This window comes from Ochlerotatus camptorhynchus, unplaced genomic scaffold (assembly GCF_037179485.1).
Source record: "Ochlerotatus camptorhynchus isolate MF236.1 unplaced genomic scaffold, CSIRO-AGI_Acam_v1.1 ptg000002l, whole genome shotgun sequence".
Classification (NCBI taxonomy): domain Eukaryota; kingdom Metazoa; phylum Arthropoda; class Insecta; order Diptera; family Culicidae; genus Ochlerotatus; species Ochlerotatus camptorhynchus.
The window spans coordinates 3,803,341-3,925,236 of record NW_027040494.1 but is presented as its reverse complement, the minus strand read 5'-3'; the positions used below and the strand labels follow the sequence as shown (position 1 = coordinate 3,925,236).

At 39.9% G+C, this 121,896-nt stretch overlaps 3 protein-coding genes and 1 pseudogene across 4 annotated transcripts; 1 reads left to right on the top strand and 3 right to left on the bottom strand.

Moving 5' to 3' along the window:
* Positions 1-16,076: 16,076 nt before the first annotated feature.
* Positions 16,077-30,421, top strand: LOC135706487 (LIM/homeobox protein Awh-like). 2 transcript variants are annotated; one of them, XM_065228221.1, is made up of 4 exons: positions 16,077-16,213; positions 29,429-29,610; positions 29,700-30,130; positions 30,191-30,421. In XM_065228221.1, exons 1-4 carry the CDS (start codon positions 16,208-16,210, stop codon positions 30,346-30,348), a joined length of 777 nt encoding a protein of 258 aa, XP_065084293.1. In that variant the 5' UTR covers positions 16,077-16,207; the 3' UTR covers positions 30,349-30,421. The 2 variants fall into 2 exon arrangements, with proteins under 2 accessions (XP_065084293.1, XP_065084208.1); XM_065228136.1 differs by having other exon boundaries at positions 29,700-30,421.
* Positions 30,422-30,595: 174 nt separating this feature from the next.
* On the bottom strand, positions 30,596-69,742 carry LOC135703224 (integrin alpha-PS5-like). The gene is made up of 8 exons (XM_065224384.1): positions 69,186-69,742; positions 68,523-69,125; positions 50,555-50,953; positions 49,785-50,496; positions 39,243-39,420; positions 38,707-39,165; positions 38,584-38,640; positions 30,596-30,911 (listed from the first exon to the last, which is right to left on the bottom strand). The coding sequence occupies exons 1-8, from the start codon at positions 69,688-69,690 to the stop codon at positions 30,864-30,866; spliced, it is 2,961 nt and encodes a 986-aa protein (XP_065080456.1). The 5' UTR covers positions 69,691-69,742; the 3' UTR covers positions 30,596-30,863.
* An 8,928-nt stretch (positions 69,743-78,670) lies between these two features.
* Positions 78,671-78,821, bottom strand: LOC135708535 (5.8S ribosomal RNA; annotated as a pseudogene).
* A 16,276-nt stretch (positions 78,822-95,097) lies between these two features.
* On the bottom strand, positions 95,098-95,709 carry LOC135699804 (ESX-1 secretion-associated protein EspI-like). The gene has a single exon (XM_065220184.1). The coding sequence runs from the start codon at positions 95,707-95,709 to the stop codon at positions 95,098-95,100; it is 612 nt and encodes a 203-aa protein (XP_065076256.1).
* Positions 95,710-121,896: the final 26,187 nt, after the last annotated feature.

The window sequence follows — 121,896 nt, the reverse complement described above, 5'->3', positions numbered from 1 at the left end:
AAGCACCACTCAGCGTAACGGTCTATTAATTGCTGTAATACGACACAGTCCTGAAGATATTTCACCACCATGTAGATTTTGACGTCATCAGCATAGAAAAAGTGGCAGCCAAGGGGGCAGTACTTTACATAACACATTGATGAGTATTGAGAACAGCAGGGGACCCAGGTTGCTGCCCTGTGGCACACCTGATATGCTGGTGAACGGTGCAGAACATTCACGTCCAATCCTCACAATGAGTCTCCGGTCCGTAAGATATGATCTAAACCAGCAGGTCAAGTTTGAAGAAACACCAAGTCTTTCATGCTGATCAACACCAAATTTTGGTATCAGGTCAGAATTAGATATTCATAAGTTATTTTCTCTTGCTCAGGTTTGTGGATGAAATATTATTTTAGATATTTTATCAGCACATTGCGCTATCCGAACAAAAATTGTAAATCATCGACCAACATAAACACTCAGTAGAAGACGAAAACAATTCATTCCTTTTCCATAAGATCCCAGAGGAATCATCTGAATTGCCATCTAATGAAATGCACCAGAGAAAACAAATCACCTCCCGGGTGATTGTTCCAATTATCACACACTTATCCGATGTTTTACAATTCCCTTCGGACATCCAAAATGCAACGACCCTCTTACTTTATGACTCAAATAAAACCGAAGCGTACCAAAAAAATATCCCTGGCCGGTTTCTACGCACTATCCTTCATCGTTGAAGTGAAAATCCGCACAGTAAACAGCTGGAAGCAAAATCGGCAGCAGCAGTGGGTAGTTAGAAATGTGCTGGAGGTGTAAATTGGGCTCCGGATTCACGAAGAGCTATCTGTAGGTAGGTATATGTAACCTGAGCCCTCGTCGAGTTGAGCAGTGGTAAATAAATGATCAATTTCATCGTGGTGCTAACCGATTCTCGTTTAAGCCAACCGAGAGCGCCTCAGGTGATCATCGATTTATAACTGGGTAAGCGCAGCAGAATGGAGAGTTGAAGGTGTCTCGTATTTCAAAGACTGCATCGAGCACCCTAACTCAGCTGGGTTTGTTACTGCGGTTGCCGCGCGTCGGCTCGTTGCCCGTTTTATTGAGAAGGCGTTAGATGTCACTCACTAATAAAGACATTAAAGTGCGGTGAGGCAGGAGAGAAAAGACGGCTTAGTACGTGTAGCGTAATCCTAGGGCGTGTATTGACGATGGCAGAAGGCAACAGTCGCTTTAACCCCTATATGATGAACAACAACTGTATAATCATCAATCGTCCTCCGGAGGAGCAGCGGTGGCAGGGGTGAATAGCATTTCCGGTAACCGGCAGACAATTGCTACCGTTTTGCGAAGTTGGAACTGGATTGTAGAAATGGATTTGGGGTGTTCAACAATCCTACTCTTGTGAGTAAATAGTGCGGCTACCGTGCTGAAGGTGATAGGTTTGGATCCGGTTCGGCTTAGTTAGGAACTTTTATAGATTTGGAATATTTCTAGATTTCCTAGGTAACGGCGCCGGTGGTGTAGTGGTAAGCGTGATTACCTCTCACCCCAGCAGGCCTGGGTTCAATCCTAGTCGGCGCCGCCGGGATGTTCTGAGGCATAACATCTCTGATCACGCCTTCCTTCGGATGGGAAGTAAAGCCGTTGGTCCCCGGTTCATGAGTTGATGGGTCGATAGGTAGGGTCCAGGTGTGGCATCCGACAAATTCCAGCAAAGACATAACAGCTAAGAAAAACAATCCGAAAAAAAAAGATATGGTTTTGTTCTATCAAATGCTATTCGATCAACCCTATTGCCAAATCAAAGGAAAATTCTCCGTTGCGATCCCCCAGACAGCATTTAAACGCAAAAGGAATTGTTTAATCCCATCCTCTCGTCTTCCGCACAACTCGATACGCACCCGCATTCGACGAGTCTGACGTTTCGCCAAATCCTTTCTCCTTCCACCCGAACCCAGGCAGCTTTGGAAGTATGCCAAGCACGTTCGTCAGGTTCCACCCTCGTCTTCGTGCTCGTTCGTCGATGTGCTGCTGCCTGAGTGAAAATTCCTAGCGATTCGCCTCGATGAAGAAGGGCCAAATTGGTAATTAAATTAGGTGAATATAAATCGTTTCTACCCTCACCCCGTCCGGGAATCGTTCTCATTGAGTGCGGTGTTGGTGTATCGAATCGAAGAACAGTTTTCGTCACCCACCTACGCAGACTGCTGCTGTTCTGGTCCAGAATAAGGGTGCACATTTCGACGGTTCCTCCTAGTGCCTATTTGTGTCTTTTTGTTTGTGTGTATATTTATTTTATTTGATTTGCAGCACGTCCCCGAAGTTGCCAGCGGAAAAAGTATGTTCCAAGCGAAAAAGTAAATCAGCAAACAAACAAATAATAATTATTGTTTGAATGCTCAAACTTTTCCGAATCGATGCTCACAAGGGGGTGTTGATGTCTACACTCGTCGAATGATCTGGCTGCCAGAGGGGTGTGTTTGTTGGAAAGTTTCGAATTTCCACAACTTTGAGCGTAAATAATAATCTTGTTTCGTTGGCGTAATAGTATCAGCGAACAAGTTGTACATCTGTCGCTGTAGTGAGATTAACGAATGGATCAAAGACCTGTTTTGTATTTGCATTATAGAAGCAAAAAGAAGCACTGCACATGTTGACAATTGGATCACCACCGAAGAAAATTGAGGATTTAACGAAACATGCAGCATATTTCACCAACTCCTTAAATTTCGGTCAACAGATATCCTCTTTAAACATCCAAAATCCAAGCCCCCATTACCATTTGAATAGCGTGCAATTATGCAATTGAAAACGTGTCTACATCACTATGAGAGTCCGACAAGCGTCTGGCTTCTATGCCGGCTGCTGCTGATGATTTCCTTTTCGATATGTTCTCTTTCGTCCACACGATACGCAGCTTCAAGTGCAGATTGGTAGCTTTTTCCTACCAGGAAAAACGGAAGTCCTTAAAAATCAAATCTCTGCATCAATACGAGGTAAACCGTCATAATCTTTCCCGCTCCTTCTTTCTTAGGATCTGCTTTGAATGGTTTTGTGCGATTGTAAAAGGTAACTGTGTCTCAAGAGCATGTCTTTGAAAATGGGACACCCGGTGATAGGAACAATAATTCTATCAAGTTTGGAAAGAATGAACTCGTGAATTTTTTAAGATGCGTATAAAGGTATACCAATGCACAGTGGGAAAAATTCGACAAATGTTACCCTTAATTGATTTTCTGAAACCGTAAACCGTCCCAACCAATAGAAGAGCATTTTTCTAATGTAAAAATATTCAGGGAATCGATTGCGCTAGGTTTGTTTACGTCTCATCCTTTGTGTAAAAGGTGGATTCCGTCACGTGTTAGATTAGGTATTTATAAAGGTGTTTGATCTGTGAGTATAACCAGACAACTTACATTATTTTTCGTAACTAATATTATGTAAAAATGGCCAAGGAATGTATTGCCGCCAATTGTTCAGTTTTATTTTTTTTCCTTTAATTTGTTTTCCGTTGATTTTGTTTTTCGTGCTGAGCACCAATGCAACCGACGCCAGGAAGGCAGCTCCCACACCTGGACCCTACCTATCGACCCATCAACTCATGAACCGGGGACCAACGGCTTTACTTCCCTTCCGAAGGAAGCCGTGATCTGAGATGTTATGCCTCAGAACATCCCGGCGACGCCGACTGGGATTGAACCCAGGCCTGCTGGGGTGAGAGGTAATCACGCTTACCACTACACCACCGGCACCGCTAAATTGTTCAGTTATCAGTATTCAGAAATACAGTGCCTTTCCGTTTTTGACAACAAGGCAACATTTTTATGTTTAAAGAGAGAGAAAGATTCGTAATTTCCATTTAATTCCACTACCTTATTTGCTTATCCTTGACAGATATGCGTATTTCGTCTACAATGGGCCGTATGAATAAAAGGAGTTTACTTTACTTTCCCGTGATTTTCTTACGGGAAAAGTAAAGTAAATGCTTTTATTCATACGACGTAATATGCAGACTTCTTCAGTGTCTTGTACTAATACTCGACTTATTAGTACAAGACACTGAAGAAGTCTGCACATTGTGGACGAAATACGCATATTTGTCAAGGATAAGTAAATAAGGTAGTGGAATTAAATGCAAATTACGAATCTTTCTCTCTCTCTCTCTCTCTCTCTCTCTCTCTCTCTCTCTCTCTCTCTCTCTCTCTCTCTCTCTTTATACAGGTATTCCACTAAGACGCCCACATTCATCAGGATTTTTATGTTGCCAAAATAGGGATGTTGCCAAAATCGGGAAATTTTAACTATAGCTTTTTTCTCAATATGGTGATAATAATCATCATGAAAATACATTTAGGAACCATTCAAGAATTACGTAAGCATATTTTCGGACATTTTCAACCCCCGTACTCTCCTTGTACGATTTTCTTCCTATAAAATTGACTACGTAAGAAAATGCCAAACCTCCCGCCCAAGTGATTACGTAATTATTGAATGACTCCTTAAAATATTGGTTTTGGAGTCCACGATTACTCTCGTAACTTATACTAGTTAACTTCTTATTGGACGTAAGCTTTTAGCTTGCGTATCTTACCTCGGATTCAAGCGCATCAAATATAGATTCCAGACATGGGAATTGTCGCACCACGACACAATCAAGAATCCATCCAGTCGCGACTATCTATTCTAGCCGTATGTCACTCATAGTGCTCCTGTGACAAAGTATGTACTATAGGTCACACTCTCGGCTCTGACTTCAACGCAACTTTATAACCCACCGCAAACTTCATGTCCGAATGTATGGGTTCTGTCTCTTCCAACCATCCATATTTAAAATGTCATTTAAAAAGGAGCCTCATCTTCTAATACGAAGGTCAGATTAAAAAAAAGGCCGGAAATAATGTTCATTCGCTTCAATATTAGTATTTCCGGAATCGGTATTTCAAGATGGCGGCTTACGATTTCAGAAAACGTGGGAAATACTGTCAAATACCCTTCAATATGGATATTTTCGGAATCGAGATGACATCTACAGACCGTAAATCGATGTTCAGCGCCATCTTGAAATCAACGATGGCGGCTGCCGGTTTCAGAAAAAAACGGAAAATATTTCAAAATACCCTTTAATATTTTTTTTTCGGATGGATGTGCAGCGCCATATTGAAATCCAAGATGGCAACATCCGGTTACAGAAACAGCGGAAAATACTATAGGTATTTTTGAAATCAAGGTGACTTCAAGAGGCTGAAAATCGATGGCTAGCGCTATTTTGAAATAAAAAAGGCGGCTTACGATTCTGAAAAAGTGGGAAAAACTGTCAAATTCCCTTCAATGTGATTATTTTAGGAATCAGGATGACGTCCATCTTGAAATCAAAGATGGCGGTTGCTGGTTTCAGAAAAAGTGGGAAATACTGTCAAATACCCTTCATGACGTCTAGATACCAAACAACGAAGTCCAGCGCCACCTTGGTATACAAAATGACGGCTTCCGATTTTAGAAAAATTGCAAATTACTGCCAAATAACCTTAAATATAGGTATTTTCAGAATCAGGCTGACGTGACAGGTGACAGACCGGATATCATTGTCTAACGATATTTTGAAATCAAAGATGGTGGCTTCCAGTTTCAGAAAAAATAGAAAAACTGTTAAATACCCTTCAATATGGATATTTTCAAAGTCGAGGTGACTTCTAGGGACCATAAATGTATGTACAATGCCATTTTAAAATCCGAAATGGCAGCTTCTGATTTCAGAAAAAGTGTGAAATACTATCAAATTCCTTCAATATTAATATTTTCGGAATCACAGTGACGTCTTGAGACCGTAAATCGATGTTCAGCGCCATCTTGAAATCCAAGATGATGGTTTTCACTTACAAAAAAGAGAGATACACTGTCAAATACCATTCAATATGAGTATTTTGGAAATTGAATGACGTCTAGAGACCGGATATCGAAATTGTCCCGGTTCTGATCATACTCATATTGTAGGGTGGTATATGATAGTTTTTTTTTAAAACCTAGAGCCACAAAGTTGGATTCGATTTTCGGCATGAATATATCCATATTCTACGGTATTTGACAGTTTTTCTAAATTCAATGGCAGGCACATGGATTGAAAAATAATAATGGCGTCAGACACCGATTGTTGGCATCTACACGTCGGCCATGTTCCAAAAATACCTAAATCGTAGTGTATTTGACATTTTTTTCAGAATCTGAAAGTCGCCATCTTGGATTACAAAATGACGTAGGACATTAATTTTCGAATCTACCCGTCGTCCCTGTTCCAATAATACCTATATTGAGGGTATTTTAGAGTTTTTCTGAAGTGCAGTGATGGAATTCTCACCAAAATATCATTTTCGCTTGCGATACGTTTTCTCTTGGGAACTTTCCCTCGCTAGTTTCACACTCCAATATTTCCTGAGCGAACTTTCTGGGATGAGAGAATGAGATATCGCGAACTCGAATCACCAACGTGAGGATACGAAAAATATCAGATCATTTTTCTCTCTATCTCTTTACACCACATTCGTTCTTGAAAATTGCACTGCACATTTCACAAGGGAAAGATTATAGACAGAAAGCTATCCCGAGTAAATCAATACAATCTCTAAAGACTGATAAGTCTGGTACCTGGCTGTCTACTGGCGCCTGTTGTTTAAAGTAGCCGTTATCAGGATGATGTGAACAGTTTTGTGCAACTGATTGATTGGTGCATTGGTTTCTGGCAAAAAAATGAATGAATCAGCACAAGTGTCAACGCGACATTAACGAGGAACGGGGAGGGTAGTGTAAGATTTTGTGACTAGCAATTTTTATATTAAAACCGTTCCTCAGGATAGGGGGTTTGAGATCCATGAAAAAAGGTACAGTAGCTTTATGGCACCAGTGACCAGCAAATTTAATATTTTCATTCAAGGTTGTGTGGAAATTCAAGCTACCGGGCGAGCTACTGGGTTACATTGCTGTCCTCTACCTAATGCAGTCGAGTGATCAAATCAGAAAGTTAGCAGATTAGAAATCAATTAATAACTAATTTCCTCAACGTTAAATTAAAAAGTGGTCTTTAGAAAAAAAATGTAGCTGAGAAAATTTCCTATGAGTACACAAGGCAAATTTATTGGTAGATCATTATGGCGAAATTTAAAGACGAGGTGAACAAAATAATCACTTTTCCCATAGTAATACCTTTATAAATTTTAGATGGCCATTGCAGAATGAGATCACAACCCAATAAGCTCAAATTTCGGGAGAATTATCTGGACCTGATTAAAAATCGATTGAAATTAGTGAAGCAAAGCCGATATTTTGAACCACCCTAATAAGCATGTTCTCAATGCAGTAAGACTAATCAACAGAATGCTTGCTAGCTAACACTAAACATTTCTAAGCGCCAATCTCAGTGGTCTAACTGTACTTCGCACTAATAGCATAGTTCTTCTTGTCGAAGAGTACAGCCACAAATGATGATTTGGTCAGCAAAGATTAGACTCTTGGTGAATAGTTACAAGTATCTACTATTAGCTGGTTGCATTGAGAACTAAAACTATAAATAAATCCGGAAAACTTTGAGATTAGGGCGTAATTTCTTTTGTAAACACACACTTAATTCGCCGATTTCTCGTGAATTAAAGTTCAATCTAAAAAACTAACAACACAGACAGGTAGAGGAATGATTCATTTGGTATAGTATAGTTCGCTAGATTGTGCTTTGATTCGTGAGAAATCGCTGAATGACGTGTTTGTTTACAAAAGCAATTACGCCCAAATCTCAAAGTTCTCTGGAAATGGTATTTAATGTGAAGGATGCGAAAAATATCGGAGAACGAGAAGAAAACAAACAGATACTCCCGCGTGATCATCGCCTACCTTTACTCGCTGGAAAAAAAGAACAAAGCTGAGGGGATATTTGGTTGGTTCGAATCACGAGTACGTGTGAAATGATGTGAGATGGAGAGACGAAAGATCTTTCGCGATACGAAATGAAAATTTCTCTCGCTCTACGCTTTCATGAACTTTTTATCATCTCTCGTTCGCGAACTTTTTGTGAGAAGTTCCTTTGGGATTTATCTCTGCAATGAGCTGTGATAGAACTTTTTTTGAAAATGATTTTTCCAACACTGCTGAAGTGAATCAAACATCAATTTTTGGAGTGTCTGCGTCGTCCCCGTTCTGAAAATACCCATATTGTAGGGTATTTGACAGATTATCTGAACCAATGGCCGTCATCTAGATTCAAACTACTTCGAGTTAGAGGTGAAATCCCGTCAAAACAACACAATTTCAGTTATTTAAATCTTGTTATGTTTCGTATGCAAAGCGATATGCATTTACTAGAAAAAGACCAGCTTCAGTTTTTTCGCGACAGAATGGAAGAATTACATGACAGACTTTTTTCGTCAAAAACCATGTCAACAGTTTCCGTCAATCTTGTCGTCCGGCGTACGTGAAACAACAAAAGCGAGACCCACAATACTGCGTTACCGTCAGCGTCCGCATCAAATTTGAATCTGGTCAAAATTGACGGACTGACGCAGCGTCGATGTGAAGTCGCCAAGTAGAGATGTCGGTGGAAAAGTAACTTGACATGCGTTACACCTGTCATTTGACGGGCGAACCCCTTCGTAAACGCTGACGGTGACGCAGTATTGTGGGTCCCGCTTAAGTCGTTCTGGAAAACGTCACGCAACAGATGTTTCGTGACCAAATGAGAGAAAGACAAGAATAAAAAATATTAGTCGAGAGACAGCCCAGTAGATCAGTCTTTCAAGCAGAAGTTTGTTGCATCGTGATTGTCAGATGAGCGTTGACTTTTTTTTGTCGTCTTTGTTACATAGTTTATCGTCATGAGGTTGACAATTCCCAAGCCTGATAGATTCCAAAGAGTTGCGCTTGAACCCAGTGTAGATGAATTGCGTTTGTTTTGAAAATCTTCGTTGTTAAAGGGTGTCCACGATGTAATTGCCACACACAAAATTGATTCGCAAAATTCGAGTTTTCATCCGATTGCCATCAAATTTTCAGGGATTGAGAAATAACTATTAAACTTCATTTTACCATTTTACTCGTATTTTATTTACAGTCCATACGCAAATGCCCGCACCTTGGCCTTAACCCCGGCCATAAGATTCTGCACAACCTGTGAATCAACCGTTTTTTGCATGTAAACCCATATTTTCTTCAGTTCCTCGACTGTCTTCACTACCTTAGGTCGTTTAAGAAGGTGCTGCTTCATAATCGCCCAGTACTTCTCGATGGGGCGGAGCTCCGGAGTGTTGGGAGGGTTGAACATTTTCGGCACGAAATTGACCTTATTGTCCGCATACCACTTCAGCACGTCCTTGGAGTAGTGGCATGAGGCCAAATCCGGCCAGAAGATTGTTGGGACGTTGTGGGCCTTCAGGAGAGGAAGCAGCCGCTTCTGGAGGCACTCTTTTATGTACACCTGTCCGTTCATCGTGTCCTGGGTCACGAAAGGTGCACTCCGCTTCCCGCACGTGCAGATGGCTTGCCAAACCAGGAATTTCTTCGCAAATTTGGACATCTTCTGAGTGCGGACATGCTCCGGAATGCTGAACTTATCCTTGGCCGTGAAAAACAGGTTGCCGGGGATCTGTTTGAAGTCGGCCTTCACATATGTTTCGTCGTCCATGATGCAGCATTCAACTTTCGTCAGCATGTTGAGGTACAACTTCCTGGCACGGGTTTTGGCGGACTTGTTCTGCTTCTCGTCGCGATTAGGGGCCTTTTGTACCTTGAACGTTCGAAGCCCAGCCTTAGTTTTGGCCTTCTGGACAAAACTTCGGCTTAGGTGCAGCTTCTTAGCCACATCCCTAACGGAGGCGTTCGGATTTCGGTTGAAGGCCCCAACTACGCGGTTGTGATTTTTGGTGTTGTACGGAATACTTTTTCCTTCACTTCTGGGCTTCCGATCGGTGGTCAACCGTTCCTCGAACCGCTTAATCACTCGCGACACCGTGGAATTCGCGATTCCCAACGTTTTAGCGATGGAACGATGCGAGAGATCCTTGTTCTCGTGATGAATGCGCAAGATTTTATCACGCACGAGCTGTTCTTTCGACTCCATTTCCGCGAGTTTTGATCACAGGACTTTAAAACTTGCAGGATGTAAATAATGCACTATGAACTAAATCCACCCAAATTTTCATTAAATTCTACCCAACGGTTAGAGCAATTTCATAGTGTGGCAATTTCATCGTGGACACCCTTTATTAGCATAGAGGTAACTCTAAGACCAGAAGGTCCCGAAGAAACGTGCTCAACTTCATGGCTCAGCTCTGTTACTATCTTCGGTCCCAAGCTAATCGATTCACCCCTCGAAAGATAGGAAAATCCACTAACCCCTCATTTTATCTTTCAAACTTTCATAGCGAATCAAAACAAACATAGTGTAGTACTAGAATTTCGACTAGAATGGGGACGTTAATCGTTTGCTTGGGACCAATAGACTAGTCAAGTAGCGAGCCAATTTAAAATCGTTAGTTTCATATTGATTGTTGGCATTAGTCTATCTACTAAGAGCAACCGTACCAGTCGTTGTCATTTGCGGCACTATTTTACTTACGCACAGCGTTTCCATTTTGGCTTAATCACTCCTCTCCACACCGGTCGTTGCTATCAGTGATAATTTAAGTTACCGTTTTCCACACCGGCAAAACAAACTTTTGGCGTTTATTCAAAATAGCAACCGTCTGATGCGTTGCTACCGGGTTGCTAAATTTATGAACTCACTACTTCCCAAGGTGCGGATTGGTATTTCCCCCACCTGAATAGCAACCCCCGGTACGCAAGTAGCGTTATGGTAGAGGTTGGTAAATGTGCCTTATTCACTCATTGGTACGGTTGCCGAGGGGCGATAAACTTCATTAATCAGCTGAATTGTAAATATACACTTCGGAAAAAAACAATAAAAAAAACGTAAATGAGTACACGCTGAAACTAAAATACCCTAATAAAATACCTCAAAAATACTTTGTTCACGAAAAATACACTTCATAATGAATTTAATACACTTTAATACAAAAATACACAAAACTTAAAAATACATAAATACGAATAAATACAAAATACACCTTTTCAAGTCAGATAGATGAATCGAAAATACTCAAGTTGACAGCCCCTCGACTGTTGCTCTAAGGTTGTCTTCATTTTCAGCTAAATTGAGAGTAGAAGAAAGTATTTTTATCAGCACTGCTGGGTAGTATATCATATTTGACAGATACATGTAAAATAGCCGGCACCGGTGGTGTAGTGTTAAGCATGACTGCTTTCTCACCCCAAAGGGTATGGGTTAAATCCCAGCCGAGGTCAGTGGGATTTTTCTGAGGCATAAAAATCTCTGGTCACGTCTTCCTTCGGAAGGGAAGTAAGACTGTTGGTCCCGGCCCATGTGTGTTGTGAATGGGTGCGATATCCTACGCAGGTGTGGAAGCAGTATTCCTGCGCATTCTATGGCCGTCAATGGATAGAAATCGATGTCCGTCGGTGATTGGCACTAGATTGCGGAACAGAGACCGACGTTAAATAAAGGAATGAACACATACATACATGGGGGGGCGGGGTAATCGAAATTTATTTTCATCGTTCCCATTTCTCCCCATAGAGGGATGACCTCGATCGCATGAAGCATGTTCCTCGGGTTTTTACGGCTAGGTGTCTACGAATAATCCATTGTGATGTTTTTTTCATGTTGAAGCATGATTGTTAAGAAAATAAATATCGCGATCGAACATACAAGCTTGGCACTTCACCGATTAGTTCTTTGTTGTGTTGTTAGGTATGTCCTTAACATGATCATGAGGGCCGTGGTTGAAGACTGATAGTAGTCACGGTGGGCCGATTCACTTTACAGCGTATATCACGTTATATACGGCGTCTTGCAATGAACACTCATACATCTAGTTTGCACTGGAAATCTTATGTATGAGGGCTCATTACAAGACAGCCTATATTACGTGATTTCCCGTCTTACGTAAGGACCAAATCGAAACAACGAACGTCGCGTAAAAGTATAATTTAATGAAGGCATAAGCGCTTTTTTGTCTCCAGGCTTAAAAAATAATCGGTAGTAGATGCTTATTATTGTGTAAGTGGCACAACCGTGGAGATTGAGTTTGAATAAATCCTAGATCCTATTGTATTATTTTTTATATATTCAATGATAAATATTAAAACACTACTGGAAGAAGCAACGTAACATCATTCGATTTTCTCTAATGTATGTTTAACGTTTGTATGCAATTAACCATTATATTTTTTCATTCCAGGTGAGAAAATAACTTTTTTTTTTTATTATAGTCACTTTAACGCTCTTGGGTCATTCGTGACTTGTCCGGGGGTGAGATTTGAACTCGTGACTTTGGCGTGAGAGGTATGGACGCTAACCACTGCACCGGGGTCACCCCATTGAGTGAGTCAAGAAAATAACATTACTTGTTGATATATTTATTTGTATACTTGTAAAAACTTATTTAATCCGATTCTGAATATGAGTGATATTGTGTTCGCGAGTCCTCCGTTTAGGCTGGATTTATTGATTTAAATCTTTAAGTTTATTTTCAGCTCTCTGATGATGGAACATTTTTAGATTAATATTATAACGATTCACTTTTTTCAGCCTTCGTTCGGGAAAATACAAAAAAACATTGTAATGCATGACTACAATTGCATGAAAACTGTTAACTATCTAAATAACCTCGATTGTTCTGACTATTGATTCATTATTAAAGTTTGCCAATATTTTTAAAACCATTCCATATTGCGTTAAGCCATTCCATGGTGTATGTGTATTTGCTCATTTTCCTATGCGTTGCTTCCATCTTCACTCAAGCGCAGCGTCATTGTATCTGGCGCTTGGATTCTGACAAAGTTTCCAGTTTTCTTGATTTGTTGTCTTCGGTATAAAGGCTAGTTTAACGTCAAGTTAGTTGCTTTCATGAAATTTAAAAAAATAATTAACATTTATGTATCATATCTGAAACGTTGCCCAGTAAAGGGTTAACAAGTCAACTATGCGTTTGGTGCGATACTTTAGCTCAAAAACTACCGAACTAAGTCAATAAGAACGCGTGATATGAATGTTTTCACCCATTATTCTCAAAAATAAAAGAATCGCTCTAACCGAATCATTCAAACGCCAAGTGAATTCAATGACGTTTGAATGGCATTTCAATGCGTAAGGACGAACTTAGAATCAGTAAGCCGCGTTTGGGGTCAAGAAGCAGTGTTAGATTTTTAACGATATCTCATCAATTTGTTATTTTCTATTAAATCTTACGGTACGTATGGAAAGGTTAGTACATTTAGAAGACATCTGCATTGAAAACATTATATTTTGTAAACAAAATCCGCTCGAAAAATAGAGGCAAAGGGCGGTTAGGGCTTAGTAGGCCTAAAATTAGATCCAAGCCCTATAGATCATAAAAACTCAAAAATATCATAAAGGAACAAATTTTGCTATATGTGCATGTTTTCCCCTGCAGAGGTGCTCATCTTGCCCCGGAGTATCTGAGAACGGTGTTAAAAGTTACTTTTATATTTCATATTGTAATACTCAAATGTTTAAACACTGGACCATATCAACCCTAGAGAGCTAGAGAAGACGTTGAAAAACTATGACAGACAATAGTTGAATGTATTAATTGTGATTATTACATATGCACTTGATTTTAACCTTAGGGTGGCGATCTTGCTCCGTTCTATCCTATGCTTTTTGCTTCATAATTAATGCGGATGACAAAAATTATTGGTTTAAGTCATATGTGGATCGAAAATGTGTTTTTCAAGTGATATTATACACACTTAGAAATACCTAATCTTATACGTGACGGAATCCATCTTTGACATAAGGGATGAGACGTAAACAAACATGTAGTGTAAAATTAAGCACTCCGATACTGAAAATTTCGAAAGTACGTTTGATTGAGCTGCATTTCGCGTCTATTATGACTCAATTTTATATTCAAATTGACGCTCGTATATGTCAGTCTCAGAACACCTAAATTTACATCAATTTTTCTAAGTGTGTGTTTTCAAGTGATATTAAAGCCTTTTGGTATACCTTGGTGTACGAGAAAGGCACAAAATAGATAAACACTTTTGTTTTCGTTTAACATTTTAGAATATCTCATTCTCAGTAGGTTGTGGAATTTTGACGTTTTCGGAAGGGTTGCCAAAAAGCTATGACGAATAACTTTGCAGATTTTCTTTTTGCTAGTTTTCTACTGTCTAAAGATAGTCCTAGAGCCATCTGAACGACGCTGACTTTGATCTGGAACTGACATAATTATTCCAAAAGATAAACCTTTGCCGCAGGCATCAATTCTCTAGGATCCATGGGTGAAGCGCTACGATTTTTGTCCAACAAAAGTATTGCGCATTTTGCCCCAAAGTAGACTCCTGCGCTGAAGGTTTTTTTTTCGCTCATGCCAGTTAACATACCAATGTCATTCTCATGTAATATAGGATACAGTAAAAATTAGTTTTTGTTTATTTCTTTTGCCTGAGTGAAAAACATTCTGAGAGATTATTTTCAGGAGTCTACTTTGTTTGACGTTTGTTCCGCAATTTATATTCTGAGAATATTGAAGCTTATCAAAATTTAACTCAAAAAAGAACTAGGATGTGATATGGATTTCACCTTTTGGAGTAGCCTTCAAGTAAAATTCATTTATTTTTCATTGTATTTGCCTACCGGGCTTATGGATGTTAAGATCTAAATGTTCATTGGGACAGTTCATCATTTGGGTAGCCTGTTTATGCTTAACAAAATATAATACAAGGGTTACTAACTTGCACTGTGATTAACAGTCATATTTCAAATTCACCACAAAACGCTCTCGGGCTCATACATATTTCAAAACATGATTGAATAACTCTAAACATACTTCTTTTGCTGTGTACCACCGATTCAACTTCACGTAGAGCGAAATTCGTTTCGCTTATCTATCTTCCCCAGCTAGAGGAAGCATGAAAAACAACGCTCCCTATATAACATTGTATCATCTACCGTATGTTGCGCACCACCAGGAAGGAACATGAAGCATAAAACAAACAAACAACCCGAGCACCACCGGTCCTCAAGCTGCAGAGAGTTCAAAAAGCATAACTTTTGTTGTTGCCTTTTCCGTGTCGCCGGTGACGACGACGACGACGACGATGATGGTGGTGTGAAATTGAGACACTCTCTGGTACCTACAGTAGAAGTCCCTTCGTGTGCTGTTGGGTGAGCTCTTTAAAAAGCGCGAAACGAAGAATAAGGCAATAAAATCGCAAGTCAGGGAGGGTGAACAGCACACATACTTAATAGTGTAGCAACGGTGACAACTTGGAAGGCGAACCTCACAAAAAGGGGCTTATGCGCGCAGGACCCGGCCGGAGGGAAAACCCCGGACGGGGTGGGGTGGTTGGTCGAGCGATGAAGTCAACTCGCCAAAAGGGAGGAAGTGCACGAACCAAGAGAGCGAGAGAGAACCGCACTGACAGTAACAGCAACGACGGCAGCTGAACAATAGGGTAACAACATTAAGTAGTGAGTGCGAGCGAGCATAAATCGAAGGGGCGTGTTATGTTTGGCAGTGATCATTTCGGTGCGATTCCCGCCCGGTTTTGGGTTTTATGATGCGGAGAGTCGGTTGCCTTTCTGTTGTTATGTACTTCTCCCCGGTTCGGTGGTGCGGTGGCGACGTGTGCTTTCGGAGAGTTGAGAGCATGGCACTGGGAAAAAAGAAGAAGACGAAGCAGAAGCCAGCCGGTGTGGTGTGGTGGTGCTTGCTAGGGATGTTGAAGGCACGGGTAACGAAGAATAGAGTCAGGTTCAGTCTGGCATTGAAGTCTGTCGCGAGTGGATGCTGAGCGGATAGGTAGCACGATTTTGTTTTTGGTTTTCTTAAAACGGTGAACAATTGATTACCTGTGAGGCTAGAGAGCTCTCTGTGTCAGTCTACTGGAAGCGACTGAAAAGAAGGAAGGTTGATTCGTGTTGTTAGTTGAAAAGTGTTAGCCGACGCCGTCGCTGTTTGAATGGCCGATGTTGTGCGCCCGAAGAGAAGAAAGCTAGTGATAGAGTGGTTTCATTGAAAAGGAAATACCGTACCGACGACTTGGTGGATAATTTTGCAATATTAATCAATATTGAAAAGTGTGATCGGGAAATCTAGTTAAAGCGGAATAGGCACATTTTGGAATTTTGGCAGCCATGAAGGTAATGATGTGATATATTTATTGTCGTGTTTTAAGAATCGATTGAAAAAGTATGTTATTTTTACCTAGCGATGGATTCAGAAAGTGCAGGGATTTTTCTCTAGTAACTGAACAAAGTTACATTTGTTTTACTCAAAGATTAAGGAGACTTTCAGCCCAAGGCTTGCTTGTAAGAATTACAGTAACAAAAAAAAAAACGATTAAAGTTTCAGTCAACCGTTCACCACGGTTTCAATTTTAGTCTAGCATGATAGCATGGAATTATGTTTATGTATGTATGCTGTCATAACGACTTTTTAATAATTATTGTAGCACTGCAAAACCTATTTCTGTTCGCCACGATGGTGATGATGGATTTTTTTATATTTGATTTAATAGTAGATTAATTAAAAAAAAGGTAGTCTACAAAGGTTTGAGCCTCGCGCGCGTATTACGGATATAGAGGACTGAATTTAACATTTGATAAAAAAATGCCATTTTGAAGCTTATTTGGAAGATACCTTGAATTAGTAGTAAGTTTTCTGGCAAATGTTGAGGGTTCGTGAGCATTCCTGACATTGCTGAAAATTATGATAGCATCAGATTGCGGGGTTACTAGTGTAATAGGATGCTTTGTTGATTGTTCATTAACTCTTGATTGCTTGTAATACTTATGAATATTTTAGGTGGACAAAAAGGTGAGCTAAGAGGTGGGCGCCTGAGCTTTTCCACATTCATATCGCTGTGAAGCAACTGTAAACTCTAGAGGGAATTTATATCTGTAACTGAAACCAGTTCGATTTTGTTTTGCAAACCTGGTTAAATTGTCATATTTAATTATCTTAAAGATAAATCGTCCAGCTCAAACCTTTGTAGGGGTAAGAGGTGGGACCATCATCATCATCATCATCATTATCATCATCATCATAAATTATAATTGAAAAAAGTTAAGCACGACATAGTCCTTTTTGGCAAGCAATATTGCACCATATTTCCAACACGATTGAAGTGCACCACTTTGATGTGATATTAAAATTAATTTTTCGCTGTGTGCCTTTGTAAATAGCTTTGTAAACTTCAAAACACGTTTTCTTAAAAAACCTAAGATGAAATATTTCAAAGCCATCACAGATTTGATTGTTAGGATCAACACTAACATCATGTGAAGAAAAATCTGAGGTACATGAATGTTGCAAAAAAAATGCCTTTATACATAGCGTGATCCGTTCGATAATGGTAACACACCCGAAAATTTTGTGTTCCCAAAATCGAACCGTGTCAAAATCGAACGGTTTTGTTTTGCAATAAAAATTTATGATTTTGTTTATTTTGGACCACAGTGAGTCATCTTTATGACATTATCTGTATTGGTAAAATGTTAACCGCAGCAAAAACACATTATTTTCAAAATCCGTTCAAACTCAATTTCAAGGTACCAAAATCGACCCCCGTTCCACAAACGAACGATTTTGTGGTTTTGTTGCCAAAATTTAGCCGTGCCGAAATCGAACGGGTACTGTAGTCAACAATTCAATCTAGAATGATGCATAAGCGATAGTGTTTTCAATTTCAGTAATTTAATTAAAAATGGATGGACAGTTTCTACCTATACCTCCTGTCACACATGGTTAGCCCTCCTCATAGCATAAATTGGCGTGATAACCATTATTCGAATCATTTGAAGCATTTAGCTGAGTTTTTTTTTAATTTAAAGCAAACGTTAAATGAATATACGCGTATTTCCAGGCACAGTAAAACTTTAATTGATCATTTTTAATCCAATTTTGATTCCATTTGTTCAGTTACGGATACTGATTTTAAAATAATCAATCATGAGACCTTAGTGATTAATGTCTTAGACCATGTTAACGATAACGATAATTTTGTAAAATTGAAGTGTTGGAGGAAATACTCGAAGCAAACTGTTTCGAACCTTTTTGAGAGGAGCGGGGATTTTTCATTCGCGGCCGGTAACTTAGATGAATCTACAGCTGTTCTTAATAACGTTTTGAAAACGTGTATCAACTAGTTGAGCAGAAGTTTGCTTCTTTGAGGAACTCGAAGAGCTGGTACAATTTCGATCTTGCGTCTTAAACGGAAAAGAGACAAATGGTTCAAAAAGTTTTGTAGATCTAATAATGACAATCATCATCAAAACAACAGCAAAGAGTTATGGAAAATTTTGAAATCTTTATTAAAACCTAGTAATTGCAAACCGCGGCCCATAACTTTTAATGGCCCATTAGAACAGTCAGAACAAGTAATTGCAGCTAAGTTTAATGATTATTTTGTAGACAATGTTTCATTGATTATTAAATCCATTTAATTGGTCGATGAACCTGACCAAATAAATCAGCCAGTTAATAATAGTAGTAGATTTGAAGTTTTTCCCCATGAACTTGAGTTATTTGTTTTTCATAAGGAAAATCGGCTGGAGTAGATAATGTTAATGCTAGAGTTATCCAAGATTGCTTTCATGTCAATGGCCACATCTTGCTGGACCTTATTAATGAATCATTGCAAACTGGATATGTGCCACAAATTTGGAAGGAATCTTTAGTGGTCCCTATTCAAAAAGTTGCTGGAACGATTAAAGCCGAAGAGTTTCGTCCCATCAAAATATTGCACACATTAGAGAAAATTTAAGAACTTGTTGTTAAAAGCCAGCTGTTGGAGTATTTGAATAGCAACTCTTTGTTGATACCACAACAATCGGGATATCGGAAAGGTTATTCTTGCAAAACTGCGTTAAATTTGGTATTATCGAAGTGGAAAAATAACTTGGAGTGTAAAGATACGATTGTTGCTGCTTTTTAGATCTGAAAAGCGCTTTTGAAACAATTTCTAGGCCCTTACTGTTAAGCACAATCAAGCGCTTTCGAAATACGAGTACTGCATATAAATGGTTTGGAAGCTATTTATCTGACAGAACTCAACGGACTGTTTTTAATGATTCTGTTTCCAGTCTTGTGGGGAATAACCTTGGAGTGCCCCAGGGAAGTGTATTAGGGCTCCTTTTATTTATTATGTATATTAATGACTTGCGACGTGTTTTACGATTTTGCGACATTAATCTTTTGCAGATGATACTGTGTTATTCATTGCAGCTTAGGATTTAGATCATACCGTTTTACACTAAAATGAAGATTTGCGTTCTCTAAGTAGATGGCTGAAATATAAGCAGTTGAAATTGAATAGAAGTAAAACTAAATATATGGTAATTTCGCGGAATCGAGTAAATGAGAACGTATCTGTTGTAATTCATGATGAGACTATTGATCGCGTTCGGAAGATTAAATATCTTGGCGTGATTATTGATGACATACTTAAGTTCAATTCTCACATTGACAATGTCATCAAGAAAATGGCCAAGAAGTATGGCCAGTAAAATACAGCTATACAAATCAATCATCTCTCCTCATCTAGACTTTTGCCCTTTCATTTTATTTCTGGCCAATGCAACATAAATATCGAGATTACAGCGCTTGCAGAATAAAATAATGCGTTTGATTTTGAGATGTAATAGATTCACTTCCTCAACTTTGATGTTAGACGCTTTACAATGGTTGTCGGTGAAGCAAAGAATTGTATATTTGACTATGGTGTTCATTTTTAAAGTAGTTAACGGTTTGCTGCCTCGATATTTGTGTGATCGAATTGAAAGAGGAAGTGACATTCATATATATAATACTAGAAACGCAGTTGAAATTTGAACACCACATTTTTGGACTTATGTTTCACAAAAATCATTATATGTTAAAGGAATATATGTTTTCTATTCGATGCCTAGACATATCAAACGTTCAGCAACACTTATAGAATTTAAAAGACACTGCATTTCACACGTTAAAACTTGATTTTTTCATGAATTGACAAATTATGTATCTTGACGAAGTTATCTCTAACGGATTATTTTATATGGATAGCTGTCATAACGGCTTTTTTAATGATTATTTTAGCACTGCAAAAACTATTCCTGTTCGCCACGAGGGTGATGATGGATTTTTAATATTTGATTTAATAGTTGATTAATTAAAAAAAAGTAGTCTACAAAGGTTTGAGCCTCGCGCGCGTATAACGGATATAGAGGACTGAATTTAACATTTGATAAAAAATGCAAGTTTGAAGCTTATTTGGAAGATACCTTGAGCTAGTAGTAAGTTTTCTGACAAGTGTTGGGGGTTCGTGAACATTCCTGACACTACTGAAAATTATGATAGCATCAGATTGCGGGGTTTCTAGTGGAATAGGATGCTTTTTTGATTGTTCACTAGCTCTTGATTGCTTGTAATACTTGTACTACTTGTAACATTACTCGCAAGAAAATGGCCTTACAAGGTTTGTTTACAAAATGGAGTTGAGGCCATTTCAATTGTTGGTCTTGAATTGTCACCTTAAATCCAAAAACTGTACTATATCTTATCTAAGAATAAAGTGAATTAATCGTTGCAATTCAGGATTGACGTTTTTTTTAAGTCTCAATATTCGAAATTCTATGTACCTCGGTAATACTGTACCAGGGAGGCAACTTCAAAATCATCTTCAGAACTTTGTTCTGAATCCTTTGAAGTGCTTTTTTCCTGGTAGTGCATCAATAAGACCATATTGGCACAGCATACAGAATGGTCGGTCTAAAAACTTGTTTAAATATTAGACGTTTATTCTTCAGGCATAGTTTGGATTTCCTGTTTATAAGAGTATACAAACATTTTATATATTTGTTACATTTGGCTTGAATGCCCTCAATGTGATATTTAAAAGTTAATTTTTGGGCAAATGATAATCCAAGATATGTCACCTGCTTTCCCCAGGAAATCGAAACTCCGTTCATTGTGACTTTGTGACTACTGCTAGGTTTAAAAAACGAAGCTCTAGGATTATGTGGAAATATTATAAGTTGAGTTTTGGAAGCGTTGGGAATAAAGAAGAAGAGAAAATATCTAAACTTTTCTGCAGTCTGCTTCAAATAACACGAAGACTTCTTCCTTTAGTGGAAATGCCTGTGTCATCAGCGAACAATCTTGAGGCAAATCAGGGAGGTCCGAAGTGAAAATGTTACAAAATATAGGCCCAATAATGCTACCCTGAGGAACTCCAGCTCTAACAGGTAGTCGTTCAGATTTGGAATATTGCTAATTTACCTGCAAAGTTCTGTCAGTTAGATAATTTTGAACTAATTTCATAATATGGAGTGGAAAATTAAACTTTTTCAATTTAGCAATCAAACCTTCTTGCCAAACACTGTCGAAATCTTTTGCTATGTCTAGAAGAGCAACTCCAGTTGAGCCGCTTTCAGATTTGTTTTAAAGAATTAAATTGGTAACTCTTAAGAGTTGATGAGTAGTTGAATGCCCATGGCGAATTCCAAACTGCTCATGTGATGTGAATGGAGCCCACCATCAGTGCAAAGATTACCAATGTCTGCAGATACTTTACCGGTTGTAAAGTTTTATCTGATGGTTTGTTACAGCAGGGTGAATCAGCTTCATTGAAGACCTTTAAACATAACGAACAGATGGCCATCTGTAATCACGTGACAAAGGACTGGCAAATCCACGAACCCTCGTCCAGTCAACAAATCATTTGATTCCCTCAGGCTGCCCCCCTTCCCCCCAGCCAAGTAAATAATATAATGTTTTAACATTTTAATGTTTTAACATATATGATTTACAGTAATGTTCCATAACATGCTCAAAAATATGCAGACAATCCATTTGGCGTTCAACGATGATTTCAAAAACACAAAAATGGGATGCGTTGAGAAAACTCCGTTAAGAATTTGTCAAATTTATGAGAATCATGTAAATTTAGTTTAAATAGATAAAATCAGATACGATCTCACCAAGTTAGTCCAAATGAATCCACAGGAAGCATCCGTGCTATTGTTGCATTGTAGTTCCAATCAAAGACGGTTCGCTTGATGGGGATCAACATAAACTAATCCCGTCCTATGTAGATCCAGTTTGTAGTGATCCTCCGGCTTGGGATAAAAGATAATCGGCTGTAGTCGATTGCTGGATCCGGGTGACGGTAGCCAAGTATCAGGTCCAGCAACTTGCAATTTCTTGACGCGAATACCACGAACAATAGAATATCTTTGTTCCAATAAAGGTTCCTCTTCGTTTTCGATACCGTATGTCACCGGCAAATCACAGTCAGTTCAGCCAGTATCCCGTGGGGATGGGATGCAGTTCTCGCAGGGCTGCATAGATGGTTTGATTCCTTTTGAAACGGATAATCGCGTTCTTGTCCACCTTCGAAAATGTTAGCTAGATTAATAACCAAATATGCAAACAAAAAAACACCGTGAAAAAAAACGAACGTCATGTTCGTTCGCACGCGCAGCCCACTCTGATGGCGAATTCCAAACTGCTCATCTGCAAAAATTGAGTTCGCATCTGGGGGCAAGACAGCTTTCAATCATGAGTAGTTTTTTAGCAAATCTTGAGTAACTCTGAGTTACTCGCGATGCTCAATAATGAATATCGTTGTCAAAACGAAAATTTGTATCGCAGCAACTCAGTTGAACAGGCTTCTCTCCGTATTTATGGTATTTACATGTTTGTGGTTCTTCTAAAGCAAACATAAACGGAAGAATAGTTCTTGATGATCTAGGAAGAATGAGGCTACAACTTATTGACGATATAAGTTATAACACTATCCTTATCGTTACTACCGAATGTAATAATCATTTCTTTTAATCCATATTATAGTTGATGAAGTTCGTTTGATCGATGTTGGAACGTAGACAAACGTTTTCACCTTACATCAGTATCTATACATGAATTAAATTATTTTACCAAGAGGCTTGAACGGGGTGGGCCTTTACCTTCCAGCATCACGGAAAACAAAGGGTGCTATATGCATGGACCAACCACAACGTCCATTGGAACTTCAATCAGACAATTCAATAGGAGGTGTTTGTTTCGCATCACTAACTAAGCACTCGTTACGGTTAAATAATACATAGCTCTTTATTGATCACACCAAAACATGCAATAAAAGGTTTATTAAGCTTATCACTAATTTGTATTTGATTTAAACTAGGAACAACGTAACGAATTAAAATGCCGTCGTGGGTCTCCTGCCCGTGCAATACAGTGCATTGGACCCGCACGACCGTTTTAGGTAGTTCAGTCCTTCATCGATGCGATGATTTTCTTCGGCTAATGGGAGCGGGTGATATTCTCAATGCTCTTATCACTTATCTGGTTTGGTCATCCTCATCACTCCTGTGTAATCGGTGGCAATCGATGACGATGATGACACTGATGATGGCATTTTTTTAAACTTTATTTGTTCCAAATTTAAAATAAATTACATTTCATTTTAATATAGCTGCTCCAGTTACTACAGTATAATGGCTTCACAAGTACGTAGTGGGAGAGAGGTAGTCCAATGGTACTGCTCAAGATCATCTTATCAGTTTGAGAGTCTTGATCAACCGAGGTGGTGTGTTGGACGATAACTGTGTGATGATTACAGGGTTGTAGTTCGATGGACCATCAACTCATCAACAAGGCTATTATAAAGACAAATAACTTACTTGCAATTCAAAAAATCTGTTCATAATGGCTGGATGTAAGTATGACAGTATGGAAAAATTAAGAATGAGGCTAGTTGTTTTTTGAGTAAATACGAGTAACTCCCAGTTACTCAATGTAAATATATTAGCTCAGAGTATAGCTGACTTGCCCCTAGGTTCGTATTGATGTGAAGCATCATTCTATTCAATATTATCTTTTCAAAACGTTTACCGATTGATAAAAGCAAACTTATTGAACAATAGCTAGACATTTCACCTGGATTTTTATCCGGTTTCAAATTTGGAACAACTTAAGCTTTTTTCCATTTATCAGGAAAGTTGGGGCTCCTTTCGTCTGCTTGTAGAAGTTACCTCGGAAAGAGGAGTAGTTCTCTTCCATACACAGGCGGGTCAGCTTAAGGTACGTCCGAACCTTGTTTCTCCATGCTGCCTCCTCTCGTTGTGTTAATAGCCAGTCCTCCAAATGGTTGATCGCTTCCTTGACCGGTACGCTGGGAAAAAGAGCTGTGACGTCGAAAGATACCATAATCTCGTCCTCGTTGATGTCTCCTGAAGATTGTAGTTGCTGGGCGAACTCCTGGGTGTTACTAACTGCTTTACTCTGGAACTGATTCGGCATACTCTGGAACTCTGTGACTAGCCACTTCGCTAGTTTGTGGGGGGGGGGGTTATTTTCAGTATTTTGAGCAATTTTACCTAGTGTCTCACTTTCCGGCAGATGCTTCCAAAAATTTGGTATTTTGTAATCGTAAAATTGAACATATTTGTGGTTCTGTGACGAACGTTTAAGCCCATTTGATCATAAGTTAACAAAGTTACATCATGTCTAAGATGACCATGTTGTATGTAAATCGGCATGCGCTGCTATTATATTGAACACAGGTGCAACCAGTAATTTGATCTATTGTACACTCAAAATAATTTTCACATCAATGCTACGTGAAAACATACATAATTTTTTTCCATCGTACTTTTCACGTAAGAGTTACGTGATTCATACATGGAAGCACTCATTTCAGTGAGCGAGATGGTTACTAGAAGCTACGTGGTAGAAGCTACGTGATTCTGTCGATGGAATTTATAATCGTCACCAATGATTTTAATTCCGTTTTAAATAAAATGTATCATTGATTTCTCATTACAAGTATTCCTTGATTCCAATATATCTTCATTGCGGTCGATTTACACACATGTGGAAAATAAATTCGAGCGGGATAAGTATCGGAAACGGGATTACAACCATATGATGTAAGGGAGTTTAACTCGCATGCATACTCATGGTACTTATTGTCGGTATACTGAAACAAGAAAACAAACTTAAAAATCATTCTAACATATTTTTTTTAGTTATCATACTTACAACACCAAATTATTCCACACAAATAAATAGATAACAAAATTGTCTAGATTTTCACTGGTATGTAAATATGCGCATTGCAATGCCACCATAGTCACTCATTTATTTTTTTCATATGTGGGAATCACATAGGGTTAACGTGAAATGCACATAGAATTTGTGTATGTGCAAATAACGTACGTTTTATAAAAAAATCTACTGATTTCAAAGGGAATTTCCGTTGATGCATACGTGGTATCACGTAGACTCTACTTGTACCATGTAAATTTGACAGAAGCGGAAAAAAAGTGACTCTATGTGATTTTTCACGTAACAATAACGTGTGAATTATTTTGAGTGTCGTATATCCCGTGTTATTAGTTTAGTGCATGTCGTATTACTCCATTGCTATTGCAAAATAATGAAGTATTTGGTTTTGATACAGTTGTCATTCTAGCCGTCATCGCAAGGAATCGATTCTAATTGAAAGGTCCCGCTATTTATCCCCTTCGGAATGTTGGAACACCCTCCAAAGACACGCCCTTTTGTCAGTCAAAATTGTATTCCTTAGCAAAAAAAAAAAAAATAAAATAAAAGAAAAAATCAAGCAATGACACCGATAATGACCATGCATCAGATTCCTAGTCTCAACCACTTCAAACTAGGAAAAAACGAATAGAAGATTAGAAATAACATAGATGAAGACTAAATAACTAATTTTTTTCCTTGATCGTCACACGCTATATCTGAAGGAAACCTTCCGGTAGCCCCGAAATTCCATATTGTAAAATATCACATAACAGATTTTTGCAAGAGTACATGGAAAGTCTTAGCCTGGTTCACGGTAAAAACAAGCGAAACTGTTCATATTGGTTTTTTGCCAAACATGGAGTAGCTATAAAGCAGTGGAAAATAATGTCAGATACAACCAAAAACTTGTTGAAAACGGTGGTACCGTATAATAGTGCTCATATGAAGTAATCTCCTTTGCTTGGCAGCACCAAGTTTTTTTTATCATTCTCTTTAGATATTTATGTAAGCATTGATAAAAATGGATCAAACAGAAAAAATGAACTACAATGTTTGACCTATGTTTCTTATGTAAAATCGTGCGATTTAGTAGGATAGTTTCCTAGATACAGCTGAAAACTTAAATTTCTCTTAAAAAAAAGTGTTTCACTAAAACACATAGGGGAAATGTTGGCTTCGGCAATACCTTAACCTTTTATCGTCAGGGGGGTAAACAACGTCCTTGAGAGCTCTATATTAGCATGTGGATACATTGTGTTTCAGAGCATCTATTGGCCAAATTTGAGTGGTCTAGGGCCTCCTGATGATAATAGGTTAAGGTATTGCCGAAGCCGACATTTCCCCTATCTCCGGCTGATATATTATTTGAACGTCAAATTAAAGATGATAAAATTTTATTCTGAACAGCTGAACATCATTTGTCAGTGAGATTTGTGGTATTGTTGTTAATTAATAGTTTTTTTTTATGTTTTGCATATTTCCAAGATAAATTGGATTTCAGCAAAGGTAAATATAAATACAAATTGTTTGCACTGAAAAATAGTATCCAGTTGCTCAAAATCAAATTTTCTCACATTTAATTTGGTATTAAAATAATGGATATAGCTTCATTACAGCCGGAGTTGTTTGTAGTTTAGTAAACAAACTTTTATAAGTTGACATTTAATGTTTTAGCTGTATCTAGAAAACTATCCTACTGACATTTTTCTGGCTACATTTTTGAATTCAGTTCACGATTTTACATGGAAAATGACCATCAGCGACAAAGTTCAAATATGCTATAAGCTAGTGTAATAATAGTAAATTTGGAGACTAAACAATTGTTTACTTAATGTATTAATTTAAACATCACAAAGTTACTATATATTACGGTACCGAAGAGGGAATCTTACTGTTCCAGGGAAAAGTAATATTTTGACTACTTTAATCTGCTTTTGAATCATTTTCAGCTGAATTTGTTTCTATCCGTAACAGTTTTGTATCGTCAATAGTCCATATACGCCTTTATAAACGGCTAAGTATACTTCAAATCATGGGGCCTCCCTTAGCTCAGTCGGTAAAGACGCAGCTACAAAGCAAGACCATGCTGGAGGTGGCTGGGTTCGATTCCCGGTCCGGTCTAGGAATTTTTCGGGTTGGAAAATGTCTCGACTTCCCTGGGCATAGAAGTATGATTGTACTTGCCACACAGTCATATCAATGCAAGAATGGTACACTAAGTTGAGAGAATGCAATAAGCTAATATGCGATATGCAATAAGCTTGAAATGCGAAGATGAAGAGAAGATACTTCAAATCACTTTTTCTCAAAAAACCCAAGATGAAATATTTTAAATCCTTCACAGATTTGATTGTTAGGGTCAATACTAACTTCATGTGATGAAAAAACTGAGGTACATTAAAGTTGCAAAAAAGTGCCTTCAGACATAGCGTGCGTCCATCCTCGGCAACCAGGCAACTTATCAACTATTAACAAGGCACAAAAAGTAACAATAATTAAGATGTGTTCCTTTAATTAATAAAACATTCTGCTCCCCTAGTTTGAAGCAGTCAGGGCTAGGAATCGGTGGTAGATCTTATATTCCGTAACGTATCACGAAGAGGGCTTATTGAAATACACATTTTTTTTTTCGTGGTAAGTTAATTGATATCTCTTATAATTTACGAGATTCCACCCGTTCACTGAAGATGGAAATTTAGCAAGACAAGAGTCCTAGAACTGCTCATTTGCTAATAAGTTTGCACACAGTTGTTACACAGTTCTTTCTAATAGCGAATTCCTAGATAGAGCTGGAATTAGGGCGTAAAAGCCTTTGGAAACAAGACTTCTCTGGATGATTTCTAGGAATTCAAGGCACGCCTACATAAATCAACATATTCATCGAGTATAGGAAGTCTTCCCCTACTCGATAGTGATGTCGATTTGCCAATGAGAGCCATTGCTTTCAAGAAATCATCGAGAGAAATCATTGTTTACAAAAGCTGTATCGCCCTAATTCCAGCTCTATCTAGATTTGTTTATTATCGGGGTTGGAACCAGGGTGGCCAGACCTACCGATTTATCGGTAGTCCTACCGATTTTCGGGATGCCTACCGATTCACAGACGAAAGGTTAAGAACTACCGATTTTTCACTTTTCCTACCGAGAATCCCAGACTTTTAGTATTCTTGAAAAATGTTTTGTTTTCGGTGTAGTTAGAATTATAAATATTGATTTCGACACGTTTAAAGTTACAAACTTAAGGCCCACGCACATTAGATCCGGATCGGACGCGTTGCGGCAAAGTGACAGCTAAATCTATTGTCTAACTGTCTAATTTACGTCAACGCAACGCAAACGGATCTAATGTGGGTGGCCCTTTAATCTAGCTCAGTAAAATCTCCAACAGCTAATTACCTCGGCATTTGCTTTTGCTGATATTTCTGCAAAATATCTGTTTGTTAGCTGATATCTCAGCAAAATGATATTTGTTAGCTGAGTCTCGGCAAATAACCACTTCATTCGAGCAGTTAAAATGACGTTTACTACCACTCGAACATTGAAATAAAACATTATTCTGAGATTTTTTTTCTTTTAGAACCACGAGAAAAGTAGCCAAAATTTGATCGTTTCATAAAAAAATAGAAATAAGTTGGTCCAGTTTTGTGAAATCGCTGGTAGAAAGTCACGCCAAAACTGCTTGACAAAGTGGTTAATTGTTTTACTGAATCTCAGTTAAATAAATTGCAGAACTATTTGGCTGTTGGAATCTCGGCGAAAATTTTTAAGTGTGTAAGAGAAGAGGAGACAATACGGGGGCGAAACCGAACCATTTTTCTGTCAAACGCGAACCAGCTCGTGATTGGCAGATTTGAAGTGTGTAAGATAGAGATAGAGATAGAGATAAAAGCCAGTTGTCTCCTCTTCCTCTTAGATTTGAAGCAGAACAACTGAAGGACAGTGTATTATTCTGAAACTGTGTCAAAGGTTTCAAGTTTTGGGAAAGCCTTCTTAAGACGGACTACCGATAACTACCGATAAAAGTTTTGAGAAGCTACCGATAATGAAAAACATAATCTGGCCTCCCTGGTTGGAACCAATTCCAACCCAGTGTGAAACCGAACTTTTTGTCAGTGCGAACCTCAACTTGAGATAGGTTTTAAAAACAAACGATCAAACTGACGTTTGTCAGAAAACAAGCAGAGCCTATCTTGATACCCGATCCAGGTTGGAACTGAATAATAAACAAATTCGCTATAAATGCCTAAAATGTATGCAAATGTATTACAGTTCTTCCTAACCGTCATCTCTCAATGCTTTCAACCCTTTCTCTATTCCTTCCCTAGACTGAGTTCAAATCCTGTGGGGGCTGCGCTGAGCAAATCACCGATCGGTATATCTTCGAAGTGAGCGGCTGTGCGTGGCACGGATCCTGCCTTCGATGTAGCATCTGCTACTGTTCCTTGGAACGGCAAGCCTCCTGTTACTTCAAGGATGGCGAAGTCTACTGCAAAACTGATTACATCAAGTGAGTGTAAACCATTTGCTGTACTCATATCCATCTCAATGCGCCATTTATTACTCAATAAATCACTATCCAACCTCTTCGTTCGACAGGAAATTCAAAGCCAGTTGCGCCAAATGTTCCCGTTCGATATCGCCGTCGGATTGGGTGCGGAGGGCGCGGGATTTCGTGTTCCATTTGGCGTGCTTCGCGTGCGACTCGTGCGGCCGACAGCTCTCCACGGGGGAACAGTTTGCCATCATTGACGACCGGGTGCTGTGCAAGACTCACTACATGGAGCTGATTGACGACGGAACGACGTCCAGTGAGGATGGCTGTGACGCCGAAGGCAATGGCAAGAACAAAACCAAACGGATACGGACGACATTCACCGAGGAGCAGATCCAGATCTTGCAGGCCAACTTCCAGATCGATAGTAATCCGGATGGGCAGGATTTGGAGCGGATAGCACTGGCGACGGGGCTGAGCAAGCGCGTGACCCAGGTGTGGTTCCAGAACTCGAGAGCCCGCCAGAAGAAGCACGGTGAGATTTATTCGTCTATTCTGGAGGAGCTTGGAACTAATCAGATTGTGTCTTTGGCAGTGCCCCGTGGTCAAGAACTATTCAATGGGCTGAGATCAGATTTAAACAACAACAGTAGCAGCAACGACAGCCCGGGAGGGACATCGATGGGGGAGGAGTGTGCTCTGGCGAAGGCTTCGATTTTCAACCACCATGGCTTCATCAATCTGATGGTGTGACATGAGGGGCTCCATCCGATGGGTGGCCATGACCACCAACAGCAGCAACAACACGTTGGCTACTCTTGAGGATAGCTGACTAGCGGAAGGAACGCGACAGTTCCCTGAGAATATGTGACTATTCGCCACTGTTGAGAAACGCACTGTTTAGCCCACCGAATAGCCGAGGGAAGGGATGCCTACTGAGAAAGCACATCACGAGTTCTGGAGGGGCTTTTGGTATGTTTGTACCAATGTGAAGAGGAAGTTTCCATGTTACTCAAGCGACTTTTGTTTTGAGTTGCCCTTACAGAGTTTCATGTATTTGTGATGGCTTCTGCGCGTTTTATGACTAGAAATGGTGCTTAGCATTAATGGAATGAATGAATGCTAATGAATGCTTTCTAATGAGATTCTTGTAAATAGAGTTTAGTACATTAATAAATTATAAAATACAATTGAGCAGAACATTTCAGGGTGTTGGACTATTTTTTTCTGATGACACATCTCTCAGGAAACTGCATTTGCTGCGCTCCTTATATCATCATTATGCTTCCATCGGCGAAAACGTTGGGAGGAGCATCCTGGAATAGAGACATTGAAAAGAAAAGTGAAAATGATGATTCATGGTCGGTCAGTTGGTAAGTAAGTAAAGGCAAAAATATAAACGACATCTAAATAATTCACACCTTGCATTTAGCACGATCATAATTGTTAATAAACCACATGCTCATGCGCTAGCAGCTATTGAAAAGTAGCAATATACACACCCAAATTTCTTAAATCTTGTTCGGTACTTTTTTTGCTGGATTAGTTCTGTAAAATATAATTTTCACCGAAAGCTTTGTAATAAGTATTGTGTTGCCAATTTTCCGCAATCTGAATTTCCGTAATTTATAGAAATTTACCGAAAACTGTAAATCAAAATGACTGATCAAAAATGGAAATGGTTGCAATTCCGCAATACTGTAAACATTGTGACGAATGTGCTGTAAACATAATCTTTTACAAAAACAAACAGCAGTAATGTACCAGATTTTTGTAAACAAATACAGAACAGATTTGTAAACTTCATACTGTAAAGCTCAACCTTTGCTGTAATTTTGAAGTTGAGTGTTCTTCGGCTATCCGTTGTGACTAGTAAGTACGTTACTTTTTCCCTATAATTCATCCAATTTACATCGAAAGTATTAATTATATAATTCGTTTTTTTATTCCTGGGCCAATTGCTTTCAGGCGCCATGGATATTGAATGGCATAATGTCCAACACAAACCTCGTCCACAACTGGGTCGCTAACCACGTTCTTACTACTTTATATACGGACGCACGATGAAAATATATGTTTGTAAATAATAAATGATTTATGAGTAAAATGAATCTTCAGGTTTGTTGTTAGAAGTAAATAATTAATTAATAAATAAAAAATCATGTTATTAATGATTAATTCAGGAAAATTAAGTACAGTCAATTCGGTAAAAAATATACCGAACGCTATGTTGCAAACTTCACCGATCATTCAACAAAATTTACCGTCCTGGTCAGTAAAAAATTACGGTATACTGTAAAAAAATCTTAGTGTGTAGGGGAAATGGCTCTTATGTTGGCCTATGGATCTAAGATTGGGCCCATCGCTAAAAATCTGCTGTTTATTAATTTTATCTAGATGAACGCGTCATTGGGACGGTACTAATGGACATTGTTGGTCGCCATTGAAAATTTAGTCGATTGTTGAATTTATGTATGAACCCATATTAGAGGCATTCAGGCCGACATTGCATCCATTTCCCCTATATGGCGCTCCTTTTATGTGCATTATAGTGGCAGAAATTTACACTATTTTTACACGAGTGGAACTTCGGATCAGAAAGTGACTCCACTTGTCATTTGCGAACACTAGCGCACCTAGCGGTAGAAGGCATCTTCTGCCTGCAGTTAAGATAGGCAGCATGCTATGATAGTGTGAGTGCACATAGAAAGCCCATGTGGAGCGCTACCACAACACATTGCTTGTTGAGCAGAAAAACGAACCACTTTTTGACGTAGGACTACGTCTTTGATTTCTATATGGGGGTACACTTTGTGAAAACCGAAAATGGAACATGTAACAAATTAAGAAAGATTTTGAACGTTAATAACTCAGCTGCCCCTGGTCCAATTTCAATAATTTTATCACCAATCGATCAGAAATATGGCTACGCATTGATAACAGTGCTTCCGAATTTTGATTTTCAACAAGAAACTATTGAAAAAATGGTAAATGTCCAGCATTGTCCAAAAGCGAATTAACTAACAAATCCACCAATTACCTACATGCATATGCTGCTTCCCCAGCACAGTCGTCAGAGAGTAGTAAGTAGACGAAACAAGTCGAAGTGGCATTCGCCTCCGATCCTCGGGCGCGTGCGAATAGGGAGGATAGAATTGCGTAATATTTTGCACACTCATCGCCATATTCAGAACCAAACGCAAATTCTTCAAGATAACCACCATCCGTCGTCTGGCTCGTCGTGGCGGTGTCTGACGTATCTCCGGTCTAATCTACGAGGTGTGCTGAAGGTGTTCCTGAAAAATGAGATCCGCCAAGCGTAAGCGGCCATGGATGTCATCTACGTTTTGAAGTGACAGAGACGCACTCTGTTTGGTTTCGGAGGTAACTTTGGAAATAAAACGGCTCTTTTCAGGGCCACCAAGCTTATTACAGTGAAAGGTAGCAATAGAATTCATCTGCCTGTTTGTCCATATTCAGAACCAACGATCACACAAAATGCTCATGTAATCAAACTGCAAGCAGAGTACCAATTATTTTGATCAACCTTGATCAATTTTGAATCGCCACGGCCGGATATTTTCAATGGAAGAAACAACAATCTAGCATCTTATTCGACGAAGACGGCAGGAAACATTTGTGAAGCCGAGTTATTTACGAAAGAGAGTGTCGATGAAGAGAATCGATCAATGTTGGCGTGGTGAACAGCAATAGCAGCAGTAGGAAGGTGGTGGCTAGTCCACTCCTTCACACCTAACAAGCAACAATTGACTGGTCGTGGCAAAGGAGGAAAGGTCTGGTAAAGGAGGCGCCAAGCGTCATCGCAAAGTTCTTCGAGATAACTGCAATCGGTCGTCTGGCTCGCCGTGGTGGTGGTTTCAAAAGTATCTCCGGTCTGATCTACGAGGTGTGCTGAAGGTGTTCCTGGAAAATGAGGTCTGTGATGCTGTCACCTACACTAAACACGCCAAGTCCTCTTCAATAAAACGGCCCTTTTCAGGGCCATCAAGCCTACATCAGTAAAGAGTAGGAATAGAATTTATCTGTGCTTGTTTGTCCATATTCAGAACCACAAGCCCCCAACGACCACACAAAATGCTCTCCAGAGTTGTAATCTTGTAACCAAACTTGGAAGCAGTGATTTTTATTGATTCTCTTAATCAACTTTCGCTTTGAAAAAGTTTACTACAAATTTGGTACGCCTACAATTCAAAAACGGAAAGAGTTGAGATAATAGATAATTGATCAATTAAAAGAACTAAATGCTCTTCACATTTATTCCGTCCACTAGCGGTCCTACGTCAAGCTTCCGTTCGTGCCCCTAGGCACAGACCCTTCTACTTTTTTATTCATCGATTTGTTTGCACTTCCCCTTCTGTTCTGTGCTACTTTTTTTAAACGGTGTAGTGGAAAGTAGCAATTGAAAATTAAAAAGTAGTAATAGAATTATATTTTTTCGCCGGTAAAACCACAAAAAAGCAACTAAATTGAAAACTTGAAATAGACGATCTTAAAGTAGTAATAGAAAACAATTGTTTGAACATTATAGATTCTTGAATGTTCCTTAAATAATCTTAGAATTTATCCAGCAGTTCCACACGCCAAATGACGAATCGGAAAAACTCGACCTTCTCCAATTTGCATTAAACTTTGCGTAATTGTTTGTTATGGGCAATAAAAGTCAATATTTTTGTTATTATTCAGCCATTTTGGATCTTATCAAATTGTTAAATGGCAACCACAAATTTTGTTTAAAAATTGTGGCTCAGAAACGACAGTTTTGATCGAAATGACGTCTGAGACAAAGTTGTAGAGAAAAGTAGTGTTCTGCTGAAAAAATATACAAAACCTTTTTTTTGTAAATTCAAGTAATGATTCTAATACAATATTTAACAGCTAAATATCTCAAGATGTCCCTGTCTGATTAAAAAAAAAATAAAATAAAATCTCACGAAAAAAGCAATTTATTATATATTTAAAATTATGGAAGTTGACAAAAATCGAAGAACAAGAACTTTTCTTTAAATATTTGAACGAAACGAACGAAAAGTAGTACGCATCAAAAGAAGCCTCTGAAAAATACTCATAAAGAAGCTTCTTTTGAAAGGTTATTATGTATGCTTGCCCGTCGCTCCGCTCTTCTGACTATAAAAAAAAAACATGCGCAGGACAGTAAATCTTAGTAGTTACGCAGTACAAGAGCATTTTTGCACGGTTTATGGAGCATTTCATCGTTTTAATATTACTTTTCCATCGCTTCCACGTGGAACCACTCTTTAAACTATTTTCCTTCGATCTTTTGTTTCTTGACATTCTGTCCAATTCATCATCAAATTCTTTTCGATCATTTGTCCTTTCTAATCGTTTACTATTTCACCCTTTAAATTTCTTCGTACCTTTTATGCATTTGACATTTTGTTGTATTTGATCTTTTAGGAAATTGATACCGAATGTGTATCAAAAGTACTTCTGAGCGTGTTTCACAGTTGGGTGTGGTGAAATTCGTGCATTCCCGGTTGATTTTCAGTGGAAATTCCGTATCTTAAAAATGCTCACCGAGTTCCTTTTTATGCCGTTCGAAGACGACGGCTTTGTTTTCGCGAGAGTGACGTTTATTGGATCCGTTTCTTTGCACGGGTGTGTTTTTTTGTAGCCAGCGATGTGTAAGTGTGCTTGTGATTTTCATTGTCTTCCGGGAAGCCGGTTCACCGTGTACGGATGTCACGCTTTCGGCGTGTAGTTCTATCGAGATTCTCGTCACCATGTGCGAGTTTGAACATTGGTAAGTTAACCGGGGAAAGTGCTAATAATGTGTCCGTCGCAGTGTTAGGAAAATATCAAAAAATCAAATCCCACCAACGCCCAAGATCATGCTTGATTTTCGTAGACAAAAATCAACAAGCAAACAACTGCGGTTGATTTTGCAAGCTGTGATATCGTAGCTCAGAATATCAAGCTAACAAAACTCACCAGCTACAAATCTCACCAAACTGTGGTGAGATTGAGTTTAGTGATTTTTGCTTTACACCCGAATGCAACCGAAACTTCCATAACGGCTTGCAGCAGTCCCATCGCGTCTGCCATCGGTGAAGATTAAAAAGAGATAGCAAACTATGCTTTCTCTTTCTAAGAAAACGATGCGCAATGGAATCATTTTTGTGTCGAGTCAACTCTTAGCTTGATTTTTGCACGTTGTGAATAGTCTCGCAATTTCAAAGGAGCTTGTAAAATCAATATCAAGCATGATATTTTTTTCAATAAACTTTGGTGGTGATTTAGTGGCCGACGTTGCCGAGAATCAGCGAGTTTACGGCTTGCAAAAGTGCTCGTCTGCTGGTCTCAAGCCAGTGCCGGAGATTGTGAGTAAGCTGAAGGATGCCTCGCTTGATACGCCCAAGACTGGACGGGTGGTAGCTGGTGGCCGTGAACGGTTCCTGGGGAAAGCACTAGACGCGAACCTCCTCCCAGATGACCATGGCCCCTTCCTTTGTTGACCTGTGTTTGGGCGCGGCCGGCGCTGGTATTGTCTAGATTGAGATCACCAGTTTTTACACATTGAGGATGATTGCTAGTCCCAAGCAGAGATGCTAGATTTACAGACATGTCTGTAAATTTACAGACTTTTATTTTTTTCACAGACATTTTTTTCGTTACATTTACAGACCTTTTAGATTTTTCATAGACATCTACAGACTTTTGTAATCTAGGGAAAAATTTAAAATTTATTTGCTCACACTGTTTTACAGCTTTAATCAAATTACACGTGCGATACATTTTGCAACACGCATTAGAAATTCTCGCGTTTTCAAATCCATCACACGAACGAGCTGTCACTTTTATAGACGGTCATTAACCTGTCAATGAGCTGCCATGTTGTATCCAAAACGAACATTTTCCATACGATTTGACGGTTTGTTTGGATACGTCAACTCACGTTGGCCGGTCTATAACTTGACTGTCTATAGTCACTGTCACTGAAAAAGTGAATGAAATGGACAGTGTGTTTCCATCCTATTCCATCTTTTTATTCGAGAACACGCACCCCCATTTTATGCATTTTTAGTGCTGAACGAAGCAGCCATTTTCGCCTTTTTGTACCTGAATAAGAGTCGTAAAAATGTGGAAAAAATCGATAAAAATCAAAGGGAATCCGAGAGAAAACCCCATAACGAACTTTTTCAAAGGATCAGGTAAGCTTTAAGATAAGTAAATAAATATAAATACTTGTACTAATCATTATGTTGAGTTCCATGTGATTTGAGGAATCGCACGATGCATTTCGGTGCATGTCAGAATCTGTCCACTTCCCGGGGGTACCCGGTACATCTGAAAGAGGCCATTGTGATCATTGGGTCTGAATAAGTCCACCATTGATCTTATAGTAAAATTCTAATGTGATTTGAAGTGTCGCATGATTAGTTTTTGAAATATCAATCTTTTGCGAATTCCCCAGTGGAATCTGGAATTCACATTTTTGTTCATATCTTCGGAACTATCATCCCGATCGGAAAAAAAAAAATCAATAGTAATATATGGAGATCTAAAGCACATCTTCTGGAATCTGTTCCACTCAAATTGGTCCAGCCATCTCAGCGAAAATTGAGTGTGTTACACTAATACGAACTTGAATGTATACATGCCATTTGTCTATCCGGGTCTTGGAACAAAATTGTATAAAGAGAGAGAGAGAAGGATTAGTAATTTCCATTTAATTCCACTACATTTTTTGCTTATCCTTGACATACATATATGCGTATTTCGTCTACAATGTGCAGACTTCTGCAGATTGTAGACGAAATACGCGTATCTGTCAAGGATAAGTAAATAAGGTAGTGAAATTAAATGGAAATTACTAATCCTTCTCTCTCTCTCTCCAACTGCCAACGATCGAAGACACCTCAGCAGTTTCACCACCAACTAACGACACACAGTTTTATCGCCTTTGCAACAACAACACGGCGACCACATTCCGTCTTTAAATTTATCTTACTCAGCTGATTGATAGGACTTCGGCAGGTTTGGTTATAAAAGAATTCAATAAATCAGTCTCAGTTGGGTTTAGACCTAAGTAGAGTTAACTAGTGTTTTTTTAAAACTTTAGTCTGGATGACACAGCCAAAAGTTGTTGCTTGATATATCTTGTTTTAAAACTGTATTTGTAAAATCGTTACAACAATGAAAGTAAACACTAACACTGTTGTAAGGATTCTACAAATACAGTTTTAAAATAAGATATATCAGCGCCAATTCATCGTACTTGGCTTCGTTGTACAGTACTCTCCGTTTCTCCATGATCTTTTATTTGGATATTCCTTCCTATTTGGACCGTTTCAGCAACCCTAATCCTGATTCATCAACACTTTTTGAGCATGAAGCGTTTAGAATCGTATTAATCAGCTTATAAATTGCTCTTTTGATTGTCGATTCCTCCATATTTAGGTGGTGGAAAATTGAATCTCTCACTAAGATGTGCTCGTTTCCCCGCTGCTGGCGTGCAGAATGACCAGTATTAAGTAACTAACAAATTTTCACACTACATGGCACGTAAGATCGACTCAAAACTTAAGTTTAAATTACTCAAGCTCTAGTAAACGTAATTTACTGTGCAAAATTTTCCGAGCATCATAATTTTTTTCGAATATCACAAAAATTGACGAAAAATTTACTTATTCTAGAAGTATATTAATTCCATACGTACATCGAGATGTTTCTCATATTAGAAAACATATTCCTGTAAAAGCTCGGAAAGTTTTACTCTGCCTATGAGTTAACTACGTTTTCAAGAATATGAGTGATTGTACTAATCTCAACTTTGAGTCGACCTCATTTGTTGTGTAATCGTAATTTATCTTGTTATATATTGCTAAAAGCAGGTCTTCGTAAATAACTTTTAATGACAATACAAATTTCGCATCTTTTTTTTAGAACCCATCCAACCCAGAACCTATCCTAATTATTGTCGCTATCATAATTATTGTCTACACTTACCCCCTTGGTCAACTTCTCCTCCATGTCAGCTTCGGTCATACGTTTGAAAAAGTTGCTCTGCAATAAAAAATGTATGCATTTTATGAAAGAACTGATAAAACCGTCACTAGAGCCCATGCCAACCTTATAGAGAGCATACGTAATCGCCGTCAGTATCGCTATTCCCAGAACAGCAGATGCCACGTAAACCCATAGCGGAATGATTTGAACGGATCGAAAGAATACGAGACTTCCACTGGTGCTAAGAGTCACTTGATTATGAGGATTGCCCAAGTCGAACGCGATATGAAATGCAAGCGTCTCGACCTCTTCTGGCATCAGTTGAATCATCGCTTGGGGGAATGCCGTCAGCTGGAGTTCAATCCGAACCAGTTCATTCATTGTGGGAAGCTCGTCCGGAAGAAATGACACATTCTTGCAGATGACGTATTCGCTGAAGCAGCTGAGTGTGATGCCTTTCTTCTGGATTAGGAATTGTTCGTTGGAACTGTAGGATTTGATGGGCGATTTGGTTTGGTTGATCATGGACAGTGATGTTAGTGCAGACTCGGTCCAACCTAGAGGTTTTCCTTTGTAAAGTATCTTATTGTGGAAGAAGTGGATGATATTTGTGTGTCATTACTGGTAATATAGACTGAACATGCTCATTTATCACTTACTTCTAAATTATCTGCCCTTAGATCAATTAGCTGAGATTGTTTGAACATCATTGGAATGAAAAACGACACCAATGCTTCTCTTACGTTACTCGGACCGTAGTTTTCCAACGTGAATTTGATATTCGTCGTTACATTGTTCATTTGAGCGTCCAGGTTTACGTAAAATGGGTCGTATGTGCTGAAAGATTATCAATATTCAATACATGGTCATTAGGGTGATTCATTTTGGAATAAAATATTTGCAACCTTATTTGTCACCATCCAGTTTGGTTTATAGCCTCAACATATAAGTCTGCGTTAACAAAAGTAAATATTGATAAAGGTTTAATGGGGTCGCGCAAATTGTTTGATGATGAGGTTTACTCTGGTCCATAGTAATCCGCAGGTCAAATAGGAAAAAAAATATGTTTGACTGGACTTTCTCCGATTTGAATGAAACTTTGCATAACTTTTTGTTATGGGCAAACATTTACATTTTTGCTAAAAATCTGTAATTTTTTATCATGGAATTTTTTTTAAACTGGTATTTTTGACCTTTTCTAATATATTGTAGCACGTGAACCTTACTTCTGATCAAAATGACGTCTGAGACAAAGTTGACACTGAACGAAAATATCCGCAATGCTTCGAATGATTATTGCATTGCTCCAATATGCTTTCGGATTTCGGATGATTTCCTTATGGTTGAATACGTTATCAGCTGATGAGCATCAATATGATTGTCATGTAGATAGCCACACCTTTCGAATGGTGGCTTAATCATAACGATTAATCATCGCATTGCCGAGAACCAGCCATGACAAAATGCATCGACACGCATTTTGCAGCCTTGGAGTTTTGTCAGTTAATGCAGCGTTTCGTTTGGCAAAACGAACCCTGCTGCTAACCTAACCTCGTAGATGCGGCCCATTCCTTAATTGACCTGCTTTCGGACGTGGCTGGCACTGGTATTGCCTATTATAACGTTTGAGATCACCAGTTTTTATGCACTGAGGGTGATAGCTAGTCCCAAGTGTCGTCTGTTGGTTCTCTGTGTAATTACGGGTGATATGGCATTAATATAATAGCAACCGCGGGCGGTCAACTATGCTCATGCTCTTACGACCCAATTTTGTATCCACAGTTTCGCTCGAATATTTCAGTCTCAGGGTATCGAAATTTAGATAAGTTTTTCATAGTGTTTAACATTTGTTAGAGTTAATTTCCTTATCATGCTATTTCAATATACTATCTTGCTCATATATAATTTTCGGTTACTCTTTTATAATAGAGAACGGTTCGGATTCAAACCCCGGATGTTAACGAACAGGTAGCGTATTAGGGTCAAATGGAATGAATTGGCTGAACGTATTGGAAACTTATTGATTTCTGTATGACAAGTGTATAGTGTCTCTACATGAGTGGACATTCCTTAGAGGGGAACTGCAATTCATGCAATTTGATTAAATGATAGTTAAAGATGCTAATTGCAAATAACAGACTAAAGTGGTAATTTTTATACGATAGATGAGGAGATGAAAGTATAGAGGTGATAGTTCCGTTAGAGTACGGCAGTGTGAACATTGTATATAGAGAGAAGCAAGCGAGCAAGGACAACTTGTTAGGAAGGTACAAATCGGTTTTGATCATCTCTCTTTACCAAACTCCCTCGTTAGAGAGGGATGGTGAGGGATATCCCCCCTCCCCCGCCACCATTGGCAAAATAAATGATCGCCGACTCGCTCATGTACCGACAATGTGTTTGAAACAGTTGTATCTATTTTCCGACTGGATGCCTGCCTTCAGATAACAACTTGAGTGTAATAAAAATCGATAGAAATGTTTCAAACACATGGTCGGTAAATGAGTAACGCCTTACAGAGAACATACGAATACTGGTGGAAAAACGAAGTTAGCTAATCGTTTAGTACCGCAGAATATAAATCTGACTCACGTAGCATAAGCTACTGTGTTATGCCGAGAAATTTACTGTGAAGCAGGAAATTATACGCATGTCAATCCAACTAGGAACTGTTACTTTCCGTGTTGCTTTGATGGCCACGTTGCGTTTGACGCATTAACTCTTGTGATTGCATAAGCGTGCTAGCGTCCTCCGCGAATTTTTTGTATGATTTACGTTGTGGGGCTGAACCAATACCATATGCATTTCAATTTGATATGACAATTATTCTACAGAGAGCATTACGTATTTCAACTGAAGTCCGTTCGCTTCTCATATCAATGTTCATCGTGTAATACAATGTGCCCAATATCAGGCTTTGAGTTAACAAAATTTTACTCGTTTTGTCGGCCACTCATTTGTAAGAAAATGGCTGAATATCAGCAAAATTTCACATGTAAACACCGAATACTAGGCCAAATATCACTATTCGGTGCACCACACATTGAGGTTCAAAGATCATATTACCACCAACACAGCTAAAACATTCTCTGTTCTGACGTATGCGTTGAAAGCTGTGTTCTGCGCGTTGGTCCATGGACGAGTGCACCGATGGATTTGAGTTCACTCACTCGATAAAAAGTGACACAAGCTGTGGGCAATGTTTAGTATTCATGAACACATAATGTTCATGAATAATGATTAATAATCATTTAGTGTTGATGATTAGTAAGAATTTCCCGCAGCTTGTGTCACTTTTTCTCGAGTGAATGAACTCATATTCATCGGTGCACTCGTTCATAATGGCCCTTAAAAGGTAATCCAAGAGACGTTTCTCAGTGGAACTGACAGCTAGAAATCTAGAGTGTGTGAGTCCTCTGGTGTTAATGGTGCTGAATGTAAACATAAACAAAGCAGAAATTCATATTAGAATAAACAGCCAGTTCTACCATAGAGGTAACTCTAAGACCAGAAGGTCCCGAAGAAACGTGATCAACTTTATGGCTCAGCTCTGGTTCTATTTTCGGTCCCAAGCTAATCGGTTCACCCCTCGGAACATAGGAAAATCCACTAACCCCTCATTTTATCTGTCAAACTTTTATTGCGAATCAAAACAAACATTGTGTTGTACTAGAATTTTGACTAGAATGGGATACGCTAATCGATTTGCTTGGGACCAATAGGCTAGTCAAGTAGTGAGCCAATTTAAAATCGTTATTTTCGTATTGATTGTTGGTTCTACTGTGATCTGTCAAAAGTTCTTGGAAAAACAAAAAAGTCAGCTGATCGCAACTGTCTCGTGGACAGCCTTATTACGAGAAGCGTTGCAAGTATTTCAGATTTATCTGGATTTTCCAGATTTTCAGTCGTCTTACGAGATACACAGCCAGATTACGTATATATCCAGATTTTTTAAATATTTTCCCGATTCTCCCATTTTTTTTTAATATGTTGCTTTAAAAATATCACTGCAATTGATGGACCATCTACACACTTAATCTAGTACGGTAAAATCTCCAACAGCCGATTACCTCGGCATTTACTTTTGCTGATATCTCTGAAAATATTTGTTTGTTAGCTGATATCAGGGCAAAATATTATTTGTTAGCTGAGTCTCGGCAATTGTGTAACTGAATCTCTGCAAAATAAATTGCAGAACTGCTCGGCTGTTGGAATCTCGGCGAAAAAAATCAAGTGTGTAATCGAAAAATAAAAAGCGAAACTTACTACTTTCATTAGTAAAGGCCATTAACGTTGGATATTATTGCAACATCGTACATGGAATTGTTACTAAATGATTGCAATGAGTTCCAGAATCATGAAAATTGAGACATTTTCTTAAGATTATTGGTTGAAATAAAACTTCAAACTTTCAAAAATATCGCACTTGGATTTTTTTTTATTTGGAGTTTTTGCTTAGATCTTGGATTTTTTTAAATCCTGGGTTTATAGAAATCTAAAACAGTTTAGGATTGAAAACAATAAATTGAGCTTTGGAAAATTAGCAAGGCTGTTAAATCTAGACAATCACCAGGACTTTGAAGTATGTTCGTGAGATTTTTAAGGAGAATTTTAAAGGCATCTGATATTTTTTGACATTTTTTAAAGTACCTGTGCATATTGAGTTACCTTGGCAGTCTAAATTACTCTAGAATTCTGAATTGCCCTATAATTCAGAATTTTAAGGTAATTATCAAAATAGTTCACAGTGAAGTGTGAAGTGAATTTCTTGTGAAACCAAAGGAGATTTTCAAGTTATTTCTGAGTAGAGTTCCATCCATATGTTTGGGCTTCGTGGTTGTACAGCATCACCCGTCATTCAGGCGTGTTGTGAGTGTCACGAAGTGAGGGTTCGATTCCCACTCCAGCCGGTGTTACTTTTCGTAATCTTGAAATTTCCCTACTGGTGTGGTGTTTTATCAGTTGTCTGATCATCCTCTGGTTGAATACGGAGCCAATTTTCTTTTAAAAACTCTGATGACAATTGCATGGAGATTTTGTGAAGAAAGGAAATAGTTAGAAAATTCTTAAGATGAAACTTAAGGAGTACGCTGATATGAATCGCGAGAATAAAATTTCAATGTATTTCTATCCAATGTTTGGAGATGAAGATTTATTTTTTTAAAAAAATTTAAGATATTTAAACGGAATTATGCAAAAAGAACATCTGGAAATTTCTGGGGGACTTTTAAGGTTATTTTTGCAAAGTACTTGATTACTTAGGAAATACTGAAGAGGATTTCAAAACATTTCTGACCTTACCTACTATAAAGCAGTTCAAAGGGAATTATCTGATAAGTCTGAGAGGAGTGTGACGGTCATTCTGAAGAGTGTACCAAGGAAATTATTAAGAATACAGTGCTTTCCCGTTTTTGTCAGCTCCCAATTTTGTCTAACCCCGATTTTTTCAGTTTTTTTTTTCCCGATTTTGTCAGTCTGCAGATTTTACTGAACTTTTTGGATATTAAGCATGAATTCGTAAGCAATTTGCAAAACAGTGACGGAGTTCCCAAAAAACCTCAATCATTGTGACACTGCACAGCTATTGTGGAAGTCGACAACGGAAACAAAGTGCGACGTTGAAATCATTGCGGAACCGAATCGAGTCCCTCCTGGTAACGGTAACTAGGTGGTAGATGATAGAGCTGGAATGGCTGCAATACATGTTATGGGCAAATACCCCATTCAAGAAGAAGGTTTAGTGATCGCCAAAATTAACGGAATCTTCATATGCAGTTATTACGCACCACCCAGATGGACGATGCAGCAGCTCCATGAGAGGCTGGATAGACTTACCGAAGAGCTGATCGGACGAAGACCGGTAGTCATCGGAGGCGATGAATGGAGTGGGGAAGCAGATGTACCTACGCAAGAGAGCACATTCTGCTGGAAGCTTTGGCAAAGTTAGAAATTAGGCTGTCCAATGAAAGAACCACCTGTACTTTTCGCAGAGATGGCAGGGAATCAATTAACGACATCATTTTCTGCATTCCGTTGCTGGTGGCAAACATGAATTGAAGAGAGTGCGAAGAGTATTCCCATAGCGACCATCAAGCAATCCGATATGGCATCGGCCAACGGAATCTACGGCCTGAAGTGGAAGACTAGTTGACAGAAACGTTAGTTAGAGTATGTGACACGACCATGCCGAAGAAACTAGAATCAAATATCAGAAGACCTCCAGCTTACTTAGGAACGAGGCAATTAGCACCCTCCGCACTAGTTTTCTTAGAGCCAGAAGTCGTGTTCAGAGAGCAAGAACAGGAGTGGACAGAGAGGAACGTAGAGGAATGTTCCGAGTGACCAGGGATAAAGCACAGCAAGTCAAACTGTTACAATGAGCTATGTCGAGACGTTGCTGCCAACTTCTGGGACGACTCATACCGTGTGGTGATGGCGAAGTCACCAACGAGGAACTGAACAGGCTAACGAAATGCACGGAGAGTGAGCAAGGATTGTCGGAGAGGCAGTTTGGATTCCAAAAAGGAAGAGCAATGGTGGATGCGCATTGCACAGTGTCCGCATTGGACAGTGGACAGAGCCGAGAAGTCGTCGAAAAAGAAACCAAGAGGAGATCGATATTACCCCATGATAACGATCGACGTCAAGACTGCGTTCAACAGCGCCAGCTTGGAGGTCATCACCAAAACACTGTATAGAATGAAGGTCCCTGACTACCTGTGCAGGATTCTATGGAGCTACTTCCAGAACCGTGTTCTGGTTTACGAGACAGACATCCCAAGTAACACAAAGTCATAGAATTATGTTGAGAAAACTTCTATACAACCAAAACCGGTCATACAAAGGTTATATAAACTGCTATAGAACATGTGTGTTGCTTGGGATGGGACAGATATCGATTAGTATCACGGTGGAAATTCCACAAGGTTCCATCCTTGGTCCAACGCTCTGGAACGGAATGTACAACGACGTGCTAACGCTGAAGGTGCCCAAACGAGTTGAGATCGTTCGCTTTGCGGACAACGTCGTCTTGGCGGTAACAGGCAAGACGCTGGAAGAGATGGAAATGTTGGTGATTGAGGCGATCGACATGATTGGAAATAATGCGGTGCAGCTGTCATAAATCACCGTTGGGGAGCACGCCATACCCTCGAAGCGCGTGTTGTCATACCTGGGAGTGATGACCGACGACCGCATGGCTTCAATAGCCACGTCGAATACGCCTGCGAGAAGGCGGTGATGGTGGCTAGTGTATCTACGTTGATACTGAGATAGAAAGATCCAGTCTGGGTTGCAGCGCTGGAAACCAAGCAGAATTTAAGGAAACTGAACAGTACGTACCGGTTCATCAAACCATACGAGAAAAGTTTTGCCTTTTCGAAACGTTTGGAGTACCATTAGTTGCAAGAATAGTAAACATTTACCAGAATTTCCATTGATAGGGGATAAATAATGGTTAATTTTGATTATAAAATCATTATGAAGGTTAAAATATTGATAAATAAAATCCCGATTTTGTCAGCTTCCCGTTTTTGTCAGCCTAAGATTTCAGATGGTGCTGACAAAATCGGGAAAGTACTGTATTCTAAGGGAATTTCAAAGATAAAAATTGAGAAAAAATTATGCCAATTCTTGGAAATTATAACCAGTTTGAGGGAATTGTGGAAAAGGAGAGTGATTTATAGGAGATTACAAGTGATAATGCTATGAACTCTTACAATGTAACTGAAAAAGTTTGTACATTTTCAAGATTATTTTAGAGTAATCCAGAAAAGAAGTTTGATGGAATTCTAGTATGACCCAAATGGAACTCTCAAAAAAGGACGAAAATATCCTGTGAAGAGTTCCAATTAAATTCAGACTAACAAAAAATTTCATGATCTGGGACCCAGGAAAAATATTAATTCCAGAATTTAGAATCCACTTCAACCATGTGAATTTTACTTTAAAAAAAAGCGTTTTGGTTTGCAGGGTGTTTTGTCTTGTATGGGTCAAGAATTCAAATTTAAGTCTGATCAACCTCAGGGTAATATTAGAATTATTTAGAACTAATAAAATCTTTAAAACATATTCTGGTACTGCATCAAATAGTAAGGACTACATCGACTATTAGTTAAAAAAATCCATCCCTTCAAAGTTAATTGTTTTTTAAAAAAAAAACTTGCAGTTTAATAAACAATTCTAAAAATATTTTCTGCAGTATTTTACCAAAAATTTAACTCAAATTTTTGAGTTGCTGCGTAATAGAAATTTAAACTTTTCTTAACTTATGCATGATTTTAACAATGCTAACAAGCTACTTGCTTTATAAATTCATAAACATTCTGAAACTTTGAAAAAATTCCAGATGACCATACTGACCGATTTTTACGGGAGACTGGCTCATCACTTTGATTTTAATAGCATTTAGTTAAGAATAGGATTTTTTGGAGCATTCCAGATTTTTTCAGATTTTACTGACCTGGCAACGCTGATAACGAGTCACTCACGGTGAAGTGATTGCCGTGTAAATCAAATGAGAATCACTATACCGTGAAGTGGCATCGGTAATAATGTCCTGTATTCTCGAATACGCTTGTCCGATTTGAGCACCTTATCATGCGGATAAAGTGATCCGCATGGATTGTAGAACAGTCCTGCTCATCTTCCTGATTCGGTGGAACGCTGTCAACAGACCTCCAGTTACTATCAACATGACGCCTCCAAACACAACGGATGTTCATATTCGACCTTCTAAAGAACAACTTCGATGGCTCGGATCTACTCCAGCAGGTTTCCTTCAATGTGCTTCATCTTCAACTTAGAAAATCGGCATTAATTACTGTTTTGACCTTAGTATAAAGACTGGAACGCGCAAAAATTGGTCGACAAAAATCATTTCTTTCAGTCAAAAATCTTCTTATTTTTCTTTTGGTAGTTTAATTCATATATATTTTTTTTTCGTTTATTCTTTTGGTTTGCCGAATCCGAACTACCGTGCCTTCCGCTTAACCCCTTCCATTAAATTTTGCACAGTGGTCTCATCGGCCTTATTCGCCGCCGAACGACAGTAAGATTCAAACTGCTGCTCGTTTACCATGGATATATTAGTTTTTTTTTTTTTTTTTTTTTTTGAGATTCCGTTTGACCAAGGCCCAATACCGTTCGATAGGGCGGAGTTCTGGGCTGTTGCGAGGGTTGTGGTCTTTGGGTACCACAACCACGTTGTTCGCATCGTACCACTCGATTGCCGTTTCCCATAGTGGCCGCTCGCCAAGTCCGGCCAGTCCGGCCAGTCCGGCCAGACCAGGTCTATAGGGTATGTTGCTTTTGGCGAGATATTTTTTCGGGAACTTCGATAGTTTGATGGTTTTGAAAATTTCAGCCACCTTTGCTTTTCCTGATGCGGCATAAAACTCCTGTCCCGGAAGCTGCTTGAAATCCGCCTTCACATAATTTTCTTCGCCAATGCGACACAGTCGAACTTTGTGAGCAGATTCGTATACAGCTTGACCGCTGCTTTGCCGACGTGTTTTGTTTGTAATCTCGGTTCACCACCTTTACCTTCTTAAACGTCGACAACCCGGCTCATTTCTTGGCCCGCTGCACAGTAGTATGGGAGATATTGAGCTTGCCAGCGACGTCCCGGATGGAGAGGTTAGGATTCCGCTTATATTTTACCGCCACCTTCTTCGCCGCCGCTTGCAGGCTTCCTGACGGTCGACAGACGCTCTCCGAACACTTTTAAAACGTTTGTCGCGGTCGATTTGGCCACATCCAGCAGTTTTGCCAACTTGGAGAGGTGTCGGTTTCTCTTGCTGCGCGAGCAAAATGTTGACACGCTGCTTCTCTTGCTTGGACGTCATTTGGAAAACTGGAGAGCAAACAATAAACAACAAACTAGTTCCATAAAGCACACACTAAGTATAATATATGTACCAGTGTTTCGCTGCACTAGAAAATCATTGAATAAAGTGGACGTTCGTATTACTTCGTATTTCGTGATTAAAATTGAATTTTTGACATCAATTTTGAGCATAAAGATCATCAACATTTTACATATATTGGTTAAAAATATCATGAAACAGATCGTTCGATTGTTAGCCGTACAGCTAAGAAAATGACCTTCCTAGATAAGCAATATTTGAAAGTCAATTTAATGCTGCTGAATTAAGGAATTATAAACTGAAATGTTGCCTTTAAACTCAAATACAAACGCTCAGAGCCCAGCATATGTATGTTATCTTATTATCAGCTACATTTCAAACGTGGGACAAATACTGACTCACCTACCCTAGTCCACAAACCGTAAAGCTATAATATTTCGCTGCCATGACAAACATCACAGGCTTGTTTATCGTTGTCATGGCAACTCCATGTTGACGGCATTTTGCCAATTAGGTACTGCAGCGTGACGTCATAAATGAACTCAGTGTCCATCCGTTGAACTTTTTGAAAGTTCAGTGGTACCAACAATCATACGAAACTAACGATTTTGAATTGGCTCACTACTTGACTAGCCCATTGGTCCCAAGCAAATCGATTAACGTATCCTATTCTAGTATAAATACCAGTACTACACTATGTTTGTTTTGATACACTATGAAAGTTTGACAGATAAAATGAGGGGTTCGTGGATTTTCCTATGTTTTGAGGGGTGCATCGATTAGCTTGGGACCGAAGATAGTACCAGAGCTGAGCCACAAAGTTGAACTCGTTTCTTCGGGACCATCTGGTCTTAAATATATGGTGGTACTGCTTACAAGGACATAGAATTTTTTTTTGAAAAATATATTTTAAAATTTCCGATTTTTAAAAAAGGATGTTAATCGCGAGAGGTGTGGTTTACATCTCACTACAGTCTGAAAAATTATCGAAAAAATCTACCCAAGAAAAAATCAACGTCCACGTGAACAGTACCACTGAACTGTCATCCGATTGAGATTAACCCCGACGGTGCAAAACCTTATTAGATCCAAAGTTGGAGCAATTGTAGTGAACTTCATAAATGTCCCATAGTAATTCGCCATAATCCCCATACAAACATCAAACCAATTGCGCGACCTCTAAACCTTCACCTATCATTACCATTTTTTGCCCAAGCTCATATTGTGTGGCTATGAATCAAACTGTAGGGTGGCCTATTTGATTGCAAACACTTCATCATCCATTCGTGAGAATTAGGGCAATGCTTATCCAATCATAAGTGCACTCATATTTACCCGGTTATACCCACCAGGCTATGCCTAACCAGATCGATTTGACTGAAAACAAGATTATCTTCACCGAATGTTTCATTTCCATCACTAAATAACCGAGCTTCAACTTCCAGCAAAGAACCTTCCAACACGGTTCCATCCAGCGCTACATTAACCATCACCGCCATTCGTTGATGCAGTGCTTGCCCATTGTTGATCAGGCAGCTGAGACGCGCAGTGTCAATGTCGCAAAAATCCATGGTTTTCACGATACTAACGTTTTGAGAGAAATTGATCTCCAGCCAGGTTCCGTAAGCGGATTCTCCCGCATTACTAATTTCGTACTGCAGTTCCAGTGTCCGGGAGCTATTTATCACGAATGGCGATTCAAAATTCAAAAACGTTCCATTCAGTTTTAAGTCAGTAAGACACAGTTGCTCCTCGCAGTTGGGTTTGAAAATGATTCTCTTTTCAATTTGAGCCGGTCGCTTTGGATCTGACTCCTGGACAGTACATTCTTCACAGAAACTCTGGCTAGTAGTATTTTGGTTCACAATTGAGTACTGCAGCTTGAACCTGACCGGAATGGACAAGTGTCTGAAGGACGCATTAATCGAAGCATTCAAGTTGATACATGAGATCTGCTGCGCGATTTGTACGGTCGCTTCGAATGATGACTGCTTTGACACCTTCGCTCGTTCGAAAGGGAAGTCTAACAAGAGTTCTAGTCTGAAATCTTGAGAAATCAGTTAGACATTAACATTTCATATAATTTTACCATAAAGTTGTAATACCAAAGGCACGATTTGCATTGCGATCTTCCAGGTATTCATAAGAGTAACAAATTTCAATGGAAATCTCATCTTCAATCCAACTGTTCGCACCGGACGGCACCGTAGCGTTTTCAATCGAAATGAAACCTTTTGAGAGAGTCATCTCCACTTTCGGTCGAACAATTGGGTAGGTTCGATACAGATATACTGTCTCATCATTTGGAGCTCCAATGACGATATCGTTGAATCCGTTTTCATCGACGTCGACAGCTTTGGCAATGGCTGCTCCAAACATTGACAAGCCAGGGAATTGGCTGGGATATCTCAGGATCTGGCTGGGCTTGACTTCGATTCCGGTTGGACCTCCATGGAAGATATAGATTGCACCGTTTCCTTCAAAAGGAGCTCCCACAGCAATATCTGTAGATATTTGAAATATGGAAAGTACATTAAAATGTTTATGAATCTTATTTTTGAGCTGATACATTTTATAGAATCTTAATTTAGAAAAATTGGGAGGATACAGTTCACAGAGCTATGAAGCAGCTGTTATAGGCTTATAGACTTTTACATCAAATCTTATTTCTAAAATCCAACAGAGCTTCTCTAATAAGAAATATAATTATAAGAATAAGTTACCTTTCTACGTTACAACCCAAACGTTCAAAAAATGTTTTGCCTAGAATGATCTCTAGATTCTCGCTACAAAAACCCATGATCTCACCATTGGACTTGCTAAATGTCATGATTTTCCAAAGGACCCTTGTTTTGAGCGGATGTATATAGTCTGTTTATTTACTACGGAGCTACTCAGATTTACTGTCCGGTCGTACTTTTTTAAGTCAGAGGAGCGGAGTGACGGGCAAGCGTCCGGAAGCTTCCCGCTGTTATGTTGTTGTCGTAAAATTTCAAATCCCTTATAAAAGCTCTTGGAATTGGATTATACATTCTAAGGTATTCGTGACTGACCCGAGGTTTCCAGCCTCGCTTATGGTTCCACGAATCTGCCGCTCCCTCTGTTGGTCCGCTAGTGCCGCTATCCCTTCTGCTGGTGGTTGCTCGTCGTCCGCACTCTCGACAGTCCGTCAAAAGAGTGCCATCAACGAGTAGTAGTAAAATTTACGTTTATTTTCTGGGTTTTATGTTTCAACATTTGATTTAACATTTCAATTGGTTAGCCTTTGGCTCTTCATCTTTGTTCTAGTTAATTGGTTATTCTAATGTGATGATTGCGTTTAGCGCTAATTTACAGGATACCCTTTGTGGGATTGCTTTGGTTTGAATTTAAAAATTTGATAACCTACCTACTTGAGCACCTAACTACTTATACTAGGTTGCCAAATCACGAATGATCTGGTGGTTTGATCGCAGACAGGCGACTCTGAACCTTTCCAGCGTGGAAGTCTTTCGCTCCTCGAGTGTTTGACGACCGGCCAGGTGGTGAATCTCAGAATTACGAGTTCGCGGTGGACTGTTAAGGATCATTCTGAGGATCTTGTTTTGGATCCTCTGAAGCTTTAAGTGGTGGCACTTTGCACAACTCTCCCAGATTGGCATACCATACTCAATAGCCGGCAGAATGATTTGCTTGTGGACAGCAAGCTTGTTTTTGAGGGACAGGGTGGACTTCCTGTTTATCAGAGGGTAGAGCGACCTGATCAAGATGTTACACTTGGTGGATGTCTTGTCCACATGGGATCGGAATAGCAATTTGCTATCGAGGGTGAGACCAAGGTAGACTACTTCACTCGACCATTCAATGGGAGTGCTATCAAGATGGACCTTGTTGTTAGCAGGTGGAACAAGCCGAGGTGAATTCGAGTGTGGGAACAGAATGGTTTGTGTTTTAGCTGCATTGATACAAATCTTCCAGCTCTTAAAATAGTCGGACAAAACATCCAGGCCTGATTGTAGTTTACTCGCCAGAGCACGGATCACTCGACCCTTATAGATGATGGAGGTGTCATCTGCGAACATTGACAGGATACCACCACCCGGCAGGGGAGGAACGTCTGACGTGAAAATGTTGAATAGGATAGGCCCAAGCAGGCTACCTTGAGGGACCCCTGCATCAACGTTGAACGTATCAGAGGAGACATTGTTCAAGTAGACCTGGAATGATCTGCCCGACAAGTAGTTTTTGATGATCTTCACGAGGTAGTTCGGAAAGTTGTATCGATGCAGCTTGTACACTAGACCATCATGCCAGACATTGTCGAACGCCTTCTCGACGTCCAACAATGCCATGGCAGATGTATTGGAAACGGACTTGTTCCGCTTGATGATGTTAGAACCCGTGCGAGTTGGTGGATGGTAGAGTGGCCTTTCCTAAACCCGAATTGCTCTTTGAGAAAGATGTTATTATCATTTGAAAACACCAGCAGACGGCTGAGTATCAATTTTTCGAATAGCTTCGAGATGGAGGACAAGAGGCTGATGGGGCGATAGCTTTTGGCACTGGTAGGGTCTTTGCCAGGTTTGTGAATTGGAATAACTTTGGCTAACTTCCAGCATGCAGGGAAGTAGCCAAGCATTAAACACTTGTTGAAGACCACCGCAAGATGCTTGAAATGATGTCAAAACTCAAATTTTTCAGCTCGAGGTTGACCACTCCATCGACACCAGCGGCCTTCATGTTCTTTGTTGATTTAATCGCTGCTATCACCTCATCAGCCGATATTCTATTTTCGTCAGGGACAACTACGGGGGTGGCAGCGACTCTAGACATTGCCTGTAATACTGCAGGCTTGTGGGGACTCACCATGGCGTGGCCAAGGTTATGTGAATTTACAAAGTGTTGTCCAAGAGCATTGGCCTTTTCAAATGGGGTTATTAGTAAAGATGGGTCCGAATTTTGGTTAGGAGAGGAAAGGGGAGGAATGGGCCTCGGCTTATTTTTCAAAATCTTTGCCATTTTCCAGAATGGCTTAGCACAATCTGGGAGAGAGCGAATCTTGTTTGCAAAATCGATATTTCTGAGATCCACCATCCTGGCTTGGATGATTTTGCTCAAACGGTTGCAATTGGTCTTCAGATTAGGCAGCCCAGTACGCTGGTACTGCCTACCGATCGTGTTGCGGAGTCTAATGAGGTCTTTAGTAGGCCTGTCAAGGTTCAGAGTGTTACTCACCTGTCTGGATACTGGCACATGTAGCTCCCTGGCCCGGGAAATTGCTTGATCGATGGAGCGCAGACACCGGTCAACATCTTCGGACGATTCCGGTTGGACATCGTAGTCTACAGCGGTGTCGACGCAATGTTGGATGATAGTTGCGCCGGAAAGCTTCAAATCGATTTACGGAGGATCCCACCTCAGTCACCACCGGGTAGTGGTCCGAGCTGAGTTCCTGATAGGTGATAGGTTGAGCGATGTTGTTGCCCATGTTGCTGATGAATATATCGATGGTAGCGTGAACACCGGACCGACTCAACCGGGTGGGAGTTTCCGGACTCAAGTTGTTGTACTGCGCTTCCTGCAGGTCGTTGTTCAGGATGGTGCCGTTTTGATTGCGCCGATTGTTGCCCCAAGCTTGATGTTTGGCGTTCAGGTCGCCAGCGATGATAAAGTTTTCCCGTCGTCGTGTTAGCTTGATAATATCTCGTCGCAGATCTGCTGCCGATCCGTCCCTGATGTTGACTTGTTTGGGGCAGTAAGCCGCGACGATGGTGATGGGGCCGATAGGAGTAGAAACTTCCACCCGTACGGCTTCGATGATCTTCAGCTGAAAGCTGGGCATCAGTCGACAGCAGATGTTTCTCCTTATTGCAATAGCCACTCCTCCTCCTCCAGAGTTGGTTCGATCTAGCCTCACGAGCCGGAAATCGGGAAGGTAGACGTTTGTTTCAGGCTTCAGGTGGGTTTCAGTTATGATGGCAATGTCGATGTTTCGTTCATTGAGAAACTCAACAAACTCGATGTTTTTGCTCTTCAAGGAGCAAGCGTTCCAATTTACGATCTTGATGGCTTCACGGTCCATACTTAGTGACAAGGGACAGGGCAGCATGAAGCTGTTCAGATCGAGTCTTGCAGGTGCGCAAGATGATGATGACCTCGGCCACGAGCGTCACAAGTTCCTCCGAGGAGAACGGAGAATCGTCGACAGGCTCACCTGAGACAACACCAGCGTATGATAAACCAGGGGCGGTGGAGGGACCTGGCATTGGCTGGGCAGCAGCAGCAGCGAGACGATGTTGGACTGTTCGATTGTTAGGAATACTCACATGCTTGACTTGTTGGTTGTTGAGCGGAAGTGGTTCTAAGTTCGGAACATGTCGACGGGGCTGGAGAGCTGGGTACTGGACATCCGTGCGTGCAGGAGGCGAACGATGATTACGGAGGCGACCGGGCTGATTATTGATCGTAGCCTTCCGACGGATATTGATGAACTCCACTCGCTTGGGACATCCGCGATTGGAGGCTTGGTGGTTACCACCGCAGTTGACACACGTTGGCTCGATGTCATCATCTTGCTCACAGGACGCAGTCGAGTGAGTTCCAGCACACTTGCCGCAGATAGTCTTCATATGGCAGTTTTTGGTGCCATGGCCGTAGGAGAGGCAGTTCATACACTGCGTAACATCACGATGTTGGGATTTGTAATGCTCCCAACTGATGATGACCTAAAACAGGTCTCGGATTTTGGATCTCAGAGCCGCTAGACTGGTGGATCCCTTCGTGAAGTGCACCAGGAACAACTGGTCACGGAAGCTGGTGTTGTGGTTGGAACGCCGGTTTATTGGGAACACCGCCTCAGGTTTGAGCCCAAGCCGCTCCAGTTCGGATTTAACCACAGCCGCCTCGAACGACGGTAATCCACGCAATACCAGCTTCAGTGGCTTGCTCGATGGCAGATCGTGCGTGAAGAAGTCAACGTTGTTTTCCTTTAGGAAACATCCTGTTTGATTGTACTCCTCCAGGCTGGAGCACATGATTTTGGTGCCGATGCTGCAAAGCTTGAAGCGAGGCAGCAGCTTGTGTTTTGCCAGTTCGGCACGCAGCTTGGCAACATCCTTCTCCGGCGTGAAAAGCGGGGGAATCCGCTCTCTTGCAGCGATGGGAACGACGTCACCATCGCCATTTTCTTCGGGGAGCACCGCAAACTGGTTGGCTTGCAGTACCCGTTTTCCGGCGTCATCCTGCGACGCGATGTGCTGGATTACCACCTTCTTTGAAGGGCCCGCTGCTGAATCATTGATACGTTTACGCACCATTTGTTTCGTGTTGGCAAGTTGCAGTAAACTTGCCAGAACGCGCGAAGGTGGCGACGCTTCCACGGCGCAACGCGACAGCACAAACCGAATCGAAGCGAGAACTCGAGCGAAAAAGAAAACGAACTGAACAGCTCAACAGTCGAGCAAAGAGTGCCATCAACGAGCTTAGGTACCTCATATTTATACATCTAGCTGTATCAAAATTACCGAACCAATCAGATCCTGTTTACATACGGTCTATCACGCTTCACGCTCACTCGTGACTGGACCGAGGTTTCCAGCCTCGGTCACGGTTCCACAAATCTTCCGCTCAGCTGGTGGTCCAACGTAGTGACCGGACCGAGGATTCCACCCTCAGGCCGACAACATAGTAGAAGCGATTCGAAGCGATTCAATGCGATAGCAATTGGCAAAGCGAAATGCAGCGGCAAGCGAAGCAACCTATGACATAGTGAAAGCGTTTTTGAAAACATTACAGTCGCGCGCGCAGTGCAAAATATTTGTTCAAATTTTCGGTGTCCATTTTTCCTCACTAGAATCAGTCCACTTGCGTTCGAAGGCGTCAAAACACAACACGAACAGCTCTGTCGCTTTGCTGAACGCTTTACACCTCTTCGCATCGCTTTCACTATGGCTGGTTTGGGCGATTCCCATAGAACGCTCATAGAGGGTGCTTTCACGCAAGCGCTCCGCTTATTGCCAACGAATCGAATCGCTTCGAATCGCTTCTACTATGTTGTCGGCCTCAGTCACGGTTCCACGAATCTGCTGCTCCATCTGTTGGTCCGCAAGCGCCGCTATCCCTTCTGCTGGTGGTCCTTTGCTGGTCGTCCGCTCTCTCCAAAGTCCGTCATAATAATACCTTCACGGAGGAATTTCTTCTACCTTCGCGGAATAAATTCTTCTAACTTCTCGGAGGAATTTCTTCTATCTTATCAGGGAAATTTCTTCTACCCTCTTGGAGGAATTTCTTCTAACTTATCGGAGGGATTTCTTCTAACTTCTCGGAGGAATTTCTTCTATCTTTTCGGAGGATTTTTTCTACCTTTTCGGATGAATTTATTCTACCTTCTCGGAGGAATTTCTTCTACCTTCTCGGAGGAAACTCTTCTACTTTCTCAGAGGAATTTCTTCTACCTTCTCGGAGGAATTTCTTCTACCTTCTCCGAGGAATTTCTTCTAACGTCTCGGAGGAATTTCTTGTACCTTCTCGGAGGAATTTCTTCTTACTTCTGGCAGGAATTTCTTCTACCTTCTCGAAGGAAACTCTTCTACTTTCTCAAAAGAATTTCTTCTACCTTCTCGGAGGAATTTCTTCTAACGTCTCGGGGGAATTTCTTGTACCTTCTCAGAGGAAATTCTTCTAACTGCTCGAAGAAATTTCTTCTACCTCCTCGAAGGAAACTATTCTACCTTCTCAGAGGAATTTCTTCTACCTTCTCGAAGGAATTTCTTCTACCTTCACGGATAATTTTTTTCTACCTTCTCAAAGAATTTCTTCTAAATTCTCGAAGGAATTTCTTCTACCTTCTCAGAGGAATTTCTTGTACCTTCTCGGAGGAATTTCTTCTACCTTCTTGGAGGATTTTTTTCTACTTTCTCGAAGGAATTTCTTCTACCCTCTCGAAGGAATTTCTTCTAACTTCTCAAAGGAATTTCTTCTACTCTCTCGGAGGAATTTCTTCTACCTTCTCGGGAGAATTTCTTCTACCTTCTCAGAGGAAATTCTTCTACCTTCTCGGAGAAATTTCTTTTAACGTCTCGGAGGAATTTCTTGTACCTTCTCGGAAGAATTTCTTCTAACTTTCCGAAGGAATTTCTTCTACCTTCTCGAAGGAATTCCTTCTACCCTCTTGGAGGAATTTTTTCTACCTACTCGGGGGAATTTCTTCTACCTTCTCAGAGGGATTTCTTGTACCTTCTCGGAGAAATTTCTTCTAACTTCTCGAAAGAATTTCTTCTAAGTTTTCGGGGGAAACTCTTCTACCCTCTCGGAGGATTTTCCTCTACCTACTTGGGGGAATTTCTTGTACCTTCTCAGAGGAAATTCTTCTACTTTGTCGGAGGAATTAATTCTACCTTCTCGGAGGAATTTCTTCTACCTTCTCAGAGGAATTTTTTGTACCTTCTCAGAGGAAATTGAGAACTATCGAGCGATCACTATTCTTAACGCGGCCTACGAAGTGCTTTCCCAGATGATCTTTTGCCGTTTATCGCCGCTAGCAAGCAAATTTGTGGGAAGTTATCAAGCCGGTTTTGTGGACGGGTGATCGACAACGGACCAAATCTTTACGTCGTCTATTGACCATGAAGAGCTATAGAAGATTATGGACGAGAACGGTTTTCCTGGGAAGCTGACCATACTGATCAGGGTTACGATGGATGGTGTACAGTGCTGCGTGAAGATATCGGGTGCATTATCGGACTCGTTGAAAACTCGCAAAGGACTTCGACAAGGCGATGGTCTTTACTGCCTCCTATTCAACATTGCGCTAGAAGGTGTTATGAAACGTGCGGGGTTTAACATGCGGGGCACGATCTTAAATAAGCCCAGCCAGTTCATCTGCTTCACTGACGACGTGGACATTGTCGGAAGAACGTTTCAGGCCGTGGCAGAGTAGAACTCCAGGCTTAAAAGTAAAGCAGAGACGGTTGGATTAAAGGCGAATACGTCGTCAAAGTATCTGTTAGCTGGAGGAACCGAGCGAGATAGGGCTGGCATAGGCAGAAGCGTGACAATCGACAGAGATGAGTTCGAGGTGGATGAATTTGTGTACCTCAGAATATTGGTGACGTCGGATAAAAACTGCAGTAGAGAAATTCGTCGGCGTAGTACTGCCGGAAGCAGTGATGGAAAAGTTTGCAAAAAATCACTATGACTCGCGAACTTTTCCCTTGGAGAACTTCGTGAACTATCGTGAACTTTTCCAACACTGGAAGGAAGTCGTGGTTACTACGGACTCCACTAGACCCTGAGGTCGGGTAAACTTCACCTCCGTACTAAATGTAACATGTAAAATACACTGATAAGACCGGTAGTTCTCTACGGGCACGAGACGTGGACGATGCTCGAGGAGGACCTGCAAGCACTGGGTGTTTTCCAACGACGAGTGCTTAGGACCATCTTTGGCGGGGTATGTGAGAACGATGTATGGAGGCGAAGGATGAACCACGAGCTGGCGCAACTCTATGGCGAACCCTGTATCCAGAAAGTTGCGAAAGCTGGACGGGTACGATGGGCGAGACATGTTTTAAGAATGCCGGACAATAATCCCGCAAAAATGGTGTTTGCCTCGAATCCGGCCGGTAAAGACGAAGAGGAGCACAGCGAGCAAGGTGGTTAGACCAAGTGGAGCAGGATCTTGGAAGTGTGAGACGGTCAAGATATTGGAGACAAGCAGCCACGGACCGAGTGAATTGGCGTAACATTGTGATGCAGGTGCAATCCTGAGGGATATCGGACTAGGATAAGTACGTAAATAAGTAAGTAACACAGAGAACCAATAGACGATGCTTGGGACTAGTAATCATCCTTAATGTGTAAAACTGGTGATCTCAATCTAGACAATACCAGCGCCGGCCGCGCCTGAACACATGTCAAGAAAGGAAGGGGTAGGAAAGTGTTGACGCGACGCTCGCTTTGATGGAAGCCGAGAACACCTCTGCCTGCACTTCCACGAGGAATCAGTGGGATGTTGGGTAATAGGGCCGGGTTTGCAGCATGGTTCGTTTTGGTAAACGATAAGCTGAATTGATGTCCTAACGATCATATAACACGAAAGAGCTTCTGATTGAACCCACGGTCTTCTGCAACAAAAACGTTTGCCACTAGACAGACGAGCTCTTTTTTAATCATCGAGATGCTGTTATTACCATGTAGTCATGTTAACAAATAAAACGATTGACAAATCTTGAATGTGGATGAGCTTGAGATTAGACTCATGATGTTCTGCTCAGTAAGCAAAAACGGTTGCTCTAAGGCCACCGAGCCCCTCATATCACATTATACCGTTACTATTATAACTATTCAAAACCGGCACCAACGACAACGAAAAGTTTAACAAAATACACGATTAACAAGCGATCTTACCATACATTTTTAAAATGAAAGGACCTGGGACCGCGTTTTTCTGCTCAATAAGCAAACCACTGCAACCGACGATCTTTCAAATCCGAAAACTAAAAGCTACGAAAGAGTACTTAGGCCTTCATTAAGTTACACCTTCACGCGACGTTCAATGTTTCGATTTGCTCTTTATGCATTGTTCAGACTACGGTGCCTCTTACAACTGTTATCGTTTTGGTTCCTGTACCATATTGATTCTCTTCGAGCGAGAAAAATCAGGAGATAGCGAGAGCGAGGAATAGGGTATATGTGTGTTCATTGTAAATTCAATCAGTATGCCAGTTTCTTGTATGCAATATTGTCTTGTTTTAAATGTAAATATAATTAAATATGTAAGGCAAATGAAAGACCACTCCCAAAACAACGGCCCAATTAAATATTGTAACCCAGGCACACCAACAACACATAACACAGAACACATAACGGGAAGGATTAAGGATGAAGGTGGGCGTTGGAACCAGGAGAAGGATATGGACAAGGGGTGGTGGAAAAGTGGGAGGGAGGTGTAAATGGGCTTAGGTCAAGGGAGAAGCTACTGGGTCAAACTGAAAAGAAGGTTCTCTTTCACTTCAGCCATTGCGATCTGCCAAGTTAAGTTTCTTAAAAGTTTTGAAAAGAAGTGAAAAATATAGAGTCGCCAACAAATACCGGCTAATACCACCGAATACAGAGGCAGGACCTATTAATTACGGGCTAAATCACGAGGGCGTCCGTTAACACGCCAACACCCGTCTAGCAAGCGTCCATCGGTAATACAACGACGACCACTGGGAGACCATCGTCGATCACCCGATCGAGCCCCAGTGCAACATCCGTCTTACCACACGGTAACAACCGTCGAGCACTGGCATCCACCGTGAACAGTCCGTTCATCCGCCGCCAAAAAAACCCACCCGCTGCAGAATCCCGTCATCGCTGGCCAGCACTACACACACATCCTCACTAAAGACAGCGAAATAGTAAGTAATAAACGAGTTGAAAATTAAAAAGAGGTGTTTTGTTCTTCTGATTGGTATCGACAAGCCAGGAGCTGACCTTGAAGCTCTAGGGTTTCAAGCTCGAGCTAGCCAACAAAAGAGGCGAGTGTAGCCCACCCCAGACGATCTCCATGGCTAGACCAGAGGTTATATAATTACTTTATTTGTACAGGCTCAATCGAATAAACTTTACAGAGCCGAGTTATCCTTTGCGTTATACATTATTACTGTCTTAAATTTAAAGTTAAAGGAACTGGGCCGAGTACTCGCGGTTGTCTCGAGGTTAGTGGAGATTTACAATTTTTTGGATGGGAAAAGGGAAGAAGGAGGTTTGAAATGTGGTTTACGATACAACTATTTAATTAATCCTAAAGCATGAAATTATTTCTATTCATCTTGAAAACAAACATTGAAAAAAAAAACCCACACGTACAAAATACAAACTAAGCACAAGGTTAATCAAACTTATAATCTAAGGTTAATATCCTTAAAGTAAACATATATGAGTTTCATAAACTCCAGATCGCGTCTAGCCAAAATATCCCGAACTGGAACATTAGGTTGTCTACCTCGAGCCCGAAGGGAATCATAAAAATGTGATCTGACTCCACGATACTCCGCACAAGACCAAAGGATGTGATCAGCGTCCTGGTAACCTTGTCCACATTCACAGAGATTGCTGTCTCCCAACCCCACACGGAACAAGTGAGCGTTTAGACAATAGTGATTGGACATGAGACGAGACATCACGCGTATGAAGTCTCGACTCAAGTCCAACCCTTTGAACCATGCAAACTTCGACACCTTAGGGATAATTGAATGTAGCCATCGTCCCAAGCTCCCTTCACTCCATTGATGTTGCCAGCTAACGAGCGACTGCTGACGATAAATAGAGAAAAATTCACTATAGGCGATCTGTCGATCATAAATGTCGCCTTCCATAGCGCCCACCTTCGCAAGTGAATCCGCCTTCTCATTGCCCAAAATTGAGCAATGCGAAGGGACCCACGCGAAGGTGATGATGAAAGAGCGCACGGATAAAGTACTAAGCAGTTCTCGTATTTTCAAGAGAAAATACGAGAAGTGCTTTACCGGCCTAATGGAACGGATAGCCTCGACAGAACTGAGACTATCCGTAAAAATAAAGTAGTGGTCTGGAAGAAGTGAAGCAATAGTTTCCAAGGTGTAGTGAATTGCTGCCAGTTCAGCCACATACACAGAACAAGGAGCTTCAAGTTTTCGAGAGGCGCTATGAAATTCATTAAATACACCAAAACCAGCGGACTCCTCTATTAGAGATCCATCTGTGAAAAACGTTCTTGCAGAATCAACATGGCCAAACTTTGCAGCGTATAATGACGGAGCAATCATAGGACGATGATGCTCTGGAATTCCGCGGATTTCCTGCGTCATAGATAAATCAAAATTCACTGTATTGCCGAAATCGGAGAAGATTACACGATTGGGAATATTTCTTGAAGGGCTGACATCCTGTGTTAAATATAGGTAGTACAAAGTCATAAAACATGTTTGAGGATTTAGCTCCAGAAGCTTCTCAAAATTTTCGATCACCAGTGGGTTCATTACTTCGCAACGGGTGAGGAGCCTCAGAGATAACTCTGAAAAACGGACGGATAGTGGCAACATGCCCGCCAGCACTTCAAGACTCATAGTATGAGTCGAGTGCATGCATCCTAACGCGATACGAAGACAGCGATACTGGATCCGTTCCAGCTTGATGATGTGCGTTTTAGCTGCCGACTGGAAGCAAAAACTACCGTACTCTAAAACCGATAAAATCGTTGTCCGGTACAACGTCAGAAGATCTTGTGGATGGGCTCCCCACCACGTTCCGGTAATTGATCGAAGGAAATTGATCCTTAGTTGGCATTTTCGTCTCAGATACTCAATGTGGGATCTCCAGGTGCATTTGGAATCAAACCAGACCCCGAGATATTTAAAAGACATGGAATGAGTGATCGGTTTACCCAAAAGTTGAAGCTTCGGTTGTGCTGGGCTATGCTTCCTAGAAAAAACGACCAACTCAGTTTTCTCCGTGGAGAATTCGATACCCAGCTGAATAGCCCAAGTAGACAAATTGTCCAAGGTATCCTGTAAGGGTCCTTGCAGGTCAACCTCTTTTGGCCCTGTGATAGACACTACGCCGTCATCTGCAAGTTGTCTCAACGTGCAATTGTCACTAAGACAGACATCAATTTCTCTAACGTAGAAATTGTACAAAAGGGGGCTTAAACATGAGCCTTGGGGGAGACCCATGTAGCTAAATCGAAAAGCTGTAGAGTTTCCATGAGAAAAGCTCATATGTTTTTCTGACAGCAAATTGTACAAAAAATTATTCATTAATGGAGACAATCCACAAGCGTGGAGTTTCTCTGAAAGAACTTCAACGGATACTGAATCAAAAGCCCCCTTGATATCCAAGAACACAGAAGCCATTTGCTCTTTCTTAGCAAAAGCCAACTGAATTTCCGAGGAAAGCAACGCGAGACAGTCGTTCGTTCCCTTACCCCTACGGAAACCAAATTGAGTATCTGAAAGAAGGTGGTTCGTCTCAACCCATTTGTCGAGGCGAAAAAGGATCATTTTCTCCATCAATTTCCGAATACACGACAGCATCGCGATGGGCCGATACGAATTGTGATCCGACGCGGGTTTATCAGGCTTTTTAATGGCTATCACCCTTACTCGTCTCCAATCGTCGGGAACAATATTGAGCTCCAAGAACTGATTGTACAAGTTCAACATGCGCCTCTTAGCGACGTCTGGGAGGTTTTTCAGCAAGTTGAACTTGATTCTATCAGATCCCGGGGCAGAATTGCCACACGAAAGGAGAGCGAGTGAAAGTTCCACCATTGAAAAAGGCTGACTGATTTCGTCTACCGAATTCGCGGTTTCGTGAGGAATCAACTGCGACGGCACGGAATCTGGACACACTTTTCGCGCGAATTTAAGAATCCATTGATCCGAGCATTCCTCGCTTTCGTTGTTAGTAGACCGGTTACGCATCCTTCGCGCCGTACTCCAAAGCGTATTCATAGACGTTTCGCGCGACAATCCTTCTACAAACCGTCGCCAATAATCCCGTTTTTGGCCTTGATGAGGCTCTTGAGTTCGCGTTCAAGAGATGTGTATGCGTTGAAATGCTCGCGTGTTCCGCGTTTCCGAAAAAGTTTAAACGCGTCGGACTTTTTACGGTAAACCTCCGTGCATTGTTGATCCCACCAGAGCGATGGTGTTTTCTTACGAATAGACGATCGCGGCACCGGTCGTGTTTGAGCTTGAAGTGCGCTGTCGACGATGAGATTAGAGAGGAAATTATATTCCTCCAACGGCGGAAGCTCTTCCACTGACGATGCTGTATCGTCTATCGCGGATTGGAACTTAGTCCAATCGATGTTACGGGTTAGATCATACGCGACGTTAACGGATTCTGACGAGTTGAACCCACTGGCAATCGAAATTTTGATCGGCAGATGATCACTACCGTGCGGATCCTGGATTACATGCCAAGTGCAATCCAACGATAGTGAATTGGAGCAAAAGGTGAGGTCTAATCTGCTACCATTCGAGGATGGACCAGCCAAACGTGTTACTTCTCCATTGTTAAGTATTGTCATGTTGAAGTTGTCGCAGAGATCATAAATCAAAGTAGAACGGTTATCATCGTACAGCTCCCCCCAGCCTGTACCGTGGGAGTTAAAATCTCCCATGATCAACCATGGAGCGGGAAGTACCGCACATATGTCGAAAAGTTGTTTGCGATTAACAGAGACTCTAGGAGCAATATATACAGAAGCAATACAAAGGCTCTTACCTTTAATGGTAGCCTGACATGCGACAACTTCAATACCGGGGAATTCGGGAAGATTCACTCTATAGAAGGAATGGCACTTTTTGATCCCCAAAAGTACCCCTCCTCCACGTGAATCCTCACGATCCAATCGAATAATGTTAAAATCAAAAAAAGGGAGATCAATTTCTGAAGAGAGCCATGTTTCACAGAGGGCAAATGCATCGCAATTATTGTTATGGACTAAATACTTGAACGAATCTAATTTCGGAATAAGACTTCGACAATTCCACTGTAGAACAGTGATCAAATCCCTGACCTCGTTTGGAAAATTATCCATCGAAGGAGATGATAGCTGCAAGAAGGGGCCATTTTGAAGTCAATTGCTTCAAGAAGGATTTCACAGTCGGAAGCAATGTGAGGACAATGCTTTTCAGAGGATCAGAAATGTTGAGGTATTTGAGAATACCGTCCACAATGTCATCAAATGAGAACAGCCCAGATGAAGAAGGGGTTTCTGTTCTTAAAATTGGGGCATCAGGGGTTTTGGATGTCTTCGGAAGAGGTGGAAAATCCTGAGTATAATCAGTTCTGCGGAATCCAGGAGGAGTAGAAGTCTCCTTTTTTCCACCACTCCTTGATTTGGGCAAGCTGATTTGGGGTTCTTGATCTGCAACTTTCCGCGAACGGATGCGTTTTCGTTTCCGGGCAGAACCTTCCGGAAAACTGAAAGAAACTCCCTCCTCAGCCAAGTCAGAGCCAGACTCGTCATCTGACAAAAGAGCGAAGGGATTTGTTTCGTTGGTCGATGGCTTGGCTGTCTTAAGCATTTCTGCAAAAGACCGCCTGGAACGTTCCTTAAGGGAGCGTTTCATTTTGTCCCCGAGCTGTTTGTACGCCGGGCACGACGAGAGAGCATGAGGAGGAGTTCCATTGCAGTACACGCATTTTGGTGCAGTAGCTGCGCAGGCGCCATCCTCATGCTTCTCCCCGCATGTGGAGCAGCGTGCCTTGTTGCCGCAGTGGGAGGCCGTATGTCCCAACCGCTTACAATTCTGGCAGTTCATGACCCGAGGTACAAACAACCGCACAGGAAGACGAAGTTTTCCCAGCTCGATGTATTGAGGAAGGGCAGATCCAGAAAAGGTCACCCGAAACGAGTCTGTGGGGGTAAAACTCTTTTTACCCTCGCTGAGCGATACTGACTTCATTCTATGAACGGCCAGTATCTTTACCGGAGGAAGCAAGGGGTTCTTAAATCGGCCAACCGCTTGCTTCTCCAGTATCTCGGGGTTCAGGCTCGCCTCAGTGACCACGCCTTCTATCTCCACATCAGAGGCTGGAATGTACACCCTATATTCCAGTGTGAAAAACTGGGAAACAGCAATTTCATTGGCCTGTTTCAGGTTAGCGACGGTCACACGAAGTTTGTTGTGCCTAACCTTCGTTATTTCGGTTACGGCAGAGAATCGCTTTGTCAGATCATCAGATATCTGAACAACATTCAAGGGTTTGTTTTTGGGCTGAAAATAGACAACCCATGGGCCAGTCGAGTCATTCGGGTAGGCCCGCAATCTGGTGCTTTTCTCATCCTGCCCATTGACAGACTGAGACGACGAACCAGGGATGACATCATCATTATTCTGAGATGAATGGTCATCCATGTCGTCTTCTGACAAAACATCCATTTTGTTCAACTAGTGGGAGCGCAAAACGCTCTCCCACTGAACGCACAGACACAATACACAGAAAACACTACAAACACAGAAATACAAAATGAAAATTTAACTAATGGGGAGGAAAAGAAACAAAAAAAAAACAAAAACTTATCTGATACTACTATACTACTACCACCGAGCGTTATATGTGTAGGCGTTTACACAGATGGCTGGAAGAGACGCGCTGCGTGGATGACCTTCGTTGTGGTGCACTTGATCGAGGCTCGGTACTCAGCGCACACAGGCGCACGATGATTGATGAACGATGTAGATGTAGAAACGGGTGCTCACACTCGATGATGATGATACGTAAGCGGGTATGCGTGAGCGCGTATGCGTGACCACGCAACGATGATGCCCAAATTGGTTTGCGAATTACCAATAGCACGGATTAATCGTTCCGAAAATGACACTTTCTACTACAAAAAAACTCACTTTTCGATCAATTTACCGGGAACTATGCCAGGAGTCACTTAGTGAGAAAAAACTGATAATTTATATCAAGCGAATACCGAGAAAACTTCCAAAACAACGGAGCGCGAAACAAGTCGACCGTACTTCTTGCTAGGACGCAGTGAGATGTAGACCAGAGGTTAGGGGAATCCCTTTAAACTAGCCCATCTGGCTAGCCATTAACACATCATAACAAGCTATGACCGACGTAGCGATTGTTAAGGCCCTGATTAAAAAATATAATAAAATTAAATTACGTTCTCGAAAGCAGTCAATAATATATCCCAAACTGGATCAAGCGTGCACTCTATGTCGATCAAGGTTTTCTTCGGCATCTAGCTTGGTATTGAACACCTATCTGCAACGGATCGCCTTCCTATTCTTAGGAAGTTCCACCAGGGTCCACGTTCCGTTATCCATCAAAGCATCGTACTCCTCCTGCATGGCATCCTTCCACCTCTCCGCATCGTCACGAGACCTTGTTTCTTGACGCGTAACTGGGTCATCGGGGATTGTGAATCATATTCTACAAAATTGTTTGCCGTACAAAAATAAATATTTTTGCTGAACATTGTAACAAGCTATCTCTTAAAATTAAAATATATATTCAAAAATAAGACATTATTAAAAAATACCTAAAAGATCGCGTGCTGCCACATGTATTTATAAATTTTCGGCAGTAAAATAAGTATAGATTCAGAATCCTTCCTAAAATTTTGCGCCGGAAATAGTTATTTGAGGAGCAAATACCCCTAAAAATATCGATTATTTAAGAATAACTTTTTTGTTTCAAGAGATAATTATTTACAATGTTCAGCAAAAGCATGTGTTAAAACATGCAAAATATAAATGTAGAAAAACCAAAATTGAAGGATGCCAAGAAAATCAGGGGCTTTTCACGAAAAATGATACATATCTCGCAATTTATAAGAGCTACAAATTTTGAGTGTTGAGCAAAGTTGCTTAAAATAACATTTTCTACAACTTTATTCAAGACGTTAAGTCTCTATCTGAATTAGATAAAAACATATTTTGTTATCTCACTTTTAGGTAGATTAATCACCAAACCGTCTACATCAATATAAGCGGATTAACATATGCAAAAACATCTTCAAACAAACTATACCCCTAAAATCAATGTTTGAAAAGCTATTAAAAAAGCGCACAAAAACGGCAAAAAGCAACACTGTGCAATGTATCGAAAAGGCATGAATGGATCATATTGTAAATAAGATATATTTGATCTACGTCCTTAACTGTCTGGATAACAATAATGTGACACATAATGCACAGAATTACACTTCTCGTTACCAGGTCAATCTTCGTCATTGGCGAAAAAGTGAATGGGATTTGTACGAAGGATTTTTTGAGAATCAATTCTTCCAGTGACGATGCCAAAAAACAATGTTGTCAATATCGCGTGGTTTTTTTTCAATTACAATGACAAATCGCAGCACTGGCTAAGAGCAAACATGATGGCTGCTGATATGCCCTATCGCTTAAAATTTTTAAGTGAACAAATATCGAACATTTTTGCAACAGTGCTTATGAAATTGGGACTTCTTGTTTTGTGAGAGTCGATAATTGTGCTCTTGAAATTTTGAATTTCGATGATAATGCGATCAATCATAAATAAGGCTTCCACAACGATTCACCTTAACAACTCGTACATCGAAATACACTCCACACTTACCACTGTATCCGTCTCGATTGATATCTCCTAAAGTTGATATTGAGTATCCAAACTGTCCACTTCCTGTGTAGTTCGACTCCAAGCTTTGCTGTTTCTCCAGTATGACCAGTCCTTCCGAATCGAACCCCCGATTTATGTACACAAAAACTGCTCCATGATCACTCACAGAATTCCTCGACAGAAAAGGAACTCCAACCATTACATCAACGATTCCATCACCGTTAATATCCTCTGTACACAACGAGTATCCATAATAATCACCAAAACTGTCTGAGGAGAGAACACTGTGTATTTTCATACGGGCTGCTTTTCGAGGAACTTTCTCCACTTGAAACACATAGACCTTCCCTGATCGTGGAGCACCGACTAAGTAGATTGTGTTGTTTTCCACTAGCATCGAATCTACACTGTATCCGAAGTAGCCATTTGCTTCCAGCTGGGATGAGTTCACAAGCATTCCTGTCTGTAAGTCGCCACTGTAAACAATCACCGATCCTGTGGAATTATACCCCGGCATACCGGTCAGTATTCCCAGTTGATTGTCATCACGTCGAAACACGCGCACTGCGAAACCTTCCAGAGCCGTGTCTACCGCAATAGTCGCTGTGAAAATAATAATGATAATTTTCTGACAATTCAATCAAGGCGGAATGCACTAATTACATTTTCTATAGTTAAACGCTTGCATCTGGTTGTAGGTCGTTCCGTTAACTCTTGTATAGCAAGCACCAACCATAGCATAACGGTTTTCATCGGCGGTCATCCTTGGAGCGCACGCAACAAACACCTCCTCATTTGCCAGGCCATCTAAAGTAGCTCCGAAATATTGTCCCGACATCAGTATTTCATTCACAAAGCTCCGATCTTCCATTTGTAAATAGTTTTCACAGAAGCCCGAACTAACATCACATTGATATATAAGTCCAGAATTGTTAACAGCATTGTATCTTTGACTGTACGTTATCGCCCTAGGTGCACCAATAAAAACACTACTCTTCGTCAGATGTACCGCTAGCCCAAAATAGGACTTTTTGACGTGGGGGGTATTCCGGTGATTCGCCGGTTCAGTGAAGATCACATTGGGAACGGGCGAAATATTATATCCTACGATATTTCCAACAATCTCAAACGCAGTGAGCACTACAGTTAGGCGATGAGTCATCGCCATGGTGTGGTTGCTATGGTTGCACACTGTCAATGTGCTACTGCCGCTGCTGAGATTAACCGAGTCGGTACGATCGGTCGCGTGTTTAAAATGTTACTGAGCTGCAATGTGAGATATTGACTGAGTCGATATTGCGTTTGAATTGTTTGGAATGAGTAATGCCATCGTATTTAACCAACGCTAGCCGATAAGTAGTGACTTAATCATTGACTGCACGTATCGAGATGAATGAATATAAATGACTAATGTTAGGGTGGGTCCTGACAAGTTTTCACTATTTTTTTTTTGGCAGACGTCTGAACGTGAGAGGCATCAATGATATTGTTGACTAATGAAGTAGTTCGTTGGAATTTCATTCTTCAACTTAGGTTCTTTTTGAAATTACTCACAGTTCATTAACTGTTGTAATAAATAGTAAATAAATATATTATATAGACAACTTATCCAACTACATAATTCACCCTGACAAATGGAATTGTTTCCCACAATTTGTGGCTCAACTCACTGAACTAAGATAATATTCACAAATGAATTGATCTATTGATTATATCGTGGTTTCAGCAGTGATTTGCAAGATAGGGTGTGTGGTTCCTTGTTGCCACACTGGCAGTTGACCGGATAGTTTGGTAGAGTGGTGGTCTCAATTGGAGCTACCGTTGGAGCAGCACAACTTGTTGATTCGGTTTTTGGTGGACATTCAGTTGCTGTTAGTGGTGCCATAGGATTCAACGAGAATTCAGTTTCACCATTTGCCAGAGTATGTACTATCCGCTGCAGTAAGTCTCTGGGTAATTTGAAATGTGTGTCCTTGGGAACCTGCACACATATAGAAACTGGAAAATGTTCGTTGTTGTCTTCGCATGGTACCAAGGTGCCATAATGTTGACTCGGAAATGAAGCACTGTTGGCACCAATTAAGACCGATAACAATAAGCATGTCAGATGTTTAATCATTCTTGAACTTAACTATGATTGCCTGGAGTGTGGGTAAAGAACTGATCCAATCATAACCACGCTTCGTTATTTATATGATAGAAGTAATCATTCAATATGGTAATGTACACGTGCTACTACATAAACACAAACCAAAGCGTTCTTTAGTGTAAACATATTATTGTGTAGGGCGTACGACTTGCATAATGTAGAGGTTTTTTTTCGTAGGCCGTTGTTTTTTGCGACATCACGTGAATGACATATTGTTTGTGTGGACTCTTAGTTTTAGTCGGTCATGGCACAGAAATGTGATTCAGATGTTGTTACCGAAAACCATTTTGCGGTGAGATATACAGTGCTTTCCCGATTTTTTCAGCTCCCGATTTTGTCAACCTGCAGATTTCAATCAGTTGTACAGTTTTTAAACATGAATCCTCAAACTTTTCACTCTGAATGATTTTTATTCTTACCCTTCGCGTAAATTTGAATGTTAGGGGAAGTGAGGGTAAATACATAGAGGGTAAAATGAACAATTGACGATTTTAAGTGTTCATGTATTAAAATATCAATCAATATCGGAAATGCTAAATCTTGAAAAAATATATGTTCAGGTTGTGTGACTTTAAGATTATCCAATCCAAATGAATCAATACACAAATCCGCCTAAAGTTCTGCGAAACCGTGTGAGGGTTGCTACGGGATATTTTAGCTTGGATTGGATGTTTAACTTGGAGAATTGTAGAGTCAAGCGGAAGCCTTTTGGTAAGAGTGGACAATAAAATAGAAAACTAGCTAGATAGAATATAGCTCAACAGAAGATGTCATCAACAGTGAACTCGTTGTCGAAACATCCAGAAAGGTGTGCATAATTATGGACGTTTTATGCAAATGTGGGGTATACAATTGCAACAGTAAACTACAGTAGTTCAAATTACATAGATCGAATTTATGAAGACAATTTTCATAAAATTGTGAATAAACAAACAAAGAAATGGAATCATGTGAATCAGGCATTCCTAAATAAATACAAAGGTTATTTTCATAGCACCACTAAGCTATAGTCGGGATGATGCGACATAATGTTATACTAGAGAAATAAAGGGTTGCCTACAACATTTTTTAATCTATTATCAATGGAAGGGCTAAGCCTACACACTTAGAAATAATTGCCGACTTTGGTAATTTTTAACGAAATCTGAACAGCTGAACTGTTCGGTAAAATTTATGCAATTCAATTTCATTGCTTCTCAGCTACTTTGAAACTAAATCTCCACTAAAATTACAAGATCTGATCATTTAAAAAGGTTGAACATGTTTTGAAATTATTTTCAAATTCAATAGCCTTTAAAATGAAGGACAAAGTTTTACCGAACGTTCAGCTGTTTTTGTTTCGGTAAAATTTACCGAACACGAAAACAAAACCTTAGTGTTTATCAGCGCTGCCATTTATACAGATTTATCTGTATTATACAGATTTTTTAATCTTAATACAGACCCGATACAGAATACAGATTTATCACAGATTTTTAAATTACAATACAGATTTATACAGATTTTTATAAAATGCTTGAGAAAAAAAAATTCAAAATTTATAAAAACAAAATAACTTGCTCGATTTTATCAGCGTACCCCCTTCTCTCCAAAATTAGGAGGACAGAGGACCAACCGCTTTCGGATGCATATGGAGCTGGTAGTAAACGATTTGAGATTGCATGGGGATTTACAGTATTAATTGAATATTTCCAATATAAGCATGTATGTTAAATACAAGAAAAGTGCCCGAGCACATTAAAATGGTACAAATACAAGTACTCGTAAACATTTTACTTGCATTGAAAATGTATTTCGTAAGAAATTGCGGATGTTCTGATATTCTTCATACTGCAAAAATGATTTTACCAGCACTGGCGGGGCGACATCTCTCGACTTTTCGGTGTAACTACCACACAAATGATGTAATTAATTGTATTCAACTATATTAAAAATATCAAATAGTAATGAACTCGTGCACTTTTTTGCATTTAAAACTGCTTATCAGGAAGATAATGAATAGAAACTAAAATCTCCATACATTTTCAAACGGCTTCATATCACTCTTATAAATAATTACGGACGATATCACAAATGGCGCAATTATATCCCGTATGGTTAGTACGATAGCCCGAATAGGTGGTTAAGCACTTTTTATGGTTATTTTGTATGCACTGTATTTGTAAAACAACAAAACATGATTAATTAAGAAAAAAATCGTCAATACAGAAAATACAGATTTTTTAATAGAGTGGATACAGATTTTTTATAAAACCACCTGGCAGCTCTGGTGTTTATGTAAAAAATTATAACCAGGAGCATTTCCTAGAATAAAACAAAGATTTTTTACGTAGAACTACGTCTTTGTCGACTACAGTTCAGCTTCGAACCTGTTCGGATACGGTTGTGTATAAGTTTGTTTCTGTTTTGTGCGTGCGTTCGCTGATTTTGCCAGATTAGCGCTGGCACTCTGCCTCCCGGACGGTTATACGTGTGTGATTGGTGGTTTTCTCGCTTTCCGAGAAGTTTTGGAATCGAAAAAGAAAACGTGATGCATCATGTTTGCAGGCATCAGAAAAGATGTCGCTATTTGCGTTGTTTGTTTTTTTCTTCGCTTGTGCTCCCGGTACAGAAATTTGTGGCGTCGCGTGTGATAGTTTTTGATTTCAGTTTGTTTACGCGTTGTATGATTTTGTGAGCGGTCGCTTCGTGTTCGCGTCATGGAGCAATCGACTACATTCGACCAGAGGATTGATCCCCGTAGGGCGGGTCTATGATCGGAGCTACTACACCAAGCGTGACATAGCTGCTTGCAAGGGATTCAGTTGGACTGATTTGGTGAGATTGTTCCTTTTTTTTACTTTTGTCTATTTAAACTTAATTTCTATGAATGCCTATCGTTTGGAATCATTTGATTCGGATGAGACTCTTAACTTTTATTTGTTTACATTGTGTTTCAATCGGTATTCTTAAAGCAAACCCCACACGCATCAATATATTGACGCGAAGGGGAATTATTGACAATACTATTGATGATGTGAGTTCAGAAATATTGTCAATCTCGATGTATTGACGTCAATATAGAATGTATTGACAATACGATTATTGTCAATAAAAGCAATCGTGTAGGGTTCACTTAAGAACTTCACAAAATAAGGTTTCAATATTTAAATTGAGCAGCTCGACTAGCCTGGTGGTTGCCACTTTTGCTTACTGAGTAGAAGACCGTGGGGGATCAACATTGTAAAGATTCCCTATTTTCAGCTTTTTTACAGGCTGGAGTTGTTGTTTGAACCATTTAGTTTATCAATTTAATTTATCTGTATAACAATTATTCACAAGCATTCTTCCAGGTCAATTCAAGAATAGTTCCCAATATTCACGATCCTGTCAATCTCTCCGCGCATCAGACTGTTATTTTTCAATAATTCCACATAATTGTAATTTCATACCTTCCTCCTTCAAGATGAATGTTTAAGGTACACATACTTTGCTAGCTGACAAAATGGGGTCATTGCTGCATAATTATTCTCTTTTTGCAGCCTTCATTCAGACTGGATCTATTAATTTAAATTATTTGAGTTTTCTTCCAGCTCTTTGATGACGGAACATCACTAGATTTATACTGTAATGATTCACTCTTACAGCTTTCACCCTAGTTTTGTCTGTTGATTTGATTTGTTTGAATTGGTTTTCAGCTCTTTGGTGTTGGCAGTCGCGTGCGATCAATTTTGCTCATGCTCATGCTCTAAGTTTATTTTCAGCATTTCGATGATGGAACGTCTTCAGATTTATATTATAATGGGGCTTATTACGGGTGTCGCATCACGGTGAAAAGTTGTCACTTGTCACGGTGAAGTGATTCCCATTTGATTTGTACGGTAATCACGGCTCTTATTCTGAGTATCACTTGCTTATCACCGTGTAGTGACACCCGAAATAAGGCCCAATGATACACCATTTGGTTTTGTCTTCGGGCAAATCCAAGTATAATGCATGATAACACTGATTAATTTAAAACCATGGTCGCATCACTTATCAAGGTGAATCCTGATCCAACGAACCCAACTTACTAACAAAATCTCCTTTTCTGTGTCTTTTGTTGGGGTGCAGAGGTAAACACGGCCCACAAACAACAAAAGTCACTCCAATATTCCTTCCCTACTCCCACCTGATTGCAAGGACGTGGCCGGCGCCGTTATTGATCTACAACATATAGAGTCACTGAAACTTGTACAATGAGAATGGACGGTCACTCCCAGCCCCATTCAGTTGATTCATTGTACAATTTCACTGATTCTGATCAATCACGGAGTAGCAACCATTGATATGTGCAGTCAATCTAAGCTAAGCTAGCTATTGGTTATCTTATATGTATAGTGTTTATAGTACTACATATCTTTCATTATTGACTTTACATCATTTAATATTATTGTAAATTACATTTTATTATACTTAATTCTTAATCTTAGCTATTATGAGCGGCTCCAGGGAAGCATAGTGCCAGCTTGAAAAGAAATCTGAATCGTTCATTATCTGTTTTGTAAAAATCTTGTGTTCATTGTATCTTGTTACATGGCATTATAACGCATTTTCAATATTACATTACATTTAAATAAGTATTAACCCGGTTACACACATTTCAGGTCATCCAGGTCTTAAATAAGATGGGATCCGTTCCTTTTATCAACAGTTGTGATATTGCATCATATGCTGAAAATATATGAATTATCGCGTATTTCTGTTGTTCATTACATACCAGGTGAGGGCTTAATCATGTTTTGCCGTCTAGTGTTTTGGTTTTGAGATGCTCGATAACCTTAGAGGGATCGGTTTTGCTTAATGAGCAGAATATCATGGGTTTAATCAAAAGCTCTCCCACAACATAACACAACACAAACATATCAAGTATCATTCTAGCTAAAAATATTTATTTGCATAATATAACCTGGAAATTTCAGGGTTACATCTTCCTTATTGGGAGCTGAGGAGACATAGAGCTGCATCATATTGTATGTAAAATAATTATTATTTTCATTGCGGAATACCAGTTTTTTATCCATATAAATGTATTTTCATTATTACGTATTTTAATGTTCTGATATATTTCATTTCTCCATTACATATTTTTACTATATATATATAAATAAATACTGGATTGGGATGGAGCATCAGGGTATCATTTGACCTGGAACTGGACGATTGGAGTGGTATGACAACCGGAGTCTAGGAGGGAATAAACATTATCATTTTCTTTATCCTACCGATTCGATTGTGATGGTGTGAATTCTACTCCAACAGTTTCATGGAGATTGACGCGCCCTTTTTAACAAACCATCCTGTAGGAAGCTTAATAAGTATTGCGAATTGCGTTATTCGATTTGTTGGATCGTATCGTTGGAAATAGATTCTTAAATTCCCGTGGATTTCGCGTAAGTGCCTCTGCTTACAGGTCCACCCCACCGTTTTTGGCCCTTCATACAGAGATATTGTGAATTCAGATCGGTAGCTCAAATTGATCTTGCTATTAAGTGGAGCTGCATACAAGACAAGATCTTCGAAGGGATGGTGGCTACCTTACATACATACATTACATACATACATACAGAACTACGTCTTTGTCGACTATACTGGGGTGCAAATCAAAACATATGATCGTCGATTCTAGTTAAACGAACCTCATTATGGCTTTCAATCCCCTTTCACGAACACTCTATCAAAGCTCTTTAAATTTGTTTAAAATGCGTTATGTCCCGTTTTCGATCATTTTTTTAGAAAAATATATGGATGGAAGATAAATTAGAAATATGACGTGTAATCTTCAAGTGTTTTGACGTGAGAAATGCTTTAAATGTGTTATTTCATTTTCCGTCATATACGTCATGAAACCTCTGTTGATGTGTTTCATGAAAGAGAAAACTATCAAAGTCGAGCGCTCTTTCGCTCATCCGTTTCGACGAAGCTTGAAAGGAAGACCAATGGAGCGACGGGAGAAAGAGAGACAAGCGATTGAACATTTGTTTGTGCACGCCGACTGAGGTTCTAGAATGCTGCGAAGCTGTTCGACTTTAACAGAAAAAGAAAGCCAGCAGTCTCTTCGTCGCATCGATTTGGTCCATTGAAGCTGATATTGTGACGCCCTGATCAGGTTTACCATAGAGCTTAGGATTGGCTAACTCGTGTACAACTGCTGTTGACACGAAACCCTTCTCCACTTCAGTCATCCAAGATCTCATTCGAATATTTGCTACTAGCACCAAGATCTGTGCTAGTGGCGGCTCCATGTCGGCTTATGCCAGGCATTTCAACGCACACCACCAGACCCTCCTACTCGTTGGCGTCTCAAAGGGCAGTCGTGCGAACGCGCTGCCCCACTTGTACGCCAGCGGTAATGTATAGGCAAACGACTTAAGTGCCATCCATTTTAAGGGCTAATTGCTTCGGCAGGTGAGTTGTTACACACTCCTTAGCGGATGACGACTTCCATGTCCACCGTCCTGCTGTCTGTAGCAATCAAACCTTTAATGGTATCTATGATGCGTCGTTTATTTAGGCGCCGTAACATTACGTTTGGTTCATCCCACAGCACCAGTTCTGCTTACCAAAACTTGGCCCACTAAGCACACAGATATCTTCTACGCCGCTTATGTAGGCACGACCGCAGGGGGCCGGCTCGGCGTCAACGCTGCAATAACATCATGCGAGAATGTTATGGTACGTACCCATTTATAGGTTAAGATCATTTCGAACCTAAGGCCTCTAATCGCTTTACCAGATAAGAATAGAGTTCGAAATGTTGCGTGTTCCAGCTATCCTTAGGGAAACATCGGAGGGAACCAGCTACTAGATGGTTCGATTGGTCTTTCGCCCCTATGCCCAATTCTGACAATCGATTTGCACGTCAGAACTGCTTCGGTCCTCCATCAGGGTTTCCCCTGACTTCAACCTGATCAGGCATAGCTCACCATCTATCGTTATGTTTTGTTATGTTTTTTGCGCCTTTGGTGTTCCGGAGGACGACCATTGGCTCGCGCGCAAGATAGAGTTCTTGGTCCGTGTTACAAGACGGGTCCCGAAGGTATCTGGATTTACCATTGCGGGAAGACCGAGGCGGTGTACGCGGAAATCCATCACGCACCCGACTGCAAAATACCACGTACAGTAAGCCCCACCTCGCGGCACAGGCCTCCAGAACTGAGCGTCGCTACTGTGGGGCAAGCAACCAGCACCAGGGGGCAACTGTCGGGCGACCTTGCGTCCTTGCGGACGCCAAAGCTGTTTCGTAATGAATCGCAATGTCCTCGGGTGAAGCGGGAGACAAGTGCCCTGCGGCGAGCCGGTGGAACCGGCCATCGGATAATCGAGTTCAACGGGCTTGAGTCCTAGGCAGTTTCACGTACTTTTTGACTCTCTATTCAGAGTGCTTTTCAACTTTCCCTCACGGTACTTGTTCGCTATCGGTCTCGTGGTGATATTTAACTTTAGAAGGAGTTTACCTCCCACTTTGTGCTGCACTATCAAGCAACACGACTCACTGGAGAAATCTTCTACCATCAGCGCCGTTCTACGGGCCTATCACTGGTAACTGGTAACCGCTGGTAACGGCAGATGACGAAATCTCCAGTACATGGAACCAGGTAGATGCGCAAGTGCATCACCTCTGCGTGCTGAGCTCTTCCCGTATCGCTCGCAGCTACTCAGGGAATCCTTGTTAGTTTCTTTTCCTTCCCTTATTAATATGCTTAAATTTAGGGGGTAGTCACACATTATTTGAGGCCTACTGGGTTGGTTGGTCGGTTGGTTGGTGTGTGATGGAATACAACATAGACTACTACCTAGTGGCCGACCTACGGGATGTATTCATCAACCACGTCCGCCGAGGAGGAGGAGGAGGACGCGCCTGACTATCTTCAATGTTTTACCGCCACCGAAGGCGGGAAAACATCACTACGCATACTGCGTGCTCCTGTCCACCCGAAGTGAAACGCGCACGCACACGTATAGTTGAATAGATAAATATAGGAACTCAAAATGTGTACATCATACTGCTGTACGATGTGCAATATGCGTTCAACTTGTCGGTGTTCATGTGTCCTGCAGTTCACATTCTGATGCGCATTTAGCTGCGGTCTTCATCGATCCACGAGCCGAGTGATCCCCTGCCTAGGGTTTGGTTTCAATATTTTCGAGAGCAACAAACAATGGGGTAAAACACTGGTTTGGGTATATCTCATGCATGCATGCATGGGTCGGGTTGGCAAATCATCGCGGACTGGCACTGCGCACTGAACGGTGTGTAAACGGTACGTTCGTACACGGGTCGAGCGAGCGACACCATACGAGTAGCAACAACAACAACAACAACCGGCGTGGTCACAGAGTCCTCAGAAAACACACACATGGTAACGTGCTCGTACAGGTGGTACGTACGGCGGGAGGCCGACACCAGACACACGTTCGATCTGGACACAGGAGAAATCTCTTGATGGGTGAGAATCATACAATAATGATCCTTCCGCAGGTTCACCTACGGAAACCTTGTTACGACTTTTACTTCCTCTAAATCATCAAGTTCGGTCAACTTCAGCGAGTCAAATGTAATCCCGAGGGACTAGCAAATGTTCACCTTCAAAGAGCTCACTAAATAATCCATCGGTAGTAGCGACGGGCGGTGTGTACAAACGGCAGGGACATTATCGACGCTAGCTAATGACCAGCACTTACTGGAAATTCCAGGTTCATATGGACCATTTCATTCCATAATCCCGACTAAATGAGTATTTCAGTGATTTCTCGGGCTTGGATACACGCTGCTGCTCACATTGTAGCGCGCGTGCTGCCCAAAACATCTAAGGACATCGCTCAATCTCATTTTGCTGAACATAAATTGTCCAATTAAGCAGAAGTCATCCTCGATGAGTCAGGTCACACTACACCGCCGGCGGGTGCGAACGGCCGAAGCCGCCCACGGCCCAACCGGCGGTTTCAACATCTGACTGCTGATAGCGTTCTATTTAATTTGATTGAATCACGTTCGTTATCGGAATTAACCAGACAAATCATTCCACGAACTAAGAACGGCCATGCACCACTACCCTTAATTTTGAGAAAGAGCTATTTATCTGTCTTACCTCAATAAGTTCGGACCTGGTAAGCTTTCCCGTGTTGAGTCAAATTAAGCCGCAGGCTCCACTCCTGGTGGTGCCCTTCCGTCAATTCCTTTAAGTTTCAACTTTACAACCATATTTCCTTTGGAACCTAATTTTGGTTTCCCGGAAGCTACTGAGAGCACCATACTGTAGAGTCTCCCAATTGCTAATTGGCATAGTTTACGGTTAGAACAAGGCCGGTATCTAAGCGCCTTCGATCCTCTAACTTTCGTTTTTGATTAATGAAAGCATCCATGGCAAATGCTTTCGCTTTAGTTAGTCTTACGACGGTCAACGAATTTCACCTCTCGCGCCGTAATACTAATGCCCCCAACTACTTCTGTTAATCATTACCCCTTGATCTGGATTACAAACCAATGAATATTAAGACCGAGGTCATATTCCATTATTCCATTCAAGATTATTCTCGGCCGTAGGATAGCCTGTTTAGAGCACTCTAATTTGTTCAAGGTAATAGCAGCTGGGCTTGTGGAGAATACTATGCACCCGATGAAAGGCATCAGCGCCACACTACGCGCGGCCGCCAAAACGACCGGCCCACCCAGTGTTATAGTCGCAACAATCCAGTGACCTACTGCCATCATTAGGAGTAGCACCCGTGTTGGACAAGAATAAACTTCGAACGTTTTAACCGCAACAATTTTACTATACGCTAGTGGAGCTGGAATTATCGCGGCTGCTGGCACCAGACTTACCCTCCACTGGATCCTTGTTGAAGGATTTATGCTCAACTCATTCCAATTATGAGACATCATAAAAGAGTCTGATATTGAAGTATGAATTTATGTACGTATTTATAAAGATTGCAACGATTTTTACCTGAAATTATAAATTATTTTGTTGGACGTTTGTTCTAATGTCTCAACATTCGAAATTCTATGTAGCTCGGTAGTACTACACCAGGGAGGGAGGCAACTTAAAAATCATCTTCAGAACTTTGTTCTGAATCTTTTGAAGTGCTTTTTTCCTGGTAGTGCAACAACTAGACCATATGGCACAGCGTTAAGCATGACTGGTTTAAAAATTTGTTTAAATATTAGAAGTTTATTCGTCAGGCAAAAATTGGATTTCCTGTTTATAAGAGGATACAATCATTGTATATATTTGTTACATTTGACTTGAATGCCCTCAATGTGACTTGACCAAGAAATTATAACTCCATTCATAGTGACTATGTGACTAGTACTAGGTTTCAAAAACAAAGCTCTAGGCTTATGTGGAAATATTATAAGTTGAGTTTTGGAAGCATTGGGAGAAATCTTCCCTTTTGGAAATCAGAAGAGAAAATATCCAAACTTTTCTGCAGTGCACTGCAAATAACACGAAATCTTCTTCCTTTAGCGGAAGTACTTGTGTCATCGTCGAACAAAGATTTGTGGCAACCTTGAGGCAAATCAGGGAGGTCCGAAGTGAAAATGTAATGCAATATTTAGCACAAGAATGCTACCCTGAGGAAATCCAGCTCTAACAAGTAGTCGATCATATTTGGAATTTTGATAATTTACCTGAAGAGTTCTGTCAGTTAAATAACACTTTGAACTAATTTCATAATATAGAGTGTACAATTTAGCAATCAAACCTTCATGCCAAACACTGTCGAATGCTTTTTATATATCTAGAAGAGTAACTCCAGTTGAGTAGCCTTCAGATTTGTTTGAACGAATTAAATTCGAAACTCTTAAGAGTTGATGAGTAGTTGAATGTCCATGGTGAAATCCAAAATGTTCATTTGCAAACATTGAGTTCGTATTGATGTCAAGCATCATTCAATTTAAAATTATCTTTTCAAAAAGTTTACTTAATGAAGAAAGCAAACTTATTGAATGGAAGCTAGAAGCTTTCCCGAGAGAAAATATTCAGATAATCTCGAGCAACCTGATCCTCAATAGGATTAGTAAGACCCAAACTGAAAATATGAGAACTCTCGAATTGCTTAGCAAGCTTCTAAGCTTTTTCCAAATTTGTGATTAAAATTTTACCACCTTCATTAAGCGCTGGAATAGGTATTTGAGTTTTTTTTTTCAAATTTTTTTGAACTTGGGTCTAATTTAGGAACATTATTTTCAAAAGTTTTGTTCCTAAGGGTGGAGAATCGCTTTATAATATGTTTTTGCAAATCCCGTCAGATAATTTTCATGGCAGGATTGCGTGTTCTTTGATATTGTGTCCTACGGACATTTTTCAGACGGATCAAGCCCTGCAGATCATCGTATATTATAATTGAATCGAATTTAACCACGCATTTTGGTACTGAGGCAGCTCTTGCTTCAACTACAGAACTAGTCAGTGGTTCAAGAGCATAATGAATGTCATCTTTGGTTTGCAAAGGAATGTTTGGATCAAAGCTATATTCCATAAATGTTGGGATTACAAATTATTTCTTGGAATATTTCAAAAGTTACGGGAAGATGATCAGAATCGAGGTCAGCATGGGTAACCAATTGGCTACAAAGTTGACATAAATCAATTAAGACCAAATCAATAGTTGAGGGATGTTGGGCTGTTTGGATATTGAATAGTGTAATAACCTGCAGAACAAAATCTTGTTTATTCGTCTCAACCAGGAGCTTCTGCAGAAAGTGGATTTTAATAAGAGCTTAAAAGGAAATGTAAATTTTACATTTGATTTCTTTAATTTCTTTGTTTTATTTTATTTTCAGGAACCGTTTTTTTTTCTACTGAACATGAATGCAAAAGCGAATAAAGGTAACGCAATAGTGATTTTGGACAAAGAGGACTATGACAATCGGATGACGAAAAAATTAATAATGGCCCATACAGGCCATCTATGGATAAACATGTGGATACGTTGAAAGAGTGCAAGGCGTTTATTGGTAACACTACGAATCAATTGAAAGTTTCAAACCCTATTCTACCTAGGATCAAAGGTTTACCAAAGATTCACAAACCAGGAAACGAAATGAGGGAGATTATCTCGGCTGACGGATCCCCCATTCATAAGCTTGCCAAATGGCTAGTAAAGGAATTTCAAAATATGCCTAAACCCTTTACCACTCGCTCAGATAACAGCACACAGGAATTCGCAAATCAACTTCAGGCATCAGGAGAGATTCGGGAAGATGAAGTCATGGTTTCATTTGATGCCACAGCACTTTTTTTGAGTGTACCAGTAAAGGAAGCCATCAATCTTTTAGAGGACTGGCTTCTGAAACAACGGGAGGATTATGCTTGGAAATACAAAGTTCGGTCAAATCTCAAGATTACTCGTCTTTGTGTGGACGAAAATTATTTCATTTTCAGAGGAAATTTTTATAAACAAACTAAAGGTGCTCCTATGAGCAATTCGTTTTCTCCATTTTTATTTGAATTGTTCATGGCTAACCTAGAACCTTGTTGCCTAAGTGTTGGTATAGGTACGTGGATGACATTTTTAGCATTGTCAAAAGGAAAGATTTATCCAAAATGTTTGAGGCCATAAGCAACGCTCACAAGGACATCAAATTTACTCACGAAGAAGAGAGAGACGGCAAACTCCCCTTCTTAGATCTTCTCATCATCAGGGAAACGTCTTTGTTCAATTTCTAAATCTATAGGAAACCAACAAATACAAAGAGAGTAATACCAAGCACTTCAAACCATTCCCAACAACACAAAATGGCCACCTGTCAACACATGATTCACAGGATGCAAAATCTTCCTCTTAGGAATACAGGCAAATCAAAGGAAATAGTTCACATTTTTTAAATCGCTAGACTTAATGGGTATCAAGAAAAAAAAAAAACAATTCAAGCAGTAATCGATAAAAGAACAAGGGATCGTTTTAGGCATACTTCGACAACTCTTACACCAGTAATTGAGGGTTTAAAACGGGTAGCGGTGAATTTCGACAAAAACATTACTAAACCATTGATTTCGAAGTTTTGGCCTAGATCTAGTATTCAGCAGCAGGACAAATCAGCTGAAGTCACTGTTAGGATCAACAAAAGATTCAATAAATGTCTTAGGGAAAGCCGGAGTCTACAAAATCTCTTGTCCATATTGCAATAATATCTACATTGGTCAGACGAAAAGGACTTTGGAAACAAGGTTTAAGGAACACATCGCAGGGGTAAAAAAGAAGGCTAACGAAGAGATGGATAAAGGACTTCATTATAAATTTAAATCCAACGTTGCAGAACATATATTTTCAGAGGGGCACAATTTGACAAAGGATAACATTAATATCCTGCGGAGTGTATCTTTGCCTTGAAAACTAGACGTAGCAAAGAGTTTAGAAATATTTAAACATAATCCATCAACATTGCTTGGTCAAAGAGATCAAGGAAACGGATACTCGAGACTCTTTAGCATGCTACCATCAGCTTTTCGGATGAATTTTCGAACTTTTAACCGAATGCCTCTCATCTTGTCTTTGCCACCACTTCTCCACATCAGAAGGTGTTTTGATTGTTTTGCCACATTTTTTCAATTTGCGCTTGATAATCGTCCAAAAATTGTCAATGGGACGACAATCTGGACAATTTGGTTGATTGATACTTTTCTCAATAAAATCGACATTATTCTGCTTATACCATTCTATGACATAGCGGTTGTAATGGCAGTTGGCTAAGTCAGGCCAGAACTTTACGGGACCTTCGTGTGCTTGAATGAACGGCAAATTTATGTTTTGGACACACTACTTCTTGTAAAGTTGTCTATTCATAGTCGCTCCAGTGATGAAAACCTTTATTTTCTTTCCGCAACTGCAGATGCCTTGCCAAATCATCAACTTGCGAGCGAATTTATCTGCAAATACAAATTTGAATTTATCCGGAGCATCCTCCTTACGTTTAGCAAAGTAAAATTGCTGGCCCGGAATTAGTCCAAAGTCCATTTTTACGTAAGTTTTACCGTCCATCAAAATACATCTGTTATACTTGGTCAGAACTTGCTCGTACTTGCTCGTTTCAGCGTCCTGTTGGGATGTTTTCTGGTATGGTACGACCGGAAACCTTCTGGTATACATATTTGCCGACCTGTACTGTGTGCAGCAAAATTTAAAAGATCAATTCAATAAAATCAGGAGCAATACATCTTGTACGGATGATCTAAAAGATCGAGGGGGCCGTTTCAGTACAGAGTTTTAGGCTACTAAGAAGTCTTGTCGAAAATAAAATCGCATGAATAGAGACATGTTACAAACGTTGCAAGTCTTATGAGGGTTCAGCTTGTACCCTACTTGAACCCACATATCACCGATAATCAGCTCTACAAATTTTCAAAAAATAATCAGGATGTTATCTCTTCAAAGTATCCTGAAATCAGAGTGAAAGAAAAATACCCATGGTTGAAAGCCGACTAAACAATTAATTTTTTACCGTAAATTATAACAAAAAGAAAGAAAAATATGTCATGATAGCGGTATTTACAATATTCACCACTCATACCTATTTAATTTTACACATAATAGGGGAAATGACGGCTTCGGCATGCCAGACTATTTTCGGCAACCCAAATTAAAACACTATTTTCACTGGATTTTCTTACGAAAACACTTCGCTGAATGCATGCAAACGATTCTTTATGCTTTCAGCTTCAATTTGACTTTATTTTTACCACTGAGAAAAAGCAATCTAGCAAGGTTTTCTTGAAATGAAACACACGCACTACAAATTGTAGCTGATTTCGAGTTGCCGATAATAGAACAGCAGATTTACATGCAGCTCTAATGGAACGGTTGCCGAAGAAAAACTGGTTGCCGACAATACTCGCTCTCACTAGAGAAGATTGGAGCTTTGTAAAAGCGTTTCAAAACAGTTTTTGACAATTCTTTCGACTGAAATTGTTAGAGCAGCTGGCAGCAAAAGATTGTAAACAAACCAAATCTGCATATGTGTGCGTTCCTTAGAGCTAGAAGGTCGCTGCTTAGGTTGCCGAGAATACGTAAATTCCCCTATCACCTAACTGCCCATGCTCCCCGCTCGACCAGCAAGAGATGAGAAATCGCTATGCACGCCGCAACAGAAACTTGCTCATTTCCCATCTGCTCGTTCGTTTACTTCACACAGCTCACCATAACTGAGAGAGGTACGAGACTAGATAACGCAAAGCACCCTATCTCTTGTCTGTGCTCACGTTTTCGATGTTCAATGGATAATGAATTTAGCATCCTAAATTAACAGAAAATTATTATGAATTAATATAGCTTAACAAAAAATCAACTAATGGGTTCATAGGTAGATCACATTTTAGGAGGATTAGTTCAAATTTTTTATGACTTCCGACGTCAAAAATGTAGCAGTGCCGGTGGTGTAGTGGTAAGCGTGATTACCTCTCACCCCAGCAGGCCTGGGTTCAATCCCAGTCAGCGCCGCCAGGATGTCTTGAGGCATAACATTTCCAGGGCTGTTACAACAGGCGCGGATTTCGTGATTTTCGCGGATTTGTCGCGGATTTGAACTTTCAGTCGCAAAAATCGCGGAAATGATGTCGTGAAAATCGCGAACGGACTAACCTTTCCGTCCCGGATTATAATTTCCTGAGGTCTGTCCAATGTGAAACATTTTCCTTTTTTCCAATATGAACATAGCAATTTTCGTTGTCAAATCATAAACGAATCGTATATATGCGAGTAATTTCCATGTATACCGAATTTTCTAGGTTCTCCAAAACGTGCTGGAGTTCAGTTGATTTGTTTTACTATATCAACCAAGACTCCAATAATGTCTGTAGTATCGAAATATGTCCAAATAGATTCAAAGCGTCTATGTGGATTGTTGGCGACCTATTGCTACGTATACAAGATGTTATAGGTTCTGAAATCATTTTGGAGATCAGATTATTTTTCTACTAAATCACCCAAGACTAATCCAATATCTAGTATCGAAATATGCCCAAACAAATTTGCAGTGTCTATGTGATTCATGCCAGCCTTTTTCCGTGTATGCCAAATGTTCTAGGATTTCCAAATCGATGTTTCGATACTACAGATATTATCCTAGCCTTTGTTGATCTAGTAAAACAAATCATCTGAACTGCAGGACGATTTGGGGAGCCTAGTTCATCTGGTATACGTGGAAATAATTAAACATTATCCATATAGACACTATGAATCTGTTTGGACATATTTCGATACTACAGACTTTATCCCAGTCATGGTTGATCTAGTAGAATAAACCATCTGAACTCCAGAACGATTTGGAGAACCTAAAACATCTGGTATACATGACAATAGCTCATGCATGATCCACATAGACACTGTGCATCTGTCTGGAAATATTTGGATACTAAAGACATTGTCCCAATCTCGGTTGATCTAGTAGATCAAATTATCTAAACTCCAGGACGATTTGAAGAACCTGCAACATCTGGATTACTCGGAAATAGATCATGCATGATCCACATAGACACTTTGAATCTGATTGGACATTTTTCGATACTACAGACATTATTGCAGTCTTGGTTGATCTAGTAAAACAAATCAACTGATGTCAACTGAAAACCTATAAAACCTATAGGTACATAGTAATAAGTCGTACATGAGCTTGAGCTTGAGCTTGAGCTTGAGCTTGATTGACCACCCACGGTTGCTACTCTGTTATTGCCAGATCAGCTGTAATTACACAGAGAACCAATAGACGATGCTTGGGACTAGCAATCATCTTCAATGTGTAAAAACTGGTGATCTTAAATTAGGCAATACCAGCGCCGGCCGCGCCCGAACACAGGTCAAGAAAGGAATGGGAAGGATTGTGTTGACATGACACTCGCTTTGATGGAAGCCGAGAACACCTCTGCACTTCCACGAGGAATCACTGGGATGTTGGATAAGAGGGTTGGGTTTGCAGCAGGGTTCGTTTTGGTAAACGATAAGCTGAATTGATGTCCTAACGGTCATATAACGCGAAGGAGCTTGGGACTAAACCCACGGTCTTCTGCTCAGTAAGCAAAAACGTGTGCCACTAGGCAGACGAGCACCTTTTTAATCACCGAGTTACTGTTATTACCATGTAGTCATATTAACAAATAAAACGATTGACGAATCTTGAATGTGGATGGGCCTGAGATTAAAGGGTGATACGGTCAAAATTTGGTCAAGGGAAAACGCGTGTAAATCGGTGAAATCGTTTATTTAAAAAATCAAATTAAATTTCTTTTTCAAGTTCAATTAGTATAAAATTCAGGAAAAATATTCAGTTAGGCTTCCGCTTTTCCAAATCCGAATTGCCGGGCCTTACGCTTGACCCCTGCCATCAGATTTTGTACAGCCACCTTGTCCACCTTCTTCGCCGCAGAAAGCCAGTTTGCCTTGAACTGCTGCTCGCCCTTACCAGTTTTTTGGTCTTCTTTAGGTTCCGCTTGACAATAGCCCAGTATTTCTCAATTGGGCGGAGCTCTGGCGTGTTGGGAGGGTTCTTGTCCTTGGGAACCACCTGCACGTTGTTGGCGGCGTACCACTCCATGGCCTTTTTACCGTAATGGCAAGATGCCAAATCCGGCCAAAACAGTACGGAACAACCGTGTTTCTTCAGGAAAGGCAGCAGACGTTTATTCAAACACTCTTTCACGTAAATTTCTTGGTTGACAGTCCCGGAAGCTATGAAAATGCTGCTTTTCAAGCCACAGATACAGATGGCTTGCCAAACCAGATATTTCTTTGCGAACTTTGACAGTTTCATGTGCTTGAAAACATCTGCTACCTTTCCCCTTCCTTTTGCCGTATAAAACTCCTGTCCCGGAAGCTGCTTGTAGTCGGCTTTGACGTAGGTTTCGTCGTCCATTACCACGCAGTCAAACTTCGTCAGCATCGTCGTGTACAGCCTCCGGGATCGCGCTTTGGCCGTCGTATTTTGTTTATCATCGCGATTTGGAGTCACTACCTTCTTGTAAGTCGATAGTCCGGCTCGTTTTTTGGCTCGATGCACGGTTGTAGACGATACACCCAGCTTATTTGCGGCATCTCGGAGAGAGAGGTTAGGGTTTCGCTTGAAACTACCGGCAACTCTCTTTGTCGTCTCAGCGGCTTCCGGTTTTCGATTTCCTCCCGATCCAGACTTCCTGGCTGTCGACAAACGTTCCCCAAACACTTTAATTACATTTGTAACGGTTGATTTGGCAACTTTTAGCGATTTTGCCAACTTTGCGTGCGAGTAGCTCGGATTTTCGCGATGCGCGAGCAAAATTTTGATACGCTGCTCTTCTTCCTTGGACGCCATTTTGACAACTGAAGAGTGAATTCCAAAATCAAAATAGGAGCAACATTCTACACACACACACCTTCAAAATGAGGGGTGTTCAGGTTTTTTAAATGCAAAATTGAAAGAAATACATCAAGTTGATATTGACCAAATTTTGACCGTATCACCCTTTAGACTCATGATGTTCTGCTCAGTAAGCAAAAACGGTTGCTCTAAGGCCACCGAGCCCCTCATATCACATAATACCGTTGCTCAAATTTTTGTATCCATTCAAACCCGGAACCAACGACAACAACGAGTTTCGCAAAATACACGATACACAAGCGATTTTACCATAAATCTCTTTGATATGTAAGGACCTGGGACCGCGTTTTTCTGCTCAGTAAGCAGGCCACTGTAACCGACGATCTTTCAAATCCGAAAACTAAAAACTAAGAAAAAGTACTTAGGCCTTCATTAAGTTACACTTTCACGCGACGTTCAATGTTTCAATTTGCTCTTTACGTATTGTTCAGGCTATATATAGGCTCTTTTCAAAAGTTACGCGAGAAATACGCACAATCGTCACCTACCTCGCAAAACTGGTTCCAAACGACAACAAAGGCATAAGCAACGATGGATTGTTGAACTTTGCTGGCTGGTGTAGTGCTGCTGAAAAAAGATAAGTCTATTATTTTGGTTAGTGATCGTTTGGATTTGGGTCACCCCACGTTGTGTTTAGGTTAGTATAAATAAATAATACTATTTAGTCATATAAATCACCACAGCTCATTATCTTCAGCGTTATCGGTTTTCGTTTCTGGATCTTTAGTTGCCTCTGTGATATACTTACTTGCGGCATACTATTTTGGGAGTGTATATGAGCGTGTACCATGTACGGAAGCTCATCTCTCATCGTGATGGTGGGACATAGTAGACAAATTCCCGAGTAGCACAGTTTCGTCAGAAAAAGTTGCAACAACTTGTTTATGACTGAAATAAGTTGTATAGAAGTTTCCACAACCAATATGCGACAAATGTGCTACTAGGGTTAGAGAGAAAACAAGGAGGCATTAGTATTAGTTATATGTAAACAAACAAAACAAAAGAAGAGAAAAGGAAAGAAGAGCAGACAAATAAAAAAGGGATGAAGTAGATAACAAATAAAAGGAACGTAGGCAGATTATTAGAAAAGGCATCATCCGAGACTCGGCAATCAAATGTCACTCCCGCCGAGATCTCAGCGAAACCCCCTCCCCGCCGAGACCCACAAAGCTGAGCTCGGTAGAAAAAACAAAGTGTGTAGATAGATTAGTAGGAAAAAAAATAAATAAAACTACTTTATGACTCAAAGTGCAATGAATGAGCGTTAGTTTCGGGATCATTTCAGTGTTAGAGTTATGTTAGTTTTTATCCGTAATCAGCCCTGCTGACCCCTCCAACATTAGTTGCAGGCAGTGGTTGTTAGATAATGCGGCACTGTAACTACTACTATTTTAGAGGTATGATTCGTCAAGTTTATACAACTCAATGTTTCAATTGAGCCAAACTATCTATCTTACAATTACAAAAGCAAACCGAAGCTTACAATTATATGCAAATGCAAAATGAAACTTGACAAATCATCGTCAATCCCCTTATTACAGGGCAGGGCCTGACGATTTGAATCTAATTTAATTTTGATCAGTGAACGGGCACCATATGGTACATTTTCTCAACATGAACCTATCATTTCCAGCCTATCTGAACTATTTAATAAATGGAAGCCATAACATGGGTTACGCTCCCCCTAAGCGGGCATTCCGCATCCTGTCTCTGTCTTATCTCAAATACAAAATGCCAATGGTATGAATGTATCTATATATATTGGTCAGGCTTCAGAATCGTCCAGTGGGCAGTGCGCTCTACACTCCAAGTTACCTTTTTTTCAAATTTACCGCAAATTTGATATTTTACCCATTGAGTGTTGATTAGTCACAATGAAACATTGTGACAGAAGTTGAGGTTACTAGTGTATTAAATAATCTAGGTCCTATATAGGATTATATCTGAAAAATCCAAATCTGGCCAACGCCCACCCTAAACCTAAACCTGTTCTAATCCACTTGAAATGACTAACGTATGGAAGACTTTGACTACCCAGCCATGCAATAGTCTCATTCCGTGCCTTATGGCAACTTGATGATTCTATTGCGCTCATCTTCTTGCACCACCCAGGGGAGACTTGGTCCTGTACCCAATGCTTAACTTATCTCCATTCCACTCAGCTACTCGCAATTTCTTGTGATATAGTGGGCGGAATATTATTATACACTGAAACCTCCGTTTACGAAGTCTTTTTTTACGCAGTATTCAATTTACGTCCCTCTTTTTACGAAGTAAATCCCAAATAACGAGTTTTCTTTTTACGAAGTAAATTCCAAATAACGAGTTTTTTTTTGCGATTATGGGAATCTGGGAAAAACTATGAAATATCCCACAATATGGATATCTTTGGAATCGGAGTGAGATGTAGGAACCGGAAACCCATGTCTGACGCCATTTTGAAATCCAAGATGGCGGCATCCGGTTCATGAAAAACTGGAAGATACTTTCAATACCCCACAATATGGGTATTTTTGGAATCAGGGTGACGTGTAGGAACTGGAAATCTATGTTTGACGTCATCTTGAAATCCAAGATGGCGGCTTCCGGTTACAGAAAAACTTGGACATTCTGCCATATACAACACAAAATGGGTATTTTTGGAATCGGAGTGACGTGAAGGGACCGAAAATCGATGTCTGACCCCATTATTAAATCCAAGATGGCGACTTCCGGTTACAGGAAAAATTGGAAATTCTGCCAAATACCCCACAATATGGATATTTTTGGAATCAGGGTGATGTGCAGGGACCAGAAATCGATATCTGACGCCATTTTGAAATCCAAGATGGCAACTTCCGGTTACAGAAAAACTTCGAAATTCTGTCAAATAGCCCACAATATGGGTATTTTTGGAATCGGAGTGACGTATAGGGAACGGAAATCAATGTCTGACGCCATTTTGAAATCCAAGATGGCGACTTCCGGTTACATAACAACTTGGAAATTCTGCCAAATACCCCACAAAATGGGTATTTTTGAAATCGAAGTGACGTTTAGGGACCAGAAATTGATGTCTGACGCCATTTTGAAATCCAAGATGGTGGCTTCCGGTTACAGAAAAACTTCGAAATTCTGTCATATACCCCACAATATGTGTATTTTTGGAATTGGAGTGACGTGTAAGAACCGGAAATCGATGTCTGATGTCATTTCGAAATCCAAGATGGCGGATTTCGGTTACAGAAAAATTGGCAAATACCACCACGTCACCCCGATTCTTAAGATACCTGTATTGTAGGTTATTTAACATTATTTTTGTGTAACCGGAAGTCATCATATTGAATTTTAAAATGGCGTCATACATGGGTTTTCAGTCCTAATAAGTCACCCCGATTCCAAAAAACCCATATTTGACTATATTTCCCAGTGTTTCTGTAACCGGATGTCACCATCTTGGATTTCAAAATGGCGTCAGACATGGATTCTCGGTTCTCACAGGTTACTCCGATTCCAAAAATATCCATATTGTTGTGTATTTAACGGTATTTTTCTGTTTTCCTGTAACCGGAAGCCGCTATCTTGGATTAAAAAATGGCGTCACACATCGATTTCCGGTCCCTATACGTCGCTTCGATTCCAAAAATACCCATATTGTGGGCTATTTGACAGAATTTCCAAGTTTTTCTGTAACCGGAAGCCGCCATCTTGGATTTCAAAATGGCGTCAGACACCGATTTCCGGTCCCTACACGTCACCCTGATTCCAAAAATACCCATATTGTGGGGTATTTGACAATATTTTCAAAAACCTCTTTTTACGAAGTAAATCCCAAATAACGAGTTTTCTTTTTACGAAGTAAATCCCAAATAACGAGTTTTCGTTTTACGAAGTAAATCCCAAATAACGAGGTTTTTTTTACGCACTAATTCGATTTACGAACCCCCGGTTTGGTTCGTAAATGGAGGTTCCAGTGTATGAGACAATTCAATGCAGACGTCTTTCCAAATTTGGCAGATCGACAGGTAATCGGTGAGTTACCACGATAGTTGCTATTCAACAACTCGACAACGTCCCATCGTCAACGCCTGCTATGAGAATTTCCCATTGCAGACGCCAACGAAATGACGTCATCGAGCTATCGATCAACTACCCTGGTTATCGCCTGGTACCTTATAGCACGATGCTAGGAGGCGAACCGGAAGAATCGATGAGCTACCTCCCCCTACATAGTAATAAGTCGTACATGATCCACAAAGTCACATATATACGATTCGAATATGAAATTGACAACGAAAAGTGCTAGGTTCGTATTAGAATTAAAAAAAAATATATAAAATGTCTCACCATTGGACAGAACCCAAGGGATATCCGTGTAAATACACAACCGTGACGTGACCAAAAAGTGTGACCTATGAAACTCTGGTAATTTCTCGCTTATGTGCACCCTGCATGGTTTGAATCGGAAAAAAATTGAGAAAATTACAGCAAAATTAACTAAATTATTTAGGACGCAAAGATAAATTTTCAAGAAAATTTCCATTTCAAATGAAAATGCATTAATTAAAGAAAAAATTTTCATCATCAATAGAATCTCATAATGCAAGGGTTTTTTTTATATTTTCACTAATTACTCAGAATTTAAACTATACATAAATTACTGAAGATGATACAATGCTATTAAAAAAAATTCAAAAGCTACAAACGATACTCCTTTAGCTCAGTCGGTAAAGGCGCAGCTACAAAGCAAGTCCATGCTGGAGGCGACTGAGTTTGATTCCCGTCCGGTCTATTAATTTTTCGGGTTGGAAAATTTATCTACTTCCTTTGGCATAGGATGGTCCAGGCATAGAAAGCTCTCAATTAAAACGTGAAAGTATTTCAAAGAAATACCATGTAGTATACAAATGGTTATTTTTTTCTCGAGGATTTCTTTTGAGAAATCACGGATTTCGCGGATCAAAATTAGAAAATCTTGTAACAGTCCTGCATTTCGGATCACGCCTTCCTTTGGAAAGGAAGTAAACCCGTTGGTCCCAGGTCTATGAGTGGATGGGTCGATAGGTAGGGGGTCCAGGTGTGGGTGCTGCCGCCCTGGCGTCGGTAACATTGGTGCTCAGCACGGAAAACAAATCAAGGAAAATAAAAACGTCAAACATGAAATCAGCATGTCAAAATTTACAAAATATGTGAGTTTCAGGCAGATTCTGAAACATTTTAGATTTTGTCCGACTTTTGTATGGAGACCCGCCACTGAAGAATTGTTTCCAATAATCCAAAGTAGAAGGTTCACCAATTTCAACCAAATAGCCAGAACAACTATAGCGGCAGGATCCAACAAGCACGACAGGGATGAGTGGGATCTTAGGCACGCATTGCGTTCTGGTTTAGCCGGTTCTGATTCATGGCTATTGAAAATCGATGCTAGGGGAACTGGCTCTAATGTTGGCCTATGGAACATAGATAGGGCCCATCGCTAAAAATCTACTATTAATAAATTTTTTCTAGAAGAACGCGTCATTGGGACGGTTCTAATGGATATTTTTGGTCGCTATTGAAAATTTAGTCCAATGCTGAATTTATGTATGGGCCCAAATTAGGGGCATTAAGGCGGACATTACATCCATTTCCCCTATACCAGAAGTGAGTATTGTTTTATAATATGTCGTTGGAGGATTTCTGAAGATGCTGTGCCTGTGCCATCCTGGTAAAATGCTGCAACTTGGAAAGCAATTAGGTGCAGAATTATTTCAAACACATGGAATACAACGCTGGAAGTCCCCGTCACCATCCTCCACCACAGGACCCGAACGACAGCGATGTAAGCAACTATCCTAAATTGTCATTTTTTCAGTTCCGAGCTGTGCTACCATAGGTGATCCAGAGCATTTATCGAAAATGTTATGGCCGTCAGCGCAGGGGAATGTGATAACACAAATGTTATATTTTTACATGGGATCATTGGTTTTATTTAGCTACTAATAAATAGATAAATAAATAAATAAGCCAGCTCTCATTGCACTCGAAACACAGATAATATTCGTCAAACTCATTCACAGCGGTCGACGTTCTCTCAATTATGACTGGTTGTATCGTGGAGTGAGCGACGATCGACACGATCCACAATAGCCAGATGGCCTAAAAGGGTAATTCAGTGATGGGTATGCCACCGGTGCTGCGGTAGTTGTTGTAGGGGTGGGTGTCGGCAGGGGTGTTGTTTGCGTGCATGGAGGTGGTGACTGAGTACATGGTGACTGAGTGCATGGTGACTGAGTACATGGTGGTTCCACTGGCGTATGTTCCGGGGCATCATCGTTCCTGGTCAAGGCGTACACGATCTGCTGGAGAACACATTTCGGAAGTTTTAAGGCTGTTTCCGGAGGAATCTGCACGCACACGGAAACTGGCAATGATTTGTCGCACTTTTCGGCTGGTGGGGCTGGTGGTGGTGGCGGGTGGTTCTCTTCGTATTCATGGCTGTTGTCCGCATTGCAACCGGGGTAGACACCTACTCGCTGCAACTGATTTGTCGACGGATAGAGGCCTTCGTTTCGGAGAGCAGGATTCACGTTGCAATGAGCCGTTCGACATTGGCGTTGTGGACCAGGATACGGGTTCGGTTTGCTGTACGGTTTGCATTCGGCCTGACTGATGAAAGCCACGACGATGCAGACGAATAGTTTCAACATTTTGCTGGAGATCGCGACGGTTACTTCCACACTATGGGATGCACTTTCCTTGAGAGCTGTGAATGAATTCTGCCAGATTTGTGCGATAACCATACATTTTATACCGGTGCCCTTCGTGACAACGAATGTTTAGGAGATTTCGTTAGATGTTGTGTTTCTGATGTGCCTTTCGACGCGTCGCATTTCAGCTGCTGCCGTGTAAATTGTTGTCATTTACGTGCGTGTATAATACACAGCGTTGTTTTGGCTACCGAGGAAGGTACATGACCGAGTGTAACAACCAAGATGTGATTTATGAAATTTTATATGGAACGGTCTTCCTTAGGCAGAGTGAACTTCTGGGTAAGACACATGTAGAATACATACATCGTAAATGCAAAGAACCGTTTTTTGCGAACAGCTTGAAGGAACCTATGAAGTTTTACGCAATTGTTTAACTTCTCAGCAAGACAGCTTTGATGCATGGAATATTATGCAATAGATACATGAATGAAATTAAACGCTTTTTGCTTGAATCAAACAAATATTCGCAGATTTCTTTTCTTGGTTGACGACCGCTCTCAATACGACCGCGGGTCAATATTAAAATTAGTTAAAGCCCTGATTAAAAACAGATTTATAGACCAACAGGGCGTCGATTCAATGATAAAAAATAAATTCCCTGATATTCCCTGATTTTCCAAAAAAAATTTAAAAAAATCCAGACAGGGTTGGAGTGATAGAAATAAAGGAAAACAAAGATAAATCATGCTTACTGATTAAAGTATAATAGGGGAATTTACGTATTCTCGGCAACCTAAGCAGCGACCTTCTTTCTATAGCCTTTTTCTCTAAGGAACGCACACATATGCAGTATTGGTTTGTATACAATCTTTTGCTGCCAGCTGCTCTAACAATTTCAGTCAAAAGAATTGTCAAAAACTGTTTTGAAACGCTTTTACAAAGCTCCAATCTTCTCTAGTGAGAGCGAGTATTGTCGGCAACCAGTTTTTCTTCAGCAACCGTTCCATTTGAACTGCATGTAAATCTGCTGTTCTATTATCGGCAACTCGAAATCAGCTACAATTTGTAGTGCGTGTGTTTCATTTCAAGAAAACCTTGCTAGATTGCTTTTTCTCAGTGGTAAAAATATAGTCAAATTGAAGCTGAAAGAATAAAGAATCGTTTGCATGCGTTCAGCGAAGTGTTTTCGTAAGAAAATCCAGTGAAAATAGTGTTTCAATTTGGGTTGCCGAAAATAGTCTGGCATGCCGAAGCCGTCATTTCCCCTACTTGAATAAACAGAATATTTAGATCAGTGCAATTTTACAAAAAAAACTTTCGTTTAAAATTTAAAAAAAATATGTCATTTGTTCTTGGCTCATACAAAACCACAATCAAATCTAAGTGTCCCACGTTTAAAGATTGTTTTATACTGAACCCGTCATAATCGAATCCATCTGAGCGCACAAATGGTTGACGTTCTAGCATAATTTAAAAATGTTTTTAAATGATAATGATGATGATGATGATGATGATGATGATGATGATGATGATGATGATGATGATGATGATGATGATGATGATGATGATGATGATGATGATGATGATGATGATGATGATGATGATAATGATGATGATGATGATGATGATGATGATGATGATGATGATGATGATGATGATGATGATGATGATGATGATGATGATGATGATGATGATGATGATGATGATGATGATGATGATGATGATAATGATGATGATGATGATGATGATGATGATGATGATGATGATGATGATGATGATGATGATGATGATGATGATGATGATGATGATGATGATGATGATGATGATAATTGTCTCTTCTACAAAGTTGTTCCTTATAGTTGGGCCCTCATTTTTATGACAATGAATTCAAGGGTGGTTCCTATTATTATTAAAATAAAAAATCTAACTTTTTTGTTTGAATAAATTAAGGTATACAAAGTTATATCTGAGCTAATTTCAAGCAATTTTGTTGAAAATAAGTGTTTTGTATCTCTTAAATTGGCCGATTTAGAGCTATTTGAATTGCGTTAGGGTGGCTCTAAAAAAAACAGTTGTTTTGCTCTAGTTTTCTTATTTCGAATTTCTCAGCAAAGGTGTTCTGAAATAACTTTTAGATCTTAAGAAGGCGCAATTTTTGCTGCACAAAGCTTCTCAATATCTTTCGCCGATCAAGAGTTATCGACGTTTTTATACTAAAAATATGCACTTTTCAAATGTTAATATCTGTGGTTGGGGCAAAAAAAATTTAAGGCATTTGAAAGGGCGTATGTTATTCTCAATAATATGAAAAAATTGGAGGTATGTTATTTTATAAACTCGTATAAAATCAATTTGTTCATATTTTTTACTATATTTGGGCATATATGTTTTATTAGAAGAGATACAGACAACAAATTTGGCTATAAAATATTCGTCTTTAAGAGTTTTAAAAGTCTCTACGAGATGACTTTCATGATAAATTAAAAAAAAAGTTATTGGCAAAAGATGGATTTCATTGCAATTTTTCAAAAATAACATACCTCCAATTTTTGCATTTTATTGAGAATAACATACGCCCTTTCAAATGCCGAAAAAAAAACCTTTTTTTTTGTTTGCCCCAACCAGAGATATTAACATTTGAAAAGTGCATATTTTTAGTATAAAAACGTCAATAACTCTTGATCGGCGAAAGATATTGACAAGCTTTGTGCCTTCTTAAGATCTAAAAGTTATTTGAAGACACCTTTGCTGAGAAATTCGAAATAAGAAAACTAGAGCAAAACAACTGTTTTTTTTAGAGCCACTCTAACCCAATTCAAGAAAATAGCTCTAAATCGGCCAATTTAAGAGACACAAAAAATTGTTTTTAAAGTTGTTGTTGCTTGAAATTAGCTCAGCTATAACTTTGCCCAAGAATGTATACCTTAATTTATTCAAACAAAAAAGTTAGATTTTTGATTTTAATGATAATAGGAACCATCCTAGAATTCATTATCATAAAAATGAGGGCCTAACTATAAGGAACAACTTTGTAGAATATACTTTTAGTCTAAAGTTTCAATTTCAGGCTCAAAACATATAATTCCACCTAAATCTGCGTTCTGGACCACTGTGCGCTGTGGCGAGTAATTCGTGGAACTGATAATATTCAAATCAACCGTTAAATGCGTGAACGAAGATACACAACGAAGTAGTACGTCTGTTTGTCTGTGATATAATGTTTCATATAATAGTGGAACGAAAGAGAAAAAAGAATGATATCACCCAATATGTTGCAATGGAATTTATGACATCACGATGATTTTAAAGAACTACCATAGGTATGCTGCCGCTACTACTTCAACAGGTTTTAAAAACAGCACAAAATATTAAAAAATGCTATCAAAACATTCCAGATCTGACCACTAAGAGCACTGCAGTAAAATAAACAGTGCGTCCATATATTAAATGACTCAAGCTTTAGTGAAAACAGTTATTGAAATTTCATGCCCTGAGCAGAACAAATTCGACTGATTGTACTTTGTAATGCATTTATTACGAATACGTAAATGAATTGAAAATTTCGAAACGTGTTAAAATATGTATGCAGATCTTATTCATATAATTCTGGCCCATTCCTTACGTTATGTAATTAGTAATTTACTATTTTGTAGAAAGATGTAGTCTGGTCCACTTAGAATCCGGACACTTTATTTATTCTATAGCAGCGCCTCTAGTGGCTAGATTTACGATGATTTGACAGTGGTTTGTTTTGAGAGTACACGTGTTTCAGTGGTGAAATATTTCGAAATATCGCGAAAAAATTAAAAATTTGCCGTTTATACCGTGGGAGATGTTCTCAGGCGGTTTCGTGATCGCAAGAGTGTGCCACCGAAGGTTCAAAGCAAACGTCGTGCTGGAACTTTGGATCAGCAGCTGAACTGGAAGGTGTTGATTTCGATCAAGATCAACCCAGAACTCTCGGATCGGGATGTCACCAAAAATACGGTGCCAGTTGTAGTACCGTCCAGAGGATACGTCTGCGAGCAGGTTACCGTTCATTTCGTGCCTCCAAGTAACCGAACAACAGGACGATGACACAGAATCTAGTGGCCAGAACATGCGCCGGGAAGTTGTTCGACCGGGTTCTGACGAAGTACAGAGGATGCCTTCTCATGGACGACAAAACCTATGTCAAGTTGGATTTCAGGCAGATTCCTGGACAAAAGCTTGATCAGACCACGAACCATCATCAACAATTAGTATATAGCAAATTCAAGTTTAAATAAAACAGCAAAAAGGTTATCTTCCATTTAATTCCACTTAATTAATGACAGATACGTATTTCGACTTCAATGTGCAGTCATTCCCCCTAAAGGCTTATCAAAATCTAATCCCCTTAAGTACTCATCTGTCAGCGCCGGTGGTGTAGTGGTAAGCGTGACTGCTTTCTCACCCCAATGGGTCTGGGTTCAATCCCAGCCGAGGTCGGTCGGATTATTCTGAGGCATAAAAATCTCTGGTCACTTCGGAAGGAAAGTAAAGCCGTTGGTCCCAGCCCATGTGTGTTTGAATAGGTGCGATATCCTACGCAGGTGTGGAAAGCTGCCTTCCTGCACATTCGATTGCCGTCAATGGATGGAAATCGATGTCCGTCGGTGATTGGCACTAGATTGCGGAACAGAGACTGACGTTAAATAAAGAAAAGAAGAAGAAGAAGAAGAAGAACTCATTTCCTAGGTAACAATTTCAAGATTACAGGTATAAAAGTGAAACTACAACGTGTGGAATCGGGACCTACCTAACTAATAATAACCAAAGATTTAAGTAAAGTGAAGAAGAAACATCTATACAACTCTCTTATAGGGAAAATCCCCAAAGGCTTGGTAGCCATCATAATGAAGTAATGAAATTGGGTTGTTAGTGGAATGCAATTACTTCAAATTCAAGCTTGTTTTCGCCCGAATGGGATGAAAGTCCCAGCTTTATTTGAATTTTTCTAAACTATCTCTAAAGTTCGATGAATTGATTCATGGTCGGACAAATCCATTTTATCGATTATATCCGATAAATTCGAACTTAAATCTCTGAAAACGAATAATATATTTTTGTATCGTTCACATCTCTATGATTATCATGACAGGTAACAGTGACAGCCATTTGTTTATAATAAAGGAGCATCGCAAAATTTCAACCAACAGTACATCGAAAGGCACGCGTTAATTCATAACGAATCGAATTTATCCAAAACAAATTCTAGAATATTATGGAAATTTTATTGAAAATCGTTAAAAGAAATGTAGAACAGATTACTTTCGCCCGGAAACTCATGATCTGGCAAGGAATTTGCAGCTGCAGACTAAAAACCAAACTTTTCATCACCGGTACCATCAAACGGTATGCAGGAACAATTTTCTTTTCTCGTCTTCCATCTTTTTTAATTCTTCACGTATCGAAACGAAACTTTCATCACTGAAACACGTGTACTTTCAAAACAATTCGCTGTCAAAACATTCCAAATCCAATCTCTGACGCTGCTATAGAATAAATAAAGTGTCCGGATTCTAAGTGGACCAGATTTTATTTCGTACGCATACTAAATCAATCATTCCTCGGTAATTCTCCACATTTCGCTTGTCTCCTTTCTTGAACATCGAAATGAACGAAGATTTCCAACGAAAAGGAAATACACCTAGTTGTAATGAAGTATTGAACAGCTTTGAAAGCGGGGTAGAAAGCTCTATTGAGCATCTTTTGAGTATGGAAGATGGAATGCCGTCAGGCCCAACAGCGTTCGAGAATTTCAGCTTCTTGATGGTGGGTCTATAAGGTATAATATGATCGTGAAAATATCAAAGCTGAACGTCACTGGAAGTATCTCTGATTCCTTTAGCAACTTGGCTCAACGATGCCGTTGAGTCGTTGAATGCTCTGCCAGGCAGGTTACATTTGTCTATAGAAGTGTTGGCTTTTTTCATAGCTTAGATGAATCTCAACCGGTAGTCTATCCTTTTTCCATTTCGTCTTCACAAACGTTCAGAATAACTTAGCTTTACGCCAGAGATTTGTTTACATTCGTCTTTTGTAATTCTTGTAGAGAAAACGGTTGTACATTCGATAACCATTAATTGCTAACTAAAATAATCGCTTGAAGAATGGATTACGGGACTGGCTGTATTTGCGAAGAGCCTTCGATCTAACACTCTTCAAGTGTTGTAATCGAGCATTAGACCATGTAGGTTTTGGAGCAGGTCTCCTCAGAGCCACACAATCCATTATTAATCGGCTCACAACTTCTTCGAAATAGTAAACAGCTTCATCAATGGACGAACACAAGTCAAGCGACTGCCAATCTACCTGAGTCAGTGAGTGATTCAACGCAATGAAGTCAGTTCTACCAAAGTCCAGGCTTTGTACATCGACGGTGTCTTCATAGATAACAGGAGCTCATCAACACTGCACTCTAGTGTGGCGGCTTCGTTCACCAGTACAAGATCAAGCAGTCGAGAGTTTCTGTTTGGTACAGAATTAATTTGCATTTAACCATGCAGGCTGAAACCATCCAAAAGACCATAGCAGGAAGCAGGCTTGTACCACCGAAGATAAACCAATGATTGGATGATTCGCGGAAATATTCCAAACAAGCTCAGACTGGTTTAGTCACCATATAGCAGAGCTAGATCGTAGACTTCTTATTTTCAATTACGCAAATCTCGGAAATCAGTGCTCCATTTCATTAGAAAACGAGGGGGCGACTCTATCTACGATGTAGGAAAATTGTATTTTGCTGTGGTTAGCTGCGCGCACGCTTAGTAAATAGAAAGAAGATTGATGATGATTCTGAAGATTTCTTGCAAAAAGATGATGTGCGATGCAAGTAGATGCGAGAAATGACAGAAAACTTTTCGAAGATTGATTCGCTAGTGTGAGATATGTTGAGCATCTAGAATTGAGATTTAGATGTGTCGCCCCCTTGTTAGAAAATGCTACTGCATGTATGCTGCAGTGCAGCAAACGTGGAGTAACTATGAGTGCTTCTTCACAGACAAACAGGCGTATCACTCGCAAGTTGTTGATATAACAAGCAGTTTTCAGAATCTTCGAATATCATAAAACTTTTGACAATATCGGGATAGCTCAATGCTTTTTTGATTGTCTTCTTTTCTCCATCCAAATGGTAGTAATGAAAAGATCTGATTCATGGCTTGAATGAAGACATCATGTAAATTTTCGACTCTGGATCGTTTTCTAGCATGGTAAGTTCGACATTTTTTCCGCTGTTTATGCTGACTTTCTGTTGCTTCTTCTGCTAATATTCCAAGAGGAGCTGACGAATGAATTGTTATTTCTCCAGTATGAGCAAGTACTTTTTGTACGGGTGCAGGAATTTTATACCAATCATTTAAATAAAGATGAAGTCGGTATTTGTCTTTGCAATAGGCATAATTTTTTCTGGATTAATTGGCTCCTGGCTGTTGATAGTAATTAATCCTCACCTCACCTCACCTGTTTCGAAACCTCACAATTAATTCTTCGTCGATATTTAAAACGCTGCTTAAAAGATGAGGATTTGCGCATTCTTGTCGACAAACGTTACCAGTAGTGCTCGTACCTGTTCCTCATGATCTTGGTTGATCAACTCTAACTCCAAATTTTTCATAAAGCTGCGCCGTTACTTTGATGTCTGAAGAAATTTGTCAAACCAGATTTTTACATAATGCAGCTAATTTAGAGGTGCCGATAATAGGATAACCGGTTCACACGTAAATCAAATGGAAAGGCTGCCGAAGAAAAGGAAGAGCTGACAATAATTGTCACACTCACCTGAGAAGTTTGGAGCGTTGTAAAAATGATAGACAATCTTGGACAATTAGGTCGATTGGAATACATGAATCAGCAGGCAGCAAAATAATGTAAACAAACAAGGTCTTCAGTTGTGTGCATGAAAACGAGACCATGTAAAAAGAAGCATGCACGCTGCTTAGACTGACGAGAATAAGTAAATTCCCCTATTACGCGAAAATAATGTTATAACACGAAAATCAGCTAATCTCATCAAATTTTTGAAAACGCTCTATTTCCAAAGTGCGCAAATTTGCGCAAGATTTTTTTTTTCTGAACTCAATCAAATACACTTTAAACTCAATCATGAAGCATTAAATGACCTGGGAATTTTTCATATTTTTTTTATTTGTATATTTTTTTATATTATTCCATTCGCATTGAAAGTTCTTTTCATAAGCTTTTTAATGGCATGTAAAAAGATAGTAATAACTGTTAAATTAATAATAAAATGATATTTTTATGTTTTTAAGCATTTTTTTTTACGTAGGACTACGTTTGTGATTTATATATGGGGGAACACTTTGTGAAAGCTGACAATGGAACATGTAACAAAATTATGAAAGATATTGAACGTTAATAACTCAGCTGCCCCTGGACCAATTTCAATAATTTTATCACCAATCGACTAAAAATATTTCTATGCATCTGTTAAATTTAAGACGTTATAATTTTTCAAAATGTCCCTATTGATAATTGCACGAATGTGCAACTGTTGCTATGATAGCTAAAATTATCACCGATTGCCCGTGAAAAACGATTTCCCAAACACAGATTTCAAAGTTGAATTACCACCGGTCTCACCAAACGGTGTTCATTCAATCAACTCGTGGTGAGTGGTGGTGTTCTCCAGTACACAACGAAAGGCTCCCCACAAGCAGCTAGCTATCAAGGCTGGCCTCAACCGCTGATCAGATTCAGTTCCAATCACCGTGTGTGGTGGTGTACGGTCGTTGTCATCATCATCAGCAGCAGCAGCAGCAGTGGTTTTGGCACGTGGCATTGAACATTGTTCTCCAGTACACAACGAAATGCTGCCTGCAAGTAGCGAGCTGCAGCCCTCATGAGCATCCATACAATGAGGAAGAACCCACACCGCTATTGTTCAGAATCAGTAGCTCTTCGTGAGTCGCTGTGGGCCATCTATGCCTAGCGCGTCACCCTCATTCCAAACAACATACAGCTCACCAGCCTCATCTGTGTTTAACACCCTAATAGCTCAGCATTACTCAACCACCTCGTGATACACCACCATACATTTGTAAAAGAGTATTTTTTGGACGTTTGTCAAGGTCATCAATCGGTCAGTTCCCATATCAAAATAGAGCTGGAATTAGGGCGTAACAGCTTTTGTAAACAATTACTTATTTCGATGATGCCTTGAAAGCCAAGGCTCGCCCACACAAATCAACATTACCATAAGGTAGGGTAAAACTTCCTTCACCTGACGGTAATGTTGGTTTGCATAGGCTTGCCTTCCTTTTCAAAAAATCATTGAGAGAAGTCATTGTTTACAAAATCCTGTTACGCCTCAAACCAGCTCTATCTAGATATGTTTATATCTGACAAAACATGTTCTTGAAAGCAACATTGGGGGGTGCAATTTCTAAAAAAAACAAATCCTTTTAATTTGTCGAACCTCTTAACGGAATCCCTTTATGAAGAGCTTTGAATGGGTTGGTTTATTTCTTTTAAATTCCGTTATAATTGCTTATCTTTTGACAGATACGCGTATTTCGTCTACTACTTGCAGACTTCATCAGTGCCAAGTACTCAACACCACTGAAGAATCCATCTTTTATCTACGAGTTATTTAGTATATAACTCGTAGATAAAAGATGGATTCTTCAGTGGTGTTGAGTACTTGGCACTGATGAAGTCTGCAAGTAGTAGACGAAATACGCGTATCTGTCAAAAGATAAGCAATTATAACGGAATTTAAAGGAAATAAACCAACCCACTCAAAGCTCTTCAAAAAAACAAAGTCAGTCGCGGCTTGAAACTGGTTCGTTCTTGATCGAGAGATGATGGATTTTAATGCTTCATACGCCAATCGATAGGAATTTTTTCTACAAATCTGTTAAAATTAAGACTTTATCATTTTTCAAAATGTGTCAATAGTGACGAATGTGCAACTGTTGCTATGATAATTAAAATTATCACCGATTGCCTGCGAAAAGTGATTTACCTAACACAGATTTCAAAGTTGAATTTCAACCGGTCTCACCAAATAGTGATTATTCAGTGGTGGTGTTCTCCAGAACACAGTGAAAGGCTGTCTGCAAGTAGCGAACTGCAGCCCACATGAGCATCCATAGCAGAAGGAATAAGCCGCACCGCTATTGATCGGAATCAGTAGCTTTTCGTGAGTCACTGTGGGCCATCTATGCCAAGCGTGTCATATTAAAGAGTACAAACAGAGATAACCCCGCTCAAACTCCTATTCCTACACAAAACACCAGCTCCTGCTGCAGTTAACAAATACGATTTATTATATAAGAACACGTAGTACTACGTCCCCATTGCGTACAACCCCAAAGGGCTGTCCCGTCTTCAACTTTCAAGTTGAATATCTCTGAAACTACAAATCGTAGATACCTGAAATTTTGGGAACTTCTTACACGGGAACAAATCTAAAATCCGAAATGAGATAAATGACTCATGATTTCATGAACATAGCGTATTTTCATGTTATGAAAATACACCATGAATAATATTCATGATATCATGAGCTATGTTTGCGTAACGCACCCATGATTCTGGAAATCATGAATCATCCGAGTTAAAATCATGAACTAAATTCATGAGTTTAACTTTTAGTTTTAAAACCAAAACATTTAAAAAAATAAAATAAATCATCAAACTGGATTCGAACCAAGAACCTTACGATCACTAAACCCATACTTTGACCACTAGACTATCAATACTTGTATCAGAAGGAAGGCAAAAGGCGTATAAGAGATACCTATGTAGTGCAGTGAACACGGTTTTTCAGGTAACGCTTGAAGCGGTCATGATTCCGCTGCATTATGAAATCATGAATTTCCATAACGAAATCATGAATCATTGTTATGATTTCAAGGGTTGGCAAGTTTTTTGATTTCATGATTTTTTGTTCATGATAATGGAATCGGATTTTTTCCCGTGTAGGCAAAGTGTTTACTATTGATAGATTAATCCAGAATCTGAGTAATAAAAAGTAAATTTTCTTATTTTGTCCGCCAGATTACCTACGAACGCTACCACAACGCATCGCTTGTGGAGCAAAAAAAGGTACCACTTCTTGATTCATCGATTTGTTGGCACTGCCCCTTTCTGTTCTGTGCTAGCCAAGTTCCGAAGCATGGAGAGAGCAGTGGAGAAAGCACAGGTCTGATATTGGCAACGTTCGTGAGTCGAGTAAGGGAAAATAGCAAAAAATGCACGCCCGATGCGATTTTTCATAGCATTCCCGGATATAACTCATAAATTTGACAAGCCACAGTGCTAGTTAGGCACTTAAACTAGCACAACAAATCCCATAATTAAGAGTGTAATAGCTATCAAAACCCATAAAACGCCCAGAGTGCATTTGTCCCCTGTTCTACCCTACAACCGGCAACCCTTTTTCGCCATAATCAATTTCTCTTATATTCTCTTCTTCAATACAGTCCACATTTTTCGATCTCAAATTTTCTTGCATTGGACCGCTGTTCGGTATATCTCATCCTCCGTTCATGCGGTCTCCACTAACATCCTCTGATGATGAATCCCACATAATTGTAAGCAAATCTTACATCCCCCGGTTGGGTGTAGTTCTGAGATCAAAGCTGACAGCTTACGGTAATCCATTAATAATTGTGGAAGTGCATCTAGAACACTAAGTTGAGAGTCAGCAAAATTCTCGCTACAGATGCGTGAAAAAGCTTAGAAAAGAATGTTTTAATAACACTGTAAAGGTAACATTACACGGTTCTATTGCATCACCGCAAATTCCGGTTTACTCACACATCAGCTTTTGAACAAGCAGAGGCTTTGAAAAGTGAAGAGGCACGCTTCCAGCTGAGAGACACAAATTATTCCTGTTAACGAATGCGTATTCCACGCAGTCGGCAATGCATGACACATGTTTACTGACCTGCTGTTTTCCTTTCTCACATCCATGAGAGAGAAAAAAACGCCCCGACTGTTTTGAATCAATTTGAAAGAATAATATTTGTTTTCCCTGGGACCCTTTGAAATTGTTTCGTGGGAATCGAAGCTTTTCGAAATTGACAATGCCCAAAAATAAAGTGGACCCCGCACTTGTCTTTGGAGGGCAGCACCGAAGCGACCATCCCATAATTACGTTTCATTATTAACACTTGCCATGTTCGGGCAAGATTAATGGTCGGGGGAGAATGATTTATTCGCGACTTGCAGCCCGTGTCAACTTGTCACGCGTAACTCGTAACACGAGCTGGGGCAGCGCCGGTGGAGATGACCTTGTTTATGCAAAATTAATGCCCACAGAGTGACAGATGAGCGTAAACATTCCTGCTTTTCTTGACTGACCGTAGTCGTTGTTTATAGTAAAGAGACAAGAAATTTGCATCAGCTACCGCACGCACGCACGTGGATAACAACATTTCATGTTCCGGCCGGATTTCCAGCCGGATTCGAGGAGATAATTCATCAAGACAAATTTTCGGCTCGCTCAAGTGACGGATGAATTTTGGTTGCGATAGACCGAGACGATGTTTTTTTTTTGTCCTCGGCAGCGGTAGGTAGGGTTAAGATCTAATTTCCGTCACTTTACCTCTTTTTTACGAGCGGAATGTTGCGATCGATGAAGATTTCTATATTTATTAGATTTTATAAAGAGTAACCGATTGTTGAGATATTGAAAACATCGCTTCTTGACTCCAATTCCGTTGTACAAGTTTCAATACCGTCACAACACATTAAAATGTGATTGAATTCACTTTGGCAAACGAATGAAGGGAGACCTATTTGATTTTTTGCTAGCAAAACCAGAGCAAAACAATGTCAAATTTTAGTATCAATGTTTATTATGTTATTGATTAGCATTTGACTGTAGCAAGTTAATAGCACCGACAAACCGACATGAAACTTAAACTTAACTTTTGATCGAGAATCCATAACGGCCTATTCAAATGTGCAGCGATCCCATTTGTCAAAACCATTGAAATGTTTCATCATCAATTTGTCTGAAATAGATTAGACAAAAAACAAACAAAAAAAATGTTGTACGCGTGTTCGTGGCTAGGATAAATATTTTCCGCGAACACGGCCGCAGACGTCAGTTTTGTACTTTGATCAGAAATTTCTTTGTAATTTGTATGATCATACATGTCGGTTTGTCGGTGTTAATAGCCTATTCTGCTATGAAAGCATAATTTTTTATTGTTGTGATATTTTGGATTCATGATGTTATTTTTGATCTGATAGTAGGATGTGCTATTAGTATGTCATTTAATTGATTAAATTATAAAGCATACAAAAATCTTGATGAGATGGAATAACTAAAAATGATATTAATTTGCTATGATTTTTATTATTCTTTAGATGTTGCACCAACTGGCATTTCTATTACTCAGTTATGACGTCAAATATGTTTTGATAATACTTTTGATATTTTACCCCTTATATCAATCAAAATACTAGCAATGTTTGATGTTCTGATTTCCAATTATATTGATTTGATATTTTCGTCAACTCGCCTACAGACTTTGTTGTGTAGCTTTTTTCGCTTCGAAATCGTTGATATATTGGATGCATCTGTTCGATATGACGGAAAAGGGTGCTTATGCCAAAGTAGTGCTCTACACTATGCAGGTAGTTAGTGGTATCGAATAAAAGCGTCTCGCATCAGACGATCGTTGGCTTACTGCACGCGCGGTACAGGATTGAAGCGCTCGAGCGACAAAATCCACCAATGACTGCATGACAAATTATTGAAATTTGCATAAACCTGTTAACTACTGTTGACAGTGCGATGTTTGGTAGGTGTGTTTATTTTTTGTATCCATACGAGAGCAGAGATTTATAGTGTTACAGCAACAGGTGGTTTGCTACTTTTCAGTATTTAAATAATGAAGGCGATGATGTGCAAATTAAATCCTATTAATCAGTAGTGCTAATTGGCGGTAATTTAATTAATGGAGAAAGCAACATGCTTGGTGCGAATATCAACTACCTACTGTCGAATGAAGAATGATTCCTCTTCAATGTATAGCTATTTCGAAGCTATTTTATTCAGCAATCACTCATCAGTTTTATCTTGCAAATGACGAACATAGTGTTATAGTGCTACACACAGTTTTTCCCGAAAAGCAGTAGATAAATCACAAATCACTCATTACGGACATGACATTTCAAACACACTTTCAACGATTCAACCAATGGATCTAAGATTTGGGCCCGTCGATAAAAATCACTTGTTTTTCAATTTTTGGTTACTGGTTTAGTAAAAAAGTTAACAACCAACGTGTTTCATTAAAATATTTGCATGGAGCCAATATAAGGGATACTAAGGCCGACATTAGAGAAAGTACTTTTTTTAACTCTTTATTTGTTCCAAATTCAAACTTTATTACATTTCAATTTAAACCTAAGTAATCCAGCTACTACAGTAATTACCAGCCTTAATTGATATGATAATTAGATAATTAGATATATATATCTAAGTGCTTTTACTTTGTTCCTGCCCTAGCAATTCAGTATTTTAAATTCTTTTTCTAAACCTGTATGTCAGTATGATAATTGACTTCTTAAAACTAAAAACTCTCTTATCTAAATATATAGGGAGTTAATATTTTTGCCTGAAATTATTAATTACTTTGCATGACATTTGTTCTAATATCTCAACATTCTACTGTACCAGGAAGGCAACTTTAAAATAATCTTCATAACTTTCGTCTGAATCCTTTGAGGTGCTGTTTTCTTGGTAACCATGGATATGCTCATAATGTATTATACAAATAATGCTCATGCTCATAGTTGGTCATACAAGTGTATCTGCGGCATAAGTACTATATTCCTTTAGAACTACGAATTCAATTGAAACTACCGTATGCGTGATAATGTTTGCACCATTGAGCAATTTCAAAATTGAAAAAAATTCGCCAACATTTCGTTTTAGAGTTTTTTTATTTATATTTCTCAGAGTCCTAATCTATTTTAATCATCGAACGAGTTTCCACTTGCTGCAATTACGGCCTCCACACGCTTCCGGAATGCACGGCAGGTTCTAATAATGTAGTCTGGATCCATTTCTCTCCAGGTACTGGTCAATGTGTGTCTGAGGCTTGCTGTACTCGGGTGGCGTTTAGAACAGTATGAGCTATATGTTACGTGCATGCAAAGAAAACCAAGGCATTGTATGCACAGGTGAAACGGGAACCTTATTTGTACGATGGTGCAAACATTATCACGCATACTGTATGCTTTTTTGTCTTCGATTTATAAAGGCCGTCCGAATCCGCATCCTGAAGACGACCCAAATTCTCCAATTGTGCGACCAAATGACGTGATGGCATTTTCCCGAACCTTGGCTGGAAGACCACTAAGCCAATGTTTCTGTTCTGAAGTTTCTCAACTGCAGAAAGTTTGAACAGGGAACGTGAAGCCAAACGCACCAAGGAAGTAGAAATGGAACTTACAAAACAAATTTTAGCTTCCATTATCAGTAAAACGGTTCACTGTATCATGATCAACAACAAAAAAGCTTTATTGAAAAACAGCAAACGATATATTTACCAAAAAAATCAGCTAACATAAACGGTTTGCTGGACACCCAGTAAAGACCTGTCAATCTGTTAGCATCACAGTCGCAAGTATTTGCATTCGTACGACTCGTATAAATCACCGAGGAGGAGGAGATAAACAAAACTACAAATATATAAAATTGTGTTGGTAATAGCACTGTTTATATTAAATTTTAATAAACTATGCATGGAAAAGACTCTAGGATAATAAATAAAGACAAAATTTGTGTATATGTATCAAAAATCTTTAACAGAAGCTGCCAGCCCCAAGTGAAAATAAATTCGATTTACTGAGTTTATTCAGCAAAATGCTGTGAGCTGCCAGAATTTTTTATTGCTGAAAAATCAGTGAAGAAATTTTGCTGAATTTTTTTCTGATTATCAGTAAAATGTTGTCATTTTGACAGAAGTTGGAATTGCTGGAAAATTCAGCAGCATTATTTTGCTGGAAAGTTTGCTGATCTTTCATCAAGTCTAAAATCTGCTGAGTTTTAGCGATTTAAATTTGGTGTTTAAGAAGGCCACAATAGCGTTTCTCCGGGAATTCAAACCCTTGGATATGTTCCACGCCAAGATGGGCAAGTGTTCGACCTTCGAGCACCAGCAATCACTATAAGAAGTATTGGGCTTCGGTTTGTATTTGCTAGTTTTAAATATTTAACTTATTATGTATGATAAGATGGAACCTACACGGTAAAAAAAACATCATGTTCATGTAAAGTGATTTGCTGTTGAATTTGCACTACTTGCCAAACATTGCAATTCGATGTGCAAATCCCTTGGAAGAGATCATATCCAAGCACGATGAAATCAACAGCAACTTTTAACTCAAAATGTCAATTATACTGATATTAAAAATCTATCACTTTAAGTTTAAATAATTTATCCTTGGATTTAATTTTTACTGAACATGGGTTTAAATAAACATAAAGCCTTGTTCTTACTACAAGCCTTGATATATGTTAAAGGGTGATACGGTCAAAATTTGGTCAATATCAACTTGACGTATTTCTTTCAATTTTGCATTTAAAAAACCTGAACACCCCTCATTTTGAAGGTGTGTGTGTGTATAATGTTGCTCCTATTTTGATTTTGGAATTCACTCTTCAGTTGTCAAAATGCCGTCCAAGCAAGAAGAGCAGCGTATCAAAATTTTGCTCGCGCATCGCGAAAATCCGAGCTACTCGCACGCAAAGTTGGCAAAATCGCTAAAAGTTGCCAAATCAACCGTTACAAATGTAATTAAAGTGTTTGGGGAACGTTTGTCGACAGCCAGGAAGTCTGGATCGGGAGGAAATCGAAAACCGGAAGCCGCTGAGACGACAAAGAGAGTTGCCGGTAGTTTCAAGCGAAACCCTAACCTCTCTCTCCGAGATGCCGCAAATAAGCTGGGTGTATCGTCTACAACCGTGCATCGAGCCAAAAAACGAGCCGGACTATCGACTTACAAGAAGGTAGTGACTCCAAATCGCGATGATAAACAAAATACGACGGCCAAAGCGCGATCCCGGAGGCTGTACACGACGATGCTGACGAAGTTTGACTGCGTGGTAATGGACGACGAAACCTACGTCAAAGCCGACTACAAGCAGCTTCCGGGACAGGAGTTTTATACGGCAAAAGGAAGGGGAAAGGTAGCAGATGTTTTCAAGCGCATGAAACTGTCAAAGTTCGCAAAGAAATATCTGGTTTGGCAAGCCATCTGTACCTGTGGCTTGAAAAGCAGCATTTTCATAGCTTCCGGGACTGTCAACCAAGAAATTTACGTGAAAGAGTGTTTGAATAAACGTCTGCTGCCTTTCCTGAAGAAACACGGTTGTTCCGTACTGTTTTGGCCGGATTTGGCATCTTGCCATTACGGTAAAAAGGCCATGGAGTGGTACGCCGCCAACAACGTGCAGGTGGTTCCCAAGGACAAGAACCCTCCCAACACGCCAGAGCTCCGCCCAATTGAGAAATACTGGGCTATTGTCAAGCGGAACCTAAAGAAGACCAAAAAAACTGCTAAGGGCGAGCAGCAGTTCAAGGCAAACTGGCTTTCTGCGGCGAAGAAGGTGGACAAGGTGGCTGTACAAAATCTGATGGCAGGGGTCAAGCGTAAGGCCCGGCAATTCGGATTTGGAAAAGCGGAGGCCTAACTGAATATTTTTCCTGAATTTTATACTAATTGAACTTGAAAAAGAAATTTAATTTGATTTTTTAAATAAACGATTTCACCGATTTACACGCGTTTTCCCTTGACCAAATTTTTACCGCATCACCCTTTATTCAGCATATCACAGTATGTGTAATAGGTACGCAAAAAAGCGTATCTTCTGGGGATTGGAAGGGTGTGCAAAAATCGAAAAACTTGTGAATGTTATATTTGAATCGCCCCTAAGCCTCCAATCCTCAAATATCTATGGAGACGATTGTTCACATAAGTATACAACCAGAATTCCGAAATTTCATAAAGTGCACAAAGAATAAACGAAGGAAAACGGGACGGATTTTGCGATCTCTTGCTGCATACTGCGAAGTCCTACTCGGAAGCAACCGGAAGAACCGGAAGAATACGAATTTATTCGTGGTACCGTAAAACGGGGTAACATTGATAGTTTTTTAGAGTATATTCTAAATATTTTTAACAGCAATGAATGTTTTTCAAATTTTATATTTTTAAAACAAGTACTGAGGATCCTAGAGCTAATTCGTTAGTAATATTTTGAACGAAAATTAAAGCATTTGCACTATTTTCTTGGTTTTGTGACCGAACTTCAGTATTTTGATTTGGGGTTACACTGAAACCTCCATTTACGAACCAAAACGGGGGTTCGTAAATCGAATTAGTGCGTAAAAAAAAACTCGTTATTTAGGATTTACTTCTTAAAAAGAAAACTCGTTATTTGGGATTTACTTCGTAAAAAGAGGCGGTTTCCGGTAACAGAAAAACTTCGAAATTCTGTCAAATACCCCACAGTATGGGTATTTTTGGAATCGGAGTGACGTGTAAGAACCGGAAATCGATGTCTGACGCCATTTTGAAATCCAAGATGGCGGCTTCCGGTTACATAAAAACAGAAAAATAATGTTAGATAACCCACAATATGGGTATCTTAAGAATCAGGGTGACGTTTAGGGACCGGAAATCGATGTCTGACGCTATTTTGAAATCCAATATGGTGGCTTCCGGTTACAGGAAAACAGAAAAATACCGTTAAATACACAACAATATGGATATTTTGGAATCGGAGTGACCTGTGAGAATCGAGAATCCATGTCTGACGCCATTTAGAAATCCAAGATGTTGACATCCGGTTACAGAAACACTGGGAAATACTGCAAATACCCCACAATATGGGTTTTTTGGAATCGGGGTGACTTATTAGGACTGAAAACCCATGTCTGACGCCATTGTGAAATTCAATATGACGACTTCCACTTACATATAGACATATAAATAATGTTAAATAACCTACAATATGGGTATCTTAAGAATCGGGGTGACTTGGTGGTATTTGCTATTTTTTCTGTAACTGGAAGCCACCATCTTGGATTTCAAAATGGCGTCAGACATCGATATCACTCCGATTCCAAAAATACCCATATTGTGGGGTATTTGACAGAATTTCCAAGTTTTTATGCAACCGGAAGTCGCCATCTTGGATTTCAAAATGACGACAGACATCGATTTCCGGTCCCTACACGTCACACCGATTCCAACAATACCCATATTGTGGGGTATTTCACAGTATATCCCAGTTTCCCAAAATCACAAAAATACTTTTTATTTGGAATTTACTTCGTAAAAAGAAAACTCGTTATTTGGGATTTACTTCGTAAAAAAAAACCTCGTTATTTGGGATTTACTTCGTAAAAAGAGGGACGTAAATTGAATACTGCGTAAAACAGACTTCGTAAACGGAGGTTTCAGTGTACTTTGATAATGTTGAATGTAGAAAAAAATGAGTGAAACTCAAACAATTTAGTTCTTTAAATACGAAACATTGAATGAGTATATAATCAGAAAACTTCAAAAGCAATAAGAATACAACATTGAATTTGTGAAGGCTGTATCAGAAATACATTTCATAAGTGATGGTTTGAATGCTTTTTCAAAAAGGCGAAAAACACGAAAATTGTTTTTTTTTTTATATTTTTGTAAAATATGTAACACATACTATATAGGGTAAACGCTCCTATAGTTGCGGTACCTTAGAAGCGTTAGGTTCCTATAGTTGTGTATGAAGACTCCGTACACAACTATAGGAGCCTAACGCTACTAACGTACCGCAACTATAGGAGCGTTTCCCCTACAAAAACCATATACGATATCAACGGAAACACCCTAAGCTACAATATGGAACCAATGTTTCGTATTTGGAAAAAGCACAGCGAGTAAATTTATTCTTAATATTATACTATTAAAGTTACCCGCATTATCAAAGATACCCCGTTTTACGGTACTTGAGAGGACCTTGACACCGGTTGCGGGCATCCTTTTCTTAGGATTTAATGTTTTGGTTTATGTACTTGCCTGATCAGATTAATCAGATTAACATAATTAAACTAAAGAATAATTATGTGGTATTTACCCTGTAATAGAACTGACAGCGTCCTGCAGAAGACGCTAAGACTATTCAAAATTTATTTATTTTTTTCAATTTCATTACTAGCTTATTTTTGAAGTAAATAAAGCTTTTACAATTTAGTAAAGTAAAGAGTGGATTGATGTCCTTTTCGAAAAAATCTACCCCGTTGTCTCGATACCACTGTAGAACTTCCCGCTGTAGTGGCAGCTTGCCAAATCAGGCCAAAACTTTACTGATCCATTGTGAGCCTTAATTTACGGAAGAACACGTTTTTTCAGGTGCTCCTGCTTGTACATTTTGGAATCCATAGTCTTGTTTGTAACGAAAAGCTGCGTTTTTTGTCCACAGCTGCAAATACCTTTCCAGATCATGAGCATTATTCAAAATTTATCGGCAAAAACTAATATGAACTTGCTAGGGATATCACCTCAATCAGTGGCTTTATAGAACTTTTGTCCGGGAAGCTGCACATAATCCATCTTCACGTACGTTTCTGCGTCCATGAGGATGCATCCTTCGTACTTTGTACGAATTCATTGTACAACTTCCGGACACGTCGTTTGGCCACTAGATTCTGCTTCAGTGTCCTGTTTGATTGCTTACTGACCTGAAAAGATCGAAATCCTTCTGACGGTGCTTTGGCTGGCATTGAATTTCTTGTCGATATCATAATCCTTGGATATGCCCTAACCGTTCTCAACACCTTCAAATGCACCTTCCGATCCTTAATTCCACTACGACGCTTGCTATGATCATGCCGATCGATAGTATGCCACTCACGGAAACGTTTGAGAACACTGCACATGGTCGATTTACCGATTTCAACGACTTCGTGATTTTTTAACCTGACCTCGTCGGATTTTCCAAGTGGGTGTCCAAAATTAATTTTCGGTTCGCGGCTTTCATCAAGTTTAAATTCTTTTAAACAAAATAAATCGTGACGAACTTTTCAGCACTGAAAGAGGAAACATTTCAAAACATTCCTGATCCGCCCGCTAGGAGCACTGCAGTAAAATAAACAGTGCGTCCAGATATTAAATGACTCAAGCTTTAGTTCTAATAAATCACCGTTTTAAACAATAATTTGGAACAGGTTCAATTGAAAATTTTCACAACTTTTTACCAATCAACCATAAAGGATAATAACAATTTTTTTTCAAGACTTAGCTGAACTGAAATACAGATAAACATTGTTTGAAAATTATACACCCAACCGGTGGATGTAAGATTCGCTTATAATTATGTGGGATTCATCACCAGAGGATGTTAGTGGAGACCGCATGAACCGAGGATGCGATATACCTAGCTACGGTCCAATGCAAGAAAATTGGAGACCGAAAAATGTAGAGTGTATTAGTGAGGTAAATTAATTATGTCGAAAAAAAAAATAGGAAAAAGGTTGCCGACTGGACTCGAACAACGAACGTTGCGATTATCAGACCAGTGCTTTCTCCACTGCTCTCTCCATGGTTCTGAATAAGGATAGCCTAAAAGCAAACAAGAAGCGCTCATTTCCTCTCACACTCGACTTCGTATGCTTTTTCTGCTGGAGAGATTCGAGGCAAGGGTGTGCGTCGTTCTTCCATGTTATACATAAAAATCAAGGCAAATGCTTGCTTGTATAGGTGAAAGCACAGACAGAACACGAAATAAAAAAGGCAAAAAATCATTACATCGCCTGCAAGGTCATTTTCTAACATTCGCTGCGATGTTCATGAACAGAGGATGATAGGAACTGGAACTAACATTCATTGTAATAGATTTTTGGTTTGCGTGTATGTATGCACTTTTGGAAAATTGCACGGATTATCAATGTCCTTTTCTTTAATTTAGATTCGTTTAGAAAGATTTCAATTAAAGGGTGTACCGTTTAAATTCCGCACACACTCAAATTGCTCTAACTTTTGATCCGTTGGGTAAAATCAATTTAAATTTTGCGTAGACATAGTTTAATGTGTATTGTTTGCACTCTGTGAGATGATTTCATCAGGTGCGCCAAAGTTTTCAAAATGGCGACGAAGGAACAGTCCGAGCAAAAAGCAGTGCCCGAAAGTTGTACGACCAGAAGTTAACGAAACCACACTGCTACGTAATGGATGACGAGACATATGTGAAGGCGGACTTCAACCAGATTCCAGGAAACCTGTATGTGACTGCCAAGGATAAGTGTGATGTTTCCGAGACACAGAAGATGTCAAAGTCCGTCAAGAAGTTCTTAATTTGGCAAGCGATTTGTACTTGCGGAAATCGGAGTACACCTTTCGTTACCGCAAGCACCCTGAATAGAGGGTGTGTTTGGAAAGTGTCTCCAAAACCAGCAAAAAAGAAGGCTCACGACAGTCCGACGATCTTCTTTCTGGCCGGATTTGGCATCATGCCACAACACGATGGTTGTGGCGAATGATGTCAATTTCGTGCCGAAAGATCTGAACCCCCCCAAACACTCCGGAACTGCGCCCAATAGAAAAATACTGGACCATTATGAAGGAGCACCTTCTATAACGACCTAAAGTGGTGAAGAATGTAGAAGAAATGAAGAAAGCATGGGTCAATACGCAAAAAGCTGTCGATTCTTAGGTCGAGCAGAACCGTATGACTGGGGTTAAGGTCAAGGTTTGAGCATTAGGTTATGATGCCAAAACTAACTTTAATTTGTTCCTTTATACACCCTGAAAATTTGGTGATAATCGGATTTAATACTCGAATTATGAGAATGAATGTTGTGTGTGCGGATTTTAAACTGCACACCCTTTATTTTGTTGGTAATTTTAACTTTCCTTAATCTCTCCCTCGAGAGAATTCGTAAATAGCTATAATATTTCATCATTCCAATGTAAAATAATAAATAAAAGGCTAAAAGTTTTGAAAGCATAAAGCTTTGAACTGTAACTAACTTTAGACAGTTCAAGTTAAATCAAATTGATCAATAGCCAAAACAAAAGTTGCTATTGGATCAACTTTTGGGAAATTGTACCCAACAAAAAACAAGTAATATTGATCAACGTAATTCAAGCTGATGTGTCATATATTGATGTGATTGATAAAATTAGAAACAATATTACATCCATGGATGTAAAGTTGTTCGCATAATCTGTAGTAGTTTAACGCTTTCAAAGTACAGCAGCGGCTTCTTTGGCAACTAGAAATCGCTTAAATAATTGAAGCTCTAAACAAATTTCTCTTCCATTAAATGAAAGGTTGGATTTATTACATTCTCTGTATATTTTTTATACAACACATGTAATAGTAGTAAATTACAAACTTATTTTAAATGCCTTCCGGCGACCATACTACATAATCTTATGATCGCGCACGGGCGGGATCCCTACGTTGTGTTTTTGTGAAACGGATTGATTAATAATAAAGAACACCGATTGTTTTGCCATCCTGCCATGGCGGAGGCATACGAGACACTGTTGTATTGTTTATTTGTATTGCTCGTTACAGCGGGTAGGGTATAGTTATACATATAAATGACGTTTCACAAACATCTTATCATGTCGCAAAACATTTCAAATTCTGAATGCTTTTCATGCAAATCTATAATAGAATCTAAAATTTCCCGGTTGGGTGTACCAAACTTACAAACTTGCAAACTTAATTGAATAGTGTTAGATGGAAAATTTTCAGCCGTCAATTTTTGCTCCGTTTTTTCTCGACTTTTGTGAAGTTGTAATTAGATTTCGCTTATGCTCCCGCTCCAGAAATTTGTGGCATCGCGAGTGATAGTTTTTAAGTTCAGTTTATTTATGCGTTGTATGATTTTATGAGCGGTCGCTTCGTGTTTGCGTCAAGGAGCAATTGACTATATTAAACCTGAGGATTGATCCCCGTAAGGCGGGTCTATGATCGGAACTACTACACCAAACGTGACAGAGCTGCTTGCAAAGGATTCACTTGGACTGATTTGGTGAGATTGTTCCTTTTTTTTACTTTTATCTATTTAAACTTAATTTCTATGAATCCGTAGCATTTGGAATCATTTGATTCGGATGAGACTTAACTTTCATCTTATGGATTTTAGACATCCTATTTTTTTAGGAAACATCCTACTAAATACGTGCCATATACAAAGCAGGAATTGCTTTGATGATGGAAGTGTACACGCAGTACCAATATACATTTTATATCGGTACTACGTGTATGCGGGGCGTGTTGTAAGTTCATGCATTGTTTCTTCTCATTGTAGACAGCGAATAACGAATAGCGAGCAAGGGCGCTATAACCTAGGCGAATACAGCATTCCCTCCGTATAGGTTACGTCCGCACACCGCTCTCTGTTGTCCTTCGACTGAGGTCGGCTGGATCGATTGAGGGATGGCAGTGGGTGGGCGGTGCCGTCCACGCTTGTACGGAGGGAGGACTGTACGCTCGAACACAAGGGGTAAATACCTGTGTTCCATCCCAGGAGATCGGACAACCAAGGAGTGTACATTAACTTTCTTAGCTCTGTCACTCCCAACGATTTATATAGCCTATTTTCAAATCCTGCATACGGAGCGGTTGGTACGGTATGTCCCCGCTCTTTGATTACCTGTGGATTAAATGTTAACCACCTGTCTATACTTATTAAGTAGACATGGTAAACATTCACTTCCACAAAAATTAACTAAACGCTACACAGTAGGCCTGGCCGCTTTATTGTTTGTTTCACATCCTTGATGTGCAGCAGGCATTAATAATGACAAGAAAATGATAGATGTATTTCTTTCATTTCCAGGATTCTTTCAAGTACTGGCTGTGTATGTGTAGACTAGACTAGACTAGACTAGACTAGACTAGACTAAAATTTCCCGGTTGGGTGTACCAAACTTACAAACTTGCAAACTTAATTGAATAGTGTTAGATAACTTTTTCTGATATTGTCAAGCATTCGAAGGATTTTGTACATTCATCCATAACAATGCTCACAAGAATTCTTCCCCTGGTGGATCAAGAAAACGACTTTTCCACGCTTCACATGACGGTACAGAAAGCAAATGGATTATCATGCTGTAATGATATCATTACTCGCTGAGGTAAACACTAAACATCACTCCACACATCGAGCAAGGAATCAATATCGTACTCCACGCTGAGAGCGAGACTATTGTACAAGACGTTTCGAATGTGGCCACCAGCCAACACCACCGATCCGGTTGGTTCACAGATCGTCATCGTCGTCAGATGGATTGAGTTGAACGGCGGAGGAGTCAGATCGGCGATTTGGACAAGCTCCACAGGCCCGCAGAGTGTATCCCGGAAAGAAAAATGATTAAGCAATGAGTAATCATTTTACGATTTGTGGCCTTTAACACTTTCGACTTCAGTTTTGAAGTCATGCGCGACGCGGACAGAAGAAATAAAAAAAATGAACTTTTCATCGAGCAGCAGACAAAAAATAATATTTTGTTTAGCCATGGAAAATATTTCTGTACTTTCGGCTTTGCTCTTGGCGGCTTCTATTGCAGCACTGACTGTTGCTTTTTTTCGGTCCCGGTTGCAGTTCAAGTGCAGGGAAATATTTACTTTTGAAGGTTACGCGAGTTGTCTTTTGTCGTGGTGTATCAAAATATTGACCGAACAATTTTGGAATGTTTTGGAGCTGTAAAGGTTCATTGCATATGCATTCATTGGTAATTCAATTTGTGAAATAAAGCTTGAGTCATTTAATATCTGGACGCACTGTTTATTTTACTGCAGTGATCCTAGCGGTCGAATCTGAAATGTTTTGACAGCAGTTTGTTTTGAAATATTTCCTCTTTCAGTGCTGAAAAGTTCGTCGCGATTCATTTTATACTTGATGCAAGCTGCGAACCGAAAATTAATTTTCGGAAAATCCGACGTGGTCAGGTTCAAAAATCGCGAAGTCATAGAAATTGCCTAAATCGACCGTCTGTAGTGTTCCCAAACGTTTTCGTGAGCGGCATACGATCGATCGGCAGGATCATAGCAAGCGTCGTAGTGGAACTAAGGATCGGAAGGTGCATTTCAAGGTGTTGAGAGTGGTTAGGGCAAACCCAAGACTGTCAGATTATGATATCGCCAAGAAATGCAATGCCAGC

Coding starts and splice junctions, on each gene's coding strand:
- LOC135706487 (XM_065228136.1), top strand. Junction 29,611..29,699: donor TGCAAAACTGATTACATCAA/GTGAGTGTAAAC, acceptor TTCGTTCGACAG/GAAATTCAAAGCCAGTTGCG.
- LOC135699804 (XM_065220184.1), bottom strand. CDS start 95,709: ATGTTGAAACTATTCGTCTGCATCGTCGTGGCTTTCATCAGTCAGGCC.
- LOC135703224 (XM_065224384.1), bottom strand. CDS start 69,690: ATGGCGATGACTCATCGCCTAACTGTAGTGCTCACTGCGTTTGAGATT. Junction 50,497..50,554: donor CAATGCAAATCGTGCCTTTG/GTATTACAACTT, acceptor TGATTTCTCAAG/ATTTCAGACTAGAACTCTTG. Junction 39,421..49,784: donor AGCCTGGTGGGTATAACCGG/GTAAATATGAGT, acceptor ATAATCTTTCAG/CACATACGACCCATTTTACG.